At 38.7% G+C, this 143,890-nt stretch overlaps 1 long non-coding RNA gene across 1 annotated transcript; it reads left to right on the top strand.

The window, feature by feature from the left end:
- The first annotated feature begins 62,913 nt into the window (after window positions 1-62,913).
- On the top strand, window positions 62,914-140,336 carry LOC139596135 (uncharacterized). The gene is made up of 4 exons (XR_011681257.1): window positions 62,914-63,013; window positions 72,842-72,949; window positions 95,161-95,255; window positions 140,039-140,336. It is a non-coding gene; the product is annotated as an uncharacterized lncRNA (long non-coding RNA).
- The last annotated feature ends 3,554 nt before the right edge of the window (window positions 140,337-143,890 follow it).

Genomic DNA, 143,890 nt, shown 5'->3' with positions numbered 1-143,890 from the left:
CAAATTGACTGAAATATTGGGCACAACTTCAAGGATTTAATTTGAGTATCTAAATTAATGCTAAGTCCTTGTTTTTTCTGCACTCTCGATTGTATTTTAGTCTTGAAAGCTCAAGAGCTTTAGAAAGGTTTAGTTGTAAGACTTCCTAGGAGCACCTTTTCTGCTGACATTGGCTTCTGCTCTTGTTAAATTGCAAGGCTACACAAAGAAATACAGTCCTTGTCAATGACTCCTAAAACCAGTGTGTGAACAGCCCATATTACTGGTGTGCTCCCAGGTTTACAAGAGTTCCCCTCAAACACCTCAGCTGTGGAATTTGCATGTGCTTCTGCTGTTTACAGGAGTAACTCACTGCAGTGCTGTCAGTCAGGCCTTCTCATTGTCTGTCATGCATGAAGTACCTGGTGGATGATTTCTACCAGGTGTAAGGCCAGAGTCTGAGACCTTGGCTCACCAAATGAGATCAGCAGCACTAGTTAATCATTACCTGTTGAAACCAGAGCTGCAGTTCTGGGTGCAGTCAGCACCTGAGGCTCAGGCATTTTAAATGCCCCTTCCACAGTGACAACTCCCTCACCTCTCCTTGAATCAATGGGAGCTGAGGGGCTCTCACTCACTCACTCGGGTTCTTGTTTCTACAGAGCTGCTTAAGCCAGCCCCTTGTGAGCAGTGCAGACTCACACTGATGGCTGGTAGGGGCCACAGGACTGGTTTTCAGAGTACTTGGAAGCTTTTGCAAGGAGTTCCCAGTGAAGTGTGTAGCAAAGCTGTGCTCTATTGCAGTTGTGGAAGGAGAGGATTTCTTTCTCCTTACCACCATTGAGCTAGCCAGCTATACTGCTGTAAAAGTTTTGTTTCTGGGAATAAATTCCCACTTTCTATGCCCTATCTTGTTTTCTGCATGCCATCGTACTATGATCTGTCCTGTTGTGATTTCTGTACTGTCTACCTAAATAATTTCTTCCAAATGGTGTCTAAGCAATATTGGGCAGAATATGCATATACAGATAATCTGTGGGTCTTGTAAAATCTGATACTAGGGAATCATAATCTAAAAAGAGATGTTATTTTATAAAAACTTACAAGGATCATTGAAGACTACACAGGACTTAAGCTGCATGGGAGATGGGGCAATCCAAGTAGTGTGTGCTTCTGAAAATTCAGAAGATGCCCTGTTTTCATCTCTCTTATGGGTTCCCTGAGGGTTGACTGGAATCCCTGGAATCGTGGACAATCCTAAATCTTCCCCTGTGAGAAAAGTACAACTGGCACAGAGAGGAGTGGATGCTGTTATGGAGTAGAACAGGGAGGATTGGAAAGTTCATGGGAAAGGCTGTTAGAGGCTGGTTACTATAGGAATGCTGACTTTGTCTCTCTCTTAGCTCACATTGGTCAGCTGTCAGGCTTTCAGCACACGAGGTGAATTTGAGCCCACATGTGCTGTTTGTGCTGCAGTCATTGACAGTATTTTGCCCTAAACAGGGTAAAAAGCCACCAAGAGACATCACCAACTTGAAAGTGGAAAAGGTCAGAAGTGTGTGCCATTAACCCATTAGAATTTCTCCAAACAGAATTCCAAGTAAATGTCTAAAAGGTCCTTTGAAAAAAAACCCAAAAACTAGCAGGACATTGAATAGGTTCAGTCAGCATTCATTTCAGGACAGTTTCTGTCCTGCAGACCCAAAGACTCTTCTCAACTGATGTAGGTCAAGTCCCTTTGGCCAGGTTACAGTACCATTTCTCTCATCTCCAAATTTGTTCATTTGTTGCATCCCTGTTTATGATTGCTTTATCCTGTTAGAAATAGAGCAGGTTGTTGTGTCAATCAGCAAGAGGAGGCAATCACAGCATTGGGAAGCCTATCAGTCAGTACATGAAAGAAATAAGTGTGACATCAGGAAGGAGCTCCTTCCCCAGAGGAGAGTTAGAACAAGCAGAAGGAGGAGCAACATAAATGAAAACAGCTGAAAGAACAAAATTACATTATCTCCAATAAAGCATTGACTGCTCTATTAATAATAGCAGATCTTCATTAAAGGTCCTGTATTTTATGTGTAGCTATAGGTGATACTGTGATTTTGATTATGGAATGCACAATGTAGAGTGCTGGTGCAACAGACTCAATCTGGAGATAGAATGCAGAACCTTTACATCCTCTGTAGCCTCTGAATTTCTGACTCAGAGACAGACAGGCACACTTAGCCTGGTGGCTGTTCCACATCAAAGGAGTTGCTCTTCTGTCTCATAGAATGGGAACAGTTTCTTAGTGTTTGCCACAGGTAGTGGGGTACTTGTCAGCTGGCACAGAACTGAGCAGATATGGCAAGTTGAGAAGATAGCAGCAAACAGTCAGGCTGGCATGGGGAAACTTGTTCTGCTGTCTGTGATCGTTGGGTGGGCTCTTAACCATGCCCTGGATGATCCATACATCTCTCATGTTAGTCTGGTGTCTGTAATGCTGTTTAATTCTGCTGTTATGTACAGAACCCTGTGTACCACACAGTGAAACACAAAACCATCAGCTTTCAGACCAGGGGTGCCCTGGTTTCATGATTTGCAGGTTCATAGAACAGTGCATTCCCTTTCCTTCCTGGGGTTACACTGAGGGGATCTGACCACACAGAGACTGTAAGGAAAACAGGTGACAAGGACACTTACCTTGCATGACAGAGGGCTTATTCTCATATTAGAGCAGGTTGCTGTGTGCTACAGTCCTTCTGATTAAAGCAGATTGATGAGCTTGTTGAGAGTGAGAAAATGTCCAGCCCCTTGGATTTCCCAGAAAGGTGAGTTGGCAAGCAGCAGCCACAAACTGCTTTTTGCAGGGTGAGATTAGGGGTGAGAAAGGGTGACCTAGTAGAAAACCTCATGAGATCCACCTTGAAGTGATCCTTGATTCTAGTGCCCTCTTGAAGGTTTTTGTGAGAAATGGAGGCATTTATTCTCTCAAAGTACAGACCTTTTGTGCAAAAAGAATTTCCAATAAAAATTAAAACAGGAATTACAAGAGAAGAGAGATCTGCTTACAAAAGAATTGGGGAAGCATTGTGTTTATACTGAGAAAATGCATTCTATCCTTTTCATTGTTTTAAAATGTAAAGAATACAAATGGCTATTAAAGATTTTGAAACAATGAAAAAGTTTAACTAAGCATTTGAAGCACTGTGCAACGAGCAGTGAAGCTGTTTCACTGTGAAATGCAGCCTGGAGACGGCACTTTGTGCGGGTGTGTACAAAGATGTGTGCATGAACACATCATACATTGGTGTGAAAAGTTCATGCACTTTGTGTTCTTAATTCCCACAGAAAAACTTTTACATTTGAACCAGTTGTCACTTTATTTGAACGGAATCCATAAAAAGTTTGTCAAACCAAAGTCAGATGAAATCTGGACATTAAAATTAAAGTGTTCTTTGGACTTTACAAGGTTATAGACTGCTGACTGCAGGGATTGCAGCTGACATTCAACAACATTTGAAGCTTGGAAGCAAGCTTTTTAATTTATTTTTTCAATTTATCCTTAGAAGCTGCTTGCTTTTCAGCTGTTAATGCATTTCCAACAGAAATTTTGTAAATTATATTGGGCAACATTCTCAGTGAGAATAGATTGGGTAAGTAACAGTAATGGCTTCCTCCTGCTGCTTCTGGCAGTATGGATATTTGCCACACACACTTATTTAAATTTCTTGGGCCAAGGAGCTCTTCAAGGTTCAAAACATTTGTTACTCAGGGACTAAATTTAATGGATAATAATTTAGGAAACAGAATTGATAAGGAGGGTTTTTAAAACAATTGCCTGTTTTTATATCACAGGCTTTAGTTTCTAACAAGAAAGGTCTTGTGTAAACCAACTTTTCATAAAGGAGATTTTTAGCACCATGTTCTTTATCCTAAATCTCTATTAAATCAATTTTTTCTTCACTAAAATTTGAAAAATATAAGATTCTTTACTTCTTATGTAAAGAAATGACCTGCCCTGGCAAATATTAGAATTCACAATTTTGAGGTTTTAGGGAGTGCTCTGCTCTTATTACCTTTTTGACCATGCGTGGTGCCAGGCTGAGCTGAGGGCAGGAATCCCTATGGAAGTAGCTCTGCATTCTCAGCAGTTTCACCAAGAGCAGATTAGGACATCAGGGTGTGGTTTAGGCCTGGACACAAAAGAAAGTATTTGCAAGATGCTATTTGGTCTGTACTTAACTAGAGAAAAGGCTTGGGACATGAGCTGGGAAAACTCAAAACGGTTTAACCACCAACGTGGAAATAAAAGCTTTGTCTCAGTGAGAGCAATGTGGACTTCTTGGAATTTACTCTGTTTTTATCAGTGCTAACTCTGTTATTGAGGGATAAAAGTGAATTATTTCATCTCAGTTCATTCAACGCAAGTTTTGGATATTTGCTGCCACAGATACGTCTCCTGTTTGTAGGCTTTTCTTAAGTGCATCTCTAAAACATAAGAATTTAGAAAGCTTTGACTTCTGTTTCCTTTGTCTTCTAGAAAACAGTAAGAATGTCACAGTAGGTGCTGTGTTAAAAATCACTTTGGATCAATTGCATGCTGATTTTTACAATTTAAAGGTGATCTGAAGCCTGTTTTGATTAATACTGATTAGTGCTCCAAGATACTGATTAATACACACTGAATTTAAAATAAATGAGGGGAGTTCAGCAATTGTGCTGGACTTGCTAGGTCCCTATCGTTGTTTTGCTTCAGTTCTTTTTTGGATGTTAGAGGATGTTATGAGATCTTTGTTTCCCAAGTTAGAAAACTTTAAAAATATTTCCGTTAGACTGATACTCTAGATAAGTTCTGTTATACTCAAAAGACCATACATGTAAATTGGCCCCAAACCTGGGGTTTTGACAGGGTATCCCTGTGAGAGAAGCTGGGGAAGTTGATTGGGACACAGGGAAGTTTTTTCCCTGAGTTCCACAGAAGCACTGTGCTGGGTTATGTGGAACCAGAGCTATGAACTGGAACAAAAATGTTTTTAGTTTTTTGCATTTCCTCTTAAAAACCAGTCATACCTATCTCTGCTTTTTATTATAATAGTAAATCTCTGCTAAATATTTTTATGTGTGTTTAACATCTGAATATTTCAGAGATTTGCCCACCATCATCAAGAGAAATGGAACTCATCTTAATTCTTTGGCTGATTTGATGGGGACTCAAAGCACAAAACTGGAGTCCAAAGTTTTCATACCAGCATAGTGTTTATATACATGTGTACATAAAAATACATACATGCACACACAGAGAGAATTTCTGTTTTGCTTTTATGCTGCCTCACTTGTGCTAGTCTGACTGCCATGTATGTTTCTAAAGTAAAACTGAGATGTTTCAAAATTGAGGTTGCAATGTTTGCAAAAATAGAGCAGTAACTGTGAAATACATTTAAGCAAAATTCATGTGAAAGACATAAATCAGGTGTGAGTATATGGATATTTAAGAAAGTACCATTTTCATGGTTTCTTGGAGAAAATGATGCATGTATTATTATTCCTTGTCTCAGAATTAGTAATAAATTATGCACAGAAAAATCCCTCTCCCCTCTTTTTTGTAAAAGTGTTTTGATAACAAGATGTCACAGCTTTCCTCCATTACAAATGCTTATATTGCCATATTTGAAGCAGCCAAGCATCCTAGCAGCTGTTTTTGTTTACTGACTGTGTTACTGAATTCTGAGGGAACCCTGCTTGGAGATACTGGTTTTCAGTAATTGTGTGACTTAAATAGGGATGTGAATATGTCCCAAGAAAACCTGAAGCATCCCATGCATTCTTGCTGAGAACTTGTACATGTAGATATTACTTGTGGTTTTAGCCTTTGAAGACTTTCAAGACATTTTTCACACTCCATTAGGCAACTGTGGAAAAGAAATAGTTTTATTTCTTGAAGTTATGCCTTTGGTTTTGATCTTACTACAACATGAATGAAGCTCAAGGAAGCAGGGTATTGTTTATAGTCATAAGGCAGGGAGGATTAAGTAATGACATTCTTATTAAACTTTTAATAAATCAAATGCAATAATAAATTTTCTTTTGTTCTCACCTGTGGGACACAATTGTAAGGTATTAACTTGTCATATAGATTTATACACCTTAATAATTTTAAATGAAACTTTTCAACAATTAAAATATTGCCTTGGTAAAGTTAAATATTAGTTCTTTATGCCTTTCTTTTCCCATGTTTGGAACAACTTCTAAAAAAAAATTATGGTGGCAGAGATCTTGACAAAGGTATTTGGGAAAAGAATTATTGTGCTGCTGCCATGCTTTGTATATATGCATAAAGGATGTGACCTGAGAGAATTGATTCTGTGGGACAAAACTGAATGCTTGGCACTGGTGTTCTCCTTGTAACTTGGGGATATTTCATCCTATGTCCCTTTGATTGCTTGGAATGAATCCCCAGCAGTGGTTGGAGCCCATTGGGTGTATTCCTGGGGCATGTCTGTGCTTGGTTTCATTCTGTTTTTCATCTCTAAGCCTGTCCTGTGATTGCTTCAAAAGGGGTAAGTGGGGCTGATTCACCTCAGAAGCACACTCTTGAGCTGAGTTACAGCTTATGTAGGAGGTTATACAAAAGATTAATATGATCCTCTTGATCTTTATTGCTTGAGTTTTATTAAGTTTTTATGACTTACATAGAAAGTTCTCTGTTTTCTCATAATGACAGTGGGGGAAATCCCACCTAGAATAATGCATGAGTAGCTTTTCTTTAACACAATGCATAATACTTTACCTAATACATAATTTCTCATTTTTTACTTCATAATTTTAAAATTTTCTTGTCTATTTATCTATGGGATCAATTATTTTTTCAGATTGCAGTGCCTGAACCTGTTAACTGCAGAGATCTTTGGCAGTGAAGTTTGCAGATTTACAAGCGATGTCACTTCATTTTCTTACAGTGCATTTCTGATAGACAGACATGCTGGAGTGGTTTGGGGAGCCTATAATAATCATGTGCTAGTGCCAAAGTGAGCTTGTGCAGGCTGAGGGGCTGCCTCTGCTGCAAGGAGTGGTAGGGAAAGTTAGAGATAAATCACAGGACCAGAGAAAGGGTCAGGCTGCAAGGGAGCACAGTGGGTCCTCTGCTCCCACCTCCCTGCTCCAGCAGGATCATCCCAGAGCCCATGGCACAGGGCTGAGTTCCAGAGTTCTGGAATCTCTCCAGTGAGGGACACTCCACACCCTCTCTGGAAAGCCTCTTCCACTGCATGGTTACTGGCACAGTATCTAAGGGGGGTACAGGGAAGCTGGAGGGAGCTCTCCATCAGGAGCTCTGTATGGAGTGTGTTCCAAGCACTGTGGAATCTTTTCTCCCTGGGGATGTACCTCCAACAGTGTCCTGCTCTCTCCAGTACTGCAGCACTTGCTAGAGAGGTAAAAGGCACAGCTGGGGAATGCCTGGGTTTGGGGGTGCATGGAGCCCACCCTGCCCCTCTGGGTGCAAATGGGGAGGGCAGTGGCTCTGAGCTGCCCTGAGCCCAAGGGGACTCCTTGGGATGGGGAGGGCTCCTGGAAAGGATCCCACTTTCACCTCGAGGCTCATGCAGAGCTGACCATGGGGAGCACCTTCATGTAGGCAAGGCATGGATTTTTATCTTGGCATTCAGCTGTAAAACCCATTTCAGGCACTGCATTTGAAGCCCATGGTATTCAAACCCATTTCAGGCACTGAAATCCATTCAAACCTATATCAGGTATTTTCTGAATATGCCTCTATCTCTTAGCATCCCTGTGTCCATCAGGCACAGCTGTAGCAAGGGAATGTCCAGTGAGATCACTGACCACGTGGTGCAGAGGAATGCTTTAAAATTTCATTAAATCTTTTGGTTGTCAGCACAGATAAGTATCTTGCACAGGAACACTTTTTTTTATATTTTTCCTTTAGTAAAACGGGCCAATGTAAATGGAGGAAGATCTTTGATGGTGGGAGCTTTCTTTTAAAACTGTATTTACTCTTTCAATTACCATATTCATTTCTCATTAATAGAGTATTTCAAGGCCCTGCATTTTTGAAAGGGAAAAGGTTAGAATTATGGTCTAGCAGCTGGTTTTGATAGGGTGCAGTGAACAAGTTAATGCTTACCAAACATTTGAAATTGCTTTTCAATTTCTGAAATCACTTTGCAGCTCTTCAGCTATTTTTTGGCTGGCTGCACTTTATCATATTAATATAATACTGTGCAGGAAAATATTGCATTTAAGTGTTATGATGAAATCAAGCTGTTATGCTGCATGTGTGTGGTACAGAGTATATTTTTAGTGGGTTTTTTTTTAGCCTATGTGAGGTTTGGTGCCTTTCAGAAGCTATTTGTCAAGGGAAGAGGTTCTGGTTAGTTTTGATAGGGTAAAATGCATTTTACAGCCTTGCTAAGCCTCATTTAACTGAAATAAACCTCATTTTAGCAGTGTCTGAAGGTAATACTTAGTGAAAACTAGTTGTGATTTTTTTTTTTCTTTTGATATATCAATTTGGTAAATCCTTTTTCTCATCAGTTTATCCAGCTCATTTCTGGATCCATGAATCCTTAAATTTCCTTGACACCACGTATGTAGTCCTCTGCCAGGACCACAGATATCATTCCAGATGTTTTAACAACAGGAAGTAAAATTATTTGTAGCTGGGATTCCTGAGAGCACTACTAATATTGTGCTGCAGAGAGTTCTTGAAGATTACAACTGTTCATATAATTCAAAGAAAGTGTGTTATCTGTAATCCCCATACCAAACTTTAGGAGAAAGTAAGATTTTAAATTATACTTTTGTAGTTGAAATTTCTATAATAAATTAATCATGATGGAAAGAGAGAGAAGGAAATCTGTTATAAATTTTAGTAAAAGATTTAACTTTATTTAGTAATCTCAATCAGATGCTAAAAAGCCATGTATCTTCATTATGTGGTCAGAATCATTGTTTCCTTTGGTATCTACCAGTACTTTCCTCCCCCAGTTATTTACTTTCCCCTTTTATAAACAAAACATTTGGCCATCTAAAATCCACAAATGATCAGAAGTAGTCTATGTATACTCTCAACCATTTACTTCTGCTTACTCTTTTGGCCTCTTCAGATTTTTTTGTTGAAATTTCCTCCTGGAATAGCTTTGCCTGGTGCTGAGGTAGGTCATTTATCAGGACCTTGCATCAGTTTTCTCTTATCAGTGTTCATATTTTCAAAACCTAAATATTTCAGGTTTAAAAGTAAAACCTCTTTTCATTACTTGTAAATTATTATTACTGTGGATGGTTGTGGAGCCATTCCTTGCAATGTTCAACCCGTTCAGTAGAGGAAAATTGATTCTTTTACTTTTGAATCCAGCAGGTCTTTTATTTTGTGAAAGCCTAGCAAAAGCTCATTGATTTACACCAGAGTTGGTTTGCTGTTTTCTTCAGTCAATACTGACACATAATAAAAATCTTGACTTAGCCAGGCAGGTTCAGCAATGTCTTGTTTAGTGTCTTCTGCTACTGGATACAACCCTACAGCTTTGATTTAAATAAGAATAAAGTTTTTCCTCATAGCTTAGAATCTGATCACTGTATGTGATGCATCAACAGGAATATGAATAAACTATTTCAGTCCTGGATATTTTTGCCTTGGCAATTCTATAACAGACAGAAAGCACTAATACTGTTCTTATTTTGATTTTATTTCGAAATGCTTGTTCAAGGGACAGGAATTAGCGAATAAGCTACAAAATATGAATAAATTATGACAGATACTTTGAGTGGTTTTCCTATGCACTAACTCTAAACCATGGTGTATCTAGTGTTAATGTTTCATTGGCTTGGTGCCTTTGAAGGCCTAGAATTGAACAATAGGAAGTAATTGACACAAAGTAGGTGGAATTTTGTTTGTCTCTGGCTGAGCCTCCTGATTTCAGTGAGTTTATTTGAACTCCAAGGTTGTTCTGGAAAGTTCTCTGCAGAAATTGTAGCCTGAACACTGAAGAAGGAACAATTAATTTCTTTAAGAATGATGCAGAGGGAAATTAGTGCAGCAGCATTGCTGTGCTCATTGAGCCCAGCCATTCCAGAGGTGCAGGGAAAATCCAACTGCTTTGTCACCTTCTGACATAAAAATGCAGTCAGTGCCCTGCCAGGAACTGAGCAAACACGTTTCACCAATTTGAAAAAGAGGCAGCACCACGATTTTTTCCCTTCTTTTGTTGAAAGTAGTGCTCAGTTAGACCTATGGATGTCACTGGAAGATGGTATGACTTGGTGTTACACTATAAAATTCATACTGAGACCACTAAGTGGGGCAATGAAAAAAATTTCATTTGTAGTATAAATAAAATTGACCTCAAGCTGCACTTAAGTGATCTCTAATATTTTTTCTTTTCTTTTTTAATTAAAATTATGTTGTTTGGAGAAAAAGAACACTTATTTTTATTTTTCCTTCATTTTCTCTGTCAGGCTACCTAAATTTCTTACAGGTCATATGGTTGGATTTATGTATACTCAGAAATTTTTCACTTTTAATAGCATATGATCATATCCAGTTAAAAACTGTATGCTGTGAACCCTGTTCTGTTTTATCAGTTACAATCTTGGCTTGTAGAGCTTTTCTTCTTTGTGTAATGGTGGTATGAGGGGCTTGGATCCAGCTTTTCACACAGAATTTGATAATAAATATCAACATGTTTAAGGTGTGTCAAGTCCTGCCCTTTCTAATAGGTGATGGGATTCCCTCGTTTCATTTCACCATTCTGAAAATGTGCAAAGTGAAGTTTCAGGTGTTCAGAGTACTAAGCACTCATTTAACAGTAACACAAAAAGACCTTGAGAAATGTGTAGCAATGATTAATCTACCATCCATGTAACATCATCACTGCAAACATTGCTTTTATTCAAAGTTGTAGCAGTTTCAAAGGGTCTGTTATCAGAACAGCTGTGGCTCAGGTTCAGCAAGCCAATATGTGGGATTATGTAGCACTCAGGGTCCTAAAGTCTGCAGAGTGTTCTATTCATTTTACATGAAGTAGAGAAAAAAACAGCTAAACAATGGTTCTTTCTATTTCCTCTGGTTTATTTTATGTCAGTTTCCCTTAAAATGAAGGGGGATGATTGTTGATTTTTGGATCCAAATTTCTCTGTGTGACAGTAGATGTGCAGAAATCCTTGGTACTTTTGAAATTATAAAAAGGAGATTAATAGCTTTTATGCCTTTTTTTGTTGTTGTGTTGTGTCTGTAACATAGGGATGCACTTAGGTAAATATATGCAGTTAGAAACAACTTCCAATAGAATGAAAATGTTCAGATGAAATTGTTCTTGTATAGGAGCAATGGAAAGATGAAAAATGAAGTACTGGCACTAGGACAGTGGTTGTTATCAGCCAGACTTATACTCAATATTTCAAACGTGGCTAAAAGCAAGTTTGAGGAGTCAAAGATAGGAAATTAACTTTTTTTTTCTTTTCTGCAGAGAACCTATTGCAGATACTTTTATCTTGAAGTGAGATGCTCTTTCCAAAGTAAAACATAATGATAAAAAACAGAGCACCCATAAGGCAAGCTCAGCTTGTGGACAGTGAGGGAAGGGTCTGAAAACTGAATGTGCATTACAGTATTAAGGGTCTAAATTTTCAAACAAAATTCACATTCACAATAAGCTTTTTCTCACATTAACAGGACTTGATTGTGTTTGTGTTCATGTTCCTTGTGTGTTTTAGGTGTACCTTTACTTCAACTTCCATTTTGTCCTGGAAGTATAGATATTAAGTTTGAGAAACAATCCTAGCTAGAATTTCCATCAATAGATGATGAGCAAGAAAGTAAACATAAGCTGGTCACGATACACGATGCCCTTGCCCATGTGGTGACAATGTTCAGATAAAGGCAATTCATAAAAGATTAAAGAACTGACTTTTCAAGTACTCTTAACATATTTGGCTAGATGAATGAGTAATTGAGTGTCATCATATGGTTAAGCCTTTCAAACCATACATTAATTGAGATATCCTAAATGTTGACTGAATCCTCAAAAATATGGAAACCAAATGTGAAGCTCACTGCTATGATCTAATTACATCCTCCTTCTCAGATGGTTTCCTTAGTAACTTTAATGTTATTGATGCATTCCTCATATGCTGCAATACTAACATGTGTAGGTCGAGTGTCTCAGTGCATTTTTTTGGTGGTGGCTTTATCTGGTTCCTTTCAGAGATTTCTCCCCCCTTTGGAGAGCTTGTTAAAGCAGGAAAGGAGAGAAATGCAATGTGCTTTTATTATTCCTGCACCACCAGGGCCATAAAACAGGCTGCAAAGGTTTTGAATGTCCTGCCTGGCTCAGCGGGCACCCTGGCTTAATATTGTAAAGCATCACCCCTCCTCAGACATGGTAGAAAAGAACAGGCAGTGTGCATTAGTAGCCTTTAAAATCTGTAAGCAAATTGCATATTTGTGTCAAAAATGTGAAAGCAGTTATTGATTAAATGGCATTAGAGTGCCCTCCACTTTAAAAGACATTCAAAATAGGAGGCAATGCTCAAGATCAATAATAGATTTTATATTTGTGACCTGAAAAAATAGCAGTACCACATAATTTAAAATCAAATGGTTCCTTGTGATTCTTGCTCGTATATTAAGATTTTCTTTTGTGTCCTCTCACATCTGCTAAAGCATCTGTGACCAGCTTTCCTTCTGCCAAAAGATGGAGAAATCTCAGGATTTTTTAATATGGCATTACTTGTCCCATCATGCACAGCTTTGGGCCAAATTTTTCTTACCAGCAGAAAGTAAATGAAACAATAAATATTTTGTCACGAGCCAATGCAGAATGTGAAGTTCTGTTAGTTTAGTTACCTAAATTCTGATTTGTGTAAAGTAAGGCTGATACAGTTTTTGTTTTTAAAAAGCTGTTTGTGCACAAAGAGTGTGTAACTTTGGGTGACCTATAGCAGAGGAGACCTGTTGGTTGCAGCTGCAGTATCTGACTCCTGAGTTTTAAAAATTGTCAATTGCCCAGAGCACAGGACACTTTTTCCCACAGTTGGAGGTGTGTGCATTTGCTGGATTTCTCACTCAGTCCAGTGAAACTACCCATTTTTATCATTGCTTTGTTTACAAGTGTACAGAGTACAAAGGCTTTTCCTTTAATTTTATCTCAGGGTAAAATAGCTAATGTGTTTTGACATGCTATCTAAATGACACTCGAACTAGTATATGGACTAACTCATCCATAAGTCATTTCTTTTATACACATGTACTGCTGTGTCCAAGAAAAAGAGTTATATTGGCTGCAAGAGTTTGAATAATAATGGTCATTAATATGTCGAATTGAGGGTCACCACATTCATCCCACATATCAAATCCCCTTTCAATGAGATCAGTTCCATCAGCTGTCAGATTCCATTAAATATATCCCCCAGACCTACTGACCAGCTGACAGTAGAGAAACTCAAAACCATACACCCACTATTAGCATTATAAAATGTGAAATCAGCTGGAAGGAATGATAGCAGAACTGAAAACAAAATAGATGAAAATCTATAATGCCCTTGTGTCTTCCTAAACAGAAACCCCTAAGACTTAAAATGCCCCCATAAAACATGGAGGTAAAAACAAAGGTTGTCACATTGTTTTCTTCATAACCTATAATGATTCTTTTACCTTTTGTTAATGCAAGATTTGCATAAATGTTTCATGAGGTTAATACAATGCATAAACTGAGCAGTTTATTAAGCAACATCTGTGCTGTTTTCTCAGATAATGCAGTGTTGTTTCCAAGTCACTGAAATATAACCTATCATAAGGTTTTGGTTGTTAAAATACTTGTTTTGCAAGGCCTGTGATCACATCTGACATTTTTAGCAGATGCCACAGTAATACAAAAGAATTCCTTAATACCACAATATGTGTTAGCAAAGCGCTCTGGAAGAAGTGGATAAGATTGCACTGAGCTGCTACAGTTCAGTGCTGTGCATGAGACATGAGAACATCTCGTGTGTCATCTTTCAGATAAAAATACCCCATTTCAAAACTGGCACAACTGCCCATGAGACTTTTATCAAGTGAGATCTTATCATCCTTGACACTTTTTGACTTTGCCATAAAATCACTTTATAGTTTTTTTTCAAAATTAAAAATGGGAAAAACTTTGCACGGCCACAATTTTATCTTGATATTGGTGCCATATGGGAGTCTTTTGGCAGAGAAAAAAAAAGTTATGAGACCAATAATTTTTAATGAAACTTGGCTTAGCTCTTGAAGCAGGTCATGCAGATAAAAAGTGGGTGCATGAATTCTGTAGCCATATTCTCCTGTTTTTCTGGCAAGGCTTGGAGAAATGTAGTTTCAATTAAACCAGGGCATAATGGAGATATGTTTTATATTATTGATTCTGTAAGAAATAACTTGGGCATTTTATTTATTTATTTTCCTAATTTTTTTTTCCATGTGTTTAACTTACTCTTCATCAAGAAGTATGGTAATTCTGATCTGTGAAATTTGCATTTTTACCTGCCTTCCCTCAAAAATCCCTGATTTTTTTGGTTGTTAATTTGAAATAATATAATGTTTTCCGTGTAAGACATCCTCAAACTGTGAAGATGCAGGCCCTAATAATGCAAGGATTCTTTATATTGTCTTAAAGGTTTTATGATTACCAGTGAGGTAGGAAAATAGATTTTTTGGAAACTTTTAAAGATACGTTTGCAGCAATTACTTTGCCCTATATAAACTCGTACACTGGAGTTTATGTTTCTGTCTCCATGCAAAATATTCACTGGCCAGCGAGGTCCTGCCTGTCAGGAGAGCAATTGTGTTGATCAAGGACCCAGGCTGAATTCCAGGCTGGGTGACAGTGGCCCAGAACCTGAATGGCTTCTTGTGTTTCTGTTTGAGGGGATGTGTTTATTTTCTGATCTATTTTGGACGGTGCTGGTTTGCTTTTGAGCAGTTGCCAGATCCTGCAACATGGAAGGGAGAAAGTTTCTCTGCTGCTGAAGGGCACTTGCCTCAGCAGGAAAATGTACCAAGGTGCATAAAATCCTAGCAAGTCAAACCAAAATTGTGCAACTTTATATGGCAAAACTCCTTCTGAAGGCTTTGGCTCAGTAGCAGAAAGGAAAAGGCTGAATCCAAAGGAAACAAGGGAAATTTAGGTAGCAATAATGGCACAATTATCCCATTAGAATTTGTCTGGAGTACTATTGTTAACACACAGTCAGTTTCAGTGTGAACCTAGGATGCACAAGGAATGCAAGATCAGACCCTATATAATGAAGGGATCATTTACACACATTATCCCCACAATGAAATGCTGTCACCCCTTGGTGGAAAACACAGCTGCTTTTTAAAGGCTGCTTTACTGTAATAAGTGTGCAACTAGAGCTGGTTGAAAACCACGAAAATTATTTTGCGAAACATTTTAAACTTTCATTGTTGTCTCCATTTTGCAGGTTCACAATAGAATATTTATTTCTACCCCAGATTTTAAAATATTCTGTTCATAATTGTAGATTATTATGAACTTTAAAGATTTTTTCCCAAAAAACATGTTTCAATAAACTAAAAAAATTATGATTTGAAAATTACTTTGAACTCTGCAGGATATTGTTATTAAACAAATTATGTGTTCTAGCATATCATTTTAGAAAAAAAAAATTGAAAGGGAAAATAATGGTCAGAACTTCAGATAAAAGTATTGTTTTAATTATGTGTTTGATCTTCAGAAGTCATTAGGGGTTTCTCATATCAGAGGACCCAACAGACTTTAGTATTGGTGTTACATGTAGAAGTCAAAGGCACCAGCAGACCCCTGTTGGTTTAAACATAAAATCCTCCTAGCCTGGGTATAGGAATCAGAAAGCAAACTTAGAGGAACACCAAGAAAATAATGAGACCAGTGTTGGTTATCCAGATGAAAAGTTGTTTCTCTTACATGCAGAGATCATTACTTTTCTCATTCCTTTTGAAAGCAGAATATCTCCCTTTTGTTTTTCAGTTAAAATATGACCCACAACATTTTGTGCCCTAATGTATTGAGGCGATCTACTAGAAACAAAAAAATAGGAACATTAGAAGTTTCACATGTAGAAGAGATCTGATTTTTCCAACATTCCTGAGAACATCTGTTGTTTTTTTTTTTTCCCAATTTTTATCTCTGTCAATAAATGCAGTGCCTCAGCTATGGTGGTGGTATCCAGTCAGGTGCTCTTTGCCACTGGTCAGTACAACAGCTGTACTGTTGACATGGCTCTACCATTAGGATCACCACTTGCACTCGGGACATTTCCTTTGCCAGGAGTCTGCCCCTCCTGGAGCAAGGGACATGCCAGAAGGGAACAGCTGGGTTGCCATCGAGTATTTGGACATCACTCTCAGCTTTGCTGGGTCTCTGTGCTCCTTGTGACTCAGTTACTTAGGCCAGTGGGACAAATTACAGGTCTTCTTACGTGTTCTAACTAATTGGCAAATAGTATTTTAATTTTGGTTAAATGGCATTGGACCTAATGAACAGGTGTCTATAAATTCACCACAGGAGAGGAAAGGTGGTCCTTATCTCTCCCTCTGTTGAGACTTCTGCCCCATCTTCCTGCTACTTTGAAATAATTTGATTCATCAACCTGGCAGAAGTAGTTCCCCTCCCAGAGAAGATTATGGTTTTCTGTGGTCTCACCAGTTGTACTGACTCAGAAAAGTCAGATGAGTGACAATGAGGGAAGGTGTATGGAGGGACTGGACTGACCCTCAGAAGCAGCAGAGAAATTAGTTCAACTCAGTGTGAAATTGTTTCTTAAACTCTTTGGGATTATTTGGCTGGGGTTGCTGTAGCAGCTAAATTTTTTCCATTCTTATTGCCATCAGACTTCAGTTCTCGGAGGGTTTTGTTTCTTTATCTGGAGCAAAACACTTCCACAGACTGAGTCCTTCTCTTAACACACTTATCCTTTAAATTGCATCTGTATCATGTTCCAATAGATTTGTTGTTTCTTATGGGGTTCTTTTCTGTGAGTTGATTGACTTGATCAGATAAATGCCAGTGCTGGAAGAAGCAAAGATACACCAATGAATGACCAGGAGAAGGGATGAAGTTGGAGTGACTGGGACTTAGGCAGCAGATGGTAATTTTTCAGATAAACTGCTGGCATTTCTATGTGAGTCAAGTTTGTTGTGCATTGCTTCCTGCAATAGGAGGCTGTGGCATCATAGACTCAATCAGAATTGATTGAGTTATAGAGTTTGGTGCTTATTTATTTGTTATTTGAAGATGGAAGACAATGAAAGTGCTGGCAAAATTGTTTATACACCTCAGAATGATATAACAATGTGGATATTTTGGGATGTTTTTGTGTTTAATTTTAGACATTTCAAACAGGATGTGAAGCAATCCTAAGCCCTGGCCTAGCCCTGCACAGACTAAAATGAACATGAGCTTTGACTTGGATTGCACTCAGCGTATATTTAACATGTTAGCAGCCCTAGCCTGGCTCCCTGGCAGAGACTGGAGCCTGAAAACAATCTGGATTTATGGAGAGATGGCTCTACATTACACAGATTTCTCTTTATAAAACAAACTGAAGGCTTTTTACAAAAGTGGAAATCTTTTGAGATGATTCCTCATTAATATTGCCTAATTGCAGCTCTTTGATCTTTAATTCCCTTGGCCCTCTCACCTCCTCTCCTCGCTCTGTTAATGGATGCTCTGGCCCTGGTTTTCCAAGGCAGGATGAGCCTGTTTCAGATGCTCAGAGCTGGCTGTTAACAGCCATCTGTTGCACACAGGACTCTCTTGAAGTCACTGCATTTTCAGATTGATTTCGTGGGCTTCAGGCCATATTCTCTGTAACAGACTTTGCTGCAGCCCTTTTTGAGATGGGTACCAGCAGTAATTTACATAATGGACACATGCAATCAGAAGTATGAAAGTGTGCCTGGGCTTGTGTTCCATTAATTAATCAACACCAATGTCACATTATTGTTGGTTTCATTTTAAATGTGTTTCTAAAGCAGAAAACATTTGCATTCTGGCAGCTCCATAGGAACAGGAACAAAACAAGAAATACATTTATGTAAGACAAATAAAAAGTTATTTTTGGTGCATTTTCTTAAGCTATAGAGAATCACCTACAAGACACATCTAAACATTCCAGCAATAAATCCTATGATGACAGCTGACCCTAAAAAAAGACTTCTAGCCCTCTACAACCATGGTTTACACTTTTAAACTTTGTATTCTGATCTTTCTCTCTATAGAAAAAGGGACTCAAAAATTGAAGTAGTTGTTAATGCAACTTCTGCATAAACCTGGGCTAAGGTCTATTAAAAACTGATGGGAAGGCTTTCAATAGATGTGCTGTGGTTTGGCTCTCTCTCAGCTGTAACACGGTGATTTCCTGAGGGAATCCTCATAAAAATAATTATTTTAACTTTTATTAATTCTTTTACTTGTATTCCATATCTATTTCTGCTCATCCCAACATTCCAGAGGAAACCTTCTAATGCAGTTTGAGGGAACACTTCAATTTGCATCAGGGGTCATGTGCCGATTGGAGGAAATAATGTGACCTGCCTACTTATCATTTACAAACAGTTCAGCTAAACCACATTTCTGGATTTTAAAGGAAATTCTGCAATATAATAATTGTATCTATTCATGCTATTTGTAATTTCCAAATGGTAAATCATCATCTGTAAGAAATGCTCTCAATCAAGGGAGAAAAAGACATATAATTATGTCATTTATAATGAATTCTGAAGGAAACAAAGACTTTAAGAGGAAAAACTCTGGAGAAAACCAAGGAAGAAAATCCACACAATAATACCAGTTGCTCCTAAGAAGATGCATAGCTGATGAAAAATTTGCATTTATTATATGAAACTCAACATCAAACACTTCAGTGAGGGAACTGTCAAAACTCTGGAGTCGAGGCAAACACGACCTGACTTTTATTAGATAAATTACATACACTCCTTCTTTTGTAAGCATCAATAAAATCAACTTTTTGACAAATAGCTATCTCCTGGGTGCGAGTTCTGAGGATTGCTGCTAATCTTCATCTTTTGAAGCATCCCAAGGATTAAAGGCATGTGTCAATAACAGTGGCCCGTGACCTTTGTGTGGAAGGTACCAGTGTCTCTTTGCAACAGCTCAGTCTGTGATGTGAGCTGATGTGTACAAATGCTGAGAAACCATGGAAGAACCCTTGCTGTGCAGAAATCAGTAAACTTAGGAAAGGTGCTTTCACAGGGCTCTCAACTGGCACACATTGTCTGGCAGAATTGGGCTTAATGCATTTACTCTTAATGAAAACTTTAACAAATAGCAGTGATTGAAAAAACATATATCCTTTAAATAAAGTAAGTAGGAAGAGAAAAACAAAATGAAATATCCCATTTTCTACTGACATTTCTGTCTGCTGTCTAGATTTACTGCAGGCAGAATTAATTTTAGTACAAACAGCTTCTGTGCAAGCATTAATTGGTCTTTATTCTCATTTTGTAGTTATTTATTAGATCAGATTCTTCTGTTATGCTAGTATGAATCAATAGCTCAGTTAGTAGTTACATCATCATAAACCTGGTAAGGGAATAGCTTACTGGGTAAGTGAGATGATAATAGCAGCAGTAGCAGAAATGAAGGAGTGGAAACTCAGGGGTTAGGTATTTAACATCCACAGCTGACAAAACCTCACTTTCTCCTGCCATGGTATGCAGGGTATGATCAGGGCAGAAAGTCAAAAATCCCTCCGAGGTTGTTGGATGGACCTGTATATTTGTATATGATAGTGAAATTAAGTCCTAAAATCTCACCTTCAGCTCCTGCAGCTGACATTGATTTCAAAGGCACACATAGCTTGGATAAAGAGCAAAGATGTAACTGCCTTCTCTGTGGTCCCTGGGACATCAAGAAGAAGCTGCTCAAAGTAGTAAAAACAAATGTGAGATTTGCTGTCCCTGAGAAGGAGGATTGAGTCATTCCTGTATAGGAAATAGAGAGTAAAGAAGGGACAGCTGAGGCTGCACACTGTGGAGCTGGTGACGGTGGATTTGAAATCTTTTGTTGAATAGGGGTCCCACGGGTGTTTGCAGCCTCCTGTCAGATCCTGACTGCTCCTGTAGCAGCATCAGTACCAAGGCTGGTTTTGTAGGGCTCAAGCATAGGCAAAGGCCATTGCGCTGCAGATATTGAACCGCCCCATGTGAGTTTGCTGCTTTGGAAGTGGCCTGATCTGGTGCTGCCTATGGCCAAATACTATTCAGTGTCAAGTGCTCAAGGGCATTGTCTCATACTAGTTCACCTGCCATTAAAAAGATTCTAAGATGATTTTCTGTAGATGTGAATGGAGCATGATTATCTGAGCAGTTTGGTTCCACCTGTCTGCATATGACCTGGAATTCATGAATGTGGAAGGTCAGTGGTGTGACATTAAATGAGTGTGCCACAAACAGAGTTAGTGCCTCTGTTAAAGAGATCACAACCACTGGGGATGTAGAATTCTTTGCAAAAGAACTGCCAGAGGACAGCTTCTTCCCTTTCTATGGAATAACAATGGTGGAGTTCCCCAAAGCATCTGCCTGCCTGAAAATAGAGCCTTAAAAAGCTTTGGGCCAGATACCCACAACTGTGTGTGGGTTTGTCACTGCAGCATATGCCAAGGGTCAGGGAGCTTTTAACTTATGGATCCCATTACAGGCACAAGCTGCACAAAACACCAAAGACTATCAGAGAACACTTGCCAGCTTACTGCAACAGTTATAGGGTGGCTGTGTGATTTAGGGTTTATAGGGTGTGGCTTCCTTATTGCTCCTTCTTGCTCACCATGGCTGACTGCTCATGTGAGCCTGGGGGAGGGTCTGACCCATACAGGCAGAGACAAAGATGCTCTCCTACACAAAGAGCTTCAGGATTTATCACTTCCTTTGCTCACTCTTCCCAATTTCCGTCCTTTCCAGTAATCTAGGACTTGTAATGACAAATATTATTCAAAGAAGAAGGCTTGATTTGCCAAGCAATTTTTCCAATTTTTTTTGGTCTGTACTGTTAGTGTAAATGAAAACAATTGTACCTTCCATAGTTGTTAACTTGCCAAGGGTTTGGCATTGCTGATTTTAGCAATCCTGCCAGAACTTTTTCTTTGCTGAATTTCTTTCATTTTTGTATTGTGCATTAGTATTCCAGCATACAAATATTAACAGGCTCAAAGTTTACTTCTCTGTAGCTCAAGGCATAGTGTTAACTTTGTTTTGTATATTGCCCAGGAATTTTTCACATTAGGTTGGTTTTGATATTGAGAGTGTTTTTGATAATTGAGTTAGTTCTGTAGTACCACAAGGAATCTTTTTTCCTCTCTGTTCCAGCCCTGCATTATTTTTGCTTTAGCTTATTTCATTTTGCACATTCACTCACTGAACTGTGTGCCAGTAGTTTTAAAAACACACCATCCTTTTGTCAGGAACAATCTGGCCTCTCTTCTTATAACATGATACAGTAGCATTTATTGTAATAGGGATGACAACTAGGTTAAGGAAGATTGAAATCTGACAAAAATGGGGCTAGTAAAACCTTTAAAAACAAACTGAGACCTGCTGTAAGTCAACAAATATGTCTTTCAAGAATAAAATTCACTTGATTCTTGATTTTTTCACGATTTCTGCAGTTTGAGATTATTCATTTGGTGGACTCTCTCTTAACTGAATATATGTGTTTGTTCTGCAGTTTTCTCCTGAGGTGTGCTGTTACATTTTCATAAATGGCAAAAGTCCTATAATGAGTAAACACCTTTTTAGTTGCCAGTGGCTGAGACTATTTTGTAAAGAAAAGTAAGAAATATAATAAAAAGTTAAAGTTCAGGGATTTTTGGTGGGGGGCACTGTGTTTTGTTAGGTTTTTTTTCAGATGCTAAACTCTTTTCCAAGGCTAGGATATGTTCTGTGTATGAGAACCTGTCTCAACACTTATCACAAGCAAACCACTGTGCTATTCCAAACATGATATATTTCACTTTAGTACTGCTGACTTCAGCTTACTAATTGCCTGACAGCATTTTCTTTGTTGAGCTTTAACTGTGATCATCACACTTTTGTTGTACTGACAGTAGAAATATTCAGTAACAGACGACCTAAATACATCATAAGCACAACTGTACTAATCTTTCATAATGGGTGTGCTTTTGGAATTATATGGAACACGTGCATATAATCATTGTCAGGAGCTGCATGCATTCAAGTCTCCAAAAGCATCAACTGAAAGCATTATCTGACAAAGCATTCTGATGCTCAATGCACATGACTTACAAAAAAACCCCCAAAACACAAAAAACAAAAAAGCAAACAAAACAAAAAAACCCCAACAAACAAAGCAAAACCAAAACAAACAAATTAAAACCTGACCCATAAAGATGCAGGTTTTACTTTATAGCCAATTGAAGCTGCTTATGATATCAGAATCAGCAGGACAGACCTATCATCACCTGCATATGGTCTGGATCAAACTAGTCAATTCCTTTTGTGATGATATGAGCCCACAGAAATCCACAGGCCCTCTTTCTGCTGAATTGACTAATGTTTCTTGTTTTTTAGAAAAAAGGCAAACTGCATACATCATGTATGCTCAGAGAGATAGTGTCCGGAGAGATCTAATTTTGCACAGAGGAGAGTTCTGTAGCTTTGGTTGAACAAAGACTGATTTGCTGCTGCTATCACTTTCTAATTGTTTGAAAAGGAAGGTTCAGTTTCCTGGCATATGAGCAAAGGTGTGGGAACTCAAAGGCCTGGGCTACGTGTCTGCTTCCACACCAGCTTAATTGAATTCACTTTGCAAGTTTTTGTTCCTACATGTTCTGTACTCAGCTAATTAGATTTCATTTGTGGGAGCTGCTATCAGCTTCTATACATCAGTGAGGAAACCTGCACTGTGTGTAGCCATGATGGAGCATAGAGGTGTTGTAGGCAGCTGTGGCAGCCCAGGGCTGTGCAGGCTGGTCCACGCTCCCTTGGCTGCTCAGCATCTCCTCTGAGCCAGGGAAGGGCATCCCTGAGACTCCCTGCACTCAGCAGCTTTAGTCCTGCACCAAAGGGCCTGAGTCTGTCAGAGGATGATCTCAAAACTTCAACTCTTTGTAATATGAATTAATTTCTCTTCCTGACAGTAACATGGTGCTAGCAGTCTTTCAAGTCTGATGTTGAATAACACAAGCAATGCTGGTTACATGTCAGGGCTCAGGTACACAGACAGGGATTTTCAAAAGCACCACTGTGGTTTAGGATTCAGTCAGTTTGGAATCTCTCGTTCCTTTAACTTATTGTGTCCATTCCTAATGATCACCTGTATGATTTTTAATGAACTCTCAGAAATAGATATTATGCCACGAAAGTTCTCTCTGTTTACTAAATATTTCCAGAAGAAGCAGCTCTGTGCTCACACACTTACCCTCTATATATAGCAAAATAAAAGGGCTTTGGGAAAGAGACTCTTTTCCAAATACATGAGGAGGAGCTGGTCATGAACACCTCCTTCTGCCTTTGTTTTTTTTTTTTTTTTAGCTGTAGTTTAGTGCTGATGGAATGGATAGAAATAGTAACTCAATTCTATGGTGACAATTCATCAAGAATCTTCATTTTTATAAGGCCCAACAACATTTTATGTATAAGATTCAGCGTGGTGTGTGATAAAAATGTCGAACGTCAGCCAGTGACTTTCATCTAAATGAGTACTGAAGGAACAAAGGAAAAATAAGAAGGTTCATTAAATGCAACTCACATTCAAAACTGAGCAGACTGAAATTAAAAAAAATTGGGTGAATTTGCAGTGAGGTTCATAGTTTTGCATATATGGCATCATAATATTGGGACAACTTTTAAAGTGAATATTTTTAGAACCATTATAAAAAATGAGAATTACTTGTCCTTTAGAATGGACACAAAACAAGCAATGATCCCTAGTAAGAGGTACCTGTTTCCTGAAAAACTTTAGATACAGTTTTACACTGTTGATTTCCCTGTAGGCATCTTATTTGCAGCCAGGTTATTAAATTAACTGATTAATGATGTTTCTTTTTCTAAATACTTATGCATGGAGTACTCTAGTTGTGGACATGTCATGCTCTAGCCTTCTTTGAGAATAACTTTTCAGGTCCAGGTGGGTGCACTCCAAATCAGTTATATTCTGAAAGAAAGCTGATTTGACAGACCAATCAGAGACAGCTTAGGCTGAGATTTTAAAATTTCTGTTGTGTTTCTGGTTGCTTATTAACCTTTTGTTGTATTTCATATAAACAATAATTTAATTTATTTCTAACTGCAAGGAAACTAGGAATTATTAGCTCTGTATGTAGTATCAGTGACTTTAATTCTGATGTTTATGAGCAGAAAAGACATAGGTGTCAATGTAAAGTTAATACCAAATTCATGGAGAAGAGAGGGCTCCACAATTATATTAGTGCAGGGGAAAAGAATAGCAATTTACCTTTGAAAGATTTGTTATCAAGTGATATTTCAGACTCTTTTAATTTAAACAGTGGTATCTATTTTTACTCTTTATAGTTTACAGTTAATACTTTTCTTAGTTGATATTGTCTTTTTCACGTGTCCTGGTCTTTTTATAAGAAAATGAATAACGGATTAATTTTAAAAATAGGAGCAGCAGTAAAATTTTAAAGCAAAGTGACTTCACACAGAAATGGAAATTTGCAGTGATTTTTGTGCAGTACATCATTATGGCATTGGTCCTCTTGCCAAGCTTACAGAGCATATTTCAGTCTGTGTGACTTTGAAGTATGTGTTCTCTTAAGCCTTAACAATGTCAAGCTTCATAACACAAGAGCTAGTTTGCTTACTTCCTACTTTAAATTGCTTGTAATTTGAGACATGCAAACATTTCCACTTTATAAAGCAAGGCTACTAAACATATTATTGCTCCAACCTGCAAGTTTTATAGCCTCTGTATATTTAGAAAGCTGTGCTTTATTAAAATAAACTGTAAAGAGGCTTAACTCATTATGGAATCTGTGAGTGTCTAAAATGAAATATCTTCCATTTATTATAGGGATTTAGGAAAGTTTGAAGAAAGACTATAATGCTGTTGTTGTAGAAACAGGATGTTAACTATTTTTTAGGCTTCTGAGGTTTGTAGCTGGAAGTATAATTTATTATGGGATAGGTCTGTCTTCAGTTAGCCTGAAAAATTCACAATTTTGTTTTTTGCAGCCTTCAAAGCTTGAAAATGGGTCATCACCATGACTTTGAGGAGAAATCCTTTCAAATACTTTGTCAAAATAGGTTTATGTAGCATCACTTAATTTTAGATGGAAATAGATAGAGTACTCGCTTTTCATATTTTTTTCTCCCTGATGCCATCCTGGGAGCCATAAATGCAATGTGGAACTCTTGACCCCACAAAATTTTGCAATTTTTGCAAACACATGTTTGGATGAAAATTCAAGGAGATTCTAGTTCTGTCTTTATTAATAGAAATGGTAATTTAACCGTTGACCTTTTGGCATTCATATCTTGCTATAATTAATTTTTTTATTCACTTTTGGGCCCAGCACCACGACTGGCTAGAGATAACAGTTCCAACAGAGAAAAATGCTTTTTGTTTTCCCAAGGCTAATTAATGGTCTGTATGTTGTCTCCTTAGATGTTGGCTTTTTGCCATCTGAATATGTAATGTCAATATGTAATATCTTTATGTCAATCACATTTTCAGGCCTGGCCCTATGCTGAACAAAAACTATTATTGCTGAATTTTGGTAGCTCCTGTTCTTGTAGGAGCATCTCAGAACAATTTTTTCTTTGACTTCATAATAGGAATCTTGACTCGTCCAACCAGAAAATTTCCAACAGGAAAAAAATTAGAGTTCAGGTCTTAATGGTTTGCCAGGTCCTTAAAATTATTGAGTCTAATAGGAGCAGGACTGAAGGACCTTACAGAGTTTGTGTTCCCTCTTTAGCCTTCCATTACAGCTGATTGGTGGCACAGAAGCAAGATCACCCATGGGATTCTGAGGCTGGGAAGGGACTGTGCATATATGCATTATTTTGTTTAGACAGACATATTTTTTGTTCTAGCCAGAGTAAAAAAAAGTGGCTGGCTTTTAGGATTCCTGCAAAATGCCTGGTTGTTTCAAATACTGTATGTCCTAGCAGATATAAGCAGTAAATCCAGCGTGCTGACACAGTGGAAGCTCTGGAAAAGGGCTGGGGTTAAAAGAGACCTGCTCTGCTTTGTGTGTCCATGGCAGCTGGGCTTCCCCACCCTGCCTGCATGGAGGCTGCTGCAAGAAAAGCTTTGAGCAGACCCAAAGCTGCTGCACACTCATACAAAAGGAGGTTTAAATCTCTGTGGGTGGTGTGTAAAGGAGCATGAGCAGCAGCCTGGAAATAAAGCAAGGCCTAAACGAAGGGAAGAAACTTTGCCTTAAATGAGATTGCATAAGGGTGACAATGATAGAGGCTGGAAGGATGTGGAAAGTTCATCATTTGCTACTTGCTGCAAATCAAATCCTTGTGAGAAAAAGGAAAAGCATTAGGTACATGCAATGGAGTACATGAAATATGTAGCTGATACTTAGTTTTGCTTCTATTAACCTTTTAATTACATAGTTCATGTAAATTGGCCAGAAAGGCCTATCATGCACCAAGAAAGTTGGATAAAATATACCCACAAAAATGTTTACTACTGTGAAATACACAAACTTCCATGAGTCTCTTAGCTGATTTTTTTGGTTAAAATGGATATTTCCTATTTTCTTTTCTACCTCTTTCCTTATGAATGTTGAACAAATCTCAGTAAATTAATTTTCCTGCAGATAAGAAAGCTGCAGGTGTCAGTTTCTAGTGGGCATAAGACAACATTTATCTGTCCCACTACCAGCATTGACTTACATGATTGTGACAGGTGTGTTTTAAACCACTCTTAACTGCCACTTTTAAGGAAGTTTTAGGAGGAAACTGCATCTCCACAACTGTATTTCCAATAGCATTGTCATGACTAAGAGCTGGAAGACAAGAAACTTCTTTGGATTCTCTCAGATAAAGGAAGGTTTTGAGCATGTGGTCATTAACCTATTGTATAAAAATTGAGATGTCTTTCTCCCTGATCACACCTTTCTCCTGCAGAAATGCATTGGCCAAGTTCTGATTACCCCAGCCAGACTGCTGTGCTCTGGAAGCCGTGGTTCTTAGGGAGCACAGGACAGCTGCCTTCTTGTGGATCATGTCATTTTTAGCTGCTCGATAACCTCGAGGTGCTTCCTTCTGCTGGTGAGAAGGCTGTTTCATCAAGTGTAAAACAGACTATTAAGCACTCAGTAAACATTATTAAGGGACTTGTAACTAATTATAGACTTCTAGCAACTGTGGGGTCAGGGAGGAGTTGGAAGAATTCCTTTACTGACTGTAGAAGCCCAAAGTCCTCTTAATCTCATTTTAGATGCTGAAGTTTTTTGCAGATTTGAACATTAGCTTCCCAAGGATATGGAACTTAGCTGCTTAAGAAGAATCATCTGTAGATTATATTTTGTAAATCCTTGAACACATCAGTTACCCACCAGAATGATTTTTAAAGCACCACTTTCCTCCGCTTTGAAGTGGCGATAATGGAGCTAACAGGCATAATTAAGGAGCTATTCCAACTGTAACATACATGCAGCATTTCTTTGTTTTGTGCTTGTTGCTCTTTGATGGCTGTTTTAATGAATGGCATATGCTAAGCAGTTAATTCTGTACCATTTTACACCCTTAGTCATAAATCGGCTGAAGTTCCACCCTTCTGCTTTTCCACCCTCCTTCTCAAATACTTATTACAGTTTCCCACTGTATCTTTTCCTTATAACACACAGTGGGGTGCATAACCTGATTCAAGGGCTAAGTTTTTCAAAAATAATTAAATAAAATAACTTCTGTTATTTAAAGAGAAGTGTGTACTTTCAGTGAGTATCTGCCACCTAACCCAGAGCCCAGCAGCAGCACTCTGTAAAGTCTGAATGACACTGGCTCTGAAACAGGGCAGTTTTCACTGCCTTTACCCCATGTGTCTCTGTAATTGGGCAGGAATTGATTGTGGCCCTGCAGGGATTGCAATTCCTCATTCTCTGTGTAAAAGACAACCTGGTTAGAGTGGTGCTGGTGTAGGAAGTGGTAAAAACTTTCTTGGAGACAGGGAGCACCTAAGAGAGTTTATCCTGTGGAGTGAGCAGTTCTGGAAAGTTGTTATAGACCTCTAGAATAAAAAGCACCTTGGTTCATAGTGCTAAGGGAGTTTGGCTCAGTAGAAGATGGAGTATGACTGCTACTCTTAGGTGTAAGAACTAACCAGCCTTTTCTGTCCCTGCAGCCCCCATAGTGTCACTTCCAGATCCTTACCTGTAGCTGTCTCCTTTGCCTTTCCTTTTTCTTGCCAGCCACTGGTTAATGCAGCACTTGTCAGATCAATTCTCCCTCCAATAGCTGTATTGCCAAATTAGGGAAGTCTCAATGTGCATTTTTGATGTGCAAGAAATGATGTGTTCCTGATGTGTTTCCTGCTTTGGCTGGATGAGTTTGTTTGTTCAGCTCCTCTTGTTTAACCATTAGTTTTCTGTTCATTTGCAAGCCTTTTTCAATTTTCACATGTGCTTAAGCTTTTGCAGCTCTGGTCATGAAGGGGTCAGAGAGGTGATTACAAGTTGTAAGATGACCTTACCAGTAACTCTTTAAGCATAAGTAATGTTCTGAAATTGCCTAAAGCAAAAACTGCCAATTCAGAGCTGATTGTAATGAATCAGGTTCTTCTATACAAAATAATGTGATCAATTTCTCATTTCACTGAATAAATAAGCTGGAAGATAGGGAACTGTCTATGACCTGCTGTTAACCTTTTGCCTCATTATTCATATCAAACCTATGACATGCATGTAAGAAATCTCTGGTTCAATTTTAGCTAATTATTTGTTAGAAGTGAGGGCTCTGTGAAGTGTTACTGATTGTACAAGTACCCAGGGATCTTATGACATCTGATGAAAATAATGCCAAAGCAGTCACTCAGGCCTGTATGCTTTTGTCTGGCTATCATTATAACTAGAAATACTCTATTTCTAGGCAGCCAAACCTGTGTGTCTGTCAGTGCTGCTTCTCTCAGGTACAAGATACTTTTAAAATTCATTATAGCTCAATTATTGCTGCAATATGGGCATCAGAGAAAAAAAAAGGAGGGTATGCACTGGAATAAATTCTAAATTTGTGCATATACTTTGTTAATATTTTGCAATTTATTTTCTGAAGCACTTTGTAAAAATTAATTTTTGTCAATTGGCTTTTATTTTATTGGCTGGCTAGGATAAAATAAAAAAAACCAAAACACAAACTTTGCTAGCATGTGCTGAATACAGTTAATTTCACATGATCTTTTTGGTGTAACTTATTGCTAATTTTTAAAGTTACCTTGATTTGCAGTGCAAGGTCTTCCAAAATGCAGAACAGATTTATAAATATGGGGATTTGTGTAGAAGGATAGAAGTTAGTGTACTGTGCTCCCCATAGGCACAGGGTTTTCAGAACTGGCCCTGATGTCACCAACCAGCCTGCAGGAATTCTGCACCACAATCCATGCAAAAGCTGGAATTTTTCATCACAATTTTCCTAAGAAATTCCTGACATCCATCTGGCAAGTGGGAGAGAGAGACCTGGTGAGCTTAAATATCTTGCTCCAATCTACATTTGAGGCATGTCAGTGCTGGGAACCTTCTAACTTTAAAATATAAGAACATTATCTCCCTACCTTAATGATTGAAATACACCTCAGGGGTTGAAAAATGCTCACATTGTGAAATAACTTTCAAGCTGTATTACTTCTGTCTAAAGAAGTCCCCGGAGACTGCATCTTCCCAAGAAGTTCATAATGGGAAGAAGGAAAACATCAAGGAGGTGGAGAGTGAGGATAGAAAGTCTGAATAAAAAACCCACAGGACTGATATTTTGGACTATAGGGCTGTTGTATAATCAAAAAATACATTGTTTTAAAGGACAGAAAAATAATTGATTCTGAATCAATGTATTAAGATCTCACAGAAAAAAAAAAAAAAGTTTTCTAATGCTACACATGAAGCATCTCTCCTTAGTGATGGAATGGATACCAAGAAAATAGAATTTAAAATTGGTTGATAAAACATGAACTGTTTCGTTAATTGCTCACAATGTTTTTTCCTTCTAGAAACCCAGCTTGTGTTATAAAATATGATTCTATGTGCTACAACTTTTACCTTATTTCCAGTAGCTTGTACTGCAAAGTCGGTCTCTCAGGCCAGCAGATGCAAACTTCTGAGGACTGAGAATAGTGTTGAACATCGTCCACAGAAGCTCTTTGGAGTCTTACATTTGTGAATTATGAAGGTTTACTATTAAATATGGCTCATTATGTTAGCTGTCGTGGTAAGAGGCAGAATGAAGTTAAAGTGAAGTAAGCTGGATGCTACTCCTGTGTGTATTTTCAGAAGAAACTGGCAGCAATGGTATCAGGAAACTTTAGAAGTAACATCACAGATGATGCCTCAAACGCCTGGAATGACACTGTGTTTGATTCCAACTTTCCTCTCACTTTCCCCAGGTATAAATAACTTCACAGGCTTAGAGGCAGGGGAGGTCCAGGCCAATGAAGTTATAGCCTTGGAGGAATTTCTGCAGCTCAGCAAAGAAGCCCTCAGTGCATGGGTTTATCAGAAAAGTGGTGTCAGACTCCTGGCTGCACCCAGTGCCATCAGGCACAGTTAAAATGAAGTTAGGGAGAAGACAAATGAAGGCTGCTCTCTTTTCAGCTAAGTTGCTCCATGGTCTTCCTTGACCCTGGGGCTGGTGATTGCTGACTGGAATCTCAATGGCTATTTTCTAGTGACAATTTCAGTGTCTGAGCTCATTAATCAATTTCTACTCGGCAGAATCAGTTTGTGGAAAACTTGCAAAGGTTACTTAATCCAGAGGGAACGTGTACTGTTAGACAGAAGACTTTTCAGCCACAGCATTAAAACAAAATTTTCCAAATCTCTGTCTTGTATCACGTTTTCCATGACCGTATCAATTACTGATAGCAAAGAGCAAATCACCAAAATCATTCATAGTGATGTTAGGAAAACACAACCTCTGCCTGCTTTCCTTAAGAAAATAAGTCTTTTTGCATATAAAATCCATCACATCTCTTAATCCCATGGCTCCAGCATGAAACAGGAAACAACAGTGCTGAAATAGTGAAAAATGAAAAAGTGAGAGAGGCTTTTCTTTACCTCTGTCCAGTAATATCAGTTATCATCCAGGCTAAGAACTGGATTTCAAAGCAATTTATAGAAATCCACAATCTGTTTAAGTCCTTGAAACGTTAATCCTTACAAACACCTGGCATAGGACTTGAGTGACTGAAAGGAATTCCCTAGACTTTGTAGCCTTGCACAAGGGTGCACATGCACTATAGCAGGACACCCAGGAGGGAAAACAGATACAGCAGTGGCTTGTGGAAATTAGAAATACTTTAGTGTTGAAGAAATCGGCTTAATAGTTTCAATATGAATGAATAAAATACTGCTTTATTTCTTAAATATGGTAAAAATATTTTAAAAGCAAACCTTCAAATATTTGGGTTCAATCTCTGTTGCCCATTGTGTGTGAATGGTTATTAGCTGGCCATGGCAATATGCTGGCAAACTGCCTCCTCAGTGAGGCACAATGCCAGTGTTTGGTGTGATTCAAAAGCTCACTACAGTTAGTGAAGTCATTTTGTGCTCAATGTTTTAGGTTTTTTCTTTTCTTTTAGTGTTTCCAATTTTTTTTTTTTATTTTAATATTTTCTATTTTATTGTTTCCATGTGTTTTTTCCTGCGCTTGTATGGACCTTCTCTTACAAGGGATGATGAACTGCTTTGTGATCTCCTGGAGTGTGGAGTCTGTTGGGGTAATTGGACAGTGTCAAAAACAGTATAACAGCTTTGTGCTCTTCTGATCAGACCAAGAAATGAGGTAAGGTGTGTACCATAGCCAGCTTTTGTAATGCAGTGTGAAAAAAAGTACTGTGACCTTTCAGGACTTGAAGAGGGCATACAAGAAAGATGGAGGCAAACTTTTTAGCAGGTCCTATTGTAATAGGGAAAGAGGTAATGGTCTTAAACAGAAGGAAGATTAATTTAAATTTGCTATAAAAAAGTATTTTTTTACAATGAGAGTGATGAAACACTGGCACAGGTTGCCCTGAGATGCCCCATCCCAGTAAACATTAAAGGTGAAGTTAATGGGATTTGAGTAACCTGATCTTGTTGAAGATGTGCCTGTTCATTGCAGAGGGGTTGGTCTTTTAAAGTCCCTTCCAACCTAAACAATTATTTGATTTTAAGACCATATTGGCCTTTAATTCTATTTTCCTTATGGCAAAAAACCTCAAAATTATTTCCTTCCTTTCCCTGAACTTTCCTTGGACTAAAATTTTTCTGGAGCCTGATCAGTTTTTCTGTCATGTTGCTGCTTGATGATTCACAGAATCACAGAGTCACTAAGGTTGGAAGGTGTAGGTACCCAGTTTGTGGTGATGGGGAGTGGGGCTGGCCCAGCCTCATCCCCAATGAGCTGCAGCTGTGAGCAGCAGGTGAGCAGCACTGACAGCAATGAGCCATGGAGTGCCCAGGGGCACTGACCAACACCAAAGGGAGCAGAGGACACTCAGGGGCAGGGCATGGACAGTGAGGGGCACACAGGGGCAGGGCATTAACATGAGGGGTATAAAAGGTTGGGCTAAAGAACAAGGGGGGCAGATGCTTGCTGCCTTCTGAAGCACCATGGTGTTACTGTGTATGAGCAGGCACCCGAAGCCTTCTGATGAGGTGAGGTGTTCCTCTGTTTGGAGGAATGCTTAAAGCCTTCTGAAACTGTATGGTGATGCTCTGTGCATTGTGGCTGTCTCGACTGTGGCATGTGCTGTGACATTTGCTGCAACAGGAAGGGACCTCTGGAGATCACCCAGTCCAAGCCCTGCCAAGGCAGGGTCACCTGGAGCAGGTTACAGAACGTGTCCAGGTGAGTTTGCAATGTCTCCAGAGAGGGAGACTCCCTGCCCTCCCTGGGTAGCTGTTCCAGAGCTCTGCCACCCTCAGTGTAAAGAAGTTCCTTCTCATGTTGAGGTGGAATTTGTTGTGCTTACTTCAAGCCATTGCTCCTCATCCTGTCACTGGCACCATCCCCTTGGCACCCTTGCCATTTGCTCTTAGCAGAGCTGATGTGAGAGCTACTGTCAGAAAAGGCAAAAAATATCTCTGGAGTGAGCCGCAGATTTACTCACTCCACAAGGCAGCCACTTTGTGCAGGTGGTGTTGGTCTGTTTATCCAAGGATCTGGGCTGAGGTCACTTCCATGGGAGGTTGCAGAGACTCACACCTGCCACAGGACATGCCAGGGTCCCTCTGAGTTCTTTAGCATGCTATGACAGTGTGGGGAAGGGAAGGACTTTCTTTTATACTAAAGATCAGGGTAACTTGTAGGAGGTGCTTAAACATTGAGACAGCAGTGAGTTTACAGAGAAGGCTGGGAACAGAAATGGAATTCTTCTACCCAGAGAAGAATCTTCTTTGGAATTAATAAACACTTATAGTACATAATTGTGTGATTTCCATAAACATCTTCTGTCAGCCTTTGTTTTTAACAGCTTATTCTGGTAGTTGTTCAGTCATGCATGTTTTTCATGGAAAATAATTGTTTTGTGAATTTCTCAAGTATTTTAATTTATGGTAATCTTCAAGTCAGGAAGGTACTCCTCTTTGCCATTTCCATCTGTACATTCAGTTTCTCTGATGTTCCGATGGATTCCCTAAATATTAATAGCAATGGGCTATTAATATTTAGCTCAATTTCTATTAATAACAGAAATTGATGCATTAGCATCTAGAAAGGTTTATTTTTCACGGCAGAGTTTTACAAGGAGGACTATTCTGTAACTGCCTGCACAGATATGCATGGATGAGTGGATTGCAAGTGTTACTTCCACAATTGGTTCTGGAGGCATTAGCTGACAGGGTGGTTGTGCCCCTTTCCCACACATGTTAGCAATGATCTCGTTGCAGCAGCATTGCTGGAGATACTGAAATGAGCTGACTTTGGGAGTGTTTCCTGAGTTTAAATTCCTTGACTGTAAAGCAATATCCTAACAGCTATATGCTACTCAGTGACAGAGGGAAAAGGGGAAAAGTGATTGAGAGATGCATTAATGATTCTGATTCTTTGCCACTGTCTTGATAAGTTGTAACCACATTCCATGGCTGTATTTCTGCTGACTTTTCAGAAAGATCATGATTGTGATGTTTATGCAGAACTAAGAGTTCTGTTTTCTTCTTACCCTGCTTTCAGTAAAGCAGTGTCACCCTTGATACAGCAGGTGGCACAAATAGAACTTTACCTGTCCTATCACTGCCGTAATTTGGCTTGCAAACTGTTATTGGGTAATTGATTGGTAATTATTGAAATTAAAATTCCATCCAAGGCCCCTGTTGGTCAGTGCATGTTTGAAGCAGTCTAATTCTCTTCAATATAGCCAAGAGCAGCTTCTGCTGGCTGCTGCTCTGGAGAATTAAGGCCTCAGATTCCCTCTGGCTCTTTCCATGCTTGAAAATACAAGTTCCACCACTCTCCTGTGTAATAGACATGAGGCATACCAGATGCAGACAGGAAATTGGCTTTTAATGATTGATATTGCTGGTGTGAAGCAAGGATGTTGTGCTGAATGTAGAAGTGCTGTAAGAGCATCACCAGCAACACTGAACTATCACAGACGTGTCACTGATGTGAGTATTTAAGCTCTGCTTAACTGAGAACACAAGTTCTGGCTTTCCATTCTCTTGGATGTAGGTACCACCTTTGTCAGTGGCAATTAATGTTAAATAATAGAGGAAGAATCAAAGAAACCAGACTAAAACCCATTTCTATCAATTTATGTTGACTTCTATATGTGGAAAACCTATTATTATTTGATTTACCCTAAGAATGCTCTGAGGTGAAGCAGAGCTGGTGCTGTGACAACAGGTCTGCAAATAGTGTGGGGACTGCTTGGATAGCAACATCAAAGGCATTTGCCTGTTGGTAGCTCTGTTAAAAGCATGTGCTCCATCACACATTAGGACTTGTTGAAGACACAACTATATTTTAAAAAGTCATTCTTCAATATCTGCAGGTATCTGCAAAGAGAGTCTTGCCTTTGGTTCAGAAGTAGGGTGCACTGCAGAGCATCCTCCTTTAGAATGAATATGGGGAATTTGCTGAAAACAGCATCTATTTCATTTTTAGGCAGCCCATACCTCTCTAAATGGAAGTTATTATTTACAAACAGGATTGTACCACAGGGCTGAGGGTCAGACAGGATTTGGAAGAGGTAGTTAAAACCTGGCTTTGCAATATATATCTGGCATAATCGACTCCACTGCGTAAAAATTCTGGAAGTTTTTCCTTCCCAAACCTCGCACAGAGGGATACCCAAATGCTTCATTTCTTTCTGATACACTATTTTAATATGTAAAGTTTTCCTGTTCAAATCAAAGAGCATAATCTCCTGATTGCATTTCCATCCTGTGTCTCAGTGCAATCTGGAATGAATAAAAAAACGAGAGAAAAATTTGACACACGGTATTGAGATGCCAGGCAAAGCTCTGGAGGGCAGAACAAAAGGGGAACAAGCCCCAGCATTCCAGCCATGGGAACATCTGTACAAGAGCACTGCAGCAGAGACATGCCAGGTGGTGGTGTGGCCCTGAGAGAGAGCTGGTGCTGGACATGTGAGTTTGGTGTGTCCTTGTTAGGTTACATGGAACAAGGCTGCTCTGTTCCACCTCTGGGGTCACTGAGGGCTGAGCTGGAACTGCAGCTTATGAGAAAGTACAAACTCTATTTATAGTTCTCTTAATGTATGTGCAAATAGAATTTCTGCTTTACATATGAGGTGATAGCATCATTTATAGATCAATGGTCCATGTTTGAATGCTAGTTTTCTGAAAATGCAAGTTCTGCATGTATTTTCCTTGTCCTTTGGGACATGTTTGTTATGAACCTCTTTATTTCTACTTGTCTCACTTGTCTTTCATAAAAACACCTCAAATGTATTATTTCAGAGCCCAGTTTTTATTTGAATTCTGAAAGCATCATTTGCCCCTGGTACTCCTGTATACAGTAAGCTGAAGCCGTACTCCTGGCTGGAATCCTGGCTCACAAGATTCTGAGGCAAGTGCTGCTGCCATTGACTGTAAGTTTCATATAAAAAGTACACAATTGTCATCTTGATCATTCCACTTACTGCAGTGGTGTTTTGGTCTCACTGTACCCTTTAGCTGGAAAAGGTGGTAGTTTTATGAGGTATTTCCTGGACTTGCCTAGGGCACGGCCACAGGCCCTAGAAGACATTAATTAAAATAGCAGATTCTGTTCCCATTGAGACAAACAGTGTGTCTGGACTGACAAAATGGCACATATAGCCTGGTTCCTAAACAGCACTTTGGACAAGTAAGAGCAGTAATTTGCAAAATTGCAATTGATCTCTGAAATATAACCCAAGAGTAGAAAATCTCTGCGTGTTGTGGGTAGAACTAGTTCAGAGCAACACTTTATTCACCATAACTGGTTTTGGTTGACTAAATATTTGAAAATTCACCTTGACTTCAGTATTGGGATATCATGCAAAGCTTTAGAAGGTTGAGCCAGAAAAAAAAATCCAAAAGTACAACAGAATGGTTTTGTAACTTTTCAGGGTCTGAAAGAATGGACATCACATTTTCATTTGAAAACAAGCGTTAAAAAAAAAAAATTACCAACAAAACAAAGCACCCCAAAAATCCAAACAAACACAAGGGGTAAAATTGAATTTTTACATTAAAATTTCTTTTCTCACTATATATAAAAAACATAATTTAATAATTTCCTATATCTAATTTTGGAAGATGTTATTTTATTTTGCCAATTAAAAAGGTGTTTCAGTTCTTGTTGACCAGTATCTAATGGGAAAATCAGTGGCTCACAGAGTTGCAGACAGAGGAGTGGGATGTAACTGTCAATAGGAACAGTTTTTAATATCCAAAATCACACTTAACATCATTATGCTGTTTAATATTTTGCAAAAATAAAAACAAGTAAAAAGTGTGTTTGAGTCACATGTAGTTCAAAAGAAGTTCCCTAATAGAACTGCCACTAATGGTTTAAATCCTGCTTCTCTGTGGTCCTGTAAAGAATGAACAATAACTGCCTACTGTCACTGTATGGTGTTATACAGGTGAACAATAATTCCTGTGCACCTTCTAGACTGGACAGAGATTTTAATCCTTGTAAGGCTTGATGGGGGTGACCCATTTGGTTGCTGCTTGTTGCACACATAACAGCAACAGAATGTCAGTTTTGACAAGCCCTGAACTCTGGTTGTCTGATGTACCAGAAATATCAAATATGCAACCTAAGTAGCATTTAATTGTCAGAAAACTTTGTTTATTTTCAAGTAATTGCCCTGAGTTGTAATGCTTGAAATGCAGCTAAGCTTTGCTGAGCTTTGCCAGCCTATCAGCAGCAAGGGAATTGTGTTTCTGCAGTAATAGGCAGATGTCAAAATTAACTGTGGCAAAGAAGCCTAAAACAACTTGTTCTAATATAGTGGATTACTGGCTTCCCATCTAAATGGTTTTTTTGACATTGGCTGCTTCTAAAGGAGAGTCACAGCCCAGATTTGGGTCATAGATTTAGGTCTTTAAATTGTTTTTTATTAGAGTTTTATATAACAGATAGCAAATGAGAATGAGCAAAAAAGGAACTGTACAAATTCCATGCACATGAGAGCACCTCAGATCTTTGATAATCTGTGAGCAGACAGTCATTTGAAGGCATTTACCAACCCAGAGCAGTTTTCTGGGCTCATGCACTTTTTGTGCCTTCTGGCTTATGAAAAGAGTAGGTGTGTTCTTTACATACCCACTAAACAAAAATCCTTCTGGAGCCCTTGTTCCCCAGCAGAGTGGAGTCCACAATAACTGTTCTGTGATGGGCCTGACTTCAGGGCTGCACCAGAGCCCAGTGCTGAGCACAGGGCGCAGCCACACAGCCCCAGTGCTGCAGGGCTCAGAGCCTGTCCTGAGAGAGGAGCAGAGCCCCCCTCAGCTGGGTCTGACCCCGGGCCAAGAGTGACACGTGGGGACAGGGCAGCTCAGCTGGGGGTGCCAGCCAGGGGCGTGCATTGCCTTCGGGAGCTTGCAATCGTCAATTATACACTAATTATTTGGCTTTAAATAGTAAAGTGCATGTGGACCTTATGGCTTCCATTAATGTGTGGTAATACGCAGTAACTTTTACCTTTATTCAATTTCCAAGTCCTATTCCTTATTTAGGTGACATAACAGAATTTCTGTCTAGATAGTAAACAGTTTTTGTTTGCTTCCTGTTGGTTTGTCTCAGTGTAATATAAGGATTTTCAAAGGAATCTTTTTCCATATTTTAATTTTAATAATAACACTCTAAGGTAAAGCTCGTAATAACCTGAAATCAATCCTGTGTAATTTGACTTCTCTGATTATTTTAGTCCTATTCATGCCTACCTTATGCTCATTCTTATTTTCATGCTCGTTCTTATTTTCAGTGTTCCTCCCATGTTTCATCTGCCCACAAATCTTTTGTAAAAATTCTATCAGAAAAACAAAGTATTATATATGGTAAAATAAAACATAATCTCCACACAAACTGCCTCCTTTCTCCCTGCACTACTGAAATATTTTTACCAGATGTGCTTGGATGAAGGGCCAAAGAGAGTAGATGTTGATCACATGGTCACAGCTGCAAACACAGTAGATGTTGATCACATGGTCACAGCTGGAATTAACTTAAAAAATTTTCTTCAGTTGGTATTACCAGCTTGTTTTATTTTTCCCCAGCAACAAAACAGTAATGCAGATGACATCTGTCTTTCCAGCTGCTCCCTGGGCTCAAAGAACCACTCCTCTCTCTCAGAAGTTTGCCAATCATCCTCTTAAAACTGAGAAGTCAGGCAAGTATAGGAGCAAACTGATGTGGGAATAGATATAAAACTGATCTAAAAAGGGTAATTTTGTGCTACATTTCCGAGTATTCCTTTAATTTCCTCATATTGAAATAAATTCCAGAACTATTTCACAGATTTCACAATTTGGTTGTAAAATAAAAGAAAGCAAAATTTGATAGAACAGTTGATCCATTTGTCAGATACCTTTGGGTTCTCTTCTTCACACTGCCTGCCTGTGGATCTGCAGTAATGGAGCTTTCTCATTAGCTCAATCTTCAGCAAAAGCAGCCATTCAGAGTACCTCAAACATTCCTAATTTGCACTCAGTTATTGCACTTCACCGCACTACAGTAACCTATGCTAAAGGAATTTTGTGTACTGTTTGAACTTGAGCAAGTGAAGGCTCCATGTTTGATGGTTTTCCCTTTCACACGAGATTTCTTCGTGCTCCTCTTTGGTGTCCTTTTTATCACCTTGTGTCTGCTGGCACCAGGTTGGGCACCTGCACTTGAGAAACAGAAGTGTTTTTGAAGTGCAATGTTTCTTCCTTCATTAGAAGAAACTGGATATATTTTGGTGATGAATATCTTTTGTTGGAGAAATGTGTTCTACAGGTTCTATAGCACCTGACTGGTATTTAAAAAGGATTGTGATTTTTAAAGGCAATATGTCCTACTAATTTGTGACATGAATTGCCAACTAAGTAAAATTTCTGCAGTACTCTTTATAATTACAGCAAGAGGCTCTAGGTCTTCACTAAACTGGGGCAACCCCTGGATTTTATTCTTAAATTCTTAACAAAATAATTATGTACCCTGAGGTATCAAGATTTTCAAATGCATTTGATGTTTGCCTTCCCAGAGCATGAGCAAAGGCTCTTTTCAAACTCCCCTGAAGATGCAGGTGCTGAATACTTTTCTGTACACACATCTCACTCTGTCTGTCCATCTACACAGAATTTATTTTCCCAAGGTAGTGCAGAGGATGCCTGTGCTTTGTTCTTTGAGACATGATCCCTTCCCTTCTGCAGCTCTTTATTCCCATGTCCAGTGTGTTCATTTTCCAAATGGGAAAAAGCAAAATACGATTTTTGCAAAATACTTAGATTAGTAAAGTACAAAATATTGCTAGTGTTTGGGCCAGTACTTTCAACTGCTGCATTTGAAAAAATAATGTTTATCTTGTACATACTCAATAACATGCATTTTGCACATAGGGCTTTTTCCCCTTTCCTTTTAGGTTGGTTTTCTGTTGTGGTACTTTTTGAGTTTTGTTGGTTGGTTTTATGATTTTGTTTTGGGTTTTTTCTCTTTTTAGTCTTTGGTGACTGCTCCAAAACAAGAGGCTCCAATTTAACCTATTTGATTTAAATTAAATTCATATTTGCAAAACAAAGAGAAGGGATAAATTTCAGTTATTATGAGGGTTTGCATTGTCTGGATTTGCATTACAAGCCCAAATATGGGGCAATTAACAGTTTCTATATGCAGTTATGTGTGGGAGTCTGCTGGCAAGAAGCAAAAATTAGTTAGTTTAGTAGCTTGATTTGCCTTTAAATTCAGTCTCGTCTCAGACAAGCCCCTGATTTTACCTGAAACCCCTCTGTCTGCCCAGTACTTTGCTACATTTAATTTGTATTGACAGTCTCAATAACAATGCTGTGAATACAGGGAAGTTTAGTGTATTCCCAAGCTACCTTATTGTCCATAAGCAGCTGGGAGCTTTGTGCAAGCAGATCCCCTCCCATGTGCGTTTTCAAACAAGAATTGAAGGGGGAGGCGGGAGGGGAGGCAGTGCCTGGTCCATGGTGCGGCACAGGGGGCAGGCAGGGCACAGGGCTCTGCTCTGCTGAGAGCTCCCTCAGTCAAGTGCTGGGTGATTCATATCTCCTCTGGACCAGGCTAGCTGGAAAACAAATCTCCTGTTCCAGAGCAGGCACAGGGTTCAGTACTTTCCTATGCTGGGCAAGCTGTTCCGTGCTGAAGCTGCACCTATCAGATAGCTCTGCTGCTGGAGCACAAAGGACTCAAATGTTGCTTAAACTTGCTAATATATACGCTTTTAATTTTTTTTTTAATTTTATTTACCCTTTTCAATGTCTGCTACTACTTGTTTCTGACTGCTGTCTGGGATTGCATTTCTGCCTTGATCTTTTGCTTGCTGTTTTATTTTCAGATGTCATTTTCCCAACAATCTGCAATCCCTGCAAAATAAGAGAATATTGATTATTCTTCAGTTTGGCAAAATACCAAATAATAATGATGAGATTAATTTAAAGTTGCCTCTGATCCTGGGAAGATGGCACCTTGTCTAGAGGTGCTATCACTTTTGTTGCTTTTTTCTTTTTAAATTTGAAGTTATTTTCATTTAACAAAGTATGGTTGTATTTACTTCTGTCTCTGACCTTATAGCTGGCCACCCTCATTTTGGCAAAGCAGAAGTTATGGAAAATGTTCAATCTCATAGATATTTAATGTTCAGTCCCAGAGATATTTAATGCCCATTTTAAAGATTGAGACTTAATTGGAAAAGCAGTAAGATTTGGGACAGGTTCTGCAGCTGCTAATACATTTTCCAGGGTGAATTCCAAAAGTAAATTAACTGAAATAAAAATGTTGACTCAAGGAGTAGGATATTTCTCAATGTGAGTAAGAAGGGTTATCCCACTTTTAGTTACTTTCCATAAATGGTTTCACTGTAATTATAGCATGTGTTAACTTTGAGGCTGGGCTGGATAGGAATATTTATAAAAGCTGACATTTCAATAAATTGACCTGGTTTACAAGTTTCTAAAGGAACAGCAAGAAATATGGAAAAACCACCTGACATGGCAAGCATGTTAAAACAAATCAAACAAGCCCTGATTTGTGAGCCCATGAGCACTCTTATATATTCAATGGAGAAAACAAATCAAATGCTTGTAAATGCTGTTTAAGGGCTTACACACAACTTGACTTGATTAGAAAACTAAATATTTGATTATTTGTGGTTTTGATTTTATGAATGTTGCTTTCCTTTACTTGTGCTCTCAAGATGTTCGACGTCTGGTGAGAAAAATTGTGGATAGTGTTTCCATGTGTGGTGCCCATAGAGTAGATTTTGATCCTCATGTGCTGCTTACAGAAATGTCTTCATTGCTGCTGTGTCCCATCAATGTCCATGGGAGTTTGCAAATAAAGAATACAGTAACAAAAGTCCAAGATTAGATTTGGCCTGAGAGCTCAATCCAGGTTCTTCCCTTCAGCCAGTATGATGCCATCATCATTTTGGTCCCCTGCTGCTTTTAAACAATGTAGGCTTAAAACAAACCCAGATTCCAGTGCCATCCTGTCAGTGTGACCACATTTTGAAGGTCCCTGTTAGCATTTTGTCTCGTTTTTGTGCTCTCCCTTTTTTTCTTTCTTTTTTCCGTGTTTTAAATTGCACATGGGGTTGGTGGTGAGATTGTCAACAAGATTTTTAAGACCCATTTGCTATTGCAAGATGAATGGGCGTATTTGAGACACTCAGAGCAATCAGACGTGCCAAGCAAATGGCAGAAAATTTATGGGAGTCTTCCTGTGCCTTTGGTTGCAGGTCCAGAGCTGTGCACCCTGAGAAAAGCATGGGCATCCCTCTGTCTGTACCTGGGTCTCACTGAGGAGCGCAGAGATCCTTCCTCACAGAGTGCCCTGTGCCTTTCTTTAGAACTGTCATGGCTTAAAGCTTTACAGTAACAGAGGCTTTGTTCTGCTAATGCAATGTGGGTGGCGAGGCAAAGCCAGGAGTGGTCTAAGGCTGTGGCATGGGCTTTGACTCTAAAACTGAGAGAACTATAAAAAGGCAAACAAAATATGTGGTTGTGTAATAGGAGCCTGGTGCTGTGAAAGAGAAAATCCTTCCACAGGAAGAGCAGGACACTGACTGGAGGGTCTTGGTGGGTCTGCCCCACTGGAGGGGGCAGAGCAGCACAGGGACACTGTAGAAAGGACCTGAATGTGGGAGAATTAATAGAAAATATTTCTGCAGACAAAAATGTTTCAGTCTCTTCCTGATGTTGATAAAGAGAAAAATTCTTGATCCTCTCCTTCCAAGAGAGATCTGGTTTTGCTCTCACTAACTCCAGGTTTTCTGCATAAATTAATGCAACAATCACCATGGCTTTGATACTTTTCTATTCATAAATGAGTTTTAAGCTTCCATCTGGTATTGTACACTCAAGTAACATTTAACAGGTCTGAATATCATACAAAGTTAAAATATTTTGCATTTGTGCAGGAGATATCCTTGTGCAAGAAGAATTAAGATACAGTTTTGAATATGTTTGGTGCAGAACATCCCATTGATTTTCCCCTAAATCCACTGTCTTCTGTGTTCCTCTGGAACAAAATGGCAAAATAAACCCATGCAGTAAGTCACACACTGGGGCAAAAGGCTGCAGCTATTGCTGCATGGACCTCAAGGCCTGAAATGAGCTTAGGGACACAAAAAGCCATTCATATTACAAATTACCCTTTGCTTTTGAACTGTAAATTATCTTTATTATTAGGCTGGCCATGGTACTGCAATTATTAGGTGCCCTGTGTCTAAAGGTTTGAGCAATTAGAAGTCTGGGGTGACAGTCTCATGATACAGAGCGATAAAATATGTCCAGTCAAGACAAAGAGATGGTCTATATTCGTGTCTTCAGCATGTAGCACAAGGAGCCTGGAAGCTGTGCTGCTCTTAAACATTTCAATTAGCCCTGACATGGCCACTGTGAGCCCACAGATTATCTCTGTGTTGCTGTTAAGTTTTTATGAGGCTTTCCCCTCAGATTACCCATTTTCACAGCAATCTATAAATCTGAAACTGCAACATCTGATTAATTCTCCCAGAAGAGAATAGTGAAGATCCAGATTTTTTCATTAATGAAGTTTGTGCTGTTCTGAGGGCTCATATATTTCAGCCATTGTTTTACAGTTTTTTCCCCATTCTCATCTCTTTCCTAAGGTACCAAGGGAGGCAGGAGCTTCAAAATCACACACTTCTTTGACCTAGAAAATTAGACTAACTTCTCTTGTAGCACCATTTTGCAAGATGATGGTCATTCTTTGCGGTTTTCAGAGTGAACAAAGCTGTAGTGTAGCAATATTATTTCGTTACTAAGAATTGCTTGGCATCACTTTTCTATTGAGTATTGCACAGTCTTCTTTTTATGCACCATATTCCAAATTAAATGTCATGTGGCTTTGCATATCTTTGAGCTTTGAGATCAAATGGACCCAAAAATGTAAAATGAAACTGAGCTGAATCTGCTACATATTTCCTGCTGTCAAATAGAAACTCTGAGAACCAAATACTCCTTCACTCTTCACAGATAGGGAAGCTGAGGAGCAGATGTCTATTTGAAGGTATTCTGGTGGCAGACAGAGAATTTCCCTCTCAATGTCTGTCTTATCTGGTGGAGAAAGCTGGGTGATATTCATGTGGTATTTTCTTTGACAGAGAAATTCTTTCACTGTAATATTAGGTAAATTAGCTGAGTGATAAAAGAGAGATAAGAAACCAGATGTCATGTGTAGCAATACCCTTTCAAATAACTTCTGAGCCCTTGAAGTCACGCTTCCAGGTTTCTGTATCATAAAGGCCAACAAAAAGGTGTTGGAAGAGCAATGAGATTTGTAAGTTGTCCTCTATGAGTCTCATGTAGAGATCAAAAAACATATGGGCTAGATAACATCAGCCCACAGAAAGTATTTTAGGGATAATTTTTAAATGCTCTTGCCATGTGGCAATACCATGACAATGATGCTTAAATTCCTGTTGCTTGGAATACTGTTGAAGGAATGACACTGTCCCCCAATTAGCCTTTGCTGCCCTTAACCTGGGCCTGCTGCATCCTGAATTACCCACCCCAGGAAGCTTAGAGGAGAGATCAAATAGGTCTGCTTCAGCCATTCTGGACTTGCCATCCTTTGTCCATTGAGTGGATACTGCACAGTTAGGGCAAGGTTTGCTTTTGTCTTACCCTTTCTGTGGTATATCCTGCCAACAGCACATACAGGAATGGGCCTGAAGCACAGGGGTGAACCAGATCAATGAAGAGGTCAAATTGTGGCCCACAGATCATTCATGAGTCCCTAGAGAGTTAGTATTGAAAATCAGAAGTGTTGTCTAGGAATATGGTCCATGAAATACCTTCTTGGTTCTATATAAATGTTGCAAACTTGTGGCCAAAGGGTGTGATTCATCTTCATCCTTCTGTTTGCATCTAGTCTGAATCCTTCTGCTTTCATGTTATCCAAGTGGATTTCTACTAACATCTATCCTGAGACAACCTGAGATTGTACTCTGCCAGAATATTAAACACATCTTGAGATGCAAGAGCACTGGAGATGAACATTAGTGCAACTCAGACAAGAAGAAAGTCAGATTTGCTGCATTTGTAAGCAGCTTGGAAGTGTATTAAATGCAGTCAGGTTTGTGAGCATTTTAATAAGCCTTGCTTATACTTTTTAAGGAAGAAAAGAGCATATTGAGTTTCAATTATGTAGGTATGTAGGGTTCTGGATGTTTTCTTTGCCTTCACTATTCTGTGAAACAAGGTAGATGAGCACAGACATTTCCTTCTTGTGTTGGATGCAATTATCGGGGCTGGTGTTTCTTTTTGTTGTATGTGTTTATATGAAGGGTACTTGCCCTATTACTCTGCTCAGCAGCAGAGAGCCTGAAGCAGCCTGCCATGGTTTTTCAACCACATTATGCATATTGGTAGGAATGCCTGTCACCTCACATCTCATACCAAATCTGCAACTGCTTCACTTAAATTCAGCCTCCATTTGTTGTTCCTTCGTATTCCTTATACAGCCTAGAAATCCATGTTAATAATGCAGGATGTAAATATGGGCATGTGAATGTTCATCTTGTGTGTCAACTACTCAACAGATATAATGGGCATATGTTCAATATACAGAATTTAGAATATGAAATGTGTATCATTAATTTCTGACACATCAACATTTTCTGCATAACCTGTATTTTCCTCAGCCTTCCATAACTCTGATCATATACCTCTCTCCTTTCTTCAAACAAAACCCAGTTCCTTTATCAGTCTCTTCCTTGTTGGCATTTCCCTCTGCAAATTCTAAAAAGAATTTTGTCTCAAATTGCCTAAATAAATAATAAATAAGATAAATCAAAGGAATTGTCTGCAGTCTATGTTAATCTCAAGTTTGGTGCTGCTGCTTCAGGTGAGAAGATATTCGTATATGCCTGAAAGAAAGATTATCCACTTTTCCCCAAACACAGCATTGTTCTTTAAGATGTGTTCCTCTTTCTTTCAGACTTTGCCTCTCTTTAAGACATCTGAGATTTTTTCCCAAATTGAGGATCATGTCAGACTGCTCTGTACCTGAGCAGTGTTTTATGACCATGATCATCTCAGCAGATAGTGCTGTCTCTACTCCAGAGTTGTATGCATTGTGAATGATATCATTGTTAGAAAAGTTATCCTTTGATAAAGAGACAAAAAAACCTGCTCAGCTTATTCAGGGGGTGGAAGGGGGATCTGCATCATTAAACTGATTAGAATGCTCCAGAGGGTCCTGGGTTTTGTGAAGGACTTAACATGGCCCTTCTAAAAGGGCTAGTGAGTTCCTCTGTCCCTTCCTCATTACTGTTTAATTCAACAAATCTTTCTTTCTTTTCCTCTTTATTTCTTTATCCCTCACAATCCTTTGCTCCTTTCCCCTGCCAGCTGGTCCCTCAGCTGCTCCATTGATCTCTCAGCCACTCTGGCACTCCTGATATCAGACACAGTGGGAGGCAGAGTAGCTCAGAGATCAGCAGACAGACCATTATAGAAGTGAATCCCAGAGCCCCAGCAAAAAAACCTGAATTTGTTCTTTTGCTCTCTCTCCCTGTAGGAGCTCTTTTTGAAATGCTAGATTGGCATTTAAAAGTCTGATGTGTTTAGTAAAAGCAGAAATAGCTACTTTCTGCTGTTGTTTCTGTAGGGTTGGAGTTCTGACTAAGCTGAGGAAGCCACACCTTGTATTGTCATGAAAAAGAATTGATAGGTCTGTCACCAGTCCTGGAGAGTCACTCTGTGCCCCTCTGAATGCCACAAGACTGCAGGACCAGTGTCTTCAACTTGAATTTGAGAGGTACTCAAGGATCAGTATAGGGTAAAGCAGGAAGGTTGTGAGAACAGATTTTGGAGACAGTTGTGATGAATCATATCTCAGTTTTTTTCCATTCTGTTGACTGATTATTGTTTGTGCTATGTGAAACAAATGGCATGGCAAGAATGAACTCAGACATGCCAGAATGATTTTACATAAATATGTATACTTTCCACCCCCTAGAACGTGAAAGGAGAAGCTGTTAGAGATAAGCTGCAGCATTTTAACAGACAGAACTGTGTTTGTTCCTAGTGTCATTGATGGTTAGGTACTGCAGGTCCATGTTCATGCAAAGAATCAGCACGTCAGTAGCTCTTGTTTTGACAGCTCTCAAGAGCAAGCAGCTGAATTTATTTTTAAACTTTGATAGTAATGCACAGTGCCAGTGGAGGTGCCACCACTGTGACTATTTATTGAAAGTAGCTCTGGTCCTAAGCTTTTCCACCCAGTGAAGGCTTCAGTTGCCCTGGTGTTATCAGTCCATATTCTCTGGTGTTATCAGTCTGTTATCAGTCTTTGGTGTTATCAGTCCATATTCTCTCTCCTCTCCTCCTGTGTCTCTCTGTCCTTCCTGCACCAGGCTGTTGAGACAAACTGGATAAGCCACTTTATTCAGTAAAGAAATTGAAAGCAGTGAAAGATCCCTTGTTATATGACATGCACTGGTTTACACTATGGATCACAACAGTATTATTATTCTTTTCACAGGAAGATTTGAGGATATTTCACAAGGATTATTTGTATCATTAGCATTCTATCCTTGCTCAGGTTCACCCAACAGATCAGTGGCAGAATCATAAATACCTGAATCATCATCCTTTGCCCTGTGCACTAGTGAGAAAACTGTGAGCTGAGGAATGCCAGGCTTTGGGAATCCAAAATCTGACTGTGGATCAAAAGTTGGCATGTGGTTCCTTTTTCTGTGTGGCCTGAGTAGGGTAGATCTTGAAACGCCCATCTAAGTTATCAACATATCAGTATAAGGATTTCACTGTTTTTTTTTTTTTTTCCTGTAAATTAAGATATCCCTGAAATGGCAAAAAAAAAAAAAGAGTGTCATTAGATTAAGCCACTTATTCATAAAGAGCTGTAGGAATGGGGCATGCTAAAAGGGAAGGACAGTAGTAGTACACAGTTATAAGCGCCCTTAAAAAAAACATTAATATTGTATAAGTGGTATTGGTAACAGCTTAAGTATATTTCCACAGGTGTATCTTTATATTTACATATTAATTAGTGGATACCTAAGATCTTATGTTACAGGAATGTCTGTGGTGTTCATGTTTTATTGACAGACTATGGCATCCAAAAAAAGTTGCCAGACATTACGGAAAACTAATTTGCATGGGATTAATAGAACGCAGAATTACTTCTTCTGCCAAAAGTTTTATTCTTCCCAACCCTGTGACAATTAAGTGTGCAGGGCCAGAGTAACTCTGCACTGCTGTGCCAGAGGCTGCTGCAGGAGCTGTGTCACAAACACTGCAATGATTTATGTAGAATTTTTGAATGAGATTTTTGCAGTTAGAAAGTTTATCTTTTCTTTGGAATGAATACTGCAAGCCATAGTGGAAAATGAGCTGTAAACAGAAAGTACAGTTTGAGTTTTTCTGAATTTTGACTAAGATTTCTTATATCTGTTCTTGCACATAATTAGGATTCAAAGTGTTTGGCTAATTAGTATTGGCTTGGGCCTGTCTTAAAACTGGTTGTGCAGTACTCAGCACATTCAAGAATTTACTACTGTGGCACAAGATTTTGGCACAGAAAGTTTGATTCAGTAGCCAGACTGTAGCTGTGGGTAGCCCTTGAAATGTGTTGTCTGAGAAACCCATGTATGTGCAGGCCATGAGACTTTGCTGTTTTGTGGCAGGATCTGGGGAGCTGATGGGATCCCCAAGTGCGTCTGAAATGGCACTGGGTATCTCTGTTAAGGCACCATAACAAAGTTCAGCTTGTCTGAAAGCAGGTCACTGGTGTGGCCCAAGAAAACCTTTTGCTAGGAGTATCTGGCAGAACTCAGGACAGAGAATCAGAATTTTCCTCTTAGCTGTGCCATCGACTCAGTTGCATCTCTTTCTTCATATGTACAGAAATAGGAATTCCTATCATATTTTCATTCGTAGTCTTTGTACAGTGTTTTAAAGATAGAAAATGCATGCAATACAATAATTTATGTCAGTTGAATAACATAACACTGAGATTATCTGTCTGTTTTCCATGCAGAAAATGGAATTAACCAGGGTGATTCATTGCTGGGGACTCTGTGCTCTGCATCAGTTCCAAACCAGTGGTGTAAAAGGGAAACTCTGCTACTGGCAGTGAGCTGCCTTTGTGGAGATGTGAAAGGAGAGTCTTGATCACTGTTATTAAAGAAGGGGTGGTGCTTTCAGTTAACACTGGTGTTCAGGCCATTTCCAGCTGAGACAGTTTGTTATTTCTGTGCACCTATTTTCCCCATGGAAGTGCTAATTTCATAGCTGGTCAAATGAAAGAAATCAAAAATTATGAGGTGTGATTTAGACATGTTAAAAGTTAAATTTTGCTTTATATGTGTTAGATAATTGTTCCTCTTTCTCCCCTATGAATTGTTTCTGTACACTATTAAGTAGTCCCCATGTTCAAAACTAAATGGATCCTAATTCCTTTAGCTGTATAAAGGGTGCATTTACACTTATCTTGGAAAATTTTGGAAGGAAGAAGAAAGTTTTTCAACATCCAAAGAATTAGTAATAACTCTCAAGTTTGACATGCCTTTATCTTTACACAGTAGAACAAGGGTACTCAGTTTGCTGTTCAAAAGTTGGAGTCCTTTCTGGAAAAGCCTTTTTAAAACAGAAATAATGTGAAGGTTTTTCTTATGAGGATCTAAGAAAGATTATGTGCAATTTGCTCTCAGTGAGTTTTGTGGTTTTCCTTCTAACTGCATCTTAGGTCATCTACTTTTTGTAAAAATGCACTGCAAAGTGGAACTGGCATAATGACATGTGTAGGAAAGCAGATCTTAATTAGCTGGAGATATTTTGGAGGCAGCTGATAGTAATTGTCTGGACTGTCCCATCTGGTCACTGAGGTCAGTAGCATTTAGCACTATAGGCTGTGTAAATATTTGTCTCTCAAGCTGATGGAGCCAGATATAACTGGTGGGATTATGCCCTTGACTGATACAGCTATTTTCTAATGTCACAATCCTTAGTTAAAATGGCTGATGTAGCTCAACAAAAGTTATGCCCAAGCTTTTCCGATTTATTCCAATTAAAGTTTAGCTCTACAGATTCAAATACTAATTTGTCATTAGATAATACTAATTTTATTTGCTTTCTTTGCTGCGCTTTATTTTACTCTACCATGCCTCTGTGCAATAAATCAGAAATAAAATACGTTTTACACAACCCTCTTATTTCACAGAGGTGAGGAAAATTATTATTTTCTCTTGGGTTTTTTTTCCTTTTCCTTTTTTCTAGTTACATAAAAGTTATCAGCTACAGGCACATCATGCTGTAACTCAGAAAACAAAATTATATGTTTCCATTTTCATTATAAATTAAACAATCTGGAAGAATTACATTGGAAGCATATGATTTAAACCACCCACCTCTCATCACAGATCTTTGGATTACAGGGGTCTTCGGATTCTATTAAGGGAAGGTCAGAACAATGACATCTGAATGATATTTAGCTTGAATGCTTGTGCTTTGTCTGTGCCAGACTGCAGCTTCTGGTATTTTTTGGCTGCTGTGAGAAAATAACCAGGTTTTCCATGGGAGATTAGTGAAATAGGTATTTTCTAGATTGCTTTCTAAGAATCTGTCCCCAGTATATATCTAGAGCAGGGGGTTTATCTTTGAACTCTTTTAATGTTGTTTCTGTTTCACTGAGATTCTATTCCAAATCTCAAAATGAAGTGCAGTTAATGTAATATTAAGGTTGCAGCGGAAGTTTTTTCCAGAAGGTAGTTTACTTAAATAAATAGCATTGATTTATAAGCAGCATTTGCAGGCTCCTTGTTTTTCTGAATTCATCTGTTGTTGGTTTAAAAAAACAGGCATGGGATCATACAATTTACTCTAATCTCTGATCTCAGCAAGCTTCAAGGCATCTTCATGAGAGGATTTCTACTGATGGCAGGTGACAGCCTAATGTCTCCACCACTGTTGTTAAAACTAGAGATGTGGAAAGTTCTGATCCTCTAAAATAATGTACCGAAATTTCCTTAGAATCCTGTCCTGTAAAATTGGAGCTATGGAGAGAATTTTTCAAAACCTAATCCAATGCAGATGCTTTTCTGAAGTCTATCCAATTTGAAACTTTTGACCCCAACTATATCCAGAAGGAGATAATGTTTTGGAGGAAAATGGAGGTAAAACCTGAGCATAGAGTTAAAAAACCTTCAAACAAATCTATTTTAATTTTTCTTACACTCTAAAAGTAGGAATTTTCAATAGATAAACACAGATTATATTCTGGGAACCAGAGGAACTAAACTGTATAAGGTATAATTCAGAAATACCTGCATTCATTTTTTTGAACTTTAAAACCAACGAAGATAAACAAAAAAAAAATTGCTTCAGCATTAATTATACAATGAAAGGAAGAATGATCTAGAAAGTATAATCTCCTCAAACAAGTGGGATATTAAAATGGAAAAAAGTTGGGAGGCTTACCATACATACAGTAACTATTCTGTGTAACAACCCCATTCTGAAACCATAACAAAATAAATGAATAAGCATGAAGAAGTCGTTCATTTTAAGAGATCTATGGTTTTTTGTTTGCCCATATAAGTCATTATTCCCTTTTTAATGGAAATACAGGGTATTTTCTATTGCCTGGCATGTAGGATATGTACAAAAATTACACTTTAAATCCAAGTATTATGCTTTAGCTGCCTATGAGAACAAGTGACATAGCAAACATGATGGTGATCTTCACGCAGCTTTCAGAGTGTGCTCGGCCTTCCAAATAACTCAGCTGCAAAACATGAGTGCTCTGGAGGCACGGGGCTGATGGTTTGGTTTCCAGTCTTTTAGTTTATTTAGCAAACTAAAATAACAGTTGCTTTGTAGTCAACTTTGTGGAACAGATAAACAATAGTGACAATTTCATATGATGTATACAGACAGAAGAGGTTATCTGCACCCCCTGAGTGATGGAGCTTGTCATATTCCCTTCTCCAGTAATGCACAAGGTTAGAAATCAATGTCTTAATCATGGGCAGCTCTGGGCAATTCAGATATATCACACACAAACAGGCTTCTAATTACATTTAAGAAATACATATCATACATATATAAACTGACATAAATATCAGAGTGGTGTTGCTAGCTGTCAGGGTGGATAAGTATAATTCCCTGGGCGGCCCTTGACAGGTTCAATACCTGCTCCGGAGGTGCTGTGAGCAGCATTATACGGCTGATTGAGTTATGACAGCTCCAGCCCAACAGGGGAGCCGGGCAGCAAGGAATAGCCCGGGCTGCAGACAAATGATGATAAAGTGATCACTTTAAAGAACAATCTCCATAATATTTCATGCTCACTGCACGGTGTAAAGGCAGCCTTGACTGCGGGGCTAACTGCTCTATCAATTGATTTGATTCACTGCTGCAGCTACTCCCAGTCATAATATTTCAAATAAATGGTACCGTGGATAGAAATAATATCTGCATCAATATTAACCCTGAAAGGACTAATGGACACAAGCTATAATTTCCTGGACACCCTAATAATGCATTTTGACTGGGTTTGGCATAGAATGATTTTTCTTTCTTTTTTTTTACCCCTTTTTTTTTTAAATAAAAACAGTGTATTGTTTACTTAAACTTTCCTTTTATGACCATAAAAGAAGAAGCTTTGCAGTTCAGGCCTCATTTCTAGTCTCAAGTTTCATTGTAAAGGAAATTCTGCTAAATGTTATTTTTAAGTGTTTGTTTATATCTAAATATATTGTCTCAAAATTACATTAAATATGTAAATGAGAGAAAAGGCATTTTTTGGATGTGTGTATTATATATAATTTATCTGTGCATTTGTGTAGAAACAGAGGTAATAGTACTCAAATTATTTACTAAGTTATATTTAAAACAAACAGAAAGGAATTTAAAATTAATTATAAATGAGAATGAAGTCAAGAAAGTATTTTCTGGAAACACAAGGAACCAGTAAATTCTAATGATTATACAGGATGTTAGGAGCTTTTTTTTTTCCTTTAGAAATAATAAGTACCGTATGAGACAGGCTTAACATATAAGAAGTACAAGTGAATTTATGAGTTCATAATCCTAAATCAAACCTGATTTCTATTTTCCATGCAGTTTTTCACATACTCTGTAACATAATGGATGTTTATTCTGTTCTTTCATTCATAACACCCTGTTGACATTTAAGTCCCTTTTAAAGATCTTCTGTGCTTATTGTGAATCAAGTTGACAAGTATAAATTGTATAATTTTATTATTGTTATTCTTTTTCCACTACTACTGATTATTTGACTATCATTGGATTGCACATTTTAAGGTCAGAGCCATTTCCAAATATTCAGAAACTGTTTGAAGAAATACTATCAATGCATGCTAACAAGTAGACTGAATGTGCTTTTTCTCTGATTATTAGTTTGTATCTGCTAAAGGATTATCTTTATCAAATTCTCTGGTTTTTCTTATTTGTCCCTTAAACATTTACTATAAATCAGAGCAGGAGATGCTTAGGTTTGAATCTCATGAGGCTTGTTTAAATTTAAAGCTTAAACAGAGAGAGGTATTTTATGAACAGTCCTTAGTGAATGCTCCAACTGCAACACTTCACCAACCTCTGAAGTGGTCTTAAACAGGCTTCAAAGGACTTCAATTTATAGTTTTCCAGAAGATCTGGGGAATATTTGTATTTCTTAGGAGGCAGAATAAAACCTGAGGGTTCCAAGTGGGTTTGGAAGGCTGGCTTGAATCTGAAATTGAAATTGAAAATTATGGAAGATTGGCATTGGCCTAACTCCACTATTCCCACCAGTCTAATAAGCAACAAAAGCAGTGTTTTTCTCCATTCCAGATCTGAGTAATCAAGCAAGCTCATCATGTTTGTTGATATTGATACAGATCAATATCAAATTTTACCAGAAATGCAAGCACATGACTTTTGCTATGTATTTCTTTTTATTCTGATTTTTTTTTTTTTTTTGGAGCCTATGTCAACAGTACAGGTCACCATTATGTTATTGCTAATCAAAATCCTGCTGAGTTGATGTTCCTATGAGAAAAACTGAAACTACCTCTTTGGCTTTCCTGCTTGCTTTCTCTCTTTTTCCTGAAAAATTTTCTTCCTCCTTGCACACACTGCATGAGAGTTGTTTTGTTTCTCCATTTCATCCATTTTCTGCAACTTCATCCCTGTCTGATGTCCTTTTTACTCTCATGGAATCATAGAATGGTTTAGGTTGGAAGGGACCTTGAAGATCATCTGGTTCCAGCACCCTGCCATGGACAGGGACACCTCCACCAGACCAGGTTGTTCCAAGTCCCAAACACTTCCAGGGATGGAGCCCCAGCTCCTCTGGACAACCTGTGCAAGGGCTGCAGCACCCTCACAGAAAAGAACTTTTCACAATATCTAACAAAAATCTACTCTCTTCCAATTTGAACATACTGCTTCTTGTCCTGCCAGTAAATGCTCTTGTAAATAATTTTGCCCCATCTCTCCTGTAGGTTCGCTTTGGTACTGGAAGGCTGCAATTAGGGCACCCCAAAACCTTCTGTGTTCTAGGCAGGACAATCCCAAATCTCGGCCTTTCCTCACAGGAAAAGTGCTCCATCCCTCTGATGAACTTGGTGCCCCTCTGGACTCTAATATTTGTCATTATTTGGACCATATCTTTCCAACATAACTCTATATGTGTGTAACCCTTCATCATACAGACACAATTTAACTTTGCCAAAAAATTGTTCTGGACTATTTTCTAGAACTTCTGCTTATTGCTTTCATTCTCTGTCTCTGCTCTATATCTGTTGAATTACTTTCTGATGATGTTCTGTAAACACATTTCAGGTTTCACCATGTGATCAGAATGATCAATTGACTAGAGTCAGAATAGCTGGGGTTGGCAGGGGCTTTTTGAGTTCCCCTAGTCCAGGCCCCTGCAATAAGCTGAGAGGTTGCTCTAGTTCTTCATCTCCACCAGTGTGTCCTGTGCTTGCCCTTTGCTCTTCTTCTGTACGTTATCTCTAAGATACAGTCCACAAATGCAAACTCAATATTATCCCTCCTATGTTGATTTCTGCCCTCTCTGAGGTATAATATGCTGGCCTGTCACCCTCTAATGTTTCTCTATGGGTCTCCAATGTATCACAGTTAGAGCAGAGTTTTAAACTACTGCTGAAAACTGTTTACAGCAACGAAAAATCTTTTCAGCGTATCTGCTGTTGACTGCAATGTCCAACATCCTAATGGTGTCACTTGCTGTCACCATCCTGTAGTCCAATATTTGATGTCTACACCATGTCTTGGTCCTGTTGATTATTTTAGAAAACTATTTCTGAAAGAGAGTCTGTCCTGTCCCATCTGCAGCCTAAACTTTTTCAGATTCTCATCATCCTCCTTTAATTTATTGCTTGAAATAGAATATTGCTTCACTTGTGTATGATCAGAAACCTTTTGTAAAGTCTGTTTACCCAGACAATTTCTTTCCCTCCTCCCTTGTTTTTCTTCCATTAGCTCCATCACACTTGTAGTAAAATACTTGTTTTCATGTTCACTCTTTCCTTTCCTGTTATCTATCATCCTGCTCTCAATATCAAGATATCATATGCCTCACTAATCTTGATGAATAATGAGTGCCCAGTTTCCACCTCCCACTTGTTACTTCTTCCTGTGAGCATTTCTCTCCTGTCAGCCTTCCTTATGCTTACAAGGAGCTTGCCATGAATATTTGCAGAAGTGCTTCATTGTTGTCTTACAAAACCCTGCTAAAATTTCTCTTTGGTTTCAGGTTCAAAAATTGATTATCAAGCTTCCAGCCTGAAATCTTGCCATAATCAAGTTTATTATATATAAGCATTTTATTTCTTGCCTTTTCATCAAAATTCTTTTGTTTTTTTTTCTTTGAATACTCGCCAATCTGTCTGTATCTCTTTTTGTACTGGGATGGTAAGTTATTGTGGGTGAAGAATGTCTTTTTCAGTGTTTGCACAGTGGCACACACAGGAGCACTGTAGCAATACAAGTACTTAAGACAATAATAATAATAATAATAATAATAATATTGTTAAAGGTAAGCTGTGAGATAGTCTGTGTAATTAAGGCACCCAAGGTGTGCCCTGGCAGCCAGGAGTGTCCTGGGGGGCATCAGACACAAGCTGTGACCCTTGGGGACTGTCCTGTGCAGGGCCAGGAGTTGGACTTGAAGTTCTTTGTGGGTCCCTTCCAGCTCGGCAGATTCTGTGAAAATCGTGAAATAAATTTAAAAAAAAAGTAATTTATTTATTTTTCAAATATTAATTATTTAGGAGATCTAACTTCCACAGTAGAGTCTGAGAATTAATACTGGTTTCAGATGTGACAGCACAAAACACAGCTTCCGGACTGGGCCAGCAATGTGATTTTCAAGACTGATAAATTATAGAGTTGCATCCATTTTCCAGCTAATATAGATGAAGTGTAAATACTTGATGATAACTGAAATGCATCCCTTTACAGTATTGTAAATGAGGAGGTGCAAAGACCCTCGATATTTTAAGGGCCAAAGAGAATCACGGGAGCAGCTTTAAAGATTAATTCCTTGTGTCTAGTGTAAAACAAGATTAAATTAGCTTGTGTGAGCTGCTGTTAGCAGATGCACTATTACATTATGCATGATTCCTGACTGCTCGTAGCATGAACAAACTGCACAGTGTTCCATTAGTGATTTTCAATGCTGTGCTAAGCTTTAAGTCACATAGACAGGCCAATGTATTGGGTTTACTTTGTGGATGTGTTTTCCAGGCAATTTCACAACCTACCTGATCACTGTTATTGATTGACCGCATTTGAAATGGATAAAAGAATTAACCTGTGTAAGGGCAGCAGAATGGGGTATATACAGTATCCTATATACTTAGGAAAATCAATAGTCCTCTAATGTAGAAAATTTAACCAGACAAGACAAAACCGTCTTCCCACTGCATCAATCCTCGTGCTCCCTCCCAGAGTAAAACATTATGGTTATACCATATATTTTTAATGTGTTTTATCCTTTGATGCTTCTCCTTTTACTCCCCCCCTGTAACCTTGTGGATCTACTTATGTGCATACTGTAAAACAAAGTGAGGAGCTCCTGAACAGGCACATTTTTCTCCTCTCGTGCCCACTTTCCCTTGAAGTGAAAAACAGGCAGCTATACACATCTAGAGACCTGTTCCATCTTTCAAGGTGTAGGCATATTCCTGCTTTCTGCCACTTTCCTTCTTGACTTATATCTTGTCCCTCTGCTCTCACATTCATTGCGCCTCTGCAAGTTCCATCTCCTACTTATGGCATTTTCCTACCCTCTTCTGCTTTTAATGAGCATGAGATGCACACAAACACATTCTTAGTGCCTTTGCCTCATCACACCTACTTTTCAGGCTCTCCAGCTAAACAGTGCTGCTTTTTGTATTTGAGTTAATCTTTCCAGTTCTGCCTAATGAAATGCTTGTCCCTGAGAACTGAACAAGTCGACGCTTGTAAACCAAATATTTTTGTGGAAAACCCTCTAATATTATGGCTACTTGAAATCTTTACTACAGCCATGACTGAAGCTATCATCAGAGTTATTTATCCTTATAGTAAGTTTTTATGTTTTATTTTTGTCATATAGCTAGGTTCAGAAATAAGCTTTAGTGCAACTTTGGTTGTATTATGCTTGTTCCTCCAACACAGAGAGAACATTAAACATACCAAACCTCTGGGTGTCTGGGAATTCCTGCCTTCTTGGCCAACTCCCTTTCCTTCTTGGCTACCTCTCCCTATTCACAACCTCCTCTAAAGGAATAGCCACCCAGAATGGCATTTCTGCCTCTGCTTTCAAGAAACCCAGGATACTTCAGGAAGAAAAGAGTGAGAAGCAGTGGTGCTGCTTAGGCTGTGCTTATTCTACAAGATGGGAAAGAAAAGGATAAAGAAGGGGACTTGCTATGCAGTTTTAGAATGTGCTTCCAGTCTACTGTCCTTTTTATATTTTCTTGTAAAAACTACAAATCTCAAAATTGTGTTCTGTTCTGGAATAAATGTTTCTCTGAACTCTTTCCTGGGATATGCAATAAATTAATCTGTAACCTATATTAGAAGGTTGGTTATAAGGAATAATATATAGCAAGCTGGTGCAGAGCTTTTTGCATAGACCTGAGCCTAAACTCCATGCCTCTCTTTGTGTTCTGTTTTGCAATATTTTATTTTCTGTAGGCTTCTGAGCTGGTGACTTGGAGTTCAGAAATTTTTTACTAATTTCAGCCCTGATGGTCCCTCCTGCTATGCCCTTGTTCTCTGTAGACTCGCCTTGTAAAATGGTGTTAGAGTGGTTGCTCACTGAGCTAATGTTGTGTTAGCTAATGACTTTAATATGAACTAGTAAAATTACACAAAACTGGTAAGATTTCTCGGAGGTAAAATTGATGTCCGAATTTACTACATGACTTCAAAACTCCATTATTATTGTTTAAAGGAACCAATAACTCAAGACCCATTTTTTTTTTTCACGCAAGCCAAAGGGACGTAGAAATTAGAAAAGACAAATCAATCACAAGCCTTTATATATGAACTCTTTCTGCTCAAATATCTGCCCAGACAGGATCAGCTTGGGTGGTAAGGTCAGGGGGTGACAGAGCTGGCCAGCAGTGTCGCTGCTGTACCAGTGCACGCTGTCCAAGAGCGGTGGAGCTGTCGCCAAATCCCAGCCTGATGACAACAGGACTTACAGGGGACTTAGCCATGTGCCCAGGAGTACTGCGGACAGAAAAACAGGCTTCCCTCAAATGTTAATGTTCCGAAAAGAGAAGAAAATACTCTGGTTCATGGACATTTGAGAGATATCTGTGCAATTTTTAAGCAGTCAGTGTAAACAAATATCCCCTCAGAAAGCAAATACTTTGTAAAAAAACCTCACTATGGACATTAGGCAGTTTCAGAGCAATGCAGTAGATACTGAATCAAAGACCACTGAAGTTCTTTATTGCTGGGGGGGGGGGGAAGGTCCAAATATTGCTTGGCAAATTACAGTTTGCTAGGGGCACTATTACCAGTTGACACAATCATTGGTCAGCAAATTGGTCACATTATCGGTTAGTAAATTTGAGAGTGCAGAATTATTTATTGGTAAATTAGAGATGGCAGAATTATTGGTTGGTAAGAAAAGAATTGCAGTGATTGGTTAGCAAATTAGAGATGCTTGGTTTTGTCTGTGGATAAATCAAGGTTGGTCAGATATTGGAGGCCAAATTAAAGATGGCCATGTTATTTATGGTCGCTTTGGTGAATGTTGAAATCCTGCTTTTTTTTGTTACAAGCAAATAAACATTGGGAGGGTTTGCTTCTTCATTTTTTTCTGATTTATTCTTCTGCAAGAATTTCTGTGGGTATTAATATGGAAGTAAACATACACCTTTGCTCTCTCACTTTTTAACAGAACTATGTGTTAGCTGAAATTACACAGAGTTCCAGGGGACTTCTGAAATTGTTTTTATGAAGTGAATATTAAATAAAGGTGTTAGATTTCCAGAGCTAAAAGCTGCAGCCTTTGCAATTCCAGCTCTAAGCTGGTGCAGTGCAGGCAGGACAAGCTATTCCTCATGGGCTGACAGCTGGCACCAGGAGGAGCTGGTGATGTGAATCCTTCCAGAGAGGCTTCCTGGCTGCTGCTTAAGAGCTGTAGTCCTGCTTTATTTATCTGTGAGCTGAAAGGAGTAAAGATATGGAAGAACAGTGCCTTCAAGGCAGTAATTTCTGTGAGATGTGGGGATTTCTGTGGGCAGTGGCTTCCAGCTGCTTACCTTCCTCACAAAACCTAAAGCACTGTGACAGAGTCAATATCCAGGTGCTGCTACCAGGCACTGATGGTTTTCTGCTGGAGAGCTACAGCTGGAATCACCACAGACTCACTAGGCAGCTCTGAGAGCAGCTTTATTTTTAATGTCATTGCTACCACAAATGATAGAAGCTTCCTATTGAGCTGAAGTACTGCAGCAGAAACTGTTTTCTGGCATTTTCATGTTCTCAGTTCTTTTGAGTTTTTCCTTCTGTCTTTCCCTTTATGTGTAAAACTTCTCAAAAGCAATCCTGCTTTTGTATACAGTGTTAGAGCAATTCTGAATAAAAACTGTGTTTCAGTATCATTCTAGAACACTGTAAGGAAAATTCTGTTCACTTGATGAACTTTGCAAACAATGCACAGAACAGGATGGTTCAACAAATAATTTTATATTTTAACAATACTGAAAACAATAATAGAATATGTGTTAAGAAAAATCTATGGCTGTTGATATAGCTGTTGAATTCTACAATGGAAAATGATGCTAATTAATCAGATTTACTTTTCCAAAGGGACACTATATAATGCTTTTGACAATAGTGCAGATGGAGTCAGGGAGGATGCATTTTAAAACTTTAGGAAAGTCTTAAATTTTAAAACATTAAAATTTGCTTTTTATATGAACTCCTATAACAACAATGCCCCTACCTTTCTTGTCTACTAATTCTGCCAAAAATGATGTGTTTATTTGGAAACAGTAAAGTATGTCTGACATTTTTAAGACATAGCAAGGGGGGATTTTTGCAGAAGTGAAGGGGGTGAAAAGGAATTTTTATCCTGCCAAAGAAGCAACACAATCACAAGATATCTGAGTTTTATAAATCTCCTGGATTGAGATAACATATGCTGCTCATTTTTTTGGTATTTTCATTGAATCCAAAACTTAGGACTTGGAATACACCAGAACACTTCTATAACACAATGATTGTTCAGTGTTGGGTCCAGCTTGAACTGTTCATCTGGAAAGTTTTAGCTGAAACCATCATAATTAATTAGAAATGGTTTAACTAGTTCAGAAAAAAATGATTGTAGGGCTCCCCCTTACCCTGGGTAGAGGGGCCTGCATGATCTCCTCTCCATAAATGAAATAATCCTGATGGTGCCAAGCCCATTCTGCTCCCAACTCTCAAGCTCAAGTGGGCTCACACTGTAAGGCATCCCAGTCTGGCTGCTGCATCCCTTGGGGGCTTTGCAGTGGTGATTGGTTTCACCATGTTCAGATCCATAATCAGACTTTCTCAAAATCTGGGGCCACTCAACAGGGACAAATTGTCTTCAGTTGTTATTCAGAGGCAGCATGAGACAGGGAATGCAAACGAGCAAAAGAACAGCCATGGTAAAAGGAAGAAGTGAAGATGGTATGGAAATAAAATTGGACTTGTGGATGGCATTTTTTTTTTCCTTCCAACAAAACCTAATAACTTGTAACAGAAAACAGCTCAGTGCAGGAAGGGAGAGGCAGGCCATTAACCTTTTGTTAAAAACACGAGTTTTGGTCTACCACTATTTCAAACACAGATGAGCACAGGATTTAACAAGAAATCACTGGTTGTAGTTTCATCTGGTAAAATCAAATTTAGAGGTAGGTTGATTCCTCAAGCTATGTATCTCTGTTCTTTCCAGGCTCAGTGCAAAAGATGGAATAAATAATTTTGCTGGGGCTCAATGGGTCTACCTCTCTTTTCAACTTTTTATCAGCCACAAAATCCTATTTCTCAATTTGAAAAAAGTATTGTTGTTGTCAGGTTAAAATCAGCAATACTATGTTTGCTACTATTTAATAATTAGTAAAATTAGGTAAATTAGGTAAATTAGCTAAAATTTAACTTATTAGTGGGAGTCTTCACAAAATGTAAAGCTTATAATGAATAGCTTGAAATTTGTATGCAGGAAATCTTTGCTCTGTAACATTGTGAATTTCCATTTTGCTGGTATTCACTAAGCACTGCGTAAACTGAGAACTCTGGCTTTAAATGTAGGTATTTCTAATCAAACCTGCACCCCTGCGGTTAGGTGAGATATGTCCTGTGATATTGCTTGTGTCCCTTGATTAAAGAAATTATATAATTGCACCTCTTTGAAACTTCTCTGTGCTAAATGTCAATTTTACATTTTACAGTTCTCAATTTTTACATTGTTGACTGATTTATGTAGTGTTTCTAGTAAAACTCTAGACACAGAACATTTTGCTTGCATTACGAGCAAACTTTGTATAATTTTTTTTGCAAGCATTTGCCTTTTGCAGTGAAAAATCATTGGCAATTCAAGAATTACAATCCCTGCATTTCTAGAAAACATTTGAAAATTTTCAAAATAAGACATTTCGTGAAATGAAAAAAGTGAAAAGACCTTTAGATAAAATTTACATTTTTTCTTGCCAGAAATTTCCTTTTTGTAAGAGTACACAAGTAATCATTAAAAATTTGAGGCAATCCTACATTATTGTTGTGATAATGGCCAAATAGGTGAAGTTCAAAATCTAAGTGCCTGAGATGATTAAAAAATTTTAAATACCTCATTTGAAGGGAATAACATGAAATGTCTTTGACTGGCACACATGCAGGTCATAAGATAACTTTTGAAAACAAAAATAAATGTAACATTGTATCCTTTTTGCCAGTTCTGGACATTTGAAAAGCTACAGGCTATTCAAATTGTGCTGTGAATAGACCATTCTCCAGTGTAAGCAGAAAAAGTTCTTCCCAGGATTCAAATAAAATATTTTTCATCTTCACTGTGAAGAGCTTTTTCCTCTGCTTTTCTTTATAGGAATAAAAGGCCTTTCTGTTCTTTCAGCTGAGCGACCTCTGCCTTTTTGGGAGAAATGAAGTTTCTGCTCCACTCACCCATTACCACCACCCAGAAATTCTGCAGCTTCTGTGCCTGAGCCAGGTGAACAATTGGTACAAATGGGGATGGGAAGGAAGAAAAGAGAAGCATGTGAGCACACATTTGTACTTTTGCTAGCAAAAAAATGCAGGAAGATCTGTGATGGCAAGGAAAAGATCTTAAAACACCTCTCAGGTAGAAATGGATACATTTTGTAGTATAGCAATGTGATTGGGATTTAATTTGAAAGTTTACTGTTAAATGGCTCCGGCAGCTTTGCAGTTGCCAAAAGAATACACTTTATGCATTCAGATGTGTAATGCCCAGTCTGCAGCATCAGTCACAGTCCATTTAGGTGATTTTGTTACACTGCACTTTCTTGGAATTTCACTAAACTGTCTCAGCAACTTGTAGAACAGAGGTTTGGGTGGTTTTTTTAATTTGTTATATTTTCAGATAGCATTTGTTAGGTATTCTTCAAGTTATCCTGGAGGTACCTTGTACTTGAATTGTGAAATTGGAGATTTGAAGATATAGGGTGTTCTTAAGCCCAAAGTCATCCTGGGCAAAATCTAGCCAGGTTTGTTGTGAGTTGCTGGCAGTTGGAGATTTAAGGGCTGAGACTATTGTCCTGGTACACTTGATTGCCCCTGGCAGAAGGTGGGGATAAACAGACTTAAAAGGGGCACAGTTTTGACTATACTTATATGAACAATTATTCTTTCATTTCTAACAAATTCTTCAGTGTTAGTTTCTAGATGCACCATGTCTGTCATGGATTTCAGCTGTTGTCATTATGGATCTGGCATTCATAAGAATTGTGTGCTTTGGGTCAAATACATCTGTTTACACTAAGTTATTAGAAAGTATTAAGATGCATATGCACCTTTTAAAATATGCAGATATATTACTCCTATCCTTTTAAAAATTGACTAATGATTGACTTTAGGCAATCATGTACCAATGATCCTGTAATCTGTGTGTTTTATTTAAATGGAATTAAATTATTTTCATTATTTCAAGTAATAAGTAAATTAAAGGGAAAGTCTTTGTAGGCTGCTGTTTTTATTATGTCCTAACCTTAAGCAGAAAGCAAGTCAGGCCAACTAGTTGTTCTTGCTTTTATTAAAGTTCCTGTTGGCAGAGCACTGGTGGGACACATTAATCTTAGCATTAATGCTGAGGAAAAGGGGCTTAGAAGCCTAGGATGAATAAATCATTCCAGAGCCCATTTGGATCTGTTGGCACCTTCCCTGTTATGTTGTTGCTGGATAAAAAGGCTTCTCTAAATGTTAAAGGGCTGGATAACACAATTGGCTTATTGCAGAATGGCCCTCAGTAATTTGTGAGCGTGCTGAGTGGGGGTAGCAAGCAATGGGGCAGGGTGTTTGAGCATGTGGGCTGGCACTGAGAAAAGTGAAGACACATTTTCTTCTGTCCCCAGTAACCTGTGCAGTCCCTGTCACCGGGCCAGTGGTGCTTCCAGCCTCACTCTGAGGTACTTGTTGACACTAGAGAGGAAGAGTAGTTGAAATGCTTCCCATTTGTGTTACTTCATTAAAATTTTTGGAGCCTCAGGGATGAGCCATTTATTTTGCAATTCGAAAGCCACATTATCCATTTATCTTTCCCTTGAAGACTGTCGCTGAATATGCAGAAAGGTAAAATCATCGGACTCCAAAAGCAACTTTCTGCTTCAGATCCTCCATATCTTGCTCTTTTCTGGTCAGCTTTTGGGGTTTGTTTCAGTCCCTTTGTTTCTGCGACACGCTCATCTATTTGTGGTTGGCTGAGAAACCCCTCACTGCTGTTTCACAGAACTGCCCTGCTCTCAGGACTCTCCTTCATAGCACAGCCTCAGGAATGGGTTTTGGTTGCCATTCTCCTTGGCCTCTTCCAGATTCAATTCAGATACAGTTCTGTACATCTTCAGAGTAGGATGCAACTAAAATTTGTCTCCATGAGGTTTCTGGGTGGCCAAGGTGAAGGAGCCCAAGGAAAGAGGGAATGAGCAGTGAAGCTGGAAGGTTCACAGCCCTTTCACCACCCAGCTCCCGACACCAATAAATCAGTGCCCGCTGTGATGTGTTTTCACTGGCCCCAGGTGGGCTTTGCTGTCCTCTGGAGAGTTCTATGCACTTAAAAATTAATGGGGTGGGATTGGTCCCTGGGTGTTTTTCCCAGTTTCCCAGAGCTTTCATTGCTGTTCCATGAAACTGTGGCTGCAGGGAGCAGAGGAAGGTTGTCATATGGCAGCAGCTACACATTTTCAGTGACAGTCAGTAAACAGTCGCATGCTACAATTTACACTCTCTTCTCTGGTCTGTTCTTCAACTGATGAAGCAACTATTATTAGCCAGGCAATAATCAAATACTTGAAGTAGGTATATAAAAGAAAATTTGGAGAATAGTGCATGCTACCATCAATTAAGCATTTCACACCCTCAAGAGATGCACTGAAGTGTAGAAATTCAAGCTATATCACTGTATTTTTACTTGACACATTTGCTGTTGAGACAGCTCTATTTTCTCAGTGTATTTTATTCATAAAATAATCTTGTTTTATAAACACAGATAATCTTTAATGCAATGGATGCAATGTACAACAATTATTTCAGAAAACTTTTAGTTGTTAGACAGCACAAATCACAGTTAATATTAAAACAGGAGAAAAATGGAAAACAGCATGAAATGTCTCAATATATTTTCTTTTCAATGAAATAATAGACTATCACTTTACCAGTTCTAACATTAATAGAATCATTTGAAAGCTATCAACCTGTACATGTGCTGTAATAGATAGAAACCTACTTTTTCAAGTCATCTGGTTGTCAGTGGACTTAAGAAGGAAGCACTGTTTTTCATATACATGTGGTCCTTGTAAAGCTGCTGGTTAGCAACAGTTTACAATTTAAAAACTCAAGCAATGAGCAGTATGTGGTAATGGAACACCAGAAACAGAAGGGAGAGGACAAGAGTCACTTGTGCTTGTTCAGAATATGATTTACCCAAGAAAACAATAATAATTTAACTCCTTTCTTAAGCAGGGGAACAAATGGCTTGTGCAGTCACCTAATACTGGGATCACTTCCTACAGCACAGTTTGTGAGTCAACTCTATATCTAGTTTTGTCCAAAAGCCTCCAAATTGAATATTTATTGAAATTACAGGTTTTAGAACAGCAGTGACTCAAACTTTTGATGTTAAAAAAAAAGAATCTGTAATCCTGAATTGATTTGCAAGGAAATGTTATTATAATAAAAAATCCCTTTCTGAATTCCTCACTTTTCTTCTGCATTTCCACAATGAGGTCCTTCCAGAGTGGCAGGGAATATCCATGCCTGCAGTGGTCTCATCTCCTTTTCTCATGTCAGAGAAGGTATGGGAGCCTGGCTGTCAGCCTTTTGTCTTAGAAGAATGTGATATCTAGTGTTTGGTCACTTGCTAACAATTGGAAAAGCAGAATCTGGCCTAACTTGTAATAATAGTTATTATTAAATTGCATGGTGGGCCTGAGTCTAATTTTACTCTTATTTTATAGAGCCATTGACTTTAATGGAATTGCTCCAAAATTCTCACTGGCATAACTGTGAGCAGAATTAGGCCCAATAACTGTCATGTAAAACAAAGTCATTCCATCTTGTAAACCATAAAGCAGGTTACATGGTAGTTAAGTGTGGGCCAAAAACATTAATCTTTCAGATGATGTGTTTAATGGCAGCCTTGGATGCTTGTAGTCAATTAAAATTTCCTGGCACATTTTCATAGGACAAGGAACGTTTGTTACTAATCATGTCCAAAAGAAATTCTAGCTGGTGTAATTGTATTTTACTTAGCAAAAATTGCCTTTGTGCTTATAGTTAGATTGTTATTCTTCACTCTGTCTTTTAGAAAACCCACACAGTTGTGGAGTTACTTTGGTGCAGAGGATAGCTGTGCTATCACTCAGAAGCAGCATAAAGCAGAGTTTCTCTTACTCTGTGCTGTTGAACTGCAAAGTGTCTCTAAAGTCTAAAATTGTGAGGGGGAAAGGAAGTGTCATGATTGCTGTTTTAATATTTAGGGACAGAATTTCTGCTAATATAAATTACTGTAGTTGGGTTGAAACATCATTTAATTGATCTGCCTTTTATCTTTTAAAATAATGTACATTTTAATTGGCCATGCCCCTTTGGTTTTATTACTCCTACCTATAAAATACAATACTTTATGACACTTTGGTCTAAAAAGATTAGAAAAGAACATATAGGCTATTACACTTTTTCTTGTTGTTTCTCCTTGTGTAAATCCTGAACTTGGTCTGAAGTGACTCTGAAACACTTCAGATCAGCTACCATACAGTAAAAATCCTTTGAAAATACCTCTATTTATGCCTGTTTCTTTGGACAACCAAATCTGCACTTTGCTGAACGCTCATGGAAGATAATGTGAATTTTCCCAGCCATTGGGAAGGTGGGGCAGTGTTACCATGCTAAGGAATTTATGCCAGATTGAGAAAATGCCCCATATGAGCTTCCAATGGATCCATGGGAGAGCAGTGTGTTCCTTGCATTCCCTGTGGGAAAGCCTGTCAAAACTGTGGATATGAGAGATCAGGAAAGAGTTTAAGGGAAAGAACAACAGCCAACTCCCAGAGCTGCAGAGTGGCTCAAGAAAATGTGGTGCTCTTCCTTTCAATGAGTTATATGTTATTTTTAAATACTTTTTACTTCACTCTCTCTCACAGTGGTGTGTGCTGGGAGGGAGAAGCTGATCAGTTTTATGAGAATATGTTGGGAACATGAGTCAAAATGTTCCAGCAACCTCCAGATGCATCCACAGACAGAAATCTTCATTGCACTCTATTAACCAAAAACCCCTCAGAAACTGATATTGCTGGTACTAAAGTCTGGTGGTGTTCTCAAACATTCTGCACATGCTTATAGGCACTGGAAAAAGCCAAAGGAGGTGCATGTGAGGCAATACCTGCATATTTTAGTTAAATATATCAGGAAGCAAGAGTGCTTGTGACCAAGCCAGAAAATTGAATGCAAAGAGTTACCATCTACAGGTTTCCTAACTTGAAATATTTTATTTTAGGATTTCAGTTTCACAATACTATATACTTGGCTTCTCCTGCTCAAGTCCATAACAAATTATTTGCATGCTGTGCTGGGATTAAAAAAAAATAAAATAAAAATTGAGAAACAGCTCTGTTAGCTCTTTAGTTTGACTTCAATTTATTCTCAAACTCAGCCAACAAACACAGTCCTCCTACACTTGTAGAGCTTCTGGTTTTTCTTGGCCCATGCAGCCCTTTGTCCTCTGGCAAAATTTCACTGGAAACTTCATGCAAATACTGTTTGATCTTTACCAACTCATCTCAAGGAAGAGGACTCATGTTTTAGGTTCTTTTCCTTCTCTGCAGAGAGGAAAAGAGGAAGGTAGAAATTTTATGTGGGGAAACAACTGTGTACAGGTCTAGTCTCAAGCACCTCAAGAGTTCTTGGACAGCTGTGACTGTGCTCCATATGTTCTTCAGAGAGGTGTTACCAGTGACTGTCATAAGTGTAATGGGGTCTTACTCATCTTCTATCTACATTTTCTATGCAGTTTATTCAAACTCTTACCCTCTCCAGAGTGAGAGCACTCTGAAAACTTCCTCTTTATTAAGTTCAATTCATTGTCTTGTATGAATAAGAATCAGTGCACACCTGTATAGGAAAAACCCTAAGGGACTGTGGCACTTGGTTTTTGATCACTGCCACCCTTGCTGATCAAATTATGCTTATGTGAAATCAAATATTCTCTCACTCTGGAAATTTAAAACAAATTCTCCAGACTCTGACTCCAGAATGGTTCTGAGACTAAGGAATAGTGGAAATTAATGAAAACACAGAAATTTTAAAGGCTAAAAAATAGGAAGGGTTGATGCAGAAACACAAGTGTCTCTGACATCAAGATTAGCCATGAGACTTGTCCTGCTGCTTCTGAGAGAGACACGCTCCACAACCACCTACCCAGCTTCTGCCTGGAGTCATAACTGTGGGAAGTAGAGTGCAGAGTTTGGCTGATGGCTTCCCTCTTTGCCTTCTTTCTCTTCCTCCTGCACCCTTTGACAACAAATTTCAATTGGCTGCAAGATTTTAGGTTACATTCTTCTGCCTGTGTCCAAGTGATCCCAAAGTATCTGCTTTCATTTGCCTCCCCAGCAGCCTTGTGGTCCCACTATTCTGACTTCTGCTCCTTGCTCATGATGAAGTTTTGAATATGCCAGGTTAATTATCCCTTAATCAGAGGTATCTGCATGTCTGGTCAACCTTTTTTTTCCCTGATATCAAGGTGGCAGAGCTATTAAACAGCACTGTGCAAGAAGAGAAGAGGAATAGTTTGGAACAGCTGCGGAATTTGTTAATAGGAGAATGAAACAGTGAAGAGTTTGTGCTGAAAGGGGTTGGGGAAATTTAGCAGTTTACCTACAAAGAAACAACATAAAAAATGGTTTATATATCTTTATCAGTAAAATCAGGATGCTGTCATGGATTACATTTCCTAAAATATGAGACAATTGTACAATACAGGAACATTCAAAAACCTACAAAAATTACTAATACAAATTAATAAATAAACAGTGAGTTCTAATTGCCAGCTCTATTCTGAATTCATCTTTTTTTAAGGCTTAGAAGGGTCTGACTCAGACACAAACTCCTCCTGTTAGTAATTCAAGCAGTTTTTAATAGTGCAAACTGAGTTCTTTTAAAAGATTGTTTTAAAGTTCTCTTTGATTTCAGATATCTTCAAATATCACACTAGATATGTATCCCAGATATCTGAGCTGTGTGGGAAATGGGTATGCTCTAACTTACACAATGTTTTGGAAAGGCAACCTGAAACAGGAGATTTTTAGCTATTACAGTGGCAACCAAAGGAGTGTGGGGAGCCAGCCAGGCAGAAGTACTCTTTAGTTCAGTGGCTGAGCTTAAAATGAAAAACTGTCAATTTTCTGTTTTAGCTGGGCAAAAAAGTTATTTGCTTTTTGTTGACTTACCATGGGGAAATTGTTAAAGAAAAAGAAACAAAACCAGCAACCAAATTAAAAAAAAAATAAGCTTGCTATCCAGCATGCGTTTTCAGATAAAATGCATTTCTCTTTAGGCATCTTGGTAAAACAGGAGATGTTCCTAGAAGTATTTTATTCACCAAAGTTGTCTTTTTCTTAAAATATTTTTTCAAGCAAACTAATATGGCAGTTTGGATAGATTTAGATTGGTGCACCTTTCTATATTTTCAGTTTTAAGAAATAATCAGATCCTTACTTCTACTTCTGAAATGTGGGAGAGAATGGTATAATTCTGGGCTTGGGCAATCCAATCCACAGAAGGACATCAAGCACAGTTTGGTCCTTTTATAAACAAGTTATTTGCTCTTCTTGTATCATTGCTGATTCTTTTGGGCTATTAACAAGCTTTTTAAAACTATTAAAGCCTCTCCACTCTGTCTTCAAAACTTCCTCAAAACTGCATCTTTGATTTATGTGGTCAACATTTACTCCCTAAGGTCTTATTGACCTTGGCAGTGTTAGAAATCATATTTTCACATGCATGAATTACCCCTGACTAATTTCTCTGGTACAGTTTGAACATAAATAACCTTCCTTTGGCAGTTGCATTTTTTACTTTTCATTTGTTTATTTTTAAGAAACATGGTGTGAATGCATGTATGGAATATACTGGAAAGTGGTTCTCTATTGGAGTTTGGTTAAGAATGTGCATTATTGTTCTCCTTAAATGTCTTAATGCTAGATGGAAGGATATTTTTTAGTCCTTTTTTTTAAATTTCCCTTTCAGAATCATACCATTTACAGTGACCTTTGATGTTCTCCCCCACAGTAGTTGAACTCTTCTAAGAACAGAGTGAAATGAATTTTCTCCTTGTAACATGGGCGACAAATACGCTATAATAGCCCTCCCTATTTGATTAGAAAATGTAAAAAAAGTAAAGGTTCAGAAAGATTTAGGATTCAAAAGATTTAGATTTCAAATTTGTGAAATTTGACTTCCAGTAGAAAGTCTGCTAGGACTGCAGACACACTGCAAGTGATTACAGCAGACAGCAGCCCAGGAGAGAAATCCAAGAACAGAATTTCACTCTCAATACCTGAGTATCAAGAAAACATCTTATGCTGTGTAACTGAGTGGTTTCCAGACTGGGAGCGTGGAATTTGTGCACTACACACTTTTCCCACATTTGTTTTAGATGTAGGATGTGGCCTGGCAAGACAAGCAGCTTACATCCATAGAGAAGATGAAAAAAATGTTGGAAAGTAAAATTCCTCAGTCCAAATTCAAGCTCTACAGCTGAGCCATTTAGCCCTGGTGTGTAAAAAAAAGCACTGTATTGGAGAATGTGTTAACTGCCATGGCATTGTAAAACTCCAGGGATATGGGTGCTTTCTGAAATATTTAACAGTGCTAGCAGAGAGCAGGTAACCCTTTAATTCACTTCATCAAGGTAAACCTTCTGTAACTGTAAGCAAAAAGAGGGTGCTAAGGTGAATTTCACAGCAGGTAGTTATTATTGACTCATTCAGCTTTTAGAACCTGTACTTTTTACTGGCCTGTTAGAAGTGGGGTGAATAATTTGCTCCGATACAATGTTTGCAGCTATCTGTAGATACAGGGAATATTTCCTTAGTGATACAACTACAGAAAACATGGGTGAATGCACTACAAGATGGTCACAGTTCATAGAGCTAGCTGAGGTACAACTCTGTTATGTGTTTTATACACATAATTGTGGAGTAAGAATAGAATGTTTCCTTCTCACTTGCAGACATATATTTTAACTTCCCTTTACAATGTTCTCACCAGAAATTTTCCTAACCTTTGGCCAAAATTTTTTTGACAGCAGTATGAGTTCCATTGTCTAATTATTGAATTGTGTTTGAGATGGAAACAATACCTTCACTTTCTGACAGCATTTTCAGGAAATGTGGCACCAGTCCCAGCAGTACCTCGTGCTCTGTGGCAGGGACTGGCAAAGGATGCACCTTCCATCCCTCTAGTGCTGCCTGCAGGGGCTCTGGGAGTGCTGCCTGCACCCTTGGGAGCAGCACTGCAGAGCACCTGGCCTTTGGTGGCTCTGCTGACTGAAGGACAAAGTCACCAGAGCAATCTCCTCATTCTCAGTGTGACTGGCACCTGTGCAACACTGAAATTCTTCAAAGAGGCCCAGAAGCAATACTTAATATCAATGAACTGAGTATTTCAAGCAGAAAAGATCCATTAATGTGAGCCCTGTTCAGCTTTCATATGAGGAATCCTCTTTCCCCATTCAAGATTTTTTTACACAGTGTTGATGCCTTTTACCCAAATGCTATCCTGTGGACTTTCTTTTGTATTCCTAACTATTATTCCTGCTGATAATATTTCAGATCTTTTACTTTGTAAAAACAAAAAAGAAAACAAGCCTTTTCTGTGACAATCCAATATAAAGAATAATCCAACAACGGGAGCCTGGAGGCAAAAGTCTCCTTGTGTTAATATGCTTGTTACAGAAATACAACTTTCTATGAAGATTGAAGCCCCAGTTTATGGGATTGGAATCTTCAGCCTAAGATAAAATGTTCAGCCTAAGAAACCACTGTTTTACTGTGATTTTCACTGCTGGGGCTGTACACTAAGTACATTGGTTATGTGTTCCTTAAAAGCCTTATCTTTACCTGCCGTATTATAAATTATCTCCTGTTTGTTATCTATGTTGAAGATTGCTGGAAACTCTTGAGAGCTTCTTGTATTGCCTGTGAAGTGCTGTCAGTGTGGCACACCTTTTGTTCTTTTCAGAAAAGCCATAGGACAATAGCAAGCTGGCAATGGATAATTTTCTAATTATGTGGTTTGTTCCCCATTTCAGAGGCTCACTGGCAGTTTCAGAGTCACAAGAGGATAAATGATGCTGATCTTTCCCCACACAATGACACCTTTAAGAGAGAAAGTTACAGTCAAAACCAAATGCATTCAGGTAAGGATCCTATGTAAACTTCTATTTATAAAACTCTGATAGAATGAATGCTGTATGGAACACTGGTGTCAGGGTGAGTTCTGTAGCTGAACACTTGGAGTGATACTGTTCTTCATTTCTGTGCTCTGAGTATTCTTAACATGCATATCCTCCTAGCCCAGATAAGCACACAGAAGGACTGTCACACTTTTTTACAGGTGGGAATTTAAGTCATTGCCTCAAGCTACTTAGGAAATCTGAAGATTTAAGGGACTTCCCTTTCCCATTCCATGCTCTAAATTACAGAACCAGCTTTCCTCCTTCATTTTTTGTAGCTATCCAAAATCATCCACAAAAATAATTTACTCGATTTCTCAGTGAAATAGAATTCATAGATATACACAAAAAGGACATTTGACAATCTTTCTACAGTTACACCTAATTACTCAGGCTCTTGAATATGCATTGCAAAAGTGCTCAGCTTTAATTGCCTTACTTCTTGTTGTTTGATTAATTTGTATTGTTGTAGCATTGATGTTTTCATTCTACTTGAAATAATTGAACAACAAAACCTTAAAATTCTTTGCATGTGGTGCTTGTAAATTCACACCTAAAACCCCCTCAATATAATGTTCCCAAGCCACCTAAAGATGAGCAACCCACACATGCCAGTGCAAACATCATTCCATTGTAGTGTTTATCACAATAAAATATTGGGGTTTTCCACTGAGCTATGTGCTCTGAGCAAGATGCAGGAGAGCCTGGGGCTGTATGTGATCACAAGCTTCACACAATCTGACTGGGTCAATGAGTTTTTTCCAGGCAATTTAGACAATTTTCTGTGGGTAGACAAAATATCTGGATTTCTCCTTAGTGTTTATCAAGGTAAGCTTCACAAAGTATTTCAGAAATCCCTTCCTTCCTTTCTCTCCTTCCTTCCTCCCCTCCTTCCCCTAATTTAGGACTGATGAACACTTCCATACATCTTTCTTAAGGTCAGCATGGTCACAACCACTTCTCTAGTGTTTAAACAGAATGGCATTAGCTGAATCCCACGTAGTCTTTGCTACACTAACTCCTCCCAGAGTGGGAATGCAGGATACTCAGGATGGTTGCCAGCCCTGTCTGCAAACAGCAGAGCAAAAGTTTTTCCAGCTGATGAAGGCAAGGTGTGACAATTAAGCCTCACAGCACAACAGACACTGCTGAAATGAATTTCACTTCTTAGACTCTTCTAGAAGTTCACCATCACAGGTCCTCATTAATCCCTCTTTACACTCCTGAAGTGCAGCTTGGATTTAGAACTTTCTAATGTTACACTTTTCCATGCTCCTGTGTTTCAGTAGTTTTTTGAGGATTTTTTGGCCAGATTTTTTTTTTTAAGTACTTGGCATTTTGGCACAGGGCTATTAAATATAGTGAGGTTTGAAGTACAGTTCAGAAGGCACACCATGTTTGTAGGCCTGGTTTGTGCAGTGCATCAGTTATTTGTGCATCTGAAGTGAAGCAGTATTGGGAGCGGAGGTTTTGTGGGACGTGAGGCTACATCACACCATATCTTCCCATCCTACTTGAATAGTAGTTTTTTAGTTTTGATGTTTAGGTTGCAAAGTTTCTGAGCCTGAGTTCCATTCAGACTGTGCTGTGATGCTACTGGATTTAGTAACATGAATGCAACCGAAAAGAAACAAATAGGGCTTCATTTGTTGGTAGTGGAGAAATCTGCTTAATCTTAGAGTCAGTGCCTGTATGGTTCATATGAGAAAAGGAGAAACAGGTAAATTCTTTATGGTATCCATGAAAACTGAAAGTGGATTGCTGGAGGCTAAACTTCTATTCTTAATTTTGTCACTATTATATTGTAGATAAAATTAGAGGAATAAATTAAGGTGTAATAGTGATGACTGAAATTACTAAAGGGACTATTTTGAAATTTTTATTTATACTTCCAAATACAATCAGAGAATAAGTGTTTAGGGGCTAATGTTCATTCATTCAATATGTCCATATGCTGATAGATGATGATGCATTTAATAAAAGATGCCAAAATTCTGACAGTTGGAATGTTTGTGAGGAAAGGGACAGGTTAAGGTTTGCTCTTGTGACTTTAATACTGTCATTCTTTCATCTTGAACTATTTAATTTGGAAGCACTATGTTCTTCAAATGAGATAAGAATTTAGTATGCTGTGCATCTTCTCCTAATACATCTGCTGTCTAAAAAAGCAAGGTGGAAAAAAGCAACAAATAAACCCAAGGAAATTGTATCAGTAGCACTTAGTTTTACATCCCATTTAGTGGAAAGACAAAGCAAATCAGCCCATAACAGAAATAACCCAAAAGAAAATGAATGGATCTAGAGAAATGGCCTATCTAAAGCACTAAGTGGGATATAAATAAGAATTTCACTAGTTTCATAGGAGGATCCTAGAAACAGTCCTTTCCCAAGGTAAAACTTAAGTTATTAGGTATATTTCCCATTAATAGATGATATCCAAAACTGAGAACCCAAGTACTGGAAAGCTGGATAATGGTGACAGTGTAGATCACTATTCTGCATTGTAAATAATACATTATAAGGTCATTATTTCTTCATTTTTATCACCCTTCTCTCTGGTCAAATTCTTCCTTGAAGATCCTTTGGAAAAGAAAAAAAATTGTAGTTTTTTTCTCTCTTGAGTCATTTGGCTGCAATAAGTTTTAACCTTATAAAGCAAAATAATGATAAAAATATAATCTATCTCAGCAGAATCAGAAGACTAACAGGGAATTCACTGCATGCCATACAGAACCTAAAGCAGGTTTCCTTGTTTGCAGCCATCACTTAGAGCATACCCAGCTCAGTGGATCTTGCAATGTACAAGGTATAATCTGGGCATTTCACCCACAGCTTCTGGAAGGAGCTCCTCTTTGGGAAATGAACTCCCATATGAGCAGCCACACTGGCAGAAGTGTGCTGGAAGTGGCACCAGTAATTCATGAAGGTTTTGAAGATGACCTTTTCAAGAGGCAAGTTTCTCCCATTCTCATGTCCCCTCAGTGCTGTGTTTTCAGCTAAATCGGGTTTGGTGCTCTCCTTCACAGGTTTGCCCCAGCCTCCTTGACTTTCAGAGACATTCAGTTCTGTAAAAGTGCCTTGCTAAATTATGCCAAGACAAATACCAGCAGAACTGTATCCATGCTAGGAAATTGCACCAGTGTAACTATAAACTGAGATAGTTAAATCAGCACTGTGTGTAGACATAAGTACTTTGCTGGATTTTAGTCAAAACACTTTAAAAGTAATGTTAAATTTTGGTTTTGTGCCAGCTGTGGGCCAAACTGAACCACCTGTATTCATATACTATGCTCAGCCATTAGTACACTTCAAGTACATTCAAAGTTTAAGACAAGACAAAGTCCCACTGAAGTAATTTAAAACTTAAGGATATGCATCTGCTTAACCTCTTTCCTGACTCAGGAGGGACTTAAGCATGTACTTAGACTTACACACTAACATTTTCTGCTGAATAAGTACCTTTATTTTTTAAAATGGCAATCATGAAATTCTAATTTTGAAGGTAATAGGAAAATTCCTAGATTCATTCAGCCAAAGATAATTGCTGTTTGGAGAGCTTTACATGCTCACAGTAAGAAAAGTACGTTTATCCAAGGAAAAAAATACCTCTTTAAATGAGTACAACCTACAACGCAATATTATTTTTATTAACATGTATGCTGTAATGCTAAAGGCTGGTATATGTTTGACTCAACCCAATAATCACACAATGTAAATGATACTCAAACAAGAGCTTGAATTACTCTTTGCACTGCAAAGATTAATTAACCAGAAGGTTATTTCACACCATTCTTCAGGGCAAAACATATCATTTGCTCTAAGGCTACAGCCTCTTTGCTTTGCTAGAGTACTTTAAAATAGTTTTGAAATTTCGTTTTTGAGGAGCAAGGCAATAAATTATTCCCCAGGACATGTTAGGTAGTACAAATTCCACCAGTAGAGCATCTTCAAAAGTTGTGAACTACACAGCTGACTCTTGCTGGGCCATAGGCCCTCCCAGGATTATCCATTTCAGTTAATTCCACTGGAGCAGAATTTCAGATTTGTACACTCACATGAGCTTCACTGGCCAGACAGATTACTGGTCCTCTCCCAAATGTGAGACATTTCCATCCAGTGCCACACCCTCAGGAATATTTCTTCTTCCTCTCATGTTTTGTGTTTGGATGATTCTGTTTGAGATGATAGTTAGGCCTGTAGAATCTGGTTTATGACACACCATTAAACACTTTTTTGTTCTTTCCATATGATGCACGGATATCTTTTCTGTGCTAAAAGGGTATCCAACAGCCTGCAGAAGAGAGGGCTTTATGAAATCAGCTTCTTATCAAATAATTAGATTTCATGGTCCAAGCTCTTTGGTAGGCTCTTGGGAGTAATATTTGTGTGGTACCAAAGGAATTCACATTGCTGTGTTTTCATCTCTGTAGTCTGGATGCCTCAAAACTGGCTTTTTAGGAGTGCTGGAATTTCATTCAAGCTGCAGCATGTGCTTACACAGATCACTGTGAGATTTTTCCCTTTCTATACAAAAGGCAAAACAACTTTTCAATTTTTATTTTTCCTTTCCCACAGCTCTGTTCTTCACTGAAAACATGATAATTCATTTGAGCAATGAACAACATGGCATTTTACATTAATCCTTAATGTTATTGAAATGTTTAAACCTGCATATTTTTCACTGTCTCATACACCATTCTAATTTCTTTTACTCTGTTAAATTCAGACGTAATTTAGGATGGAAAAATACATTTTAGAATTACACCTGCAGCATGTAGTATAGTATGACTTTTTCAAGGCATGACAGTGATGTTTCTACAATCTATACATATTGATTTAGGCTGATAATAAACAATTTGATTAGGCTCTATCTATAGGCTGTCATTTCAATCACTGTCACTGTTCCAATAGAGTGGAAGGCAGATAGCAGACACATATGGCAAGATTTCTCAAAATAAAAACTCTGGCCTGATTAGAGCCCTAGGTTCAGTGAATTGGACAAGACAGCTCAGCTGCCAGGTTATTAACTCCCTCAGAAAATACTCTGCCTTTTCCCCGGGGCCAGCCTGAATATTCTGATCTGGATCGATAAGCAATCTCCGGTGTGTACAAAATGCCAGCTAGAATCATTTGTCTCAGTGCAGTCTCCTTACAAAGGATAAAACACCTGCAGTATATGGCCTTCTCTCCCTCCTCCCCCACCTTCCCCCTTTTAACTAATGACCCACAAAGAGGGAAGAAGTAACTGAATCTGTTCCATCATCAGGAAGGCTCTCTCAGGTTTGTTTTAATGATCACAATGGCTACCTTTCAATCTTACAAAAATTATATCAGTCATGGTTTCCCTGTGGCATGTTTATGTAAGTAATGTGAACCACAATGTAATGACAAGTGTACAGATGTCATTGTAAGAGGGCCCTTGGCAAGAAGATATCTCAGAATGTCAGAATTTTAATAAACCCTGGGCTGCTGGTAGGGTTCTCTTTGGTGGTTGTCTTTTATATTTGTAATGTGTGCTGTGATCTCCTGCTTGGGCCTGAGATTTTTCAAGAGTGTTTAGTAACAAAGGATATTTCACAATTGATTAGAGCAGAATCATTCTTTTCCAGAGTGGTGGTGTTTTCCCAATCCATTACATATCTGTGGTTTTGTTTGTAGCAGTGCTGGATTGTAGCCATATAACTTGTACTTCCCTTAGATGCCAAAAAGGAGTTTTTATCAGTGAATTCAGAGCCTTTCAAAGCTTTTGGATGTTTTTGCCACATGTTGACCTATTAATAAGCCCCCCTTGACTCAAATAAAAATCAAAATCAAAGTATGAGAAAACCTGCAAACCTCCAAGTTTCTCCCCTTCACTGGTTATTTATTACACCTGGAGTCACAGGACAGAACCTCCTATTGCACAACGAGTCTGTAGCTTCACATGTCCCCTGCTGTTGAGAAACAAAAGCTGAATATCCTCAGCAATCTACATAGAATTTACTGAGCAAGTAACAGGTATAACACTGAATAGTAACACTGAATACCTGTTTCTGGGTATGGATTAAGTCTTTTGGGAACAGAGGCAAGTTTTGACTTATTTTTCAAGGCTGTAGACCTAGCTCCTCATCCAGCTGTTAATGACAGCAGCTTTCTGACCTCAGTTTAGGTAACTGTTCACATCTGCATGCCTGTAAGATTTACCTTGAGTTCATGTAAACTGAAGATCCATGCCTAGTTAAAAAATTTAATGTGTTTTATGTCATGTTTGCTTATGACAAATTATATAAAAGCATTTTATGTTTGTACTGCCATCACTTGGAAAAGGAAGGTTTGCATTTACTCTCTGTTCTTTACTGCATGAGGTGCCTTGCCCTCATAATGTCAAGAAATTAGAATATTGCCTTCCAGATAGCTCCCTTCATATTTGCTAGCCAAAACTTCTGGAACTAAAGATGCTTTTAAAAAAGAACAATGTAAGGAACAACTTTAGTGAATTGATTTCCCAATGCAGAAAGCACATTTCCTATCAAGACACTTATTAGAATGTTTATCTCAGAGAAAATGCACACAGTTTATATGAAAAGCCGATGTTATGTTAATTCCCATTATTATATACAGATGATATTGAGGAAGATGGAAGAAAGTGCCTTTAAACCAAAGCTGATGACATGTTTTTTCTTGTTTGCTACAGTTTTATTGTAGTGAAATATGTTCATTTTAGCAGTGGAAAACTGCCCTAAATAGACAGCATAAGAGCAATAAGATGTCACATTGCAGAGCACAATTTAAAAATGATGTGCTCTAGAAGTAAGGCTTTTAGACATTTTGGTTTATGTATTAAAACTTCCCACAAATTTGATTGAGAATGAGCCTTTGATGGATATTTGCTGCAGTTATGCTGCATTAGACTCGATTTATCCACCACCTCTCATTGTTGCTATTGATTGATTTTTAAATTAGATGAAGGCAATCAGTAAATACCACCCAATCAAGTCCTAAAAACATACAGGAGATTAGACAATTTAGGGTAATCAATGAAAATATTCTGTGATTTGCTACCACTCAATTTTGACCATAAATTATGACCATAACTTGCAAGTTAGTAAGCCATAAAACAAGTGGATGTGACAAGAAAAACTACAAGAAATGAATTAAGGAGATGAAGAGGAACCACTAGTGTTATCATTTAATGAGACAAAATTACTCTTTATACATATCTGGCATTTCTAGTTGAGTCTTGCCAACAGTATTGGAGTACAAGAGCACTAACGCTTCTCTTATTTTCTAGGGTTTTGGTTTTGGGGCTTTTTTTGCAATATAAAAACTGTTCTTTTGTGTTACAAATCAGTTTGAACAATAACTAATCTACCTAATTTTGTTGCAGCAAATAAATTAATGTAATTTTAGGTTTAAAGCCTGCTGCTTGCTAAAACCCCCCACCTTCATCTCAGGCACTTGCAAAGACTAATTTTAAAGTCACACTTCTACATGGTGTTATATTCTACAAACTTTAAAATGTAGCAAAAATTTAATGGTATTTTAGACCAACACTTTGAAGAAGCTGTGCTCATACACTTTCTCTGTGATACATGTCACCCATTTTTATATTCTCACAACAGTCTCACTAGGAACTAATTCACCTCTCTTAAAAAATCTGTTTTAAAAGTTATTTACTAGTTGTAAATAGGTGTCCGTGTTTTTTCTATTTATGAACTTCACAATCAATTTTAATTTCTAGGCAGTATCTAGTATTAACAGTTATAGGCTATATTGGTATGAATTGGTGAAATAAAGCAAAAATTTATCATAGTTCTCCTCCCTTAAAAAAGTGGTACAGGTGTGATACAGCTGTGCAGCATGGGAAAATCATCCTGGTTAATGCCTTTATGATCCTCTTTAGCATAAGGAACATTTGGAAAAGGAGACCAGAGTAATTTTTGGGAGTGTTGATCATAGAAAAGGATGAAATTGAGATACTTTTGACAAGAGGAAAATTCATGTGCCTTTTTCTACATTAAACAGAAATCTCAGAGATCTGAAGACTGCTCAGGACACCTTGAGTGGTGATGAGATTGTAACAGAGGACAGAAGGACAGAGCACTCTCATGCACTCACGCCCACTAAAATACTGAAGTGATTTTGTCGAGCTGCATGGTAGAGCAAGTCTTTTGAGAGCAGACAAATGTAAAAGGCACAGGTGAAATAAATATTGAAAATATTTGGATTTATAACTACTGTGATTTAATTAATTCCCAGTAAAGAAAAATTTCATGTTGCAGCAGAGAAAGCAAAACCCCCAGAGTCAGAAGAAAGCATTAGTGGCATTGCAAACAAAGGATTAGTCAGCAAATACAGCAAATACTGTATCAGCAGGTGTGTGAGATAATCCAGAATTAGAACTTTGCAAGAATATCACGCAGAAATTCCAAATTCTTGCTGTAGTTGACAAACATATGGCACTACTCACTAGCAAAAAAAAAAAAAAGGCAGTTGTTCTTAGGTGGTTCCTTTTTTAAAAGACATTTCCTTTAGCACAGGGTTTGAGAATCAGGATTTTCTTTATTGTGCACGTCTGTGGTGAAGTGTAACAGAATAAGTCCATGTAAATGCTGGGCCCTTTACAAAAACATGTTTCTCTCTGTTGAAAACACTCCCCACCTGAATTCTGAATTTAACATTAGAAAATGTCCAAGTCTGGTCTTTCACATTTTCTGTGTTGTTAATTACATCTAAGGCAATCCAGTTTGAAGGACTATGTGAATCCCTAATATAATACAACAGCTATCCCAGCTTAATTAATATTCCTTTTAAAAATATCATTGAAATTTACTTTTCTTTAACTCCTGCATTTTATCAGTTTCTATGTGTTCATAAGGTTTTAAGAAATAAGTAAATTCTGTTCTAACAATACCTTTTCTTCCTTCCACCTAATTTTGGTACTAGAGGAAGCTTCTGTGTCTTTCATCATTGGCATAATTTCTAATAAGTATGTACAATAAGACTGGAAGACACATAGCTCTCAAAGATAATATTCCTCCCTCTGCAGGTAACATTATTTCTGAAATCTGAGATTTTAGTTTACTTTGAAATCTCTTTTGAAAATACATTCCCAGCTCATTTCTAAAAGATTCTGCATGTGATTGAACCTGTGGTAGAAATTTGCAAGATACAGTTAAATTGTGAAGGCAGGAAATGAAACAGCTCAGAATCTGAACGAAGTCTGGAGCATTTGCATTCCTATATTTAAATATTTGCCTGAATTACATGTGAGCTATAACTTTTCACTCACTGGAATTTTTTGCACTCTCTGTAAGTAATAGTGCTAAGACAAATCAATGTTTATATTATTGCAATATATGTCTCATGATTGTGTGAGTTAAAAAACATACAAAACCCCAGTAATCTCTAGTAAATGAGGACAGGAGAGGGAGAGAAAAAAGAAAACCTCTGACTTAAAACAAAGACAGGGACCTACTTGCAGTCCCTGATGGACTGATGCAATACAATGAAGCTGGTGTATTCAATATAACTTTTAGAATAATTGCCTGGGAGGTAACCAGAAGAAGTACATTTTCCTTTATCATGGTACATAAATAAAAGGGCAGACTAATTAATCATATAGCTTACTAAAAGTGCTTTTTATTTTGCCATTTAGTATGCCAGAAAGATCATTTTCTTTAATGTATATACCCAGTATTAACATGATTTAATCCATCATGTTCTGTATTATGAAATTACTTTGTTTTACTCCCTGATCCAGCTGAAGATCATTAACCCACACTATTTTCTAAGTCATACATCATTTGAGTGTATTACCTCATATAGCAAAAAAGCTACTTCCCTCGCTTATACACTCCAACTAAGAAATCATTTTTTCTGGATGTTGCTGACAAGAGGAGCTGTTTTCATTAGAAAGCAGATGGTTCACTATTTCGATTCTCTTTTACCTTCACATTTGCTCCAGCTCAGAGTTCTTTGCTGCCAGTTACCTCATTACCTCTCACAACATCCACGTCCTACATCCCCGACCCATCCATAAAATGTCCTAAACAAGCAAGGGCTTTGCCTTCCCCCAACACCTTTTTCTACTCTGCCTCCTCACCTGTTGTAAGTCAGGCTTCAAAAAGCAGTGAAAGAGAATCCAATCATCTGAGTAGGTTAAACTCCCACAGTTCTGCAGGTGTTTGCTAGCTCAGAGTGCCAAAGGTGTAATTTACACATTTGGGTTCTGAGCATGGACGTGAAGTCACACTGCTGATGAATTTGCCTCACAGAGCTTTTTAAGGCAGAATCTGATCTTCTATCATTTTGTGTACTTTGCAGTTTGATAGTGATATTTTCAATGCTTATTCTCTGAGCCTGTAGGATGCACATTTTACTTGGGCTGCCCTGGGTGCCTGGTAAGTGTCAATAAATAGTGATCTGCAAGGTAAATGAAAGGTGTGCATAACACAGTAATGGAACTTTTTGATTCAGAATGAAGACTGAATAGTTCCTGGAGAGATGTCTCAGTATTTTTAGAATAAAAAAATTATAAATTATGTTTTAAAATAGAACACTTAACACTTGTTAAGTATCAGACTGGTTTTAGTTATCTCTAAGCATTTGCCTTGAAAAGTAGAATTTTGTTCTCGTTAGGCAAGGAGAGCAAATGCTTCCCTTGCTTCTGCAGAAAGCCTCTTACTAGAGATTAAATCCTTAGAGGTAACCCATCAGTACATTCCTTCAGTTCCTCTACACCATATTTTGGTTTTGATCATTCTATATGAGGATAATGATCAAACAATGTAGTAATAAATTCTTCCTGCTTTGTGTAGTTTTTTCTGCTTTCTATGATATCTATCACAAACTCCATTTTTATTACAGCTTCGTGAAGTTTTCAGGGGGAGGGTTTCACTATTTTTTTTTGCACATACTTCATGACTCATGTCAAATTTACCTTTTATTATTACCTCTTACATTTGCCATGTGTAAAGATGTTACCTTTTTTATGCACACTGAAAACTAATACAGAGCTTGACAGAAATAAGAGGGTATTGGGAGGGTTATTTGATTTTGTTAATTTGAAGGACAGCGTGTTCAGTAATCTTAAAGTGGTGGGATTTATATAAAACAGTGATCTTTTTAGTTTTTAATGAAATTGAAGGGAGAATAAAGGCATGTAGTGAATGTGTTGACAAAATTCAAAGAAAAGATCACAGATTTGGAATTGTTCCAAACATATATGAACACAAAGGACACTGTTTAGTTATACTTTAATAAACCACTCTACAAAGCATTCTGAATGAACAGGGGGAAAAGATAAATCTACAGTATTAAGCAAAGCCAAAGCTGGAGGTTAGCCTGCAGTTAATAACCATGCTCAGTTATACTATTTTTATGATGACACAATATTTAAGCTACTGAACTTGGCACCACAAATAGCCATGCATGTTGTACAGAGTGAAGAATATGCAATTGGTTGAGTTTGATTTCTGTCTGTTTTTAGCATCCATTCTGGATTCTCTCTGCTGAATGCAGCCTCGGCATGAGGCCGGTTTATCCACCCTGAATTAACCTCACAGCCATAACTCAGCTGCAAATAAAATAGAACAGAAATAGGAGGTGCAGGTGCTGCTGCTGGCACATCATGAGCCAGAAACTGAAAAAGGTAAGGCATAGAGATTATCCTCTGCAGGAGGAGCTGGATGCAGCTGCCACTGGGGCTTTAAAGGCAATGCCTTTACACAGGGGAGTCTTTGTTGCAGAACTTTAAGCACCTCTCATTGGTGTGGACAACATTGCCAAAGTGATGAGAAAAGAGAAAACTGCACAGGCTTCTGCAGGGAGTGGGTTATCCCACACTGAAGTATGTGCAGTGTTAGAATTTACTCCAGTAAACAGAGAAAGGATGGACTTTTTGCTTTATTCCTCTGAGTGCTCCCCAGAATGATATTTAGCATTGATGTCACCCAAGCCAATTTTTTTTCTGCTCAAGAAAGCATTTGAAACTACCAAATTGTGTTGATGAAAGTAATTATCAAAACTGAAAAAGGATATAACAACAAAAAAGTAATACTGTGAACTGTTGGTATGAAACTTTGTTTTTCGTATAAATAAGTTAGTGGGTTTTACTTTAACAGTTGTGAACTTACTATACACAAAAGTTTATTTTCTAGCCTTTATTTTGTCCCTACGTTAATGCTGACAGTATAACCACAAAACTTTATAAAGAATCATATCCTGGTAAAATAATTCCAAACAAAACAAATGAGAATCCATGGGGGAATTATAGCATAGGATCTTGATAAGCCAAAATAGAAAACTGTAAAGTATACCAGGTGTCATTGTAGGATTTGTGTGTGAGTGACTGTATAGAGTGCACTGACACTCCTGATGTTCAAATAAATCACATGGACAAACTCCACCTGGTAATCTATAGGAATAAGTTAAGTACATTCTTCAAAATTATATCAAAAGCAGTTAAATATGTAAACCATTAAAATGTGATAGAATAGCACTTTATTTATAAAAATGTCATTTGCATTTTTGAACACTGTTTAACTTCCATGCTTGTTTTGCTGTTTTTGAATAACAAATTGACCATTTCAAATTCATAATGAGGTATGAAATAAATGAGAGGGTACTGAGGGTGAGTCACTCATTAATCATAAGCAAAACGGGGACAAAATCAAGGACACAGGAGCACAAACTGTAAAAGTAACAGGTTGCATAATCTTTGTATTTAATATTAACTACATTATGTTTTTCACATGAGTTCTGAGAAGTTGGGTTCTTTATGTTTACATGAAACTAATCCAAGGTAAATTTTATTTCTCAATATTATTTTGTTCTAGAGGTTGCCCTCTTTTTAATAAAGTAGAAGACAACAAATCCTAGCTTATGACATTGTTATGAAGATTTAATAGAAGGGTTAGGAGGAACACTGAAGCCTACTGAAACTTTTGATTTAAGATATTCCACTTTTGACTAGAACGTACCAAACTTGTTTGTCATGGCAGATCTCCCATTAAGGACATAAATTCACCTGGAATTAGTTCTTTTGGCCAAAATGAGTTATCATTCATATTCATGTGTCAGAGAAGGACAGAACAAGAACTATTATTCAAACCATTCTGTCTCTATCCTTTGAGAGTTCAATCCAGAGTGATTACACAATGTGCAACAAGGTTGTTTACAGTTTGCAGGTAATGTGAGTATTTAAATAGTAGGTGTAGCTCAAATAGACATAATAAAAATAGTTTGTTACCCATGTCAGATTTCAACCAAAAAACACAAAATAAGCTAGATTGTAATAAGGCAAGGTGAATTGGTGGCACATCAGGAGTCAGCTCATTTCAGAATCACTAAACAGATGCATCTCTCTGTTCCATATCCATTCATTTGGATGGAGCTGGCATTGATGTTAGTCTTTGTTGTTGTTGTGGAGTTTACTGGACAGAGAAGGAGAAAGAAAGGAAAAAAGTCAGAGTGAGAGCTATGCAGATAACTTGCTGTTAGAACTGTTGTATTTTGTGGCCCCCAGTGTGGTACCCATGGCCAGCCCCATGAGCTCTGTGTGTCTGTAGGTGTGTCTGTAGGTCTGTCTGTGTGGGGCTGACCAGCACTCCTGGTAGCCACGTGCTGGAATCCCAGTACAGCTCCCAGCCCACACAGCATGGGTCACACCAGGGGCTTGGTGGTCCACACCAGTTTATCCTTCTGCACACAAAATAAATGGACATGCTGGGCTGATGATGCCTCATTGAGTCCTGTGGGGGTCACAGGGAGCAGTGCTCCATGTCCAGGCACAAGAACCTGATGGAGTCACTGGAGCCAGGCACAGCTGTGCCCTGGGGTGCTGCCCTGTGAGCTCAGGTGAAAGCCTGGCTCTGTACCAGGGTCTGGGTCTGTTCCTGGCTTTGCACCAGGGTCTGGGTCTGCACCTGGGTCTGTTCCTGGCCCTGCACCAGGGTCTGGGTCTGCTCCTGGCCCTGCACCAGGTTCTGGGTTGTTCCTGGCTCTGCTCCTGGCCCTGCACCAGGTTCTGGGTCTGTTCCTGGGTCTGGGCCTGTTCTTGCTCTGCACCAGGGTCTGGGTTGTTCCTGGGTCTGGGCCTGTTCTGGCTCTGCAGTCAAGCAGGCCCATGCTGCACTCCCGATGGAGGAGCTGCACTTGAGCTGCCCTGCTTTGTCCCCACTGTCACACGCCCGATGGAGGAGCTGCACTTGAGCTGCTCTGCTCTGTCCCCACTGTCACACGCCCGATGGAGGAGCTGCACTTGAGCTGCCCTGCTCTGTCCCCACTGTCACACGCTGTGGCCGGCACCCTGCAGCGAGGCCCAGCCCCCTGAGGTGCTGCAGGCCTGGCTGGAAGGGCTGGAGCCGCCATGGCTGAGGGGCTGCTCTGTGACCTGGGCTCTGACTCGTGGCAGTCCCTGCTCACACCCTGGCCCAGCTGTAATTCATGCATGTTGTCTCGGTGCACAGCAATGTCTGACTAAGCAGCTGCCTGCATTTAGGCTGTAAAACAGGAATTAATACAGCAGTGGTTAATATTTAGTTAAAAATCATGATTCCTCAATATTTCCGTTCATAATTTTTGCAACTTGAAGCAAAGTTCTGTCCGCAATTCTGTATTGAGGGAAAAACTTTTCTGTTGGTTAAAAGCACAAATTCTACCAGCTCTCTTTGTTTTCCATTAGCCTGGATGAAGAAAGTATCTTAATTTTTAAAACTCCCATTTAACTAATTTCCTACCTTCTCTGTTCCAACATATCTGCATTTTATAAATTGAATTGGTGCTATTTTCACACTGTGCTTAAGGTGTTTCTTCCTTATATGAGAAGCTATATATAAGCTGCAAGGTGTTAAAGCCAGTAATTGTTAGTGGTGTTTTTCTTTCTAAAGAAATATAAAGGATATGATCAATGAATAGACTGATATACAATCAAAACTGTGCAATTTGCCCAGATTGCTGAAAAGTCATACATTCCACTAAGGCCTGTGTAAGTGGGGAGATCCTCATGATATATTTACCTTCATTGTAGGTGTAGGTGGTTGAAGTGTGGTGCTCTGGTCTAGATTCCAGAGCAAATAGGTTACCTATGATATTATTATTCCCAGGAATATATTGCAAAGCAGTGCCTTTCTCAAGCAATGTGGGTAAAGGGTTCACTCTGTCCCCTGTGGTCCTCTGCTTGAATGCTTTTCCCAAGCTCCAGATCAATCTTTAACTCCTCACTTTTAAATTAAGATGAAATACCAAGGAGAAGAAAGGGAACATAAATACTTCCAAAATTCTAGGAAATGGGTTTTTTCACTCTTCCCTCTCCTAAGCAAGACACTTAAAATTAAGAACCCCATGGAGTCTTCTCTCTGCTGGACCAGGTATTTCCAAATTTTTGGAACCAATCTCAATTTTTTCAGCAGATTTTTTGTTTTCAACAAATACTCTAGTTTTTTGACAGAGTCTTCAGTCTTCTTTTTTTTACAGAGACATTTTGCCATGGGCCTGAGAGGTCTGTCAAAGTAGAAAATTTCAAAAAAAATCAGTACCATCAGAGGAATGTTCCTTTTATAGGTACCCTGCCCTGGTCTTTGCATGGTGTCTTGCACAATTAATCCCTCTGAATCTGAACTGGGCTTTCTCTGTACCTCAAACCATCCAGCTCTGCAGAGCTGCTGTTATTTTCCTGTCAGAGGCTGTTTCTTCAGCACAGATGGAGGGTAACTATATACCAAAAGTTAAAAGGTGCAAAGAGTTTGGCTTTTGGGGGGACTTGAACTTATTTGCATCTTCAGCATACTTGAAATTGCTGTTGAAATGCCTACCTGTGTGTTCATGAAACGTCAAAGTTGAAGGAATGCATTTTAATCAAATGTCCTCTCCCAGGTTAATGATTAACACTGTGAGAATTCAGCCTGGTATTTACTGTATCATGACACAAGTAAATTGAACTCCAAGCAAGTAATTATCTATTTTTTTTTAAAGTATGCAATGCCAAATTATTAACTTTTGTGGCAGATGGGTGGTAAAAACAAGGGTCAGGCAATACCCACAGAGTCTTGTGAGACTCCTTTGTTCACACCCACTGTACTATATAAAAAACAGTGTTCTTATAGAGGGCTTCCTATTTCCAATGCAATATCTAAATCATCATATACTTTTTAAAAAAAAAATACATCTCTGTCTTCATTATTGTATTAAAAAGAATCCTTGTATTCTCTATCTATTTCTCACTCTTCATGATAGCAAACTGTACCTTCTGTTTATGTTTCAGTGGACAAATCAATTCATCTATTTTCCTGGCAGATTTTGGTATGATCACAAATATGTCAGCTCTGTGCCTATTAAAATCAGAATTTTCAGCCTTCTTAATTCTGTAGGAAGGGGGCTTTACTTCTCTAGAAATGTAGTTATTTTTCTTGAAATGTAAATATTACCTTTCAGAAAAGATGTTGCCTGGAATATTCTGCCTGAAATGTGAATGCTTCAGAAAATTACAAGCATCTAAAATTTTCAGAATTTAGGTTAGAAGAAAAATACTTGGCCATTATCAACTCTCCCATTGTTAAGCCTGCATCTAGGCCTCCCAGTCTGCAAAGACTTTAAGGTTCTAATTCCATTTTGCAATTCCCAATTTTTTTTCACAGTAAGCTAGCACTGTTGAAAGGCTCAAAGGTGCTTCACCTAATTTTCCTTGTATCTCCAGACAGTATATGGCCAAGTTATTTAGATACAAATAAGCTTGAGAATATCACCAAATCCATTCTAATTTCATTCATGCCTTGGAGATAATAATTTAAAGAGCTAGTCACTGCTTGCAATTAAGCATGGAGAAAATAGATCTGTCCCATAATTTATGTCTGCAAAGGTTGGGCTGGATTTGTAATTAATGTTTGCTCCTTTTAATGAAATACTCCAAAGGTCTGCACTTCTGTCATTCATGGAGGTAATTTTTCAATTGATTAGTAAAATAATACTTGAAAAGTAAATGCACCTGCTTTAGCACAGAAATGTCTTAGTCAAGTAGAGACAATGATTGGAGTGCTAAAAAAATATCATTTCAATACAGTAGAGACTGGAGTTTTACTCCTCCAGAATTCAGAACTCCCACTAAAGAGAAAAAAAAGAAAAGGTAATTAAACCTCCAACAACTTCTTCAGCATGCTTTCATCCAGTTTAATTCCTGGGTGGTTTTCAGCATAGCTAAATACTTTAAGGAGCACACGCCTGAGCTGCAAGTGAAATATGTCTGGAAAGCATATGTTACAGCAAGACATAATTTTTATATTTGTGTACCTTAGTATTTTTGGAGGGCATGATCAAATAATTTCATTTTAGCAATTTGTTTTCATTTTGGATAAACATTTAAAATTTGACAGCTCAGTTGGATTCTATTCTTATTTCCTTTTCAGGATAAAAGATCTTCAAACCTGCAAAGTGGCAAGACTTAAAATGGCTGGAAATGTCCTTTCTACAAAGAACCCACTATCAAAGCAAATGAAATAAAATAAAATAACAAGCCATCTCTGCCTGTTTTCAGGAAATTGATAAGGGTTTTCTTTGAGTTAATCACTCCAAAAAGCGTGTTTGATGGTTTCTGCTGCTTTGTTAATTTAGTCATTGTGACCCAAAGTTTACTAATCCTCTAGTCCCCAGATCTCACATTTTGCAGGAGTGGTATTATGGGAATTGTCTGTAAGTTGACCAGACATGATGCAGAGCAGAAGCCACAGTCTGTGCCAGATTCCTTGAGGGCCACAGACATGGTGATCCCAGAGGTTTTGGACCTTGTGTCACCTGGGACAAGGATTTTGCTTTCAGAGACAGAAGCAGGAGAAGGGAGCGTGTGGTGAGAGAAGCCCTTGTCCAGCACTCAGCCTCATGGAGCAGAGTGATCCCGACAGTGCAGCAGGGGATGAGAGCCATTAGAACACTTAACTTTAAAGATAAAAGTTTATAGCTTTAATGCTGCAGTTTGAACTCTTTGAGTCATCTGAAGGATCCAGCTCTTATTAAAGCATGAGCAAAGCAGCACCTCAGGACTTATAAAAACCTGCACCTTGAACTTAGTGTAACTCCCATTAAAGTCAATGGATGCTGAGTCAGACCTTAATTCTTCTTGCATCTTAGAGATTCAAAAGGTGAAAATCCTGGCACTACTGATGTTTTGCCATTGACCTCACAGGGTCAGGATTTCATGCTAAAAGCCATAAAATGGCACTGACATTTCGTCATTGCTGTCTTGGATCAGATTCATAACAGTGACCCAGGAGACAAAAATCTCCATAATCCATTACTACTGTGCATCTACCCAACACTGTCTCACCACCTTCTACCTTTTTTTAAGAGAGGAAATAATCTATAATTTGAGCTGCCTTTATTTTAACTCAAGTGAAGAGGAATGGAAAAATCTTACTATTAATTTTTCAATCACACTATTTTACCCTTCAAAGCAAATTCTTGATTATTTTATATAAATTTAATTTGGAAATTCTCTTTTGGAAATGAAGGAGGTTTTGTTGGATGATTTGTTTTTAATTTTTTTTCCAATACCTCTTCAAAAAGGCTTTTTAGTAAAACTGGAAGGCAAATTTCAGATTTATAGCATGATTGAATGAAATGCTTATGATTAGCAGTGAGAACTATGAGGAGTTTATATAATTTCTTAATGATCCTTAACAAAATATTTAATTAAAGAGCAGCTGGAAAGATAATCTTGATTAATAAAAGGAAATCAGGGAATTAACTTTCTGTAATGTAAGAGTACTTGCAATTTGTGATAGTTACCACATACCATTAGCAGTTAGATACAATAAACTGATAAAATACAAAATTATTCTGCCCTGCCCCATTAAATTTTCAAGATTGCAAATGCAAAATATTGGCTGTGCATTACAGATGATAAAATTAATAGATTCCAATTTCACAGATAAAAATGTACTGAAAAATATAATTTAAAATTTGTGTAGGAAATTTATATTATATGTAACATGGCTGCTTTGGCATAGGTCATTGCATTACTTTGTGGCAGTCCCTTTGTCCAATGCTTTCAGTTCTAATTCTGCTTCTTTCTTTTGGCAAAGCTTGGTCACTTCTTAGCTTTGGTTTTATAAGTTTCATTGCAATAATAGTCTTGCTACTCTACTGGAATCAATGGGTTTGATGTCTTCAAATACAGGCATAGCTTGAACTGGGGGTGATCTGTTTATTAAAGCAGTAGATGTTTACATTTGGAAATTAAAAAAAAAACATGCTTGTGAGTTTTGTGCGAAATTTCCTTCCTTCAAACTTCTCTTTGTTAAATAACTGCAGATCTTGAGACATTAGGGGTACTCACATTACCTAACTTGGTTTCTCTGACCTCTTTCTGGAGAAGTCTATGGAGACTAATTTTAAAATCTCCCCTATGTTCCTAGAGGAAAGTGGTGTGATCATTCCTGCACTCTGAGAGCATTTCTGACTTTACTGGAGTAGTTTGGGCTTTCCACCCCCAGTGAGGCCTTGGTGTCCTCTGAGTTTTATGCAGTTGAAGGTCCTAGTCAGGAGTTGGTATATTATTTCTAAGAAATGCATATTTAAACACGGGTTAAGAGTAAGATTTTAACTGTTTGCTTTCCTGTTAACATTAATGAAAGCATATATTTATATGTTGTGCCTTTGAACATTAATTTCTTGGACTTCTCTAGGGATATAGGGTTGGGTACAATGCATAGTTTTTCCTTGTGTTATTTATTAATGGAGGGGTATAATTTAGTAGCAACTCCCTTTGTGCACAATTTTTTCTGCTTTTTAAGTCACTTTATTTTTCCTGAACTTTGAGATGAGAATGAAGCCCTCTTTGTCTTTGTTGGGGTTTTTTCTTAGAGCATGAAACATGTTTACTTCCAGAACACCGTGTAAATATCTCTTAAAGAGGTGCTTTGCAAATAAGCTATTATTGTACTAAAGAAAACATTGATTAGTTTTAAATGGCAGTAACAATTCAAGTCTATGTAAAGACAAGTGCATTTTCTTTTGAGGTTAAGCCTCTGAATTTAATAATTGAAGGGAAAAATACAATAAGATGTAATAGAAGAAGCTTCTGTGAAGTGCATTATGCAATTATGTCTGCCATAACTACAACTGCCTTTCCAGATCATAACATGTTTTCTCCTCAGAGAAAACAAAACTATTTTTATTACTTGGGGTTTTTTTTGAAAAATGTACTATTTGGAAAAGGTTGTATGCTTTGTGATGATTCTGTTGATTCAGAAAACCAGTCTGTTGTTCCAGGACATCTGAAAATTTAAGACATCATTCAAGTGAATACAGTATGCAGCTGAATCAATCTATTTATTTTTAGCTTTGTCAAAGTTGTATTCAAATGTGAAAACTGTTTTAGGGGATATCTTTGTGACTTCCCTCTATTAAATCATGTTATGTTTTGCTTAGCATACACAAGACCAGAATTATTAGAAGAGAGATTTTGGCTGCGTATGGTGAATTGCACAAATTATTAACTGTCTAGATTAGAGCCCAACTGTACTACTCACAGAACCTGTGTGATGGAAAGACCCTGTGTGATGATTGTGCCTACATAGTCAACTTTCTTGCAAAAGGGAATACTATAATCCCTTCTTCGTCATCACATAAAATAGACCAAGTGGGATTAGAATTATAGTAGCAAAGATTCGGATTAGACTTTAAAAAGTAGGGATATTAACTAAGAGGTTGTACTCTATTAGGCTCAAAACTGTAATGAGGAGAGGTGGTGGGAAGGTGTTTGGCTTATGCAACATTTTTTCTGTTAGTGGAAAGCACAGTCTGATCCACAGTTCAGAGAGCTGGGTGCAGTTCCAGTCAGAGGCACATTTAAATTGTGGTGGCGTAAAGGTTCCCTCGTATGAAAGAAGTGTCATGGTTAAAGCATAAACATGAAGTGTAAGTGTTAAGAATGACTTTCCACAAAGGAAGAGTCCCAAGAGTCCCTTCTTGTTCCTTGTGGGGTGTAGGTTGGGAAAGAGTGCTGCAGTTGGATACAACCATTTAATTAATGTGCATCTTGTTTGCTCAAATCGTGGCTGTAACTCCTCTGAGTGTTGCAGCTCTTTGTGTTTCATATCAAATTTTCTGAAGTCACTCAATCTGTTTTCCACGGGTGCTGGTGTGTTATACACACATGTGCACTTTCATTTGCAGTGATTTCTGATCTACCATAGTTTTGTAAAACCTCCAGCTCAGTAGTATTAAAGATGATAAATGAATAGATAAATCCAAGGGGAAAGTACTAAAGTTAATAGCGAGGAGGTTTTTTGCATAAAATAATCCTGGTTTCCAATATTTTACAAAGTCCCTTCTCAGTTAATGTGTGCTGATAAAGCTCTATTCTATGCAACAATTTCCTCTCATCTTGTGACCCCATATCTGCAGTTTTTCCTTATGTCTATTCCTCTTAAAATCCAATTTTCTAGTTATACTAGTATTTATTAAAAGCTTGACTGTAAGGTCTTTGTTTACCCAAAGATCTATTTTTATCATAACTGTTTATAATGATTAAACCTCAACAACTTAAACACTTTACACAAAATAATGTATTTTCAATAAATTGAAATATTAACCAATCATATGTAATGGTTCAGTTCTAGCAAATGGATTGCTAGAAATCCTTAGGGTTTCATATAAATTGAAAACTGTATTGACTGACCAGGCTGCACTCGAATTGCGTTGCATTTGGATCAAAAAGCATAGAAAAAGTTCTCATTATGGTTCCCTGACATTAATTTGAGCATTTTTATATGTGTGTCCTATTAAGTACTTTAAGTGCTTTTTGATAATTGTGCTTTGTAGTTTTTACAGCACTTCAGCCTATTCCCAGTTCAATTTCCTCTTTTATCCGATGTTTGAAATATTGATTTCTGACAGATAAAAGCAAACCTTATAATCTCAGCAGCATGCAATAAGTGAGTAAGAGGGGGCTACAGAATGCATCAGGGAATGGTCATATTTGAAACCGTCTTTGTTTTATTACATTTCGTCAACAGAATTTACTTACTGCTTGCTGGTATTTATGTAAAAGCAGGACTCCTGATAGTCCAGTGATATTAGCAGCTCCTGGTATACTTTTGCATTTAGTAAGATAAAAGAAGAAACTCCCTTGGTGGTTGATGATTGCAGCTGCTTAAACTGCTGTCAACTGGCTTGAAGTAACTGTGATTTATCTTCCTCAGATTGTGCAGCGTTGTGTCCGTGAACTTCCAGAGTTTGCATTAAAAAGTGACAGAACATCAGAGTGCCAGAAGCTTCTCATATTGTGGCCCTGAAGGTAAAAGCAAAAGAAACTCTCTTGGTCTGTGTTTGGGAACATTGTCCAAAATCTCTGCAAAGCTCTTGTGACATGAAAGAGATCTTTAAGAAATGGGTTGGGATTTTGAGCATGGACTAAATACAATTAGGAAATGCTAAGGAGTAGCACTGGTGCTTTGCATGTTTTCAGGGTGTTTCTTCTGTAATTTCTAAAAACTAGAAAGAGGAATCCAGTCCAATGCCATTAATAGTTAATAGTATGCTAAGAATTCAGTTTGCATTTATTTCCTTTTCATTATCCAATGTGATCCAATGTCTCTCAAGTAACATTGCATTAAACATCCCTACTCAGCTCCATCAGCACCCACAGTAAATGAGCAGAATATACAGGGAATTAGCTGCAGTATTTTGTCTGAAGTCATGAAAATTCAGAATGCTGTTTTAGAAGGCGAGGGAAGTTCCTCAGGTTACACAGTACCTTTGCAATCAATGGCAAATCCTATCAAAGTGACAATGGAAGAGTCTCCATCCTGAGCACCAGGTTAGGAGGAAGCTGAGTATCTTTCTCTTGAGGCATACATTTCTAAGAGGGATTGATGTACCTGACAAAACAAGCAGGTGAAATAAAGGAGGGAGAAATATGATTTTTAATAATGTGGACATTTTTAAGATGAACACAGAGATTTTATTCAACCCCAAATTAGCTATTGTTAATTCAGAAACATTTTTTTTGGCTTAGTCCTAGAAACACTTAAAATGACTACCTTGCAACTAGATCTTCCCACATCTGGGTATAGAATGGTTTTCAAACAAAAGACTTTAAAAATGCTATTTTAGTGAATTTTGATTATTATGGACTGGAGCTGGAATTCTGCCAGTCAGTTAGCAGAAGTTTACTCTCCAATCAATTCAAGTTTTCATTACTAAGCAATTAGTGTTTAAAGTTTTAAGTGATAAGCACTTAACTGTGTTCTGGAAATAGTGGGTTGGTGGTAACAAAGCCTGACAGTGTTCTGAAGAATGGCAGGCCTGGAAAAGTGATTTGGTTAAGGCTGTCAGGGAGAAAAGATCTTCTGAGCTCTACAGGGGTTGACCAGAGGGCAGGTGGAGCAGAGCTTGCTTGGTGGCAGAATGTTCTAGAGATATGGTGCCTGTAGGGAGAGAGAACAGAGGAGTAATTAGGAAGGCTTGTTAGCCCAGGACTTGGGTTTAATATGGTCAGAGTCAGAGCTTCAAACACAAGGATTATGGTGCATGGCCCAGCCAGTCCTCACTCCATCCTGATGCTGACATCAAGGTATGCCACGATATTCACATGTCATATATAAGACACAAATACATCAACAAAATACTTCCTTCTGTTTTGGAATATGCTAGCTGCACCCCACCCAAATTTTGTGTCTCAAACAGACTCACACAGAAATGTGTATATGTGCAGGTTACTGTCCTGTATGTTCCCATATATACAAGTAAAGTATTAATAAAAAGACTCTGCAGTGGATGATGTAACTGTAGACAATCTCCATTAGAATTTCAAAGGAGCTACTTAGCATTTTTCATATTGGATAGGTTATTTACAGTTCACTATTTAAAGGAAAAAGCATTGGAAAAGGTTTATCTTCTAATAAATCAAGACCATTATGGCATCAAGTCACAAAGCCTGAAGGTATAGAGGCAGTTGCAGAAGCTGTGTCTTGCAAAATATTATGTATACTGTATTATATTGGGTAGCTGAATTAAAAGGGCTTCTATGAAGAATTATAAACAATTAGAAATGGAAAAGCACAATGTGGAAAAAATAGCACTGATAATTTTTGATTGGGGCTCTTGTGGGACTCAGGTTAGGAAACAAACCATTGAATACATCAACTGATATTTTCTAGCGGCCTCTTTGAATCTGACACTGTAAATAATGCTGCAGGCATGCACATTCCAGTAGTATAGCTGATAGAAATATCTAAATGCTTTTATCTCTGAAGTTTTATTTTAAAATTTAAACCTCAGTGTTGCAACTGATGGCACTGAACACATCAAACTAATGTTGGTAAAACTCTGAGGTGTTGACCAGCTTCACATGACTAAACTGTAATATACCTAACCTTGTATATGGGAAGGATTGTGTTGTCCTCAAACATCTATTTTGTTGCTTTATTTGATGGGAGACAATGCCTTTGTGTAAAACAAAGAAAATTAATCAGAGATAATTCATCAGACAAGCTCAGAGCAAGTTCAAGTATGCAAGTGCCTGTGATTAAGTAGACATGCAGCTACCTATTTAACCTAAAATATCTGTAAAGGAAATCTGTCTAGATTTTCTAGGACTTTTAAAAAATAAAGTTGTTTCCAGTAATGAAAAGGAGTGACAGTGCTTCACCAGGTTCTGTTTTGGTGCTAAATAACTTTTAAAAAGCCCCCAAAAGAAAATCATTTAGTTACACACAATGAGATCAAAAGGCTGAGTTCAGCTAGTTTTGTTGTTCCCAGCTCTTTGTTTCTGAAATTTTTTTAAGCTCTGCTGAAAATTTTGGAATGACATTTTTGAGAGTTTGAGCACAAATGATTGGAATTTCTTGGTGTAGTGCATAAAAATCACTTCAAAAGGCCTAGTTTTGGTCTTTTGCATCAAAGGTTTGAAAGTGTAACAATACAAACAATTTTTCACTGCTTACCCATTTTTTTGACCATTTGAAACAGAATTTCAATATTAATCCCTACAGTCATTACATCTGTGCACAGAAGTGTTCATTACAACATTGCTAATAACTTGTGTCCTCTGTTGCACAGTCAAAAGAAAACACTGCATTTTGTGCCCCTCTGAAACACACACACTGTGTACACTACAGGCATTTACTGCAATTTTTATCACTATGTTTTCTGGTTTGGATGACTGCTGTAAAGGGTCAGAGGAAAAAACTAAGTCACCTTCATAGATGTCTTCTCTCACCTTGGGCTCTCTGACCAGCTGTGATTTATATTCCTATGTACATAATATAAGACAATGAAGACATTTTAAAGACAGTAAATGTTATTTAGGGTAAGTTTACTTGCTCTGATGATTTTTACTTACCTGAGGAAGACAGCTTTAAAATGTTACCTGAAATTTTAGATCAATTTTTCACTACAACTAAGGCATTTTAACAGGACTATTTTTAATAGGACTAAGCCTCTGGCACTCCAGTGGGACGCTTGAGGAATCAGTGCTCTATGTGCTTGTTTGCAAGACTTTTTAATATTTCTTTGTAAAAGTAAGGCAAACTGATAATATTAGTATATGTTTATATAATTAAGAAAGCAATTTATCCACTTCACAGTGTGGGCACATGCACAGCCTGCCTCAGCCTGGAGCTGCCCCACAGCTCCTGTGCCCCAGCTGAATTCCTTGTTAAACAAAGTGTGCCAAGTGTCAGAAGGATGACATCAGGTACACTATGCTACATAACCAAATGACAATATTTCTCTCATTTAAGCTCCTTAATACCACCTTTAGCTGAGTGGGAAAGAGCACAGATTGCATGACCTTGGAGATGCTTGTTCCTGCATTTATTATTGAACAAATATGGCTTTCAAAAGATGAAATGTATTTCAAATATCAATTATCTCCCTATTCTGAGCTAAATGCTGCCTTGATATACCCTGTACACCCTAAGTTGACAGATGTGAAGTACAAGTAAGAGCAGAATTTGACCAGCTAAATTTAACATCATAGGATTATGAATACTACAAGAGCCATGGATTTTCTAAGCATAGAATGCTACAGCATGCCTGAATTCTGCTTTCAGATTTAGTCCTAGATAGTCTGGTTGTAGGGCTAGGCAGTAACAAAGCAGCAAAGGAATATCTTTGTTCTGTGGTAGAGATCTTAAATGTACAGTGCTTAGAGAGCTACTCAGAGATGTACTGGGAGGATTCTATGTAAGTTTGCCCTTATATTTTAACCTTTTTTCCCCTTGCTATCTCAAATATTTAGATTTTTTTAATCTTTTATTAGAAAAAATTTAAAGAAATATTCTTATTTCAGGATATATTCAGGAAAGGGTTCAATTTGCTTGAATTATTTAAAGATATAATGGGAGTTTTGTCTCAGATTCTGGGGAAATGTTTTTAACAGTGTTTGCAAATGCAGAGCACATTGCTCCACTGAAGTATTTGCCAGTGACTGTGGCAAAGGTTTTTCATGGTGGCCACTGTCATGGCCTGGTCTTTACTGCTCTTTACTGTAGAACAGTCACAGAAGCCATTGCAACACGAGATCTTGTACACCCACATTCTTCAGCAGCTGCATGTAACAAAATTTTTTTTTTTTTAATTTTTATTGCTAAAGAGCCAGAAGCAGATAAAGAATCTTCCAGTGAAACAGGCCCTTAACAAGCTTTTCTCAGTTTCACCAATGGTGGGATTTCCAGCAGAAAGTGATAGCAAAAGACCTCCTTTGCAACAAACTAGATGTAACTTGGTATTATTGCTTATCAAGTTGAAATCTGAGGATCCAATCAGATAACAGATTTTTCAGAAAGGTTACAGTGTTTTTTAGCTGTCAGTATCGATTAACAGAGTACATCTCAGATAATGTGTCTTTCCTTCTTAACTTTTGGGTTCTTCTTCCCTTGCAAAGGATTTGTGGGAAAAAATGGATATATTGATCACATATCTTGTGAAAGGTCTAAAAAAGAACATTGACACAGATATGCCCAAACTCAGCAGCTCTTAGGTGGTCCAGGCAGTCACCTGAGATATGAGACTGCAGACTCTGAGATTGTTTTACCAGAGCAAGAAGTGTAACTAGTTTCTTTCATTACCAATCAAATGAGAAAATTATTGGGTTGATGGATCCTCTGAGAAGTTAGGAAGGTCATCCATCATAATCTTTTCCAAACATTCCATTCTCATTTAAATAAAAACTTGTGCTTTCCAAAAGCCATCTTTCCCAGTGACTCTTCTTCCAGCCTAGAGCTCCAATCTCTTGGGAAATTTTCTTAAGGGCTATTTTGGCTAAAAGTCTCTAGGTCTTTATTTAAATATTTTTGTTTTGTTGTAGATGAGCATGTTTCTGGGTTTTTCCCTTTGTCTCTTTAGAAATGGATGGTTATTGGCCTAACATCATGCTAGTCATCCCTTACCATCATGTTTCTTGGCTGTGGACCTACAAAAGCCTGTTTATGCAACCCAAATCAGTCAGAAATGTATTCCCTGAGCCCCAAAGAAGATTATCGTCAAAATCAAAAGGCTTCACAAAATCACTTACCTTCCCTAGAGCACTTTCTTCATACAGAAGAAAAAACCTGCTTTTTTCAATATATGCAGAATAAAATGTTTTCATTTTTCCTTGCTAAATGGCTTCCTTTGAGAAGTACTGTTTCCCATGATAACGCTGTCTAAGACAAGCTCACCCTGCCTTTTCAGGAGGGTCCATTATCTGTGCTTTAGGCCTCTGTTACATTAGTATTTGGCTTTTTGCACAGACATAACTTAAAAATACCTGTGTGGTAAAGGATTGTACAGTCCTGGCTTGAGTCCTGGCTTGTGCTTTGTGGTGATACTGAAATATGAGTAAGAATCACTGGTGCAACTCACATAAAAATATGAGTCTTGTAGCTTGGAGGACAGGTATTCCTGACAACAAAAAATGTATTTGGCTATTAATGTTCCTAATTCAAAGAGGAAAAAAATAAAAGAGATATGGATAAAAAAAAACTAAAATAAAGTTTTCCCTGTTGTAAAAGCAGACATTCAGCTGTTACAAGTTGGCAATGATCCACTGGTTTCCACAGAGCTCTGCTGATCATGCCAGCTGAAGAGCTGACCCTGAATATTATCAAAGTTTTCTTGGAGGTGGCAGGAAAATAAATCCTTTACAATTTCCTCTTTAAGAACTCAGGATTTCCGTTTTTATAACTGCAAACTTTCAGAATGAAATGTGGAGCACAGAGACAGGCAGCACCACACTGACTGTGTTTGATTAGGGTAATCCTTTTTTTCCTTCTATGTGGTTACTACAGCCAAGCAATTATTTATCATACTTTCAATTGCTTGAAGCACTGTAGACTACAGGTTAAATATTCTCATGTCATTGTGAGCTTCTGCTCCAAGTTCTCATTGAAATCTAATGACTTTCATCTTCAAAAGAAATTTTAATGAGCTCAAAGTATCTACCCTTCTGCTTTAATTGTTACACTTCACATTCTGCAGATCAAAACCTCCTATTTTTCTTTTTTTTTTTTCACCTTAAAATGCTGTTGACAAGTTCTTTCCGGAGCTCTAAACTTCTGTCCACTTTTTATTGGTCATATTCATGTAAGATATAAATCCAGAAATATGCAACACATGCAGATTTAAACCTGTAACAGATCTAGTACTTACCCCTGAAGAATGGAACATGTGCCAGGCACTGTTACTTTGATTAGCCTGGGATCAGGGATGTCTCAGATGTGGGTGCCTGTAGCAGTCAAATAAAGCCATTAAATCAGTGGTAATAAATGTATTAGGTACAAGTACCAAGACTTTTCCTGGATTACTTGTGGAACAAAGCAGAGAAAAAAGTTTTTCTGTGCTTGTGTGTGAAGACAGCTACACATACACTGTTGTCCTCTCCTTCTGTCACTCCATGGGCCTGCTGCATGTGTGTCTTAGGTGCCAGTTGCTCAGTCCCATCAGCATCCTCACACGTTCTTGTGTTTTCATAATCCCCTTTTGCTATGAGTATTAATTACTGTGCTCTGGTTGAGATAAATACAGTTAGACAGCTTTTCAAGTGGAAAGTTACTGGCTTGTTTCTATAAAGCTGCAGTCTTGAATTCCAAGTTCTGGTCAATATTTAGTGTGTAAATGAAATGGGTGTGACCTGGCTGCCAGCAGCTGTAGGGATTGGAGTGCTCTGAAGTATCTGGCCTTAATAGTTGAGTTTCCAGTATTATTCACAGCAAGTGTTTAATTTGTTCTGTTCCTACAACCCTTTAGAGAGAATTATTTCCCATGTGGTTTCTTATAAAATTCTGTAATCTACAGCATTTTAGCAGTTTGTATCAAAGTGTAAAACATGCTGTGCCAGAGTGACCCTGGTAGGTCACTGGCACTGCATGCACTGAATGGAGGGACACTGAGTGATTCTCTGATCAGCTCTACAGATCTAGAATTTGCTTTCTGTTGTGCTCCTCTGGTTGTGCAGTAGATGAGACTGAAGAGCTGTGCAGTGCTGTTCCAATAGCAATGGCTAGCAGGCTGGGGAAGTGTTGGGCTCTGCTAATTACTAAAGGTGGGCCACTGTTAAATTTAGATATAAACTGTTAATATATATTAGCAAAAGGATCAACATTAATGTTCTCACTCAGTTTTTGTTACTGCATGAAACTTTCTTGGGAGAATGCAGGGGAAGAGTTTTGTGCTTGATCATGGGAAATGAGGAATGCAGCACAAAAATGTTCTACCTGCATTTTAAAGAGGTATAAAGTGCATCCATCCTGCAAGAGTCAGTTGGATGTATATTGCACTCCAGGATGACTCAGACCCTTGAAGCTCTACAAAATCTCTGAGGTGTTTAGAGTAAGTGTTAAATCTGTTTTCAAGAATCCTGAAGCAAACTAGTGAGACACAGATCTAGGTCAGATCTGAGTCCTAGAGTATTCTTAAAATTATTTTTTGGTAAAGAAATTCCAAGTTGATACTTGTGCTCATCTCCCTATATGATGCTCTAGGTTTAGAGCTCAGTTATTAGTTATTAGGGAATTTTCAAAATTGTTCTTTTTTAGCTACTTAATTTACTATCAGCCATCCAAAGACAGATTGGTAGGATATAAATGAAATGCTATAATTATACAAGGGAGTGGGTCACTGACCTTTGGATTGCAATATCTTGTCTCTTTTGTCCTTTCCTTATACCACCCAGTCTACAGGATGAAATTGCATCTTTTTCTCTGGTTGTCTCAAGAATGAGGTGGTATTGGAAACTAGTGAGGCATGGCACAATGTAGGTGTTCATAGCTTGCAATAATTTACCCATTTTCATTTTGTTTGATTTTATTAACACCTGTGTCTCCAGGGAACACAGGGAGCAGGGGAGGAAAGGAGAGAATACTTCAACAATAATCTAATGATCAGCACTTACGCTCCCCCCAGCCCTGCTGTTATGTCAAATGTCAAGATACATCACAGCCAAGCAATTTATAATACAAAATGCGTGGATATATAAAGGAAGAAGTGCAGATGGTGGGAAGCTGTGTGTCATGACATACACACAGACATGGAGGACAGCAAGGGAGTCATTAAAAATATGGATTTTTTTTGTAATGCAGTGGCTGTTTGTCAGCTGGTGTAATTGGCATACATCAATGGAACCACTCAGAAATACACCTTCTGAGGAATTAGGCACTTAATGGAACTTAATCAAAATTCCTTACAGAAGACTAAAAAAAAATTCTTGAACATAATTTGGAGACAAAGGAAAAAGCACATAAGGAAATATGGGATTGCAGTCTATTGAAGTTTCATCTGGATATTAGTTTCTGGAGTATTTCCGTAGATATTGATATTCTAGGCAGTAGAATGCAAAGATTTGCTATCAAGTTAACCAAAGTATTCTGAGATTTGAGAAATTGCAGTAGTGTTTAGTTAGAGACCTGATTTCAACATAATCAAATAAATCCATCAGCAAACTTTTAAAGTCAGAATCAAAAGAAGAGTTTTATTAGTGTCATTTCCTTTTCTTGTCCTTTTTAGTTGTTAGATGACTTTTTTTTTCAGTCCTGTGTAAATTTAGCATAGATAACAATCTGAAAAACATCTGCTAGATTAGAAATAAATTTTTAAAAAGGCATAAAATCGCTCAGTCATGTAGTCAATTTCATAAGGACTTAACATCTTCAATATCTGACTGCAGTAATATAATTTTTGTTGTTATATGCTCTGATCTTTCAGACACGAATTCTTTGTTCACAGTCTCAATGGGAGGGTTTGGTTTTTTTTTTGTTTTCTTGTGATTTATAAATATGGGAATCTGGTGAGAAGGAGGGATTGAGAGAAAAGGAAAGGGTAAAGTCCAAAAAAACCACACAGACAGTTCTTCCTTATCACCTGTCTTGTCCTAGGAAAAATTGAAAGTAACACAGTTTTTAAGATATTGGTATTACATGAGTTTAAAACGTGGAGGAAACAGTTCCAGCCTACTGCCTAGTTCTCTTTTCTGACTCTTTATAAACATCCTCATTGATTTTTTTTTTTCCTCTTTAGGTACTAGAGTAGAACAGGTAACAGTGTCAAGTTTGATATTTAGCAAAACACAAGGTTGTTGTAGTGTCTTATTGTGCAGGTACCATTTCCTAATAAAAGTCCTCAAGACATGACGTATGACATCAATAAAAGGATATTGAAATGGAAGGTACAGAGTGGGTTATACACTAAGAGAGAGTTGAATTTAAAAAAAGATGTAAATTGAAAATCCTGTATTCTCTTTTGAATGCCTTGGGGTTTGAAGTCTTAGGACTTTGAGTCTCAGCAAAGCACATGAGGGTGTGCTGCACTGCAAAGGACACTGAGCTCTGGGAGAATGTGGGACAACCCAGCCCTGCAGTCAGGAGAAACAAGGTGATGTTGTACTGCTCTTGCACCCACTTGGACTGGAGCTTTGTGGTGCCTGAGCTGGTGCTTCTGCTCACACCCCTGAGCTGCTGCTCCTGCTCACACACCTGAGCTGCTGCTCCTGCTCACACACCTGAGCTGGTGCTCCTGCTCACACCCCTGAGCTGCTGCTCCTGATCACACACCTGAGCTGCTCACACACCTGAGCTGGTGCTCCTGATCACACACCTGAGCTGGTGCTCCTGATCACACACCTGAGCTGCTCACACCCCTGAGCTGGTGCTCCTGCTCACACACCTGAGCTGGTGCTCCTGATCACACACCTGAGCTGGTGCTCCTGATCACACACCTGAGCTGCTCACACCCCTGAGCTGGTGCTCCTGCTCACACACCTGAGCTGGTGCTCCTGATCACACACCTGAGCTGCTCACACACCTGCACTATAGAGGGGGCAGCTCATTTAGAGTTACCACAAGCATTTATGCACATGGCAGCACATCAGAGTAATCAACCTTATCAGATCTGTGATTTAACATGCCTGTAAATCATTGGTTTCACTTAGTTGAATTTTTAAATAATAGGGCTTTTTAGTTATAATTGAGCATGACTAAGGTTTCAAACAAAACATTATTTAAAATTTAAAAGATCAAATGGGTTTCCCCCTGAAAATATTGTCAGGTCAACAAAAAACAAACAGCTGCAGTTATTTGTGGGACTGAATTCAATGTTGTGAATTTTCTCAGTTGAGTGAGGGAGAACATGAGTAGAGAGAAAGACAAAAGGTTGTGCAGCAGCAAAAAGAAAGCCACAGAACACCAGAAAGGGAAAACTGAAGGCACTGAAATGGCTGCAGGACCTGGCATGATTGTCAGTACTCCTAAGCACAGGTTTGTTTGTAGGTTGCTGGTTTTGTAGCAGGCAGTGAGAGCTGGAGCTGTGACAGTCCTGAATTGCTTTACGGCTGTAGGGCCAAACTTTGGGAAGAATGAAAGGTGGCCAGCAGCTGTATGAACGGGCAGACTGACGTTATCTTCCTCCTCTGTCTTGATCTCAGTCCATCATCTGTCACACGCTGCTGCTCTGTGGATGTGCGAGGGTGCAGTGAAGTCAGGGGGAGAGCGCAGCCCCTGCTCCCAGAGAGGAGCCCACATGGTGTGCAGGTGGGCAGAGTGGCCTGGCAGTGTGGGAGGGAGGGGAGTGCATGAGCAGAGTCAGGAATTTACATCCTCCTGTGCCTGTGCCCATACTGCTGACTTTCTGCTCGTTGAGAACTCTCTGGTTTTCCCAATTCCATCACCTCTGTAGAGGGGCAAGCTGTCCTCTCTCCCTGCAGGTGAAATGAGTAACACCACAGATTGTGACTGTCAAGGGATACTCATCTCAAAAGTGTTTCATACACAGTGTTTCAGCCATCTGAGTGCCAAAACTTGTTTGTAGGGCATTTTATAGTCTCATGCTAATTCCAATAGGACAGTTAATTTCTTGCAAGATTTTAGGCCTGGTTCTCACTGGTATGTTACAGGACACATGACTAAAACTTTGTAGATAAACTGTACAATTCCAGCTCATGAAAAAATAGGTGTCTTGTTAACCTGTTTCTCAGAAACTGATAGGGAACATATTCCAAGGAGTTTAATTGGATGTTGTTTATAAACTAACTGTACTGAACCTGGACTGATTCCAAGATTGCAATTATTATGCTGAACTGAACAATGAGAACTCAGTTTCAGTGGCAATTATGATGCTAATGTATGCGATGCATAGATAGTTCTCATGTCTAAATTTCTGATCTGATGCACCCCATGAGAGGCACAGCAGTGAGGACAGCCTAAGTCACCCCTTGTTCTACTCTAGTGCTGCAGAAATGCTCTTTGATAGCTGATTATAACAGCTCTGCAATACCCAGTGAGAATCCCTTCTTCCCTCACTGGTTAATTTACCCTCTCACTGTGCTAGAGGTGCTGTGAGCTCTGTGCTTCCCACAAAACTACTGCAGTGTTGCTGCTCACTGGGGATGAGCAGAGAGTTTCACTGCCCTGTCTTCAGCAGGAGCAAGACTCAGGTGAATCTGAATATGCTGAATATTGTGTTCAGGTCACCACCCTCTGTTCAGAGGGATTCCATGCACCACGTGCTCTGCTCACAGGCTGTTAAAAAGGTTACCTGGTTACTTTCTGAATTCCCTTTAGAAAATATCTCCAGGTCCTTCTTTCCCTTTCTTACCACAGACCCCTTGTTGTCTAGATTGTCAGTCTGGCCTGGCCATTCTCATGGGTCACTGTCAATTATTGCTCTGCTTCTTTCAACATGTACTAACAATCCATTCTATCCAATTTTTCCCCCACGATCTTGGAAATGCAGCAACATCAGTATGAAAACCTGAAACAAGGCTTTGAACTCCCAAGTTTGAAAGCTGACATTCAAATTAGTTTTAATTTTGAGTTCATAAAACACATAAATGGTTTCTCTAATATGTCCTGTAAATGTTCTCATATGACAGACATTTGATTTCTGAAAACTAATAGTGCTCTGCTAGATTAAAATGTATCTTCTTACTACAAAGTAATCTTTTAAATTTCTTTCACTTTAAATAGGCCTTCACATAAGGTGAAGGTTTCTACTCTAAAGAGACTGTGTAATAAAGCTCCTTGATTTTTCCCTTTCCATTAGAAAGTTACCAAAAAACTGTTCAGTGGGTACATGGTAACAATTTCAAAGAGTAAAGAAACTCATTGCTGATGGAAAAGTGACATGTGAGCTTTCTTTGTGTAATCCTAAATCATAAACACTAGAAATAAAAAGGTTGAGGTTTTTTTTAGTAAATATTAACTACATAACTTGATTTTTTAGTCAGATTTCAGAAACTCTTTGTCCCAAATCTCAACAAATTGACAAGCACAGATAATATCAAAGTCTTCTTGAGAAATTATTACTGTTTTTTGAAAATGTAGGTCATATCTGTGTAGCAAATTTAAATAATCCTCCCAAACATAGACCTATCATAAAAATCCATTTATTCTGTGATTCTATATGAATACATAAATCTACACAAATCCAAATTCTTTTAATAATTTCTTCTGAAGGAGATTTAACAAACAATTATATTTTTCAATCCACACAGAGTCAAGGGAAGATACTTGAAAGGCCTTGTTCCAATATGATTGATGGTTTCATGACTGGAGAAAATCCTGAGGAGACAAACTAAGGATACATTAGCTCCTGCCACTTACTCTGAGGGCCTAGAGCTGATAACTGATTCATAATGATCACTATGTTATATTTTTTAAAAATTTATTTTCTTATCTTTATTTACCAGGAGTAAATGCAAAAACCACAGAAATTTCCTCACACCTTTTAGCATCTTTGCTAATTTGGTGACAGCAAAGGAACCTTCTAAATCTCACAGAGTGAATCAATGAGCTGGCGAGGGTTTCTATAAAGGGTGAATATAGAAATGCTTGAGACTTCAATGTGTGAAGCTGATTATCTTCTGTTGTTGTAGGAACTTATGTCCCTTTATTACCCACTTGCATGTAATAGCTGAATATGTTTGGGATGCCCTCAGCAACTTTTTTGAAGGTTTGGGCTATAAAAGGATGGAAAAAAAAAACAACACAAAACATTGTTATGAGCTGAATAATGCTTAAAGATCTTCCAACTGCCAAGAGCAACCTTTAAACAGATGAAGTTTGCTGTTGTCCTCTATTCCCTCTCTTTCTAGGGGAAGGTTCACCAAAAGATTTATAACAATATCATCTCCAGATGATATTAGCAAAAAAAAAAATAGCCTAAATTGTCATTCATCTGTCTGCTGAGGTACCAAGATTCCCTGGTGTCAGATTTGTTCCGATTGCAATGTTGTTTTTTTATTGTGGCAGGAGCCTTTCAGAGCAGGAAAATAAAGTAGTCAGAAAAAAAGACAACATCATAGTCGACTCTGGAAGTCTATTTGCAGAAAAGTGGTTTCTGCCAGATTAAACATTGTAATTTCCAATGCTTCATGTAGTGATAAACCTTCCTTCTCCTGGAAGCATCTCTTTGTAGGCACGATGACAGCATGTCAGTGTTAGCATGTTGTAATGAAGTGATGCTCACCCTGAGCCTCCCAGTGCAGAGCTGAGAGAGGCACAGAGTGAGGAGGTTCCCTTGCCTGGGAAGCACCCACACTGGTGTGCCAGGTACACAGAAAAATGGCAAATGTGCAGAAAGCTTTGAGATAAAAGCTCCCAAGTGCAGCTTCCCAATCCTGTGTGCCAGACTTCCTCCTTGAGTGGCAGCCTCTTGGGACTGCAGTGAAAACAAACAGGCTCTGGTTACCTGAATAAACTGTGAGTCTCATCCAGCATGACTGATAGCACTGGGGCCAGATTTTGAAATGAACTGGCAAAGATCACTGCAGGAGATCTTTTCACGTGGGGTGCTGCAACCCAATCCTTTAAGAGCTCAGTGGCAGAGCCATGAAATCCCCCCTGGTGGGCACTGCCCCTCTGCCATGGCACAAAGCTTTTCACCAGCCCGTGTGCACACCAGGGATCTCTGGCTCTGCCAGCTGCACTGCCTGTGTGCCTGCCCCAGCCCTGCTTTACTGTGCTGAGCTCCTGATGGAGCCATTCTTTCTCACAGCAAAGCAGTTTCTGTTCCTCCCCTCACACTGGTGCTGTGCTCTGCACAGCCTCTGATCTGCCCAAACAGCCCATGGAGCCATGCCTGACAAACATCTGCCTCCAGAGCACGGACACATGGTGCCTCTCAAGGGGTTTGAGCACAGGATGCAACCAGCACTCAACCTGTTTGAGACAAATAATCTCTCTTGCTTTAAAGAAGTTTGATGCACCGAGCTGTGGTCTGTTCTGAAAGGCTCTTGTCTGACATGCTGAGTTGTTTCTTTCAGTGTAAGCACCACCTCCTTCCCAGCAGCCAGAGGAATCAATAAACTGGCTTCAGATTACTGAGAGTGCTGATTTGAGAGAGTGAGGGAGAGAGGAGTGGGTTTAGCCCCATAGCATTCATGGTTTGTGTGTGCATTTTGTATTTACAGAGATAACCTGTGCAATTTTCAGTGATGCTTTTGTTCTATCTGAATATTCAGCTTGCTGTCTGTCTGATCAAATCCATCACTTGAGGTATATTCTGGCTTGTTCTGCAGGTCAGTCACAAGCACAGTGACACCAGTCCAGCCTCCCTTGTTCACATTCACAATGCTATTGAATCACATGGGTGTAAAAAGAAGTGGGGTTTGGCATCTCCCACAGGCTGTTTTATTCACAGTAAATGTGTGAGTGAAGAGGCACTTTGACCTCCCCTGTATTCTTATTGCCAGAGTCTAACAGGTGGACCAGGTCTGTTGGCTGTGCATATCAAAAACTCCTATTAAAGCCAATGGAAAATGAGGTTTGGTTCTTGTGTTTGTTTTAAATGAGGAAAATGTCATTCTCTGAATCAAAATTATTATTGGGTTCAGTGAAAGAAAAGGTTTAAATAGTTCAAATGCAATTTGTTAGAGTCTCTTAACATGTACACAAAATCCTGCTGTTTGTTGCTTTAATGCTGTTAGGCTGTATTTTTAAGGCATGAAATTTGTCTAGGAAAAATGGGTTGAGAGAACTTGAGATAAATACATTTTGGATAGATAAAAACACAAGTACAGTACTTAACTTCACACATAGCATTACCAACAAAGTAGTCTTCAGAGACTGAGCCTGGAATACATATGGAAGTTCTTCACATCAGCTGGGTATTGAAGGTTGTGTTTTATGAATACAGTACATTAATTGATAGATATGAGGTAGCAATCAAAATGTAAATAGAACTTGGTTTACATTAGTGCCCAAGTTTGCTGTATAGATATGTAATATATGCTTTTAGGATGCTGAACTCAATTTCAAAGCATATCTTTAATTCATGAATTGTGAAAATGAATTCCATTTGTGGCTTACAAAATACTGTGATTAAAAATTATGTTTTTTCTGAGCTGAACCAACTTAATAATTTCACATTATTCCTGTATTGAAAGCTCTTTTTTTTTCCAAAAGCATTGGTACCTTTTTTCAATATCATGAAATAATGTTCCATTGACCAATTACTTTTACTGTGACAGCTGCACTTTTGGTAGATTCTGATAAACCAAACTTAGTATTTCATTATTATTATTGATAAGATGATTTACATATTTAAAGGACCATGTTCAGAGGCACATGTTGTGCTGTTCCTGGTTATGCATTTATGGTTTGTGCATATGAAGTTACACAGGGGGATAAAACTCCTCAGCTGCTCTGCTTTTCACTACCTGAGTAGAGGAAAGGGCTCGTACATCAGCAGGGGTGGTTCTTACCTTGACCCTTCTGTTCAACTGTCCTGGAGTTTTGCTCTTCTGGGTGTACAAAACTAGGTCATCTGCAGAACCTTACATGAATTTCCTCCTGTCCTGATAATAAGTGCCAAGCATTTACTCTTTGAGTTATTGAAGAAACCCCCTGGGGAGAAAGCATTGCAAGAGTCCTGCAGGTAGAAGCAAATGAGGTTTTCAGGAAAGTCTGGAGTCAGGGAGAGAGATATCAAAGTTGGTAACTGGACAAACTGAGTTAATTTGAATTGGAAGTAGAAGTTTTCTTTAGTAGCATCCTAGCAAATCCTGGCTGCACTGATGGATGTATCTAGAACAGTAGTGAACCTGGGCTTGGGAAGATAAAATTGTACTGAAAGAGGGTAGATTTGGGTTAGATAAAGAAGAAATTCTTCACTCCAGGAGTGGTGAGGCACTGGCACAGGTTGCCCAGAGAAGGTGTGGGTGTCCCATCCCTGGAAGTGCTCAAGGACTGGTTGGAGGGAGGAGCCAGGTCTAGTGGAAGGTGCCCCTGCCCGTGGCAGTGGGCTGGGACAAGATGATCTGTAAGGTCCTTCCAGCCCAAAGCACCCTGTGATCCTACAATGCCAGGGCTTGGTGTTTGTGAGAGACAAGTGTCAAACGTGCTCATTGTCCTGGCAGTGAGAGTTTAATGTGAGCAGTCTCAGCACAGAGGTGGGTGGGTGAGTGAGTGAGTGAGTGAGTGAGTGAATGAGTGAGTGAGTGAGTGAGTGAGTGAGTGAGTGAGTGAGTGAGTGAATGAGTGAGTGAGTGAGTGAGTGAGTGAGTGGCCAGCCCTCATCTCTGAAGGAAAGTTCTCTTTTATGTGACAGCCTACACACCTCCAGTTCAGGAGGCAATTAGAGGACTGTCTGGATCATGCCCTTTTATTCCAGAGGAGAAATCAGTAAATAACCCATCTACTTGCATATGAGAGATGCACAGGTTGAATAACACCCATATTAGATGCATTTGCAGCAGCTAATATGGGTGTTATTCAAAAAACAAATATTTACAGTCAGATCAATGCTTGAGCCTTAAATACATTACTGGAATATTTACCCCAGGCTGGTATTTTTTCTTTTGGTTTGGTTTTTTTTTCCATTTTGTTTGGGTTTTTTTAGTTGTTTGTTTGTTTGTTTGTTTGTTTTCTGGAAGCTAACTGACCACTACCAAAATAATTTATAAATGCTAAAATTATCTCAAAAGTCATGTGGGAAAACTTTAAATAACAAATGCTTATTTTGTAGCTAGGCTTACTGTTACTAATGGCTACATTTAGTGATGGAGACTATAAACTGTAAATCATACCAGTGTTTCCCATGGCAGAGCAAGCTGCAATCCTGATCTGACAGTGCCCTTTGCCCTCTCTGAGGAAGGCATACTGGGAAGTATGTGAGGACATTATGCTTGATTAGTCTCTCCCTAGTTTGCCTGGGTGGGAAGATAATTGAAAGCACAATGGACTTTGGAAATTGAAGGTTCTGAAATGCACTTTGCAAACACATGCAATTTTAAATCTTTAATGTGTCATCTATATCAGCAGTGGACATTGTCTTCATTACATAAGTACAATTCTTCTGCTAATACAGTGCAAATAGGGGTTAGGCAGCATCTGCAGCTATTGTAATTCACACTTCAAATAGCAGTATCCATTTTATATTCTTAAATTCTGAGAATGAAAAAAAAGGAACATAAAAAACTGAATGTCTGATTGATTTCATATTTGCTGATTTATCCCATTAAGTTGAATTTTCCCCACTATGTGATCTTATTAAAAAATAGAAAAACAAACAAAAAACCCCAGTGTAACTTATACTTGAGAGACAGGATTTGGAAACAGAAGGAATTTGGTTTGGCTATTTTAATACACTGCATCTATAAGCCGGTACCAAGACTATTATTCTGGATGTTTTCTGGTCTGTTGAGTCCTAATGTAGCTAATCTCCAACAGATAGTGCTGCCCAGGGTTCCTGTAAAACAATCATCTGTAAACATATTTATTAACCTTTGTTATTTAGTTTTCTGCAAAGTGCAGGCCACCCTGCTGAACAGTCTACAGCATTTATTTACAATGCTGACTCCTATTAGATATCATTAGGTACCTAATAATTATAATAATTATGTGCATTGCTTAGGCTACCCTGCTAAATAACAACCACTTTTATTCAGAAGTCATAATTGCAGCAGCTAGACTTAAAATGAAATCTAATTAGATTTCAGTTTACCCCCTTTCACACACAATCTATATCCACTGTACAGTGACAAAATCTGTTCAGCAAACACTGACTCATTTAGCCTGAAAAACTATTGTCTCTGTGGCTGTCAGGTAAAAGTTACCAGTGTATGTTTTGTAAAAACTAAGAGAATTGTTGCAGTAGAAATTCAGAGATTTTGTATGACTTGTTGAAGAAGGCATAATGCTTTTCACAGAGCTATTTCCATGGTAAACACACTGGGGTTATGCAGCCATAGCTGCTGTAATAAACATAGTAATTCTGTAACTCAATAGTGGGATATAGCCTTGAATTTAACTGTTTCCTGAGGATTGCAAATCTGAGCTGGTCTTAAGGGAAGCTAGAAATTCTGCATTCTTTTGAGCAAGGAAAGGTGACAACACAAACTTGCAAGATGAAGAAAGTGTGAAGGGAAGTGATCTTTAAAACTACACGATGAATCATTTTCTAAACCTGTGTTCTTTTGAAGGATGGAGCCAAGAATTAGCTGATACCTTCTCACCATCAGCCATTTTCCCTGGTACTTGGCTCCACCTGCACATACATAGAATCTTTTTGCAGAGCAATAGCTGGCACTATTGGCCTTATTTAACCTATCATCACTGAGCATTTACTATATAAGAAGTCTCATTAAATGATTGCAGTAAAAGTTTCAAAACCTTGGATGCAGCTAGAAAGGGAAGAAAAGTGAGTGGAGTGGTCAAGGATTAATAGAGAACAGATTCAGTTCTGAACATGTAACAGGTTAGGATTTCATACAGGTTGGGACTGTCTACAATTTTTTTTTTCCCACCAAGTGTTTTGGAAAAAGGAGCAGGCTCTTTAAGGAAGGCTGTAAGTGAACCAGTTGTTTAGTAGCAGATTTTTGCCAAATGTAGCTGGAGATGGTCATTAGTGCAGTAAGACCTGGGCTTGCACACATGAGAACTGCAGATTCTGCTGCTTAGTAGAAGTTATGCCAATTGTGTAGACAGTCTTATAATGGGGGAAGGTGTATTTATACAGTCCTGAGGGTGTTTCCAGTCTGAAATCTCTTTAGGGTGTTCTTCTGGGGCAGGATGCTGGTCCATGGCAAGCTCAGCCTCTCCTGGAGTTCCTCAATGCCCACTCCGGAGCAGTCTGATAATTCCCAAACACTAAGCTGATTTCACACAGCCACATCCCACCCAAGCCCCCATGCTCCCTGCAGCTCTGCCCACCTTTCTGCCAGGGATTTCCACCCACTTTCTATAGCTATAACTTTGAGATATAGAATTTGAAATCCTCTCTGGAGACTGCCTGAATGTAGCAACTTCCAGCCTCTGCAGGTGACATCTTGCATTTTGACAGGCCACCTTTGATTGTTGGACTGCATTGTGCACCTTGAGTATCATCTTTACAGAGCTTCTGCTCAGCAGAGGGAAGTTGTAATTTTCCACTGCAAACCTGTTGAGGCTCATGGTTTCCTTAGTTGCCCAGCACAGTGCTGATATCTGTGTCATAGCAGTTAGAGTGCTACTACTGCAATTCTAGCTCATAACTGTTAATTCTAGGCTGTGATGTCTGCACAACTCTTATCTGGGGCTAATGACTTATCCTTCCTTCCCCCTTCACAGGGAGATGTGAAAGCATTGCAGCTGCTCAGACTGTGGGCAGAGTTGAGTACACACCACCTGGGAAAATGCTGCAGTCTATCTTTTCACTCTGTGCTCTGCAGTAATGACACAAGTTCTTGAAACTACATCATTTGCTTCCTGACTAGAGTCCTGCTGGGATAGTGAGGTTACTATGGCTGATCTGAAAGAAAATTACTTTATTTCTGTAAATACAAGGAAGACAAAGGGCTTTATGAGCACACACAAACATATAATGTATAAGATATATATATATATGTGTGTGTGTTCTCTGAGAGTTTGGTTTTGAAAACTCGAATTCTTCAGCCAGACTTTAGGCAGCTTTCCCCCGGAAATATCGGTGAAATAATGACATCAACACTTCATGTAAGATTCCCATTTCTGTGCTTTACTCTGGTTGGCCAATCCCCTCATCCCTTAGTGATTCTGAGCATGTATAGCTATTTAATGCATGTGAATATCCACAGGCATTTCATTTGTCTCAGTTGTACTGATGGAGAAGTATTCATCCAGAAAAAGGTGGGTGACAGGTATTGACAGGCACAAAACATTAGGAAGGGTACAAAAGTAAATCTCCTTCAGCACTTTTGGAATAATAATCACCAGACTTTGAGTACTTTTGAATGTTCAGCTTATTATTGCTCTGCAGAGCAATGCTATTCACTGGTGTGGATGCTGGGGGCTGGCATGGATCACATTCTTGTGATACCTGTACCCCTGACATGCCCAACCACATCTAAATAAGGTGAACATTCAGCTTTCAAGACCACCTGCAAATCTCTGATCTTTACAGATCGTCGAAATATGTTCTGAATCCTCATTTTTACCATGAACAGTGGCATTCCAGGTCGCCCAGACATCTGTGCAGGTGTACAAGAGTCAGCTGCAGAAAGATGTGGCTGTTCCGTGCTGCCAGCAGCCCTTCCTGAGTGGGAGCTTGGAGTGATTGACTCCAGTGCTTCTTTCCAGCTAACACTCCAATGGATGCAAGATTGTCTGGAAAACAATGCTAATTCTTTTTTGTGGACTATAATTCCTACAACTTGACTAAAAATTTCAAATCTGAGTACAATTGTTTTGGGTGTTTGTCATGAGTTTAATGAGATAAATTAGTCAGAACACCCAGAGAGATCTGAGTTTTGGCCCTGAAATACCAAACTGAGAGTTTCTGAATGATAAGACAAATCTGCACTAATTAGTTAACCTTAGTTGGCTTTAAGTTTTAGCACTGGCCTTTCCTGTTTGTACTTGTCTGTTTGCTTGGTTTGGGAACTCCCACCAGGAAAGAATCAGGACTATATATTGATTTTAATAGTACAGAGGGGTATCCTGGACACAAGGGAATTAATTTAGGTAGAAATACACTTGAAATGAGGAACATTGTGTTCTGTGGTCATACTTAATTTACATTCAAATTAACAAACTCATCAGCAGGGAAACCGAACAAGTATCATACACAAATTATACAATTCTGAATACACAAATAAGAAACAATTCTGAATTTCTAGCAAACAATTAAGGATTAGAGATACTTGTTAATAATAAATTTGGCTAAATTTGCTATCAGACCCCAGTGGGCCTTGCATGACTGGGAAATTAGAATAGCAGATAATAAGTTATTTAGGAAAGTCTGAATGGATAGAAGGTAAAAGGATTGAAGTCTAATTTAATGGCTTTAATTGTTTCACTCTCATTCATGATTTGAAAATGTATGGTCTCACATAGGAAAGGATCACTGCTATGGGAGAGAAATCTTGTGAGGTGACTTGTATAACAGGATAGCCAAGCAATTAATCAACCCCCTGGTAAGAATATCTAGTCAAAAGAAACATATTTTCAGGATTACAAACTGGAATGGTTAATAATAATAATAATAATAATAATAATAATGTAAATTAGGTTTAAGGTTTTCTGGTTTTGATGGAAAAATTCATAGTTTGAGACTGCTTGAATTCTTTTGCTAAATTTTAAGAAATCAAGGCCAATAGGATCTTGGGTGTAGTTTGCTGATGTTGCTTGGACAGAGAGTGGAAATAATTACTAAAATATATGTAAAGATATGCAACAAGGCCATTGTACAGGAATAAAACTGAAGAAAGGATAGATTTCTGAGGATGACTATAAATTAGGAACTGTAGGAATAGTTTTGATTTTTAAAATGCCATGAACAGAAGATCTTCAGTGTGTTGTTCTGCTGTCCTACCTGTATTTAACAAAATCAGATATAATTATAAATAGTGGTACAAATTTTCAGTAATTTTCTGTCATTGGGAAAAGCTGTTCCATGCTTTTGTCTCATACAATACCTATAATAAGTTATTGTTATTATAGCTTTCATAACAGAAGTCTAGAGGACTATTTTCTATATCTGCATTAATTAAGGAATCTTCAGTCCAAAAATAAATAAAAATCGAAGTCAGTAACTGGAGTATGAGGTGAGACAAGCTCAGGTGACACACAAGGGCTAAGGCTGGTGCTGTGGGGAGCTGCTCCTCCAGAAGTGGCTCCCAGGGGCCTCAGTCCCACTCTCCCTGGGGTGGTTGTGCTGTGACCCCACTAAAGGCAGGAGCAGGTTTGAGATTTCAGCAAAGCCTCTGCAGACTCAGGGACATGCCAAGGACCAGCACCTGTCTTTGCAGATTCCAGCATTCCTCAGTCACTGTTGTACAAAGGGAGATTAAACCCCTTCCCATGGTCATATCCACACCCTCAGAAACCTGAGGTGGTTTTACTCTTTGTTGGCTCTTGGGGTGGTTTTTGGGTGAAGATTCAACTTCAACTCTCCCTCCTTCAACTCTCTCCAGTTCTCCAGGTCCCTTGACATTTTGATGGCTGATCTTTGGCAGTGGCAGGGCTTTTTGGGCTGGTCTAAGACTCACAGGTGGTGTCAGAGGACAGGGTGAACCTGGTGTGGCTGGCATGGGGAAATTCAGGAGGGGAGGCTGCTGATTCAGCAGGAGAGTTGCAAAAGCACGTCTGAGGGAAACCAGAGCGTTGGGCAATGCTGTCAAAAACAAAAAAAGGAAGGATGGAAACAATCTCTGAAGTGCTGGCACTAGTTGTGTTTGAAACTGAGTCAGGCTGCTGAAATGAGCAGTGGTGATGGTGTAAATAAGGGGAGCAGCACCAGGACAGGGCGCGTTCTGAAGGAGTGCTGAGCAAACAGTCCTCTCTAGTTCCACTGAAAAATGTTGGGAAGGGAAGAAATTGCAAGACTGAATGTGCCTTGGTACTGTTTGAGATGCTGATTCTGTAGCATGAAGCTCTCACCATGATTGGTATATATCTCAAAACAATTCAATTTTAGTAAAGGAAACTTGGGGCAAACTGTCTCAGTAATGCAAAATGTCATTAACAGGATATGGATAAATACATGAAAGCCTGGGAGCTCAGAGGAACACCCCTCTCCCTTTCTTTTTGTTTCTATGTCATTACTGACACAAAAGCATCAGGACTTTTTCTCCCAATGAAAATGTTTTTAGAAATATATTAAACTTTTTTTTTTTTTTTAATCAGCCTAGGGTTTTGTAGTTCAGTTGCCTATAGAGGTAACATAAATACAGGAACAGGCCCTGTCACAAAGGCCTTTATCTTGATTTTAGCAGCAGCAGAATCAGCTTGGAGTAAGCAGCTTGCAGCTCTATATGTTATATTGCCCCAGGAGTGCATCAATCCAGGGAACTTCTTTTGAGCTATGTCTCAAAGTTATTGAGTACATTTTCAAATGCTTCTCTAATGAATTCTATGTTTTTCCTATGAAATGTAATAATATAAATCTCTATATTTTTATATTAATTGAATGTATAACTTGATGGCTTACAGAAAGTTTTTCCACAAATATGTTTAAAGTAGTTCTGTTAACTATTGAAAAGGCCAAGGCAAAGCATGAGTCAAACTAGGTCAAAAAGTAGATTTAATATCATCAGCACAAGATACTCCTATATAGAACTTAGTGAAACATATTCAGAAAGGAGAACTAATCTTGTTTTTTTTTAGAAATTAGTCAGTGACATCTGGCACCTATATATTTCACATCAGTGAAGCACATATCTTGCTTATCATATTCATAAGATCTCTGATAAGGTAATTTTACTTTATCAGAAACTGGAAGAATATTCTGGTCACTGGATAAATATTGAGGTTGTGATTTGTCAGACTAAAATGCTACCAAAAACAATAACATCTTATTTTAATTTCTGTTTACCTCTGTACATGTGAAGGCAAAAATAAAAGCAACTTGCATGGAGATGTAGTACGTGCTCAGATAGTTATTAAGTACAGTGCACCTAATATGAAACATTGACAAAAAAATTATATTTTTTTATGCTTGCTCTGTGGCAATTCTGGTCCTTCTCATATTATTGATTAACAGCAGCTTGAAATTCTTATTTTTTTCTTTAGTGTGATGTAGCAGTCGCTGAGGAATGATGCCTGCAGCAACACAGGCATCCTGCAAATCCATTTATTTTTACAAGCGTAGGTACAGAAAACCTTATCTGCTTAAGTGTACAAACATTTTCTGAAGTTGATATAGATCATTCCACTTCAGACATTCTGAGATATATCTCTCACTTAAAACCCTTAGTGATCCACCATCCACACAGATTTTAAAACCAAACAATTATAGCAGTAGGGAAATCAGATGCTTTTTCCCTTTTAAAGGTATGTAGTTGATCAGTATCATTGTTTCCCACAAAAGTGACCCAGGGAGATGAAATATATCCCCCTTCTTTCCTCTTTTATACACAGAGTGTATCAGGCCTCAAGATATAACAATATTTACAAGCTCATGTTGCTGTTAACTGGACCATGCTGCCACATAGTGGAGGACTGATACACGCTGTCTTCACCCATTTTATTAAGTTGCATGAATATAAAGATGAAATAATGGGGCTTGTTCATTTACGTAATAATTAACGGCACATTTACACTCCCAGCATATCACTGTTGATGTTTACTATTTGATCAAGTATGATGGATGCCTTGTGGTTGCAGATTCAGATTAGCATAATTTCATCACCAAGGGACCCATGAAAAGGTTCAATTATAGAGCAATCTCATTAATACCAGGGCTTGTTAAACTAATAGAAATAGACATCCCAACAGCTCTGATATGTATACATGTGCATGGAATATAATTAATGGAAAAGCAATCCATACCTGAAACAAGCTTGAATGATACAATTACATGATACACTAGGCTGACCTAGACAAATGCTGTTTTGTTAGCTCTGCTCATAGAAAAAATGTCAGCAAAAATACAGGCAGCCTTTCTTCCAAAATGTTAATAAAAGATTTCTCCTCTGTCTTTTAGTGATACACACTCCTTTCTTTTTTCCTTTGCCTTTTTATGAAAAACTATTTAACTCACGCTGTCCTCTGATAGGGCAGCATGACAAAGAGTAGCTCCCAGCTATCCTTTATCTCTTCATTTTTAAGCAGCCATTTTTCTAGAACTTGGGAGAATTAACCTCCAAACAAGAACTGTGGCAAGGAAGTTTGTAGAAGTTCTAGTTATTGTAGCTGTGAATGTGAGTGGGCAGCCAGCTCTTTCTTTGGAGGAGCACACTTCAAATTTCTCAGAAAGGAGAATAGAGAACTACAGCAAGTGGCACCTGTCATTCATGCATGACAGGAAGCAGTTTGAAGTCCAAGCAGCAATTTAGTCTTGCAGATTTTATAGTGACAGACAAACCCTTTCCCTCAGTTTTTTAATCAGTTAAATACTGAAGCTGTCTGCAGAAACTATTTTCCCAAAGCTAATTTTTCTGTATGAAGATGATTGGAGCTCTCAAATGTTTCTTCATTAAAAAAATCAGTTTGCATAATGATTGCCATGTCACCTTTTACTTACAAATGCATCTCGTTTGCACTCCCTGCTGTTCCCACCATATCAGACCAAGGATGATGGGCATACATTCTGCTTTGAATGGTTCAGTCCATTATTTCCATGGCCAGCTGAGAACTTACCCATAGCCTGCTTCCTCTCAAGTCAACAGAGGACCTATTCTAAATATTTTATATGAAATATTTCTGATTTTTTATGTTTTATAATTTATATGAAATATTCTGATCAAATGTTTTTCTGGAGTGCCATGCTAGTACTAATATCTCTTAATAATCCCTAATACTCTATTACTAATACCTAATGCTCTCCTGTTTTAGGAGAGTCATGAACAAGCTGAATGGCCTGAGCTCTGGGCTCTCCACTCTTTGGTCTGCATGCAGCAGATGATGAACTCTGTGGGAAGAGAAGTCCTTCCCTTGCATGGCACTCAGCAGCAGCAGATTGGGAGTTATGCACTAGGAAAGGCTGTCAAAGTCGTTTGGGACAGGCTGGATGGGACTGTTTCATAGCATCACTCTAGAAGATGCAGATCCCTCACCCCATAATTGCTCAGAGGCTTGGAAACAGTGAAGGGGACATTTGGAACAAGCTCCATAGTTACCTCTTGCTCCCTTTGCAGGAGGCAATTTAGGATGTCCATCCATTTGATGTCCCAATGACAACAAATGTTTGAGAAATGGTGAATTTCTCTCTGGCTGACATCTCGTGTATTCTGGGAAGGTTTGTTCAGAATTCACTAAAGTGTAAATTCGTTAGTTCCATCCAAAGAAGCCCCATGAGCCCATTCTTATTTAACTTAGTTTATACTGCTTAGTAAGGAGTTTCAAAAAAACCATGAAAAGCCACTCTCAAGCAAGAATAAGAGTGTCAACACAGCCATGCATCCAAGAAAATTTTCTCTTTCAGGCAGTCTTGTGACACAAGAACTTTGGCTCTCCATGAGGAAAAACTTCCAGATTTTGACACAATCCTTCCCATTATTTCTCCAAATGGCTTTAATTCAGCCTTGCTAGAAAGCCAAAACTGATCTCTGCACAGGAGAACCATGACTAAATGTCATTTAGTTTGAACCTGTGTGAAAAGTGCTGCTGGATGGTCCCCACAAACACAAGGTTGTGAGCTCAGGGCTCTGCCACTGCTCTTCATGTGCTTTGTGTAAAAAGCTTGATTTATTTTTCCTGTCTCCCAGTGATGTTGGTGATTCAGGTCCTTACACTCAAGTCACTCCTTATGGTATACAGTGTGTTTAGGCTCTATTTAAAATGAACAAACCAAAAAACCCCCACAAAATAGCAAAATCCCTATGTAAATGTAGGAATACTCTTTCACACCACGAGTGGTGTGACTAGCCCTTGTCCTAGACTGTAGTGGGGCTGACTTTTCAATTGGATTTATTTCTTCACTGACCTCACCAATGGAAACTGGCTTTGGTCATGTCCTTTGAATAGTGTCTGATATCCCTGTGATCAAGCTCTGCAATCATTTAGTGCTCATGAAAACCTTGCATGTCGGCAGAATGCTGTAGAAATGGTAAACTGCAGCAGAGTATGGAAATAAGTATTGTAAGCACGGACAGCATCTGAGGCAAGAACTTTTTGGCAACCGTGAACAGCTCCAGTAAAATGGGTCCTGTTCAGAATACAATAACTCTCTAACAATTCATTGTTGAATCCCTCGTTTCCTTTGTAGACCTAATTTTTGCTTAAATTAATTTTTATGCTGATGTGTATATGCTCTGATTCCACCACGTGATCTTATTAAATCTACAGTGGTACATTTTCTATCACTTCTGCTGGTCGAATTTTCTGCAATTTTAAGCAAAATAACACTATTCCAAAAATACTTGAAAGCTCATGAATGACTCATACTGTAGTTCATTGAATACCATAAAATATTCAGTGACTCAGAGTCCTAGCACAAACCAAAGGTCCAAAAAAGACTCTATTGTTCCCAATACAGAGGTACAAAATCTGAAGACTTATAAATCAGGCATTAGCAGCTATTCCTGCTTTTGGGGTTGACACTTGTCAAAATTCTCGCTAATCCCTCTGTGGATTTTTAAAACAGTGTAATGGAACCTAATAATTTTTTAATGAGAAACAGTGTGTTTGCTAGATTAATTTCAATTTGTAATGTTGATTAGTTTCATGTGAGAGTGTAATGATCTGGAGGAATATATGACACTGGAACACTGGAAACAGTTTTCAAAGCATAAAGCAGCTGTTTTACATGGTTCCTCTACTCAGAATTACAATAACAGTGTAGCTCACTTTCTGAATGATTCAGCTTTCATGTTTTGAACACCAAAAGCTTTTATTCTCTAGGGCAAACTGATCCTTACATAGTCCAATGATCATGTCTCTGGCTGAGTGGATTAAGTAGGAAATGACTTAGAATACCCTGATCCAGAACTGAGAATATTTGAGGAATGAGGTTCACTCAAGCTTGTTTCCCATCTGAAAACAACACTTCTCTATGGATTATGCACCCTGTCAGTTACATATATGAGTATCTATATTCAATTTCATCATTCCTGATCTGTTAATCCAGTATCACTTTGCAACAGCATACATCTACCCATGTGGCCAGACCAACAGCCATACAAGGGTGCCATAAAGGAAAGGAGAACCAGTCTGTCATCTTTACAAATGGTATATTTACTTTTAAACACAGTGGCATTTTGAGGTGTGGCCATTCATACACACAGCTTTAAAGGGTAATACACTTTCTAAAATAACATTAACACACTGCTCAGTGAACCCAGAGCTGATTCAGCTAGTGTTTAGGAGGTGATAGCATTTGGTTTGTGCTGAGATTTTGATAATGAAACAGAAAATGGCATTGGGAATCATGTGGCTTCCTTGGAAGTACCTTTGGAGAAGAACAGGTGCATCAAAGTACCTTTTTAACAGGACTGAGCAGAACTGGAATTTGAGGATTTCATTGGAAGACTCATGTTCTGTTTAAATGCACTCTCTGGGGCAGATAGAAAATGGTAGATATGAGACTAAGTGGGTATCACAGGAAACAGCAGAAGTGTAATACTGTGTTACTGCACCCAGTAGAGTTAGAAATGTCAGTCTGATAGAACAGTCGTATTTCTTATGTGGAGATTTTTAAAATAAAAAATTGGCAGCCTTGAGCAGATGACTTTTAAATGAATCCATACGCATTGATACATTCCCTTGCCAAGGTGCAATATCATTGATCACAACTGGGACTCATTGTTATTAGGGTTTCAACAACATTTGTATTAACAAGTCACCTTTGTATGGTAAAAAGGGAGAGGGTTGATAGGCATTAAGAAAACAGCTGCATCATAGTGAGCAGCCAAGAGCACAATGGGTGTCAATAGGAGGTAAAACTACTCCCGCTGAGACAAGTGAAGAAGAAAAATGAAACAGGAGGATTTGTTCCAGCAGCCCTGTCTAATTGTTTATTCCTTTCTCATTCCATCCTAGTCACTTAAGGGCTGTGGCTTCTGTCATGTAAAAGGAAAAATCAAACCTTGGGCTGCTTGGGGTTTCTCTCACTGTAAATGAGTGGAATTTGGGTGCTGGGAAGCCATGGGCAGGGTGATGGCATGTTACCTTTCCCTGATTAGCTACAAGGCATTTACTTCAGATAAGTGCTGTGTGAGCGTATGACCTCATAAGTGGCCCCAACCAAACACTAATAGTCTACTTTAGAGAGGAGATTAGGTTCCACTAATGGTGTCACAGCATGAAATAAGATGCAACATATTAACTGGGGGAGAAGGAGCACAAGCGGAGGGGGGAAGCTTGGAATAGAAAAGGACAGCTTAAAGGTAGAAAGAACTCAGGGATTGTGTAGGATATCTGTAACTCCTGAATGAAAGCAGATTTTGCAGGTTACTTGTGTGGAAAAAGATAATTTAAAACAACAGAGCTGCTGAGTCCACTGCAGCTGGCACCCAAAGGTTTGGCTGTCCTGAGCGTGTTGGGCAGTGCAGGGAGCCCAGTGCTCAGCTCTGCCACAGCTGGGCTCCCACAGTGGGGCACAGTTTGCCCCCAGAAGCAGGTCTGTGACAGCTGCATGGTGTCCCTGGGGGTGCTGAGGGCAGCAGTCCCTTACTGGAGCCATCAGAGTGGTTCTGAGAGCTTCTAGAAGCAGGAACCCACGGCATTGTTACTGGGAGTTTCATCCACTGCAAGCTGACTTGGTCCTACTCCCCTCAGAGGCCTCCATCTCTCCTTTTATGGTTATACCACAAGCTGTAAAAATGAAAATTTTTTCATCACTGGTATTGTTGAAGCTGCTGTGCTTCCCAGGAAGAACAAGTCAGGCATTTCCCGTAATCTGCAGAGAGATCTCTTATAACTGTGAATTTCATAAATAGGGAAAACAAAAGGGTTGTATTCAAAAGCTTGCTGTCAGTTGAAAAATACCTGGCAAATCACTATTATTTTATCCTCCTAAGCTGAAGGACAAGGGGCAACTTTTAACAAATCATCCAAACATTTTTTTGTTCAAAGGGTCTTTCTTGGTTCTAAACCAGTAAAATTTGGCAGAAGAATTTCTGCTCTAATTTATAGGATTTCTAAATTTTGAAGCTTATCATGTTTGTGCTGACCACATTCCCTAATAGGCTGAAGTTGAATGGTTGGCTCATGCATGTGAAAAAGGTTTTGGCCCTTGTAATTTCTTGGATTTTGCTATTTTTATGAAATGGGTGTACCAATTGAACACAGTAAAACAGTACTACTCCAGTACCTATCTGAGCAGGGACACCTTTCAGGTCTGTGATGCTCCAATTAGAATCTCCTTATACATGCTAGGAATCAGGCAATAAACTCTATATTGTGTTTTGGATGTGCCAGCTCTCTTAACCTTACATGCAAATCCAGTGGGAAAGAAACACTTGAATTAGAACCTGATTTATTATAAAGAAATCTTAAAACATTGTAAGGAATTTTTCAGCTTATGCAAGGTATATATGGTTTTGCAGTCCAAGCAGAATTTAAAGTTCAGGCATAGTTTAAGAGGCTAGAATGAAAGAATATTTTTCTGAAGGCTGTCTACTGATTTTACTGTTGTTTACAAGCTGAGAGCATGTGATTAAGAACACTCTGGCTTTGAATAACAGGGCACTGGACTTCTCACTAGCAGACATGTTCATCTACTGAAGCACTGAGGTGTAACGGTGCAGGGTTGCTGCTGATGTGGAGAAAGATCCAAGAATGATCTGCTTTTGCAGGAAAAAACTTGTATTTTCAGGGAGGCAAAAGCACAGGTGCTGAACTAAAGCACAGATGTTAATTTCTGTTTTCTTCTCACACACACACACACAGGTATGTATGTATGCATACAGACATATTTATAAGAATACACACATGTTTACAGACACATGTACAAAACTGGAAAGTGACAATCACATCACAGATTTTTTTTGAAAGAGCACCTTAAAAGCACTGACTAATTTCAGGGTTGGGTTTGAGGCACAGCAGATGACCTAAGTGCATCCCATGCCAACATGCAGCTGATGAAAACACTCATCTCTGGAAAGATGAATAGTTGAATTGTGGTTCTTTGCTTGGTGACAAGATTAATTTGGAAGAACCCTCTCTGGAGATTCTACCAGCCACCCAACTTGTCATCCCAGAGAATTCACTGTCAATTGAAGCTATCAAACTATTTTCATTAGATAAATGCCTCCTTCTGCAGGATTTTCCCATTCATTTCCATCTCAGTTAAAGCATCTTTGCTTCACTGTAGCTAATACTATTCAGAAGTTGGATATTTTAAAGCTGTGCATAATTGCTGCTAGTGGGACACTGGGCAGTTTGATGTGCCTACAACTGCCAGCTTGGCAAGGTTTGTGTTTAATGCATCTCATCCCCACACCTGCTAGGGTCCATGGACCAGGCATCCACAGGGTCAGATTCCCTGAGGAGCACATGTTGGTAGCTGTCCTCAGAGGGCAGAAATAAATGCAGGGCTTCTGTTTCTTTTGTCCTGTCACACAGTTCATGATGTGTGAGCAAGGAGAATGATCCAGTCTTTGTGACACAAGTCCTGTTGGGAGACAGGCAGCTCTGGATTTGCATGCTCTGGTCCTGCTGCCTAGCAGGATCCACTGCATCTCAGTGGGAAGGGAAAGGGAACGAAAAGGAGCCCAGGTGGCTCCTGCTGTCTGGCAGCCAGTCTTCCTCCAAGGCACACTGAACACCCTCAGGCAAGGTGGGAAACAGATTTTGCCCCTCCAAATTCTCCATGAAGTGGATGCAGCATGGACAGAGTCAGGAGCACCAGCCAGCCTTGCAGCTGTCATTGCAGAGTTGTGCTCCCCTCTGTTCACAATGGTGAGTCTGTGAGATACAGGGGCTTTCAGACACGTCCTCCTCATGTCCCTGAGGTGGCATTTAGCTCAGGCACTCGGGGGTGGCAAAGCAGCTGGGCTCTTGAGGCAGTTTTAGAAGGGATCTGCTGCTCTGTTTTCTCCTCAGTGATTTTTAATGGTGGTTCTGGAAGGAAAGGATTTTTGTCCCAAGTTCCCTGCTCCCTTGTATTGCAGTCTAGGCCAAAAACACAGCTGTCTCCTCTGGTGCAGTACCACTGATCCTGTACCAGCCTTTGTAACATGGTAGCAGAGCACAGCTAAAGCAGACACTGGAGCTGGGGGTGAAAAACCAACTCATATTTTATTTCATGAGTTACAGAATAGACAGTGCACTTTGCACATAATTTCCAATCTCAGAAAGATGATGCAAGAGCCATGTGTAGAAACCCACAGCCCACTGCTATAGATATTTCTCACTTTTGCCTTTCTTTGAGCAACTTGAAAACTATTTTTAAAATACTGATTTAATTATTTTCTAATTTTCTTCTCAGCAATATTGCTAAACAAATAAATAAACCAGAAGCATGAGATTTGCTGTTCTCATTTCTCTGACAGATGAGCACAGAAGTCTCTCCATGCAATTTGTAAGGTTTGTGTATTTGTACAACTGCACCAAATTTTCACAAAGCAACAGGTTTAGAGCATCATTGCTGCAGGACACAGCACCATTCCCTAGTGGAACTCCATTCATTCAATAGATCTGCTGCAGGTTAAGAACCATCACTGCTGCTGAGGCTGTGTGAAACACTCTGGCCACTGACCTCAGCTGTGACCAGCCTCATTTCCCAATATGCCACAGATTTGTACTTACACTCTCTCTGGGAGCTGCTGGGGCTGCAGGGGGCTGGATGTGACATTGGCTCTGATCCCAGTGCCCTCACACATGACCCCAATCAGCCTGGCTACAATTCTCATGATACCCACAGGGTTTCCAGATGGAAAGAGAAAAATAAATGTTATCAGCACAATCCAAATGGAAAAGGGTTATTTTTTTTCTTCCATAGACAATCTCTGATGCTGGTACACAGGAGTTATTAATTCATCTTTTTGTATAAGAATGGTTTAATTTGTTAGAACAAGGGAAATATAACAGGCTTACTTTGATTGTCAGTGTCCTTTTTTCCCTTTTAAAATGGGAAATAATGCTAAAAGGAATTATCCTTTATTTTAATGCACTTTCTATTTCTCATCAAATGCCACAGTCTATGATATGTAAGGAATTGGTCATTAAATCTATAGCTAACTTGCACCTAATAATGAATATTAGTTGCAGCTGCACTAAAATGAGAGTTGCATTTAGAACTGACTCCAAGTCACAAGTCAGGTAATAACCAGCAATACTTTCTCTGGAAACAGCTGGGTGAGGCTGTAGAGGCACCCTTCAACAATACAGGAAAAAACATTTCACAGTGGCTTTGACTATTTTGCAATGTATTTTTGTGTACTTTAGAAATATAACTCTGCAGAAACCAATTGGATATATTCTGAATTTACATTGCTGTTCATGAGTTCTTATCCTGCCTTCAGGGCTTCAGGGTGTAAATATGCCTAGATTTATCCTGCAATCTCTCATGACTAAAAGAAAGCTTTGGATAAGTCTATAAAAGAAAGTTTGACTGTTTTCTCATAAAATGGAACAGTAATTTTTAGAGCTTCTGAGGAATTTTGATTTTTACTTTTTTCCATCAGAAAAAAAGGAAAACATAATTAAATTTTTTCTCATAATTCAATTTTTCTCTCTTTTCACAAGGAAATACTTAGCACAGTAGTTTTAATGTTATTTTAAAATAGGCATTTGAAGAAATAACATCATGTGATGTGTCACAGATATGGCTTACCTGCAATTAATAGCTTTTTCCAATGTCTGCATCTCATGGAAACATAAAATAAAGTAATTTATGTGCATAAAAGAAGTGATTTTTTCCCCATCTCTTTTCCCCTGTGAAAGACCTTAATATTGGGATATCAGATTGAAAGATCAGCACTGTTTTATGTCAAATAGGTTGGGAAAAATAAAACCAATATAGCCTCACATTGTTGTTAGGAATAAGTGAACAGAGTTGAATTTCACACCTTCACTCTGAGAAAGTGTTTGTGTCATGATAGGCTGAAATATTTGGCTAAGATGTGTTCTACTGGTAGCCTTGACATTTACATAGATAGGCTGGTCCTTAGCAGGGCAGAGTTCCCACCTGCACAGGTCCCAGCCCTGATGTGCTGGGGCTCATTTGAGGCCTTGATAAGGATGTCTTTTCTCCATACCAATTCAATATGTGCTGGGATGATATTAATTCAAGACATTACCAAGAATGTCTTGAATTAATAAAGCCTGTGATAAATTCTTAATTTAATTAACTACAAATTTTAGTCAGCTGAGCTATTATCAGACATGTTTTACAAATATACTAACAACACTTTCAGAAAAATTTTGCTTTATAGCTTGTAATTAAAGTAAATATTTAATCTGTCATTGCACAAAATGAGCTGAGCATAATATAATTATATTAATCATCTCCAAACCATGATGTAAGTAACTATCAGCTCAAAACCAAAAGCTGCTTTGGCTTCCCTATAAATTATGTAGTAGTAATTTCACCAACACCTTTCCAGACACTCTTTTCCCTTCTTACTGTCTTAGTTAATGCTGTGGACACAATGAGAGATTCACCCTCTGGCATCCTGAGGAGAGCAGGAACAGGTGAAGGTTTGTTTGATTCCCTGCTTCCAAAGCTCCATCAGAGCCCCTGAGTGCTGGAGCTGGGGAAGGAGCAGTGCTTTGGGACAGTCACTCAGGTGATTGTGTTCAGACTTGGTGGGATAAATAAACAAGGTAGGCAGTAATTGGAGGGAAAAGCTGCTCTATATCTTCCTTGGCACCACCCAGCATCTTTATTTGCCATCACTCCCTGTTATACAAGTCCCTTTGTGCCAGATCTTGATGTTTTGGTTGTTTCTTCATTAAAATAATACATGATAAGGAAGCTTTCTTGATTGTAGGAGTTTTCAGTGCAGTTTAGAGGTGCAACTACGCTCTACTGAGTCAAAGCTGTTTGCCAGCTAGGCAGTTTACTGAGTCAGTATCCAGTGCCAGAGCTCACACATGGCTGTGCACATGTGTCATTCAGAAATACAAGTTCTTTTGTTATGTAAGACTAAGGTTTGAACGTTTTTAGCATCAGGGCCTGATATGAATGTTCCTGCCCTGCTCCTCCTCCTGCAGCCCCAAACCAGTGATCCCAACAATAAGCAACATGCTGAACTGTGGAAAACACTCATCATCACCTCGCTTTTCATCTAATGGCAACCAGATATTTTTAGTGCCAGATCCCTGCTGAGGTTTTGATGACATGCATATGACATACAGTGGCCAGGAAGGTTAATCTCAGATCTATATTTTTTAAAGATCCCCATGAGGGTGGACTTCTGCACCTGCTGTCAGTGTAAAGATGGCTTTCCCAACTGCAACTCACCTCATGGCATGTTCTTGAAAACCTCTCACTTTTAACATATCTGCTTAATAAAAATGCTTCCACTGACAGTGAAAAATGGAACCTATCACTGTGTTACCAGCCCACATTTCCATTGCTACCATCTGAACTTCAGAGAGGCCCTGCCCTCAGTGAGAGGCAATGATGCTATTACAGCCTGGCAAGGGCATATTGAGAGACTTGGGCATAGATTGCACAAATGCTCTTAGCATTTTATCTTTTACAATGAGCCTTGCAATAGAGATAATTAGAAAGTGCTGGCTCACAGGGCATAAGAGGGATCAGGCTGAGAGCTCAGAAAGCAAACAGAACTTATGAGTGATCCAAAGGTAAATGTGTATGTTTCCATTAAGGATAAAAGAAGCAACAAGTAAATCCACTACCAAAACCAAACAGATTACAGTTCAGCCTGTGTTTCTAAAAGATGAAGAAAGGTAAATCGATCTCACCCTCAGATGCAGCAACTTCTAATAGCTCTGCCAGGGATGTCAGCAGTGCTTCTGTCTGGCTGCATTGCAGGTACATGTCTCATTTCAAACTCTGCAAGCTCTGAACTGTCCTAGTACAAACCTCAACAACTGCAATTAAGCAATTCAAAAGTCCTAAGTCATAAAGAACAGACAGTTTTCTTCACAGTGTCCTCCTTAATTGGGAGCTGTCTGGTCACTCCTACAGAAACAATGCTCTTACAAGCCCACCTTTGGACACTTTTACAAGGAAGTACCCCAGGCTCCTTCATGCTTGTTCATTAGAGGTGAGCTTGAACATGTTAAGGTGTCACTAATGACACTTGCATGGAATGCCAGATGAAAACACTGGATATAGTCCCTGGGCAGCAGCAGAAGCTCTAGTAAGACAATGGCATCTTCTTGTGCTACTCCCTCAAAAGGGACATTACCTTCTTCCAGTCTAAATTTCAAACATTCTGTTTTGGGAAATGGTTTGGAGGGAAGGTGCTTTTGTTTTAGTGAATACTGGGACAGGAGTTGGGAAGTCAGAACAGTGTTAAGTTTTGAGGACCTACCACTGATAGTGATCCTCTGAACTGCCAGTGGTTTGATTATTTGCTAGGCATGCAGAAGATGAAAATTCAAAATTGAGCAATACAGGGAACTATAACTGAATCTCCAAATCCATGAGCATTTTTTTAAATCACCAGTCTTGGCTGTTGCAGTATAGCCTGACTGTCATTGTGCCCCAGCAATCAGAATTTCCTTCCTTGGCCAGCAGCAGCTCAGAGCCCTGGCATTGCTGCACAGACCTGGTGATGGGGATTGGTGTGCATGGTCCCAGCACCAGGATTCAAATGCTCCATGGCTTGAGGCACCTGGCCCCAGCACAAAATAACCTCTGCTCTCACTGCAAAACTTAAATTATTATCCAAGCCACAGTGAGTTATTATAAAGCAGCAGTATATTGAGAGCTGGCCTGGCCTTTTGAAATGCAAATCAACAGTCGAGTAATAAGTAGGTGCTTTTGACCCTGAGAAAAGCCAAATGTTGAGCCTGTTTTTGCAAAGCTGAAGATGTGCTGTGTACATTAGAGCACAGTTTAACAGCACACACACAGAGCCTCCAGCCCAGCCAGGCACCAGCTCCCAGTCCCCTGTGCCACCAGGCTGTGCTTCCTTTCTCATGACTCTCTTGCTTTGAAGTTGAGCTGCAGCATGCTCAGCTGTGCTCAGCAGGAGGGCTGGAGGTTTGAATATTCAGATTTCATGTCTGTTTATAGAGTGGGCTTTTGAGATGTAGGAATTCTGTTACATTGCCCGGTGTCTGGGGGAAGGGCTGCTAAAGGTTGTTAATGGGTCCCAAGGAGCTCCATCCCCTACACAAACCTCTGCAGGCCCCTTCTGCTCGTGCCAGACCTTAATGGCCACATGGACCTGGTGCCTAATATCAGGTACCTTTAACAGAGCTTTTTAATTGCGTCTCTGATTTTATTTCTGCTCGTTTCATACTGGCTGCATGCTGCAGCAGGCAATATTTAGTCTGTTGCACTTAACTAGTGCTGCTTTAAAGTTGATTTTGATGCATTATTGCTTTCTGCAGTGGCTGTCTCACACACACCTGAAGTTTCCTTGGTTTCCATAAGGCAAGAAAGTATGAAATTTGATAATATAACATGGAAGCTATTGATTTTCTAAAGCCCCATGTGCTGCTTCAGTGTGTGCAATACTCTCATGTAGACATGGACATGACAGCCCAATTTATGAGTGGGTGCCCAGGAAGGGAAAGTAGAAGATTATTTACCTGCTCTGTCCTTTCATTCCAAATCTAGACAGCAGAGAAGCATTATGATATTCCTACCAAACAACTTGGGAAAAACATGTTTAAGTCCCACAAAGCAGAACTCTGGAAACTCCCCTGTTTTCCAGGCAGCTCCTGCACCACACCATGAGATGTGCAGCACTAGGTAGGATAGGATTGAGGCAGCTGCTTCTGGTAGAAAATGTGATGTAGCTGCACTACAGCAAAATGTGTTGGGATAAACATCCCTGTCTGTCCTGGTTGCTTCATGGGGGACCCTTTCTCCCCTTACAGAGAAATTGGCCGATTCCAGCTGTGCAGAGCTGTGTGCACAGCCAGGGAAGGGACAAGCTTGCCCAAGGGGTTGTTGTCTGTCAACAGAGAATGGCACTTTGTGGAGTGTGGCTGGGCTGGACCTGTGACTCCTCTCTGCTGCCAGTCCTTATTACAGGCCATCATCCTCTCCAAGGTTATTCCTGCCCTTTGTCTTTCTCTCATGGGCAGATGTTCCCTATTCTTTATCAAGCATTGATAAATGAGTGAGTAGGAACAGAAATACTGAACTGGAGGAACTGTTTTAGCACTGGGTCATTCTATGGTCCATGCAGCATAATTAAATATGCTCCTTCCTAGTTAAGATCACTTTGTGTGTTTGAAGTTGCACCTCAGACTTGAGACTTCCCCTGCACAGGAGGTGGTGTTATAAATGAATGAACTGACCTGTTCTACCTCTTCCTACACTCTGGAAAGCCACTTTTTTTCTGTACATTGTGGGTACTACCCATTAGGAAGTGCTGCAAAGGGCTGCATACAGTTACAGTGCTATATATGAAGGAATTTCATAGGGTATATGCTGCTCTCTGTGCCTTTTTTACCTTTTCTGGTTTATCCTATTCGAAATAATTAAGCAGCCTAATGGAGAAGGCACAAGAGAGGCACCATTTGCTGAACATTGCTGTGATGTAGCTCCAGTGTCTGGCTGAGGGGCTCATATTGAGCCAAGTGTGAATCGAGCACCTGCTATTAAAAGTAACACACTAAAGTAGAATTCCATCAATTTGCTCTTTGGGTTTTTTAATATTCATAAAAATATATTTCTTGAGGCAGCAGGGATAGCAATGAAAGGAAGGACAGCTCACATCCGCATCTTCTCCATGTGATTAGAGTATTTGCATCAAATACTTTATTATGAAGGCTGGAGGACAAGAAAAGCACATTCAGCATCATATGTTATGGCACAATACCTCTCTGGTAGAGCAAACAATGGGACCATTATACAAGCTGACATATTTTTTGTTTCTAATATATTCTGCCTCTTTGTGTCTGTGTGTGCTTAAATAGCAGGCACAGATGTACTGTTTCCAAAGGTCTTTGACTTGTCATGAGAATACTGTCTTTACCAGTAAAATAAATTGATTACTAGTGACAATGTTAACTATTATACAAAGAGCACAGCTCTGGTGGGCTTTGTTAGAGTTTAAAGAAAAGGTGATTATTTCTTCTTTATGACAGTTTGAAAGGTTTGCCATGTGGATATGGAAAGATTTTGCTCATGAATATGCAGAGCAATGGCAACAGGCCGGGGAGCCAGATCTTCTCAGTGACCGTTGGCTGTGATTGAGATAGGAGAAGAAATAAAACACAAGACAAACACAAAATGTAGAAAACCAGCATGGGACGTGGTTGTTGCAATATCCAATTGTGAGAATAATGTGCAATATTGTATTTGGGGTACAATATCAGATTGATGACAGAGTTACAGGGAAAGCAGTGCCAGTGGGATGATGCACAGGGCATCAGGGTCACTCTAAGGCCACCAAATTCTTGAATATGCTATGATCAAGTATGCTCTGAGCAGTGACCTCAGGAAACTGGCCTATGACACAAGGCAATACACCTTTCTTATCAAGTTGTGTTGAAATTTTTCTGGGAAGCATCCTGGTTTGCTGAAGAAAAAACAAACAATTCATGCAGGTATTGCAGTGTGCTATAGAGCAGAGAAATTAATGAAGGAACACAGTAAAAAACACAGCAACAAAATGCCTACTTGTTATTCACAATAGCTTTTCTGAAGTTTTTCATTTTATAATGTGAAAAATTATAAAAGGCATGCTTAGAGTAATTCTTTTACGAGAATCTTTACATTTCTGCATGTTTTTGCTCTAAAATATATTCAAAAAGTTCTCTTACAGATCTCATGTTAAAATAATTTGGGATCTTTTCCAATCTAATTTAAGATGCTACAAATATTTTGTGTAATGAGACTGGAAATCATCCATTTGCTCCCCCTAGAAAAGGCTATAAGTTCTCCCCTGATTGCAGTTCAGATCATGCTGCTAAACACCAATTTAGAACACAAATCAGGCTCCTTGTTGATTGCAGTTCAATTCATGCTGCTAAATACCAGTTCTCTGATCAGCAAGATGCTGCTCTGTGGGCTGTGACCTGGGCCTCCCAAAGCAATGGATGCCCAATTTTTACATAGGTTGCATTACTAAAATTAGATCTGGACTATCAAATCATAATTAAGGATATAATTCTTACCTGATCCTACAGCAAGCCTTCCCTTTTATATTCAAATGTTTTTTAGTGATTCACCTAGAATTAGTGACAACTATGCATTCCTTTGGCACATGTAATCTGCCTTCCCTTTAAATCATTGACTCTTGTTCAAATATCTATGACATCCTTAATGCATTTAATCTTCCTCCTGTTTAGAAGACTTTTTCTTAGATTAATTCTTTCTCAGGTTGCTGAACATTTTTTGATTTTCCTTACTGATCAAAATGCTAATGGTTTTCACAACTGGTCTTCAGGTCAGAGTGAAAGAAAGAGCAAGACTTTCCTAAAATCAGACCCCATGCAACCATCTTGCTGATGAAGTATCTTTTTTCTGTTCTTGACTGTTAAATCCTGCCTGCTCTTGCACAGCCATTGTTACCCCATTCCACATTTTTTGGTTCCAGGCACTGCCCCAGGGCTGTTTTTCCCTGCCCGTGTCCTGTTCAACACCTCCAGCCCCAGCAAACTGGAAGCAGTGCTCTGTGGGAGTGCTCTGCAACCCCTCTCTATGGCAGACTCACTTCTCAAAACAAACTCCTCAGTGAAATCAGCCCCTTCTCCACCATGGAAATCTCCAGGACAGAGCATGAAATGTTCCTCTGTTCATTCTTTGATCCATGGTGAGAGGTGGTGATGACAGGAGCTGCTCCTTGTGGAGGGTTTCTTCTTGTCAGTTGGGCTTTGTACATCTCAGGGTATAATATAAAACACATTGCTTTGAAAATGTCAAATGAATTCTATTGCATTTTTAGGGACCATAGAGACACCTTGATGTGTTTAGGAAGACTTGGCCTTTGTACTTCTTCCAGTTCTCTGCTCCATCATCCTGTTCTTCTTGTACCTGTCCAGCTTTCCTCAGGTGTTCCTCAGTTTGGTTCTTTCTGATCTTCACACTAAAAGCAGCTAAACTCCATCCCATGCTCCTTCCTTATTCCTAATCTGACTTTATGTCCATTCTGCCTCTGTTCACTAATGTTCTTAAAATACAGAATGTGTAATAAAACCCAGCATTTTAAAAGGAACAGGTATCCAGGCAAAGCAAGGAAGTACAAAAAATACCTGGTCTTTTTTGGAACCTTTCTGGGCTACTCTTCTGATTAATAAACCTACTTTACTCTGTATGTTTTCAAATTGCTGAGAATTTATTATACAGCATATTAAAAAAAAAATTACTGAAATCCTGCAGAGACTTGGATGGGACAGACCCTAAATTGAATGAAAGATGGAATATGACAATAAAGGAGACTGAAACCAAGTTTGCTTTGTCACAGCAATTTCTAATCAGTCCTTGTGCATCATGTGGTCATATTTGTAATGAAAATATTCTCACAAAAGAAGAAAAAGTATAAAGTGGTCATTCAAAAGCACCTACCAGCTGTACATACTGTATTAATAGAAAAATAATACACCTAATCAGGGGTTCACATTTCAAACCAGGAGGCCTAACAGCATCTGAGATATAAGTAATAGAAAAATATTAATAGATTAATAGAAAAATAATACACCTAATCAGGGGTTCACATTTCAAACCAGGAGGCCTAACAGCATCTGAGATATAAGTAAATGAAAATTCATGATTCTGTATTGTGCCCAAGAGCCAACTTTACTGCTATTGCCATATAATTATTTATAGCTGCAAACTATCAAATGGGATTGCTTACCACCACCTTACTACATGTGGTAATTGATGTGAAGTGAGGCATTGCGTCCCCAGCTGACCCCAGCATCCTGAAAGTCAGATGGATTTTATCTAACTCAATTATGATTGATATTATCAAAATCTGTGGAGCACGACATGCTATAAGGGGTTCTCTAAGTGTATCTATTGATTGTTTCTCTGTGTCTGTGTGTGTGTGTGTGTGTGTTCATGTGTTTCTCAAGGCTGTGGAAATGGAGTTGTCTCTGGGGAAAAGAAGAGCAGCATTACGAACAATTTCCACGTGTAAATATATATTTCTGATGGCTTAACTTGCCCTCATTGCCTCATAGGGATTGCTGGAACTTGTACTACAAAACCCTTGGTTCACTGGCAAGGAATTTTGCTACAGTAAGAAAACTTTGCCAGTATGGTTGCTGGTGTTGAAAAGCAAAATGTTCTGTGATCTGTTTCACTGAGACTGGAGCAGGAGAGGAATTGCTGTGTTCCAGTTCTGGCCATTGCTGCCCTCCAGTGCAGCCCAGCAGGGCTCTGTGCAAGCAGCTAACCCCACATACTGGCTCCTGCAGATGTCTGCAAAAACAGGCATAGGGCTGCAGCAGTGAAATGAAGCTTTCCCCATGGCAGTTTTACTATTCCCAGCAATCTTGAGTTCAGGGGCTGCTGTTTAGATCTGCATCATTGTGTTTTAATAATCTCTGATGGACATTTCTTGTCTGAATTTTCTCCAGTCATCTTCTGAACCCACACACAATTTTAACATCTAAATATAGTACAGAAGTCTGTTTTGATAAGATCGGAAATGTGTAAAGTGATATGTATTTCTACATACCTGCTGTTTTGTAATTTCCCAGATTGCTCCCTAATTGATGTAGTATTATGAGACATGGTGACCATTCATTCCCACATCACTTTTCCATGTTAAGGAATGTTTTTATAGACTTCTTACAACCCTTCCTCAGGCTCTCCTGTCCTTATCAAAGGAATCTTATCCAATTAATTTTTCAGTAACTTTTCCAGAATGTTGTTGTCATTATTATTTTTCTCTATGTTATTCTCTAATACCACCTTTGAGATCAAACACAGAAAAGTATTCATCAGTCAGGGATGCTGTATATAAATAATGTTTTTTCTCTTCCTCACCTAAGCATTGAGTTAATGTTTACTGTCCATAATTACTCTCCCACTTTGCTAAGTGATAATTAATTATTTAGGATGCCATACTGTGTTTCTGGTTTGGGGTATTGTTTTCTCTTCCCTTCCCCCACCCGTGCAATGCTTGCTTTTTGTCAGCCTCTTGTCTCTTTCGCTGTTTTATCACCAAGTTGCTCAGAGATTCTTCACCAAGCCTCGGTCAGTTTATGTTTTCACTGTCCTGGTAATGTTCTACTAGATATTAAATTAATATTAATGTTCTACTAGATATTAAATTGCCACCAGGATATGCCCTCCTCCTTTTTTCTTAAATCAGTTGTGAATATGTTACAGCACAGGTCACACTACAGAGCTCTATAGGAAGGTACCTACTCTTCACAATGAAAAATCAATTATTTAGTCATCATTTAGTTATCAACATATAGGATGGATGAGTTTATATGCTGAAGAAGATGTTTCACTGCTCTGCCTGCCCTTTTTTTTAATTCGTTTTCAAGTTTTGAATGGATGCGGCATAGCTCACTCAATAACAAATTTGTGAATTCAACAAGGCATTTTCCTGTTCTGTTCTCTGGACTTCTTTTGTGAGGAGCATCCAAAGAGTCAATTCTTGCCCCATTATAAAGTTGCAACAAATCAATGTTCAATCACTGTGCAGTTGGAACAGGCTGGAACAGGTTGTCCTCCAGAGATTTGTCAGCTGATAGAAATATCTACAAAAAAGTTTTTCGTGAGGTTGCAATGGGAAGTCTGGATGGCTTCTTAGGAAATAAGTTATAATGCCAGGTATTGACATTTTAGAGCTTTTCATTCACTTAAGTAAAAGTTCTTGGTATTCTTATTAGCAAAGTACACATTTACTTTCTTTACAGAGTTTCTACAGTGTTCCTTCTCTTTTTCAGTCTCCTGGTACTGTCCCAGTACTGCACACAGCAGCCATAGGGCTGACCTAAATGCCCTGTTCTTTGCCTAAAGACAACATTTGGACTAGAGGACGTTAGTTTAGGAACGTTATCCCCTTCCCTGTAGGAATACAGTTAGGAGACTCCAAATGCATCCATACTCCAGCTATTGCCAGCTGTCAGACATCCCCTTTGAGTCCTGAGCTCCCTGTAGCTGTTACAGCATTAAAGGAAAGGCACATTTGCTCTTCCATCCCACCAGAGCAGTCACACACCAGACCTCCTGAACAGAAGGGTCACACCAGCCTTTAACCAATGCTTACGTGGGAAAATGAAAAACAGTTGAAGGTGGTGCACTGTAAGCAAAGCTTCCTCTTTTTCTAGCCATCAACTTCTAGTGAGCTAAAGAAACAAGCATCATTATTAGAAGATTCAATATCCATTTCACCACAAGAAACTCACAGAACTGTGAAGTTCCTTGCTAATGTTCATTCTTAGAGAGATGTACATTTTCCCAATACATATGGAAATGTAAAAGAGCACCAACAAGAATACCTATAATGCACTACCCAAGACGTGTTGACAGCATGCTTATTTTATATTTCTCTCCTCAGAAAAGCAATATACTGCTAATTCTATTGCTACTGTTACTTAAACCCAAGTGGATAGTATTTATTTGGGTAGTATGCTCAATATCACCCAAGTTTGCTTATCTACTCAATCACAATTTATGTATTTTCCTTTTGCAAAACTTATATCTCAATGAAAGATCTCTTGCTCATTTTTCTTTTTTTTTTGTTTGTTTTTTTTAATGTTAAAGAATACTGCCTAACATAGGAAATGGATGAAGTTGGGTTTCCTGATCTTGGTCATCCAGAGGAAACCAGTCTGTCTTTGAGTGAGCTTCCAAAGGCAAGATGTTTATATCACACCTTAATTTTGGCTTTGAGTGTAGGAGCCAAAGTAGGCACCTGGCCATGGGATTCTCCAGCACTTCAGCCCAGGTAACTTTCATGCTTCTACAGCATCTGACATGGAGTTCACCTGCTAGTGACTGACCCAGTGTTTAACAGCAATTCACCACTGGAAATAGTCTTTGAAATTCATAAATTCAAGGCAAGCCTGGTTTATGGGGACTGATAATGCTGTATTAGTTGCTGGAAGTTAATGAGGTCCTGTGTTTGAGTACAACCAGATTAAAATGAAAAACGAACCACATTACATTCTGTTTCGACAATTATTATCAGTTGGTTGTAATATAAATATGCAAATTTCTCAGCTTGAACTTTAACATCCTCTGTAGAGACCATTCATCTCTTTAAAGTATTAATTTAAGTTGTAAAAGGATCCATACATCATTGCATGTCATTTTGAAAACAAATATTAATCAATTTTACACTCTGAATTGCCACTGTGCAAGTGTAATGTCCATTATTTTGGAGCAAGTCAGTGGCAAGAAATTTACATATTCATTCTTGGCTTAAGAAATCATATGATAATACAAGTACAACACAAGAAATTCAAAAGACTTAAGACCTTATCATCATCTATTCAATGGCAAAAAGCCTGCCTTTGCATTCTCAATGCATTGGTATGCAGATTAGGAATATGTTTCTCATTCCTATCAGTATAACCTTGAAAGCTGGTGACAGCTGAAGTGTAGTCATAAGTTTTCTCTTCCAACAGAAAAAACAGAAAGAAAAAGAGGCAACGAGTGTAAAGGATACAGCAATTTCAAGTTTTATGATAAGCTTTTTGATAGTGTATCTGACTACTTAGACTGTACTATGAGGGTATGTAGCTTGAAAGTGTGTTATGTCTAGATTTAGCTAGAATTGTAATTGCAAGTACATCTCTGCTGCTAAACTAGAGTTGATATTTCTGATACGGGAGTCAAACCTGTCTTTTTATTAGCTAACACTATAGGAAATAGTTGCAGGTGTTTGCATGTTAAATATTGTCAAGGACACCAATTTTGATCCCAGCTGTCTCCCAGAGAAAGGAGGCAGTTTCCAGTTGGAAAAGAAGCAGTGCCAGGCAAACCCTGTGCTGAAAGCCTTGTCCTACTGAAACAAACTGAGGCCAAGTCTGCAGTCCAGGTAATTTGCCAGCTTCTTCTGTGGGAATCATAGCTACTGAACTCTTGTTTTGCAGTCAGAATTGAAACAAGGACAGAAGGATAGGTTAGGTGAAGCTTTGCTAATGCTTTAAGGGTAAGTCCTCACTCAGGAATGGCTGTTTTTTTCTCAGGTTTGAGTGTGTCAGTGATGAAGTGAATCCCAGCTGATGCCAATGAGAATGCTGATTCCACTTGAGAAAAGCAAATTGCTCTTCTGGATAGAGCTGGAGACTCCAAAAGTGCCATTCCTGAGCTCCAGGATGACACATCAAGAAGAGAACAGCAGTGCAGGTATCCCCCTCATAACTACCTCACCTTTGTTAATTATGCAATAGCAGGTTCTGAGATAATTGGCCTGGCAGAGGTTATACATAAGCTCCCTCTAGTGGATTATTAAGCAGGAATTTCTTAAAGCACATCTTTTCTCTGACCATTTTCTGTCACTCCACGTGCACACAAGACTGCCATAAGCACCATGCTGTTCCATGGAGTGAGCTTTGTTGTCTGGCCCTGCTGGCTGCCTCAGGAAAGTCTGTGAAAAAGTGCTGCCTGTACACCTGCAGTTCTAACACCAGACAACTGCAGCACTTTTTGGCTGGGCTTGCTGTTCTCCACTCCTTGGCAGGGTCAGTTTGATTGCTGCTTCAGAATACTGATGTTTCTTAATCATCTGCCTTTGTTTTCTGGTTAAGTGAGTGGGTGAATACTTTGCCACACATCCTCCATCAATCCAACACGTTGTGAGAGGAGAGTTGGAGCAGAACACACACTCTTTCACAAATTTGTCATTATAGCACAATCAGATCATTAGTACCTACCCTGCTCTTGCACAGGCTAATTGTATATTCCTGAAAAAAAGTACACTTGGTTCCAGTGCTGTCTCTCTGGGTGTTTACTCAGACCAAAACTGCAAAGGCAATGTGCAAGACACTCCTGTTCCTTGTTTGCACAGTTCAGGCAGGTCAGAGGAAAATCATAAAGAGGACACGTGCAAGTGGCCAGATTAAAATGCAGCAGTACATCAGATATGTCAACTGGATTTAGGATTACAACAGACATGTAAGCAATTAGGGTATTTGCTAGTTCAAAATACTCACATGAATGAACCCACATTATCTTCTGAAAAGCATAATAATATGTAATTGCAGTAACAATTCCTCTTCCATTATGTCCTAGACATCAACATTCTATAATATCCTGCACAACTGATTGCAGGCAAACCCTCAGTAAGAGAAATACTCCCAGATGTGGTAATGTCCTAACACTGTGGCTGCTACCTAATATTGAAGAATTACAGTAGAAATGTTTCAATAAGAAAGTAGAAGCATTTCAGTTTTTATGTGGCATAGATTGCCACAGACACTGCCAAGCAGCTTTATAGAGTTCTAAATCTTCATTCAATGCCCCTTTACATCATTTGAATGAAGATTTAAGCCTCAATAAAACTTTCCGAGTGCTTGTGGCCATCTTTGCTGTATAGTAATCAAAGTGGGGTGCAAGCAGACGAATGCACTGTAGTGCTTCTAATGATCAACACTATATCTAGTGACATTTTCCTCTGTAAGATGAGTTGTCTTAAAGGCTGTTTTCATGGATGGTGCAACAATACACGTGGAAACAGGCATTTATATGCAGTTTTTATACAATCCTTTAAAAGATTGCTTTGAGGGTTGTGAGGATTTTTTTGCTTTTTTCCCACTATGTAATGTTAATTTGCTCTATAGCTATTTTGAATTAATTTATTCTATGGAAGACATTTTGGAAAAAAATAATAAAAAAAATAAATGAAAGCTAATAATTAAAGGGTGACTTTCCACAACACTACAGCTGCATTTCCTTGTTTCCTTATCAATCTCCTACTGTAATTAAGATATTGCAGTGCAATGAGTTGTGGCATTGAATTAGAAGCTCAAATGAAAATCAGCTTCTAGTTAAGATATCGGCTGGGAAATTCAACACATGCTGGTGCATAATCTCACACACAAGGTATGACTGAGTGGAATTTGAAAGAAACTTTACTGTGAGAAGATGCCACTGATGGAATACACGTTTTGTTTCAAAAATATGGACACTCATTCAGGAAAACTTTGTAAAAGAAATAACCAGTCAGTGAATTGTGAAGAGGATTTGGTGTTTGAATCTTCCTGCAGAGGAAGGTGTGGGACCATTCTGTGGATCTGAGCACCCACAAACTTCCACAAATAGAAAGGAAAGCACAGCTTCCCACTTGAAGTTTAGACTCCCACCACACCCTCCCAGGTGTTTATTTTTCATTATGTTTACTTTACATAAAGGATTTCTGTTAATGATTAGAAGTCTCTGAAATTGCTCCCCTTAAGCAGTTACCTTCAAAGAGGGATCGTCCTGGACTCATATAGATCTGTATTAGAAATTTGATGCAGAACTGTCTCTGTTAAATGCATTTTCTGGGTACTTTGGCAACATCATTCTTCCTATTGAAAAATAGTGAAATGCAAATTTTTATTGGTAGGGATACTAAGAACATAATGGGGTGACTACTTTCTGTGAAGTATGCAATTATTTCTGTGTAAT

This window comes from Agelaius tricolor, unplaced genomic scaffold (assembly GCF_023055355.1).
Source record: "Agelaius tricolor isolate 1412-34295 unplaced genomic scaffold, bAgeTri1.0.p SCAF_15, whole genome shotgun sequence".
NCBI lineage: Eukaryota > Metazoa > Chordata > Aves > Passeriformes > Icteridae > Agelaius > Agelaius tricolor.
Note: the sequence above shows the minus strand (reverse complement) of the source record. Positions and strands in the feature narration are given on the sequence as shown.